This window comes from Bidens hawaiensis, unplaced genomic scaffold (assembly GCF_021521415.1).
Source record: "Bidens hawaiensis isolate Kalapana, Puna unplaced genomic scaffold, B.hawaiensis_p1.1 tig00000458_1, whole genome shotgun sequence".
Classification (NCBI taxonomy): Eukaryota; Viridiplantae; Streptophyta; class Magnoliopsida; order Asterales; family Asteraceae; genus Bidens; species Bidens hawaiensis.
Window position 1 is genome coordinate 4,655,890 of NW_027491030.1, and position 118,007 is coordinate 4,773,896.

The following is a 118,007-nucleotide window of genomic DNA, read 5'->3' on the forward strand; positions in this document are numbered from 1 at the left end:
ACCGAAAATTAAAAACTTGATATCAACAGTACCAAATTGATACAAGTATCCATTTTGCTCATCCCTAGATGTACATACTACTATGCGCGAAACATCACCTTTGTTATATTGAAAGGAGTATTATACTACTACTATATGTGTTATTTGAAAATATTAAAGATAAATAGGTAAAGTAAACCCAATAATCTATGAGTAAACTTCTAGTAATAATGATGAATAAATAACTGCAATGAGTAAACTTAAACCTTAAGTTCGAGAATTAATATCTCATTCATTTTAGCATCGTCTTTTATGGTATAACTCAAACAGGTAACTAATAAATTATACTAATAGTAATTACATTTAATATTCATATACAAGTTCTTATAGAATGTTAAAGTCTAAAGAAAATTATGTTATTATATATATTATATATATATGAGATGTTTCAAGAGAGAAATAAAATTACTGCGAGAAATGAATATGAACCACTAGTTTTATTTTAGGTTTTAAAAGTTTCAAGATTAATTAAGAAACTATAAATGCATCTCTCTCTTCAATTAATATATCTATTAAATTAATATAACTAATCAAATTATTATAATTGAAAAATATTAAGAATTCATTTATTTTGTATCCAAATTTTTATCCTACGCAAGTACAATTTATCCTACGCAAGTACAATTTATTCATACGTTAAAATTTCTTTCTATCCAAATTTCTTCCAACTCAATATATAAATATCCATCAACACGTAGTTACATTGTGATAAATAACATAAAAAACTATTTTACATGTGTTAGCATTAAATATCAACAAAAAAAAATATAACATACACAAAAATATATAGCATACACTTGTTATGAGAATAATAAAACATATAACACACACAAAATTCATCGTCAATAAAATACACACGCACACGAAAACATATAACCTACACATGAAAACTTTATCCTACACAAATACAATTTATTCATACATTAAAATAATTTTCTATTTAAACCAATTTCTTCCAACTCAACTTATCAATATCCGTCAACACGTAGTTACATTGTGATGAATAATACAAAAACCTATCTTACATATGTTTGCACTAAATGTGAAATATATAACCTACACAATAACATATAACCCACACTTGTTCTAAGAATAAGAAAACATAACCTACACACGTGTAGGATATGTGTATATTTGTGTAGTTTATATAATTGTTGATATCGAATTTAATATGTAAGTTGTATGTTTTTTTTTATATTGTACGTTTTTATTGCTCAAAACAAGTGTAGTATATATAATTTTGTGTAGATTGTATATTTATTGTTTATATTTAATGGACACATTTGTATAACATTTTTTTATTATTTATGAAAACTAAATTAGTGTTTTTATCTTTTTAATTATTTTAGTTAAATTATGTAGATATATTAATTAGAGAGAGATTTATTATGGTTTATTAGTTGTATTAATTGGAGAGAGAGTGTGCATTTATATTTTTTTCATTAATATTTAAACTTTTAAAACCTAAAATAAAACTAGTGACTCATATTCATTTCTCGCAGTAACCTTTATTTTTTTCTTGAGCTTACACACATATATATATATAGAGAGAGAGAGAGAGAGAGAGAATGTTGAAGTAACAATGGGTCAGCCCAACTTGCATTGAAATGAAAGCTGTTAAGTTTAAAAGAAATTATGGGTTTATTTTTTCAAAGTTAGACATGCCTGGTTAGAGCGTTCTCATTTTATCAATCTTTAAATTTTTTAAAAATATACTAAAAACTAACTCCATTTCCTTCACCGTTTGTTTACCGTAACCCTAGATTATAAAAAAGTTGTTATACCAACTTCTTATATATAAAATGTCACTACTCATCATTCTTTAAATTATTATGAGTGTATAAAAACGTGAAATATAATAAAATATTTATTTGTGAGTAAGATCAAGATAAAAATGGTAGATGTGTTGTGAGAGATTTTTAAAAATGAGAATTAAATTTTAAAAAGGTATGAATTTTAGTTAAATTATAGGATAATTAAAAACAAACTGATAGAATGTGAATGCTCCTGGGCCCAAAAGAAATCCAATGTTCTATATACACCTATGGTTTGGATGAAATGAAACAATTCTGTAGTCTTGTATAGATTTTAAAAGTGCTCGAATCTTTGTTTTGCTTTAGGCTTTTCAAAATAGTTGAGCCGTCTCTGTATACACGTGCAAATACTGCAACCTTATATGAAAATATTGTTATATATAAAAGAAAATGTTTGTTAAGGATAAGATGTCAAAATTAAGGATAAGATGTCAAAATTAAATTATATTGGCAGAAAATGCAACTGTATCCTTCTATTGTCTATTAAATTATAAAGTACCCTATTTAATATTATGGATTGACAGACGGTTGAGATTAACTTGAACACAATATGTGTAACTAGGTTGTGGGGATGTAATTAAATTGGTTGTAAATGGCTTGACGGGTTGGGTTATAATAAATGGTCTAAAGTTTAAACATCTCATAAATAGATTGGTGTGTTGCACTAAGCTAAAAATATATTTAGTTTACCCTTAAACTAGTTGACATGTCAATCTTTTTAATTAAATGATTTAAACAATTAATTGTGATTATATCTTTATTATTAATAACAAAGATATAATCCCAATTAATTTAAACAACTCAACCTTAACAAGATCCGTTTATTAAACAAGCTATTATTCATTTATGTTTTTTCTTTTCCAAAGTTGATTGTTTTTTATATCAGTTGAACCGTAATCAACGGTAACGAACTTTGTAAATAATCAATAAAATTGTGGTGTTAAGAATAATTAGTAGTTACCTGAGCTTTTAATAAAAGAAAAACAATTAAGTGCTTTTTAGATGACTTTAACAAAATTATTTTATTTCATTATATAACCCAAATTGACCAATTTAAGAAAATTATGCAATCAACGAAACCAACCAGAAAGATAGATTTGAACTTGATATCACATTTTATTTATCACACACTCCCATGAAGAACAAGTTCAACTCTTGCTACTAATACATTATTATTTTTGTAGCTAGAATGAACACCAACAATACAAAACCGGACACATTAGCACGACTAGAACTCCCTCTCGGACTCAACCATTTGATATTATGATTTCCGACCTTGTAAACCTTGCCACTTTCTTCGTCTTTCACTTTGATGCTCGAAAAGCCTGCAAGTGAGAACAACAAAGATCCATATTATAAATGCAATAATATTTTTGTGACACCAGACAACACATTCTGGTCTAGTTTGACCTGTTAACCCGTATTAAAACTGATACGTTTTAACCTGAAATGTTTTTTTTAATCCTAATAAGAGTATACACTTACAATCATAATCCCTCCATCCGATGCTTTGATCTTCCATGTTGTATGTCACCAACTTATTTGTCATTACAACATCTACATGCAAAATACAACATGAAAAACCAACAAAATTTTATAAAAAATTGTTAGCTAAGCATTTAAAAGATTTGTCATAATTTCATGTTTTGTCTAACCTCCCAACAAGATTGTATTAGCTCCCCTCGGTAGCAGGTCATTACTCAAAAAACCAATACACAATAAATTATCCTGAAAACACGTACAATGTAATGCAAATGATTACAAAAAATAAATAAATAAAGGTCTATAAAAAGTCGGAGCATATATATATACCGGAGTTCTGAAAATATACTGACTCGGATGAACTCTCAACTTCATAGCATTGGCAAAGTGAAACGTGACAATCGGGAAAGCATTATCTACACTGCGGTATCAAATAAAAATTCTACTTTTTAAATATGCTTAATATATCAATAAAGATTAAAAATAATCGACTACAAATTAAAAAAAATTTTAAATGATGTAACTCGCTAATAAAAGAAACCTTACTTTCCCTCGCCTGCGTAACACTTGAACTTGTTGTCAAATGTGTGAACGTCGACACCCGGTTGTGCGGCCATAACCTAGGTCAATAGCAACAATGAGAAAAAAATATAAAGAAATGTTTTATTTTATTATTTTTTTAATAAAGAAATGTAACGCACTAAAAGAATAATATTTTAGTTACCATTTCCATTAATTGGCTATAAATCTGTTGAGGAAAATAAGCCAAAGTTGTACCGCTATCAATTATGGCTTCTCGTTTTGCTGGGTTGTTTAACATATACGCCGGAAACGTTACAAAGTCTTTATCCACTTGGATTGCTTTCAATTCAATACTGAAATGTGCCCTACAATGTAGATACAAAATGTAATCAAGATTTGTTGTAACAAATAATGATAATGAAAAGTAGATTAAAAGAAAAGCTTACATATTAGGCAACAACGGTGTTGTATTTACTTTTGGGTGAACCACTTCCCCAATGGTAAAGATCCCACCTTTAGAACGAGTCAAGCAATGGGAAAACATCTTTTTCACCTTTTCAGATGACGCGAGTTGCGATATCATCGAAGAATTAGATTGCGCGAAACCTAAAACCCCATCGAGGGCTTGTCTGGTTTTACCGAAGGTCCCCGATTGTCTCGCTCCACACCTATTTTGGATCACAAAATGTGAAATTTTTACTTGAAATCATAGAATAACATTTGTAAATAATGATCAAAACCTACACATTTTTATAGATTAATATGTAAGGTTACTTTAAAAAAGCTCTACATATACGGTCAAAGTTACTAACATATTTTGTATGAATTACCTTAATTTTATTTTTCAAAGTTAAGAACTTTTTTAAAAGAAAAGACACTTTAATAATTTGTATTCCTCCTACAAAATTAATGTAGGAATTAACTCACCCGAACATAATATTCCCTGTCATATTCGTGGTCTTGAGATTCCCGGATATCTTGTTAAGTTGCACAATGTCGTTAACAAAATAACCGGCTTTTGAACTCCCGTCACTATACTTCACAATATATGGACACGGCGTCCCCAAAACACACCGGTTATTTGATGGATCGAGTTCAATGGTGCAAAAATCTTCCTCACAAGCCACGGTTCGTGAACTTGACGACTCTTGAGGATCGTATAACGAGAGTGGGACCTTAATTAAAACGGGAAACCAAAAAAGTAATTTAGTATATATAAACTGTGAATGATATACGCCCTGCTTGCGGTGCGCACATATAATGTATATATGTGTGAACCATTGGGTGGACAAAAGTAAAATTGCACTAATTTTGACGTTATTTTACTAATCACGTGAAAATAACGTTAAAAGTGGCGGAAGGTTAATCAGGCATCATGTGGTGGCGTTGATAGCCGAAAGACAAGGGCACATGCACCAATCAGCCGGTGTCCCGATGATTGAGTGTTATGTGTCTTATGTCCAAGGCTTGATTCAAAACTACTATCGAGCCGGGGGTCTCACCGGAAGCAGTCTCTCTATCCCTATGGGATAGAGGTAAGGCTGTCTACATCTTACCCTCTTCAGACCCTACCATAGCATTGCTATTGGTGGGATATACTGAGTACGATGATGATGATGATGATGATGAAACTGTGAATGATATTATAAGGTAAGAATTTAAATAAACTTACTCCAAGATCACTTGTTTTCGGACAGTTGACACATCCTGCACAATTCACCCACATGATATCGCTCCCGGTATCGATCTGGACGTGATACGCCTTCGGGGGACTCCCGATGCAAATTTTCGTGTAGTAGAGTCTAGATTCAAAAAATAATAATAAAGCCAAAATATTTTTTTTTAAAATATTGTAAAAATCAGATCAAATACATAGACAATAATCTACTGAAATAACAAATCTTCAATATTTGCATAAACAGAAAACAACTCTAAATGATCTTGAAAAATGAATAATATGTATATGATATTAGGTGTTGTATTTTCATGTGTGTAATAATTGCTTATAATTAATCTTGTTACTCAAAACATAAAATAAGGTTTTTAAGAACACAAAATGATCATAAAATTACACTGAAACCAAACAATATTTAGCATTTGAAAATCCAGATTTTAAAGAAACATATCAATTGTTGCCATCAATAAATAAATGTTTAATTAATTTTTTTTGCAAGATCTAACTCTATTTCTAAATTACACATTTAATATTATGAGAGAGAGAGAGAGAGAGAGCGCTTACCCAACGTATGTGGGATTGCTACTGCCGCCAATATGAAGATCGGTGCTAGACAAAATTCGTCTACGATGAGAATCGTGATCAATGTAAGCACTCAATGTTGTGTTTTTCACATGAAACTTATGATGCACCTGAAACACAACATTTGCGGATACAAAAGTACCAAGTTCAACAACAGCCACGGAAACAAACACACAAATCACAAGAACAAGCACCAAATTACGCCCCTCCATTTCAAAAACCGATACGATTCTTTCACAAATCACAATAAGTTGAAAGGATTGTTTAATTTTGCATGTAGTAGTATGAAACTATATAGCTGAATTTATAGCAAAGATAATATTGATACACAACTGTAATGTGACCAACTAAAAGCCATAAATAGAGCAAAAGAGATAAGTGTTGATTCACATTTCTTATGTCATCATCACCGCTTACTTTCCTCCATGTTTACTATGTTTAGCATTCAACAAGGCTTGAAAATTCAAATTCCACGGCATTCTTAAAAACCCAAGAATACATGTGACAATGTATGAAAATTGGCTTTGCTATTCAAAAGGTGGTTGCGGCGCAGCTTGTTGTCCATTTGTCTGTCATTTTATTGTAATCGTTTTATAGTAAATTATAAATAAGATGTGAATATACTCAAAAAAAAAAAAAAAAAGCTTCCTACCGATTCTGAAAATCCCGGTTCTGATTTTTTCTAAAATTTGGTATTTGTACCGAAGATGCTCATTCCAGCACGGTAAATACAATACCAAGCCGATCTCGATTTTATAAAAAACTTGATATTGGTTTTCGATAACGATACCTGATACCATTTGTTTATCACGTGATAAATTTTATGCTCGAGTTTGTTAGGAGGTCAATCATATGACACTAAAATGAATTTAAAAATATATTATTGTCTAGTTAATTTATTTTTTATTTAATTTAAAATTTAAAAACTAAACTTTCAAGTTTTATTAGTTTCGATGTAATAATAAAAAATTTATCTTAATACAGTTAATTTTTTGTATTGCTGATCAATATTTTACTTAAAGTTTCTTATATTTAGAATTATTTGAAGTGCTTGTAAATAAATAGTTATTTTATTCTGTTATATTAAAATGTAACATTACGGGAATTTTGGGCCAAAAATAACAACTCTCCAAAGTTAAGGGACTAATCCTGTCAAATTCAAACTCTAAAGTTAAAAATGAAAAATTTGTTTTCTTCTCCTATCGCACTACGCGATGGGGACAAGGGACAAGCCATCGCGTATCGCGATGGGGCTTGGTCAAACATTATGGAAGGGGTCAACAGCGATACGCGATCGCTGGTTGAACCTACGACATCGCGTATCGCGATGACGTGTCCCGACACCTCTGGCACAAGACTGTCACGCATCCACACGTGGCAAACCTATCGCCACGTGTCCCGACACGTGGCAACACGTGGCACATCGTCCGCCACGTGTTAACACGTGGCACACCGTCTGCCACGTAGCAACACGTGGCAGACCTACGTGGTGACGATGCAAATCTACATCGCGCTACGTGATGGGTGACTAGGGGCCTATCGCGTATCGCGATAGGATCCAAGATTTTGCCTATAAATAGCAGGTCCGAGGTCTTCATAAACCACACCAAAATCAGTTCTCAATCCTCTCTCTAAACATCTCTCTACACCTCGAAATTCGTGCCAACGATCCACCTTGAAAACCGTGCCCCGATTCCTCGATAAACGTGCCATACCTTGATATTCGTACCACTCCCCGACGATGTTCCGATCAAGAAGGTGATCCCGTCCCGACGTCCCGACGATCATCTCGAAGTGCGTGCCGTGAAAAGTTGGTGTCTCGAGAAGCGTGCCGAAGTGAAGTGGCGATCAAAGCGAGTGTTGAAAAGATTAAGTGGCGTAGAAGTGCTGCTCGAGTATCTAGGAAATATTAAGCCGAGGAAAGGTAAGGCTTACTACCCGACTAAAATAATAATAAAATATTATAAAGGCTTAATGCCCTAAGTCGGAATTATACTCGATGTTTATAAAAAAAGAAAAGTAATATAACAAGGAAAAACAATAAAGAAAGAAATATGGAAGTGTATATATATATGTGTGAATTATATATAAATCCTTGTTATGATTATTATATAAGTAATAGGGATATTCTTATATGATAAAAAAAAAGAATACGTTTCTTAGAAAAGAAGAAAACGTCGGGTTTTTATAATAAACTAAAGGTTTATAAATATTGCTTTTAAAACTAAAGGTTTTAAAGTAAAAGAAATGAACTAAAGGTTCATCGAGATAATAAGACTAAAGGTCTTAAGCCGGATTGTATATCCGGCTAATAAAAGTTATACTCGTACTATAGGTGCGAGATAGCAAGAAAGATTACGCAAGGACGGTGTTGGAAACCGATCCCGATCAAAGGTGAATACGCCCTACTTTTACAAACTTGTTTTCAAATAAACAAACGTGTTATGTGTAAAACTTTACATGAGACTAAGTGTCTCAAAAAACATTATTAATAAGAGTAAAAGCCTAGCCCTCAGGCTGTAGTATACGTTTGTCTGGATCCTTACATATGTGGAAAAATGCGGTGGGCACATCGCACCACGCCTGGTCACGACCACCAGCCACGATGGGCCGAACCAAAGTATGTTCGAGTGAGAATGACCTTGTGTATAGTTATGGTACCTAAGTACGTCGGGACGCTGCGGTGTCTTGCTGGGGTGACCTAGGTAGAGGCTCGAGTTTATAATGATATTGTTTTAACTTTGTTATTCCTAAGCCAAGATGGGCGGAGGCATGCGTAACCCTCGAGGGGTAACAAAGTAAAAGAAAATATTTTCGCGTCAGCATATTCACCAGAATTCTTTGCTGACGTATTTTTATAACATTTTGCAGGTAACCAAGATTAGAGCTAAAGGACGAAGGCTCAAGAATCCGATGGCTCCCATAATTTTTGTTAAATGTTAATATGTTGGTTTTTGTAAACTTAAAACAAGTAAACACAAATGGAACTTGTTTCCATCTTTTGTAATGTAAATATTTTATAACTTTGATCCTTAAGTTTTCAAGTCTTCCGCTAATTAACCGTAACTCTGATTTATTTACAAATGTGGTACCAACTATCGAGTCACACGCCTAGGCCTAAGATGGGGGTGTGACATAAAAATATATTTTATTAAAATAAATTAATATTTAATAAAAATATAGACTAGGCATGTCTTCGAAAAGTGAAGACGTAAGTTCAATTCCAATTTAGACCGATTCAAAGGGTATATGAGTGAATGGACGGATCAAAGCTATAATCCTGGGTCCGAACCTGGCAGGGGAGAGGGTTTACGGATTCCATCCGGTTCCATATATCAGAGGATACAGTCTCACGATGGTTGCAAAGTCGACCTTAGATATAACCCTAAAAAATATATATTTACACGTGAGATTATTAATCATTCAAACACATATAATATAAAGATAACAGAGAACAGCTGTATGGTTTAACTTAACCTTTAAACTTAAGACGTGCAACTACCTACAGATGGTCATATACAATTAATGTTTCACAACTCTATATGATGATCTTATAAGCTTCAATTATTATTTTATTATTAATTTTATTTTCATGTCACCGGTAAAGATCATTTTAAAAAATAAATCACTTTTTAATATATTTTTGCGTGTAAATGTTAAATACCAGATCACATAAAATGACAATTTACTTGTCTTTATATGTTTACCAACCATGTTTTTTCTTTTCTTTTTTATCAATTACTATTTAAAAAAATAATTAAGAAGAAGGCCAATTTAAAAAAAAAAGTAGACAACATCTAAGGAGTTAAGGTTTGGATTATGGGTTTAAGAGGTTGTTGAACGTCTAGATACACCTTGTTAACGCCAAACAAAATTGTTTGCTCGTTAAAGACAGACATCTAACGAGTTATATATATGGTTTTCATTATGAGTTCAAGAGGATGTAAAACATATAGATACAATGTTAGCGTCAATCAAAATTGTCTATTCTTTCTTCTTCAACAAAAAGGTTAGGTTTCGACATGAGATTGTTAAAAAATAATCTGATTTCGTAGTATTTTCTATGTTTTTTGTATGCGTCTACAAAAAGCCTAAGTGGTTCTTTAAAAATCACTTAGGATCTGCATTTGTGATCTCTCTCTCTCTCATGGTTTAGTCTGTATTGCCAAGATTATGAAACATGAAGTTGTTCTCATCTAGTAGTGGACCATAGATGTAAGTTTTCCTAACCTAGAAATGGCATGTGTAACACGTGTATGATATTCTAGCACGAGTGAAACTGGAAGAATAAATGAATTCATAATTGATTTAGTTACATTGACGAAATCAAATCGTTGGATGCGCCATAACTTTTACTAAACAAAACATTAAACTTATAAAACTTCATGCTTCGTGTGATTGGTGATTACGCTAGATATCTAACATCATTCTAAATGTTTATAGGGTCTTTTACAAGACCGTTGACCTATGCAACTTTATATAATGTAACTTATGAATTTCATCAACGTCATGATAACTAATAAACGTGATGTATCATTAAAAGGTAGATAAATTTTAAAGTGACGTCACTAATAGTATACCAAAACGACTCCGACAGTGATTCAACCCTAGTCAACGATAAATGGGGCCACCATCATGACGCACGAACACTATGTTACCAAATCTATAAAGATTTTCCGGAAAATAATCATAGTCGTCTAAGGCCAAAAATAGCAACGAATCTTCTAAAAGTATTGCTACATATCGTAGTTGAACTCCTACCTGAGAAAATTCAACTGTTGGACGTGCCGCCATTTTTACTAAACAACACATTTATATACTTATCAAACATCTTACTTCATGTAATTGGTTGTTATACTAAAATCTAACAACATTGTAAACTTGGTTTTAAGTGTTTCACACGTTTTAATGCATAATATACATATAAAAAGGGGGTAAATTTGTCTTATAAACACATAATTCACACGTTAATATTTAATTATTTAAAATATTTACAATTTTTTACCATCAACTTTAACCAATTTTTATTAAATTAAATAACACTTGCAAGTTTACCCACTCGTCTTTAACTCAATATTATTTTTAATTTCAATTTTAAACCAACTTCCATTTACGATATAATACATGTTTCCATTAATTGTGACACATGTCAATTTATGGTTAAACTTTATAATTTTTTCCCTCCAAATCTTAATTGACCAGAATATATGTCAATAATCACTTTCCTTTTACATTTTACTTATATTATATTTATACATTTTTATAAAAAAAATATTAACATATTATTTTACTATATATTCCAAAATACTTGATGAAATCCAAAATGAACAACAAACCATGTATGTTAAAGATTAAAAAGAATATGTAATTTAAAATATTATCATTAACATATTTACTATGTATATTGTTGAAAATTACAAAGATAAAACAAAACTCTGAACATGCTTTCATTTTAAAAAGTAATTTTTTAATTATTAAATAATAAATCTATGCTTAAAAGTTGATCTATTTTTTTTAAATCAATCCATTTATCTATTATTATTATTGTAAATTGTCATAAAAATTTATAAATTATAAATATATACTTTTAATCTATCAATTTATTTTTTTGGTTAATTAAGTAAACTATATATTTTTTTGGTCAATTTAGTAAATATATACCAATCACTTTCATATATAACAAAGTTTATCATATTTAATTTCTTGGTTTTTTTATCAAGGATTGTTTCGGTTTTGTGGAACTTAAATTTAGGTTTTACAGTAAAAAATTGATAAATAGATTACCTGGTACAAACTTTCAAAATTTGTTATGGGTCAAAAATGAGATATCTGAATATTTTAAAAAGTTTGAGAATGCAAATAGATTTATCATCAAATTATTACGGTTCAAAGTGTTAACTTGAAAACGTCAAATGGATGAAAGTTAGAATTTTAAACATGATTTAGGTTTCAAATTTATTTTCAAGGACATTTTTGGAAAAAACTCAATAGGTTTGAGATTTGGTAACTTGACTATTTTTAGCTCGACTATTAAAATTTAAAAATGGATAGTCAACACTTGCGACATGCCACCCTCAGAGCTATCAATGCTTATAACTTGTATCTAATTTGAAACATTTGTGTTCGCATTAACTTTTCCTTCAATGGTGATCAGAACGTTGTATGTGAAAAATGTCATGCAAAACTATGCTCAAATGAAGCAAAATATTCACAAAATTGAATGTGTTAACATGTTATTTTTTATGTTGTCAAACTTATCAAGATATTTTCTATGGTTTAGCTCAGAAAAACATTGTTCTTGAATAACATTAGTTGTTATAATTTAATGTTCTCATTTCCTTATATGGGTAAATTAATTAATATATCAATAAATGTAACGTTCCTTCATAATTTAGGCTGAGTGGTCAGAACTACTATTGTAAGACTATTGAATAAGAAGTTTTCTTCTAGGATTCTTTCAATTATACACATATGATATTGACAATGAAAGTTTCAATAAAATGAGTGTTCTCGGGTACATTTTTGCACGTGCATTTTTTATTAAGTTATTTAAAAAATCGTTTTGTGATATAAATAAATCAATTTATATACACATAGTATGGATACAAGTATAAATGTAATACATTTTTTCATATACGTTATGTAATTATTTTTTTTCCTTGTAATTTTATAATTTGGATAATCCGTGTGTTACACGGGCTCTAAAACTAGTTAGACTAATAATTAAAAATACGACGATTTAGAGAAAATTTTGGTCATAGTAAGAACATTCACATCAACTTCTCTATCTCCTTCTCAATAATTTAACTAAATATATTATTTCTCTAAATTTTATTTAACTAACACATTAAATTCTCAATCTTTATATTTATCGTGCTCACTAACACTTATTTTATTATCCTTTTCGAATTCTTATATAATCATAAATATTTATAGAGCTGATGATAATACAACTCCATAGTTATGATAATACTATTACTATTCACAAATTTCTAAATTATATAATATTGTGCTCATGAAGATGCAAATTGTAGATTATAAATGATCTATATATTTGCTAATTAGCGGGTGGTGGAGTGGTAAACAGAGAGTTGGTGTTTCATGTGACACATGCTCGATTACTACCCATATCATTTAGTTTCAACAGCACCAAGGCGAGTTTGTGGTGTTCATTAGTTGGATCCTTAGAGCATTCTCATCCAATCCATTATCTCTAAATCCAAAATTACACTAAAAAACAAAATATTTTCTCTCTCCTTTTAATTATATAATTTTTTGTTATATATTTATCATTACATTTTTTATCTCTTTCACTCAAATCACTTTCAACAAATAATAAAACATTATAAGAGTGAAACAGTATATTTTCAAATATACAGAAAAGTCACTGCATTTTTCTCTCATCTACTCACAACACCATAAACCACTCCCTATATTATAAGACACTTCACTCACCAAATTTAGTGGTTTGAATGTGAATACTCTTAAACTGAAAGAGTTTTATCTCACCGTACTGTCGTGCTTTCGGGAGTGTTCACGGATGGTGATCTTAGGTGCTAGTTTTTCTCGGATCAAAAATGATTAGATAAATTTAACCGGTATATCATTTGAAAGAATTTATTGCCGCCGTTAAAGAAAACATTGGTCAACTATGAATTTTTGTGCTTTCATACATTTCATCTTTACCGTCCAATTAACATTCCAACATAATCAACGGCTTAAACTCACAATCCATGTTAACTAAATATCAACCAATAACAACACACTTAATTACCCTATATATACATAACAACCCACACCACCACCTTTATTAACTCCATCAAACAACCCTAAACATCCTTCACGTAACAATTTCAATGGCATCAAAGGCAGAAAACTACCCGGCGGCCGAAGAAAAACCTCGATCCAAGAAGAACCTCCCAAAGGACGCGTTCGCAGCCACGGACAAGAAGAAAAAAAGATCCAAAAACCCGTGGAGACTTACAAGAGCTACATATTCAAGGTGTTGAAGGAAGTGCATCCGGATTTAGCCATCTCAAACAAAGCCATGGCGATTATGAACTCGTTCGTTAATGACATCTTTGAGAAGCTCGCGCAGGAGGCGTCTAGGCTTGCTAGGTACAATAACAAGCCGACTATCACGTCAAGGGAGATTCAGTCGGCTGTGAAGCTTTTGTTGCCTGGAGAGTTGGCAAACCATGCGGTTTCTGAAGGAACGAGGGCGGTGATAAAATTTAGTACTAGCGCGTAGATTGGTTGAAGTTGAGTAGGGTTTGGTTGTAAACTATAATTTCATATGCTCATCAGTGTTATGCTTTGGGATTATAATTTATGATACATGCATGCATTAATGTGGATTTAGCTTTTAGTTATAAATGATCGGTAATAATAATATAACCTTTTGGTGAATTTGGTTCCAGTGATATGATTTTGTTAATTACCTAAAATATCTTTAAATTATTTTTCGTGAATACTATTTGTTCAGTTGTAAAATTCGCTAGACGCCAGTTTGGCAATGGGGCAGTGATCAAGGATTAACTGGGATTACTAAGGAATGATCGGATTGGAGTTCATATGTAATCTTTCATATATATATATATATACACACACACGCATACATACAAAATTTTATATATTATTTTTTGATTTTAACCTATTTTGACCAAATAATGATTAATCGGTGCCTATGGATGATTTTTACAACTACCGCCGATGTTTTGGCTTCGCAGATTGGTTAGTGATTTTGGTTCATGAAACCGAAAGGAATTGAAGGTGGAGAAAGCAGGGGGCGGATTCACTTGCATGTGAAAGGAAAGGGGGGGGGGGGATAAAGACCCCCACTCAACTCTGGATTTATAGTGTAGAAAGTTCATTTATCATGATAAAAATTTAAATAATTAATAAAAGACCCCTCTTCTTTGTGTTTAGTATGTCCTTTTACTTGCGAAAAATATTTAAAAGAAGAAGAAAAAATGTTGTAAAGGATAAGAGATTAAGGAAGAAGTGCAAGAAAGAAAGAGAAAGTGAGAAAGAAGAAGATAAAATAGGAATGAGAAAAAATAAAAAAACTATGATATTTAAGTGTACCTTTTTAACTAGAAAGAAAAAGATATTCTATTAATTATTAAACAAGTCCACTTATTAAAATTTGATTTTGTTTAAATATTAATCATGCTATTAATATAATTAAATGTTATAATATTAACAACATTTTATTTTGTTAAAAGTTATAATATTAACATTTAATTTATTGTTTAACTTTTCATATAACTCTTTATCCATTTAATCATTCAACCTTTTCTAAATCTATTTATATGGCCTCTTTTCTTTTACATATTTTCGTTACATTCTCATTTACAGATTAACTAAAAAACTCACCTATTAATGTGTTACCCATCTTAAATTACATTACTAGAAGTTGGATAATAAAATCTGTATATTTTTTACCCGACCCGACCCAACCCATATTTGCCCCCCACTGACTAAAAATGATCCGCCACTGGGTGAAAGTGAATCGGGTTGGCCGATATTGTTTGCGGGTGGATTCCACCCTGTGTGATTTGGTTTAGCAAGATTTGTAGCTAGGTGGTTAGATTTTGGCTTGAAAGATTCATGTTGGGGAGGGGGGCCTTAAGTTTTCGGTTAAAAATGAGTAAAATTACAATACGTATAAAATTTACAGGCAAAGAATAGGATCTGTATAGAAGATGCATACAGATTGGTAAGTGATGTGCTTGTTTTGATGCTTTGAATACGATTCTTTCATACCTTCATACCTTAACACTGCGAAAAAGCATGTAGTTGTCCCTCACTATGCTTCGCCCGTGTCATGATACCCAACTATTCAAGATCAATGTTAAGCTTAAAATGACTTTAGGGTTGAATCTTGACATGTAGACTTTGATTTAATTTATAGTATATTATGTATACGGGTTTAATGTCTTGTGATAGTTTAATGCCACCGAAGCGACTTAAAGGAGCCTGCAGTGGTGGGAGCGTGGTGTAGATGCCACTGAGACACTCAACACGTGACATTAAGAAGAAATTGGAAGCATTTGGAGATGTAAGTTTTACTAACCTAAAAATGGCATGTACACGCGTATGATATTATAACACGAGTGAAACAGGAAGATCAAACGCATTTACAATGTATTAGTTACATTGACTAAATCAAATCATTGGATGCGCCGTAATTTTGACTAAAAAAACATTTATACTTATAAAACTTGTTGTTTCATGTGATTGGTTGTTACACTAGAAATATAACGTCGTTGTTCAGGTTTATAGGTTGTTCTACAAGATCGTTGACATATGCAACTTTATATAATGTAACTTATGAATTATATTTCATCAATCAATGCGTCATGATAACTAATACACGTGATATATCATTAAAAGTAGCTAAATTTAAAAATAACGTCATTAATAGTATACCAAAACCACTCCGACAGTTATTCAACGCAAGTCAACGACAAAGAAGGCCACCTGATATGTTACCAAATCTACAAAGATTTTCTGAAAAAAATCATAGTCGTCTAAGGCCAAAAATAGCAATGAATCTTCTCAACTTGTTGCCACATATCATAACTGAACTACTACCGTTAACGAAATTTAAACTGTTGGATTCGCTGCAATTTTAACTAAACAACACATTACTCGAAATCAAACAACATTGTAAAACTTTATATGGGCTTTTACAAAACCGTTGACCCATGCAATTTTATATAATGTATTTTATAAATTTCATTAATCAATGCGTCAGGATAACTAACACATGATATATATCGTTAAAAAAGCTCTCACGTGCGCCTCATGTGAGGGTATTTAACTGAGTTTTTCTAACCCAGTTAGCGTAAAGGACATAACGTGTAGAAAAAAAAAAGTTAAAAGCCTGCAAAGAAACTAAATAAAGGACATGAACCGTAAATTGGCTTTGTTTAAAGGACAAAATTTGTAATTTTGTCTTAAATTTATTACTCAACCCTTGACATACAAACAGAAAGTTAAAAGCACACGTACACTCCAATATTAATCACCTAACGATGACAAGTGAACCATCATATGCCAAAGAACTTGACTTATATTTATTGGCATACATAATCAACCAAATATCTTAATTAAATAAATTATCATGACCATCTTCCAAGTTCCAAGTATATGGAACATATTATGATGGCTCATTAAGGACATGCTGAACTCATATCACGATAGGATCCGCGACAAGCGACTTGATGTGATTTATGAGTTCTTCATCAACATGTGTGAAATGGTCCTTATTCTTATAGAGGACATCCATGGTACGTGCCAAATTAATCACCCGCATAATTACAGGCATTGCTACATCTTTACACTTCAGGGACTCTAGATTCATTTCTTTCCAAGCTTCTTCAACTTTCTCATTGAACAAATTATAAATATGTTGCTCACTGACATCATGTTCCTTCATGTAGCACTGCATGCCAGAGGCCACATGCATTCTTTCTTGCTCCTCCTAATGTTTTTTTTCAAATCTTAAGAAAATCAGTAATTCCTAAAGTTTTACATTAACATAAAAGTCCCAGATCGATAATCAAACACGATGTAAACAAATAACTCTTGTTTACTAATCAGAAAATCTAACTCAAAAAACTGATTACAAACTATCAAACCCTAACTCGGTTTGACTCTTGATGAACCCTAACTCGGTTGCATCTAGATGAACCATAACTCGGTTACATCTCGTGTATGTCTCTAGATAAACCATAACTTGGTCACACCTCACACCATATAATATATAATGTCAAACCATATATTGGTTTATATAGACTAACCTAACTTGCTAGACAAGAAATTACCGATTATAATTAGAATACAATTAGGAAACATGACCACTATGACATACTTGTCAATATTGGTCCCTCAAGTTCACCAACTTGTGACTTGGAGTCCGAAATTACTTCCAACAGTGGTATTGCGTCGCAACTCTTCGACGTTTTCTGTCGGCTTTTACCCCTTTTGTAATAGTGAGAACAAGGATGATATACAACTAAGTTCTATGTACAAAATGAGTAACATCTAAGGTTTATCAGGTTGTGTTGCAAATAAAACATATTTTAGCATTGCTAAGATACGAAGCGTACCTTGTGAGTGACAATATCATCCATGACCCGACAAAGCACGCAACAAGCTTTAGCAAGGGGAGGCATAGTGAGAGCCCATTTGAATGTTTCATCTGTGATTACATCACCCATGGCAGCAAAGCTTGCTATTAGAGTATATTTATATCCACTACTAACAGTGGTAACTTCTTTACGCTACTCCATTGTTGGTATGTATCCATTATTTGTCCATCTAGCTTCTTTCATGTAACATCCAACGTATTCCATCATCTGTAAATGGATAATTACATGCAACAAAATCCATAATGAAGTATTAATCACATTAATACTTAGGATATAAGTTAATAGTTTATTATGTAATTATTATTAGTAAAAGGGCCAGATTTGTAATTGTTATAACCAGGCCGTTAAGGTAGTTAGGGTTTATGACGGTTGTTGATAAAAACCGTCTGATATAACTGTTTCAGCAACTATAAATAGTACCCTCTGATTGTTGTAAAACTCAATTCGTTCATAATATATTTCCATTCAATATAGATTATTGTTCTCTTCTTATTGTTATTAACGTTCCCGTAAATCACCAATTATTGTGAGTTCTTTGATTACCAACAATTGGTATCAGAGCCCTGTTGAAGTCTCGAAACGATCCAATCAAAGAAGAAATCGCAATCAATAACCAGATGAATTCCCGTGAAGAAATTGAGATTATGAGTGATCTCAGAAGAATGAAAGAGGAACAAGGAAGTGTTCAAATCAAAACCTATGCCCGTAGAATGAAACGTGAAGAAGCGATCTGTGATTCCCAGGAGATGGAATCTGGACAAGCGAGTGTCCACAATTCCGGCTATATGAGGGCCGATGATGGTTATGAGGAAAGCCATGTTAGTCACCCAGGAGGGGTGTCTGTCGCATCACGTACTGCAGAAGACATAGATGAGAATGTCAAATTGAAGAAAGAATTTGAAGCACGGTTTGAAGGTTTAACAGATGGTGATGATCGTCTTCTCTACAAGAATGGGAGAAGGTTGACGAAGCAACAAGCAAAGCGATTAAGGAAAAAGTTTAAAGGGATGAAGGCTGCTGGAAAACAGATTCATTATGAGCCAGAACCCTCTATCCAAACTGAAAAGGTATTTTTGAATTGTTATAAGTGTAACAAATCAGGGCACTTTTCGTTTGATTGCCCATCTGATCAGTACCAAAACACAAGGCGTTTTGAATTAAACGAAACCAAAAGAGTTTTTGGTTTCTGGAACTGATCATGAAACATGGGAGAATGTTTGGGTTATGAACACCTATTATCACAATCATATGTGTGGTAATCAGGCTTTGTTTATATGGATGAAAGAAGGTTTTGGGGTTAATACCAACCGAGAAAAGAAAAACAGTGACTTATAGGAGATGTAATGGTAAATCTGAATTGGAGAAATACATTGATAAAAGGAGTGTATTACATTCCAAGCTTAGGCAAGAATGTGTTAAGCTTGGAACATTTGATTAAACAAAGATTCAAGGTGGAAGTTGAGGGAAATATATGTCACATTGGATGGGATAATTATGACAACATGCAAGTAGAGAACTCGAACGGGCCGGGCTCAATTAAGAAGGAAAGAGGAGCATCGTTGAGAGAATATTATGCAGCCCTAGATTTGCAGTTAAGGCAAACCCGGAACAGTGAACAAGCTGTCCCCAATCACCCGAGCATATCATCTTTGAATGATTGCATGACCGTCCTCAATACCTTGCATATATATAACCTTGTTTACACGTACAATGACGAATTCAGATCTGCATTTAATGATCTTGTGGAATGGTATCATAGGGTACACCTAAAATCTTACTTTGAAAGACCCATTCCACCGTACCTGAGTGATGGTACTGAAATAGATCTTTATGATCTATATATGATGACATTGCTGAATGGAGGATATGTGGAAGCAACTATCAACAACGCTTGGAGCTACATTGCAATGGATATTGGATGCGAAGTAACTATGAAGTATGAAGTAAAATATGTCTATCTCCTCTACCTTGAAGGTATTGAATGGTGTTATGATATATTGAAGACAAATGGCATGAAAGAAGAAGAACCGGGAACCTCTACTGTTCCACCCGGTTTCAAGAAGAGAAGGGCATCCAAGTGAAGATCCATTGAAGACGTAAGTATTATATGATTAAGGGGGACAATGAAGTATTAATCACATTAATACTTAGGATATAAGTTAATAGTTTATTATGTAATTATTATTAGTAAAAGGGCCAGATTTGTAATTGTTATAACTAGGCCCGTTAAGGTAGTTAGGGTTTATAACGGTTGTTGATAAAAACCGTCTGATATAACTGTTTCAGCAACTATAAATAGGACCCTCTGATTGTTGTAAAACTCAATTCGTTCATAATATTTTTTCATTCAATATAAATTATTGTTCTCTTCTTATTGTTATTAACTTTCCTGTAAATCACCAATTATTGTGAGTTCTTTGATTACCACAAATTTCTCTAGATAAAACATTAAAATTGCATATACAAATGTTCAATCTAAATGGCAACATTACACAAAAATCACATTTTCTAATTTAACTCATTTTTTGTTGTTGTCTAATTAACTAAAAGATTGAAGGAAGGGGTATGCTATATATACACACACTATCTGACATATAATCTCATACGGTTTCAAATGGCCATCCGGATAGAGGTCGGCTAGCCGTTTTAACCAAAAATTTGACCAATGGAACAACTGTCTGAGTTTTGGCCAAGCGGCCATTCTGACCAATAACTTTCAAAGTTGTTCAAATATGACTCTTTTTTTGGGTAAAAACGGTTGTCTGAGTATTTTGTGGCGGACCATTTGATAGTGTGAAATCCGATAGGAGTGGTGTGGCTATGGCATGACCCTTTACAGAAATGCATATTGTCAGTTGAAAACAAAACAACTCTCCCAGACTTACAAAAAGATACCGTTATGATTGGAATGTGTTGGAAACTTACTGCTTCTCTAATATAGTTTAGATGATGAGCTTTTCCCATCTTCATCAAGATCTTTTCCATATCTCCATACATATCTAGGAGCATTCGGTATATAAGTTGCATATTATTCGGTAAACCATCCAAGCTTGTGATTGACCACCTATAAGAAACATTTATGTGTGATATATTACTTGAAAATTCGGTATATAAGTTGTGCGTAAAGTTAGAATACAAATGGAGACAAAAATGCGAATTGTGAGAAAGATTTTTGACCACACAAAAAAACCCCTTAAAAATAAATTCAAAAAAAATAACAAAAAATATAAATAAAAAATGGAACAAATAAAAAAAACTAAAATGTTTCCACCATCATTCTCGTTCAATTTTTTTTAAATATGAGAAAAAATTGACGAAAAGACACAATGGTGTGATCAAAGACACAATGACGAAAATGAACAAAAGACATAATTATAACTAAAAAAAGACATAAAAGATCGCAAAATATAACACAATGCCGAACAAAATATAACACAATGTTGAGTAATATAACACAATATAAAGAAAAAAGGACACGATGTCAAGAAAAAAAGACACAATCAATGACGAAAATAAGCATAAAACACAATGATAAACAAAAAGACTCAACGACTTTTTTCACTTACCATTGTTTTTTTTTTGAGAACGAGAAAGACGGTGGAACCATTTTTATGTTTTTACTTTTTTTGTTTTTTAATTATATTTTGAGTTATAGTTTATTTATTTATTTATAATTTTTTTAAGAGCTTTTTTTATGTGGTTAAAAATTCTTCTCATCCTTCTTTTTTTTGTTCCTCTTTTTAGAATAAATTGACCCTATAAGTTGTATATATTCTGTTTTGATGGAGTCAATTAAGCTGCATGTTGGTTCTTATACCTTTTAAGGGCTTCTGTAAAGATCTCAAGTTCTTCCAAAGTACCATATGCATCATAAGTGTCATCAAGAAGTGTTTCCATTGAGAGAACTTTAGCTAAGAACATTCTAGATTCAGAATATTGAGGCTCAACATACACGCATGATGACCAAAAGTAGCATTCAACTAATCTATTTCTGGCATAGGGTAAATTGGTTGGGAGTTGGGACCTCAAAGCCTTTCCACCACCTACAACAAGTTAAACATGTCCAGATCTATATGTGTGATATTTTCATATTATATATATAGAGAGAGGATCAGGATCATGTGAGAACTATTTTGAAATTTAGAACTTTAAGAACCATTTTGGACCACAAAAAACCCAAAAATAGAAAAAATCATAAAACAAGAAAACGCAAAAATAAAAAAAAAGTAAAAAAACCAAAATTCTTATTTATCATCCCGGTTTCATAAAAAAAAGTCTCGGTTTTGCTAAATTATACATATGTACACATATGTATACATATGTGTACATAAATGTTTTCGGGTACCCGATAAAGAAAACATTTATGTACATATTTATGTTTTCTTATTATACACATATGTACAACTTAAGGTAAATGATAATGTACATATGTGTAAATTACGTAACTAGAGATTAAATGAAATTATACACATGTGTATAATACGAAGTTTTTTTTATGAAACCGGAATGAAATATAAGAATTTTGGTTCTTTTACTTTATTAAAATTTTTGTTTTTTTTTTGTTTTATAAATTTTTTAAAGGTTTTTTTAATAATCCAAAATGGTTCTCAAAGTTCTCAATTTTCAAATGGTTCTTTTAGGAATCTTACAATATATATATATATATATATATATATATATATATATGGGAAGGTTAACGTACGACGACTAAACCCTAAAGACACCAGATTATTCTTTTCAGACAACTTTCATGATGTCCAATTATAAACACACTGTTTTTCAACTATCACAATAGTCTTATATTAAATATAAAAAATAGAAAATTTGTCAATGATTTTTAAGACTTATTAAACATTGAATATTTATTGTTAAAATAAAAAAAAATTATTATAATTTTCTTTAATATGAAAATGTCTAAAAAATAAAATATTAGTGGCATTAATATTTTAAAAATATTAATTTTAAAGAAAATATCTTTATGGCACATAATTATTATATTAATATTTTTTTTATATAAAGTATGTTTACAATATAATTTATGGCATTAATTTTTCAATCAATGAAGGTTGACCAATTAATACAGTATATTATCAATACAATATTTAGAACCGGAATAATTTTTTTCATCAATAGAAGAGAAGTGATTTGGGCGGAAATTTAATAGTAAGACTTAACCTCATAATGTCATGTGTTCAGAATTATTTTCTTTTATTAGTATAGGTAGATTTATTTATAATATTTGTATTTAACCTGTAACCGGATATCATTGGTGGTTCGATGACGTGATTTAACTTCAATTGGGAGTTAATTAAGATTGCTAGCAACACTAATCGCCAATAATAACGGTCATTGTATGTATGTATGTATGTATGTATGTATAGGTGATTCCAAATCCTAATCCGTCACCAAGAATAATTCATAAACTTTTGATTAATCCGTTACCTTATGTTCTCTACACTCGTATTCATAGTTTGATACAAAGATCAAGCTAGGAACAAGATACGCATCTCATGTTTGATTATAATAATTGAAGAAACGTATATACGCATACTTTTAAATTTGGCTGAGCTCTTTCTTATGTAGTGACGGAAGTAGGTTGAACCCTAACTTTGCAAGCTTTGGTAAAGACTTGTTATGAGAAGTTTGTTGTTCATAAAATGGTATGTAGCGCAAAGCCTCGAGTCTAGGCACCCTTTTATGCAATGGTTGCTTTAGCGCTTCTTGTATTCGATTAGAAATGATAGAGTTGCTCAATGAAGGATCTTTTGAAATATCATCAAGACGACGTCTTGTGAATGCAAGAGCTTCATCTAATATGATTTCGCCCGAAACCCTTAGATATGTTGCTTCATAAAACTCAAGTAAACTCTCAACATCATTCTCTAGTGGCTCCTTAAAAGCCCCATCTTTGCCCTTGTAGGTGTTGAAAATATCTGTTACATTTATACGAGATGTAATTAGCTTCTTTTGGATCATGATAAATATGGAAACGACCAAAATGTCCATTTGACTGGTTAATATTAAACATTTTCTCCATTTGAACATGTTTTCTCAAAACGTCCACCCAAATTCAGTCGATGTACGTGCCTACTTACCTGACTAGATTTTCAACCAACCAGGTCACGCCACATGTCGATATCCCATCGAGACACTCAGATCTTTTGGAAAAAAAAAATCGAACCAATGAGATTTATTTGGTGTCTAACGAGATTCTCTTCGTCTTCTGATGGGATTTATCTCGTCTCCCGACGTTTTTTTTTTCTAATGCCAAAATTTTTTACGCGTGGCAAAATTTTGTGGCTTGAAATTATTGTCAGGTCATAGTTATTAAGAGGGTCCACCAGATTTAGGGTAGAAATTTTGAGAAAAGTTAGTCAAATAGACATTTTGTTTTCTTTGACCAGTAAAATATTTGTCATTTTCGCTGGTAAATAAGCTTAATTTACGCACGCTAATATAACTAACCACTTGAAACAAAAAATCCATGCTGTCTCATGATTCGAAACCAGACACAAGTAGCACCGCCATTCCAATTGTCACCGTAGGCATCATAAAAGTGTTGCAACGCTTGATTAATCTCTTTCTCAAAGTAATAGTCAATGCCTAGGCGTTCAACTTCATCAGCCAGTTTAATTAAGAAACTGGTATGGTCTGTAGGGATGTTCAAAGCTCGCAACATTTCTTTCCTCACTTCTTCTATGAGCTCTTTAACCACCTTTCTAACACTAGCTTCATCTTGTTGCTTCATTTGTGAGCATAAATAATGCATAAATGTTAGCTAATTAGGCACAGAAAGTTACGCAACACGTAAAAATAATTACGCAACAAAAATTTATGTAACTTGTATTAAGACTTTATACGCTTCGTACCTTAAGCGTCCTTTGTATGAAAATTACCTGGCCTATACATAGTTGCGGATCTTAAAAATCTAGTATGGAGAGGCAAAAATTTTTTTTCCCCTACTTCTATATTTCGGGTCGGCAATCTGGTTCGGGTCGGGTCAAACAATAAAAACTTTATATCCAATCATTCAACTAGAATACCAATTCAGTCATTCAAATTACCGTTCTTATACAAAAGAAATAAATATTATAAAAAAACAAAATGCAAGAAGAATGAGCACTTGAAAAAGAATCACAACTCAACTATTAGGGTTAGTAGGCTATTCAACAAAATAATTCATTTGTAAGTTGTAACTGAGCTTTATTTTTTAACCTTTCATTGCTGGTCCGGACTAAAATAATTTGGATGAGTCGGACTCAAATAACATGGCTAGGCTGGACTTAATAAATATAACTTTTTTGGGATATTTTCGGTAAAAATACACTACTAAACGAAAAAGATGGTGGGGCCGCGGCCCGGTTTGGCCCAAAGAAAGGATCGCCCCTACCTATACACACACATGGATCGACTTCGGACATAGGTTTAAGGAATATGTAAACGTACGTTATACCTATTTAGTACACATATATTTTATTTTTTGTTTTTCTAGATGTAATTTACTTATAATACATGTGAAATATATATATATATATATGTATATATATATTTTCTAGTATTGTTAACTAGAGCGCTTTTGAGTTATCACAGCTCAAGTGAGTTCTCATACGCAGTTTGTGAAGGTATTTACGCACCTCTTCATAGACGAGAAATTGATCTCCCCAAACACTGGGAGGAAATGTAGCAAGGGGGCGCTTAGAGTAAATTACCTTTTCATCCTTTGTATATATCAAATTGCAATTGTATATATCCTAGCACTAAAATAACTAATTTAATTAAAAAGGTATCTTTTATTTTAAAAGTTGTAATACATGCTTTCCACTTACTGGTGTTAAAATTGTCGGAACTTTGTGCAAAAATAACTATTTTGCCGTCACTTTTAAAGGATAGATTGTATAATTTTAAGAAGATGAGTAAATTGTGGTTTTCATATATGTGGTTTGTTTAAATATGTGGTTTTATCTAGTAGTTCTAAATCTGTGATTTTCGTTCTTATAGGTTCATTTAACTTGCAATTAAACCCAACCCCACTAACTCCGTTAAGTCTGATCGTTAAACCCATCAGTGTGCCCCTCACGTGATGGACAATTTTGACCTTTTTTCCCAAATACACCTCAACCCTTCACACGAGGGGGCTTGCGAATTAGAGTTGGGGTTTATTTGAGGAGAAAAAAGACAAAACTGCCGCTCACGTGAGGGGCACGCTGATGGATTTAACGACCATACTTAACATCGTTAGTGGTGTCGGGCTTAATTGCAAGTGAAATGAAACCACGGGGATGAAAATCGCAGATTTAAAACTATTGGAATAAAATCACAAATTTGAACAAACCATAGGAACGAAAACTATAGTTTACTTTTTTAAGAATTATTCTTTTCTCTTAACTATATACACAAACACACATACACTTTTAGGTCTAGATTTGTTTGTTTAATAAAAATTTTCTGATTCATTACTATGAAAACAGGTGTTTGCTATGATTATTGATTAATGCTACGAAAAAAGTCAGTCCTAGCTTTTGCTACAGATATTCTATTTCGAACCAAATTCATAACAAACTTGAAAAACTAAGTACAATAAAATAACTCACCAATGATCGGTCAACTTTAACTTTAAATGATTAAAACTATCACAATACTAAAATTTAAAAACCTCCTATCTTCAGTCTAAGGGTAGTGGGGCTTGATCCACCCTCCAAGTAATCCAATATATTTACGACACGTAGGCGCTGACGTGGCACATGATCAAGCCCCTGGATCAAGCCCTAGAGGGCGTAGTGGGGCTTGATTGATCCACCCCCAAGCTTTTGATTCACCCCATGCCAACGGCTCTTTCGAGCCCCGTGGACCGGCTCGTCCTGGCCGTCCACGCCCCCATTCACGCAAACGTGGTAATGGTGTGCGTGGCTGCCACGTCGTCCGCGCCCTACTACCCTCAGCTCTCGAGATTTTTTGTTTCTTTTAAAACTGTGTTTATTATTCATATGTTTTTCACATTTACAAAGTTTTTCACATTGATTGAACTAGGGATGAGATCGGGACCGTACCGGTACCCACCGGTCCCGAAAATTCCGATCCCGAAAATTGCGAATTCTTGGTACCGGTACCAAAGTATTCGGTTCGGTACCGGTACGGTACCGGTATTGAAGGTAAAAATTCGGGAAATACCGGTCCCGGTCCCGTACTGGTACCGAGACTAAAAAATCGATACTGATTCGGTACCGGTACGGTCCCGATCGCATCCATAGTTCAATCAATGTGAAAAACTTTGTAAATGTGAAAAACATATGAATAATAAACACACTTTTAAAAGAAAAAGAAAATCTCTAGAGCTGAGGGTAGTTGGGCGCAAACGACGTGGCAGTCACGCACACCATTACCACGTTTGCATGAACGGTGGTGCTGACGGCCGGGACGAGCCGGTCACGGGGCTCGAAAGAGCCATTGGGCATGGGGTGGATCAAAAACTTGGGGGTGGATCAATCAAGCCTCACTACACCCTCTAGGGCTTGATCTTGTGCCACATCAGCGCCTACGTGTCGTAAATATATTGAATCACTTGGGAGTGGATCAAACCCCACTACCCTTGGACTAAAGATAGGAGATTTTTAATTTTTAGTACTATGATATTTTAAATAACATTTAAAGTTAAAGTTGACCGATCATTGGTGGGTTTTTCACATTAAATGCACGTACAATGTACTTCTCAAAATTTGTATGGAAACAAATAAATAGTTTGAAAAGAAATGTAACCAAACATTAAATTACTAATAAAAATGTTGAAATTGTATTTAAATAAATTCGTTGCAAAATCAAAAAAGAGAAAATTCCAATTTGCCTCCCTGTGATATATCGGCAAGAGATGGATTGACCACTGAAAAAAATTTGCGCATTTTGCGTGCACATGTGTTTACTGGGCGGGCTTTTTTTGGCTTCCTGTAGTGTTTATTATGATCAGAATGCTCCCTGCAGTGGTTAATAATTGGTTAAATGACTATTATACCTTTCATCTTCATTTTCATCATTAACATTCAAACACATCAAAAACATAAACCCAGAAAATCAAGAACTCTAACACAAACACAAACCCAAAAAATCAAGAATAACATATCCGTCTAAGAACCCTAACCCATAATCGTATACAAATACATAAATTAACATCATCATTCAAACAAAAACTCATATCTTCATCTTTATCATTCATCTTCATCTTCTTCACCCACAACCCATCACCACCGCTGTCACCACCATCCTTCGCCACACCATATCTTCATCTTCATAGCCACCGCCCATCTTCTTCACCCGCAACCCGTCGACATCGCCGTCACCGCCGCCGAAAATCGTGTTCCGGTCATTAAACATTACAGTCGCCATCCTCTCATGCCTCTCTGCCGGAAAATTGGATTCTTGCCACCGGCTGCTGGAAAATCGGATTCCGACCCTTTTCACATTTTCAACCTCCATCATCACATCACTACTCACCAAACACCATGTGCTACCATTCTTGCTCACTAAAGTGGCATCACCATATTTATTTTCAAATATCATCCACACCTTAGATCATCTATGCTTTTTTTGTTCAAATTCTTGTATAAAACCTATGGGTTTGGTGGTGGGAAGTTTTCCGATGGACGACAATGGCGACGGTGGCGACGGGGGAGGGATGAGAGAGTTGAGAAGATGATGATGATGGTTGAGATGATAATGATGATGATTAGCTGCTCTAGTAATATTATTATTACTGTTATTGTTATTATTACTATTAGATATTATTATTATTATTATTTGTCTAATTACTAAAGTACCCACAACAAGGGGCTCAATACACTCAACCAGGGGCTCGTATTACAAAATTAACAAATACATTGTTACATAATGCGCAAATTCTTTTTCAGTGGTCAATCCATCTTCCGTCGATATATCACAGGGAGGCAAATTGGAATTTTCTCATAAAAAAAGATAGCAAAACACACGGTAGCTAAATTGAAATATTAAAATTTTTTTAAATAATTAAAAAATTCGTAGCAAAATCCATTAGAAACAATTATGTAAGAACAGAAAAAATATAATTTAAAAATAACTAAACATAAGTTAGTAAAAGAGTTAATAAAATTCCCAACAAGTTTTTCACCTAATAGCACTTAAATTCTTCTTTAAAAGAAAAAAATAGAGATTAAAATGATCAATCAACTGAAGTAAATCCCATCAATCTCCTCATTCATTGGACTCTCTCTTACAAGCTTTCTAATACATCACATACTTACAGGATCAAGGGTGTTATTCATTTAAAATTAAATGGTTAAACCAAAACAAACTGTAATCAAAACCAAATAACAAACTCGGTCATAAGTTCTACAAATTGTTGAATTCACGAATAACCCGTTTAGATTTGGTTAAAGCCCAGTTTGGTTCAACAATTAAAAATGTTTTATCTTTATTATAACACATACCAAAACAATTTCATCTAACAACCTCCCACATAAAATCTTATTAGTTAATTTCATATTTTGAAAAAAAAAAGGGGGGGGGGGTGAGGCTTGAACTTTTTACCTTCTTTTTGCCTATAAAGTGATTGAGACGCCTTTGGCCTATCCCTCGGGCCTGGGGGCACGTCAAGATTAACCTTCAGCTATGTTGTAACACGAAAAACACGTTGGTTTACGTATAATGCAACTCAACAATAATTCACATTTATATATGTTATTAAGGTACATATATGTAACTCGATAAAAACTAATTCAAAAACGAAGAACGCTAGTTGAATTTAGGTATTCACTTATAGTGTTCTGAATTTTCAATGTGGGATAGAGGAGTAAAAGATATCATAGCACGTTTGAGATCGAGTTTGAAAACAAATTATTGGTTTATTGGATTTTTCAAAAAAAAAATAAGTTAAAAAATGTTTGACAATCACAAAAATCTCTCATTTTAGCATTTTTAAAATGGTTAAAAAATTGGTTTTTAAAAAGCATAAATTATGGCTGTTCAAAATAGCTTTTTGAAAAAACCAACAAAGCGTATTAAAACTCAATCATAAACAAGATCCTGGTAGAATTGTTTTTTCAAATTACTTTAATACATCCTTTTTACTCTTAGACACCATAAAAAACTAGCAAATTTCAATCAATTTCCAAAAATATGCACTAATTGATCTCAATCATAGATCAAACAAGAATAAGGATCGTAAACGATTTTCTTAGCTTTTCTCACAAACTTAACCGTGTTCAAATATATAAAAAAAATAATATAATTAACAAATAATAAAACAAGCTCAAGCTTCCCTAGGGAGCTCTGATAAGTTAAACAAGCTAGGCTCATATTCAAACTCGGCTCATTTACACACCCAATTGCCCGACCCACTTTGACAAGTATAATGCAATTGCCTCAGGCAGGAATATACAATACACACTTCTAAACGTATTACACTTTAAATGGTACCTTTAAACATACCGTTTAAAGGATAAGCGAAAACCCCATGAGCCCAAATGCACGCCCAACTCGCACACAACTAGAACTATAGAAATATAGATTCAAGTACTACCTAGTACTCAAAGTAGAACCGCAATCCATAAACGAAACTTACACTTGCACTGAATCTGACATATAGAGCTGCTTCTAGAAAACATAAAACAAAAACCCAAAATAATAACAAATACATTTGTTCTGGTAAAACCAGATTAATTCCACCATTCAATCTGAGGTTAAAACACCACCAACCGACGATTTATAAAAAATGTTTGTGCAGGAACGAGAAAAGATAACCTTCGTTCATCCGCTTCATTGCATGCTAGTACCGGTCATAACGCCTGCACATAAACAGTGATACAATATTATCTAGAAAGGTTATATTACTTCATAATCAAAAGAATGTTTATCACGACATCAAAAGTGAAGATAATAAAGAAAAATCAAACCTTGGTCGATCATAATCTCTGACACGGTCCCTTGACCGTGACCGTGATCTATGTCGGCTCCTTGAATCGCGGTCTCTTTCTCTATCACGGTCATGGCGGTCATAACCACGACCACGGTCGTGATGCCTGTCACGGTCTCGGCTCCTACGGTCACTATCACGTGTACGGTCACGACTACTGGCTCTGTCACGGTCTCTGCTGCCTTCTCGTTCAATATCCTTGCTTCGTTCTTTTGATCTAAGCAATAAAAAAAAATATGATCCATTTACATATGAATGACTAAAAAAATGCAAAAAAGCTATATTAATAAATGGGATAATATATCTGGAGGTTACCCGAGTATTAAACTTTTTTCATTAAAGTTGAAAGTCTATTTAATCTACTTCATAACCAAGTATCTTTTTTATTATACCAATTCCAGTAAAAAACATGCAGGATGACAAAAATGCCCTTAAAATGTTGATAAGATAAAAAAAAGTTGATGAATGATCAACATGTAATAGAGAATAACTGTTCTTGTAATACGGCATTTTCGAAAATTTACATGTTTTGGTTGACATTGGTATGCATGACCTAACAAAAGTTGGCCAGGATGATAAAGTTAAATACTTGGGTTAACATCCACATACATTATCCCAAAAAGAAAATAACTGTTTGGATAACTTTTATAATCATATTAAACCTACTTACTGTTACAAAAAAAAGAAAGTAAACTTACCTTCTGTCGTCTTCCAGGACCTTCCTTTTATTGGTTCTCTCTTCCTGACATATTAATATCAGATAAATTACACGTTAGTGCTTCAAAACACAAAATACAGCCTTAAAACACAAATGATACTACTAATATCCAGGGGCATAAAAGTAAATGGTAAATCAATAAATTACCAAAAGATCGGCTAACTTCTCACGAATTTGCATATAACCAAGGTGTAGCTTTCCTCCAAAATGATCCGCTAATCGACGGTCACTGAGAAGCACGTTAGAAAGTGAAATAAAAACAAGATGAAGAAAAACACAAGTACATAACCATCATAATTTATTACTAACAAATATTTGAAGAAATTATATAACAGTCCACAATTCTTTTGAGCTAAAGTAGGATGATCAACAAGCAAGCATAGTATGGAAATTAAAAAAACGCACATTCTTTAGCAGCAAAAGTTTATCCTCGTAAAACTGGGCCCAAAAGCCTGCTGGTGACAAGGAGGTATAATCACCATGTCAAAGACTGAAGTTACTTTAAACCTTAAATATTATTTTTTTTATCCTAAATAACACTATTTAAATATCAGTCTTCACTGAATAATAAGAACTTAAATTTTACCTGTCGTACACACTTAAAAATGCTCCACAAATGTCACAGACACGCAACTTCTGATCAGTCTAAAAAACCACAATTTAGTAAGCAAACAAATTTTTTTTTCAGTTAACAAATCTAAATTCTGTTGATATAAACCAATCAAAATAACCAGAGGCTGTAAATATCTTACAACTCGCACATCTGCAGCATACTTAGAGGAGTCTGTAGCGGGTTCCTGACGAGGAGGAGGCAAGTGCATTGAAAGCTACAAAAAAGAACTCAGATTAGGTACACGAGAGAGTAAAATAAGAATTAACTGATTTAATTTATCATTTTAGAATTTAGTGATAAAGAACCTTTTTAAGTGCTTCAGCCTCTTCAAGTGCTTTTTGTGCTTCATCCAACATTCCTTGCTCGCCTAGAATATAAGAGCATTTAATACAAGGTTTCTAACAAAATATACATGTAGAAAATAAACAAAATAGATGAGTTGTATTTTGATAGATTTAGAATTAAAAATTCAACTTACCAAGATCTTCTGCTTTTTTGAGCTTCTCATTAATTAACTCTTGAGTGCGGGCATCAGGAATAGGCACAGGCAATGGTGCCAATGTTGGAGGGTTTGGAAGAGGGGATGGTAAAGAAGCTCGATCTTTGTTAAACGCATCTAATAAAAGCACTGACTGGTAATAAAATAAACAAAGAGCCACCAAAGATCAGCAAGTGGGTGTCAGTTAAGAAACTGGCAATTTATCAAATTCAACAAACAATTTATTACCCGTATACTCAAATTCTGCAAATTAAAAGTGACCTTTAAATTTTAATTGTTATACGTGTAATTCTTGCTCTTTCTGAAAAAATATACTTAACTATTTACAAGGAAGTCCGGAAAATAAGTTTGTCATACGGACTTGAATTGATTTTTTATCCCATATTCATTTACAAGGAAGTCCAGAAAATAAGTTTGTCTTACGGACTTGAATTGACTTTTTATCCCATATTCCAACTGGTTTTGAAAAATTAACAGCTTAGAAACAATTTATCTTAATGGCAAGTTTTGGTTTTTTGAAAATAATCTTTTTTGTATAGAAAAATATTCAATAAGATTTGAAATCCATTATCCATCTCATACCAACCTAGAGAATTGCATTTGGAGACTTATACAGAAGTTATACTCTTGAAAGAGGAAGTTTAAGAAATACATGTATTACAATAGTCATTTGATTAATTAGATTGATTATTACAAGAGTAAATTTACGAAGAAGTGTTAAATAAAGCATGTTTAACAGTAACAAAAAAAAAAGAAAATAAACCATGACACACGTTTTCGCAGTAGAAAAGAAAATGTACCTGTTTGTCTGCTCTTTGAGTTCTGAGTTCTTCAACAATCTCCATAGCTCGAATCTTCATATCTGCTTTTCCTTCAAGATCTAAAGTACCAAAATTGAAAATGATAAGCAAAGAAATAATGAGACATCATAAAAAATATACAGATCACACATCATGAGATAGTAGTGTAACATCTATTAAAGGCAGAGCAAAATTTTAATTGCAATCGACCATATTTACCATATTGATCAGCTTCTTTCAGCTTCTCCTTTATCTGCTTTGACAACTCAAGAATCTCTGGTGTCTGCAATTTCACAAATCAGCAAGTTAAACAAGCATGAGCTGATATAAACATGCATCCAGATAAAGGGTAATATGCAAATATAACGCAATAGGTTCAACCTACCTGTGTAACTTCTGTTACAGATATAGCAATAGCTGCTTTAGCATCCTCCTCACTAAGACGTTTAAGAGCTCTTGCAATTTTTCTGTCACATTCAACAATGAGTCTGTCTATAAGATCCTCCAGTTCCCTATCATAGTTATCTTGACCTTTTGCCTTTGCTTCTTGGTATCTGATTAAAGTTAAGTAACACTGATATTCAAAATCCTAATGTTCAAACTTCAAACTCACATATATTAAGATGGTGGTCTAAAACATCATAAAAAATGATCAACTTGAGATATCATCTTCTTAGCTTCTAGATGATAATCAATATGAAAGTTGATAGCATAAGGGTGAGAAAAAGGATACTCTTTTCTCAGCTGAAATGAGTGAACCTTCGGGCATGGTCCCATGTCCATTTTCTGTAGTTTTAAACACAAGAAAGTTGAGTAAGCATCACAAAATTTTTCACCTGAAGAAAAAGGGAAAGCTGAAACTATGCGCAAAAGATGATCGTAGCATGAAAAAGTTCTGCTTAAACATATAATAACATGAAGTTCATAAGATCAACGACTATCATGTTCTTGTTTACATTCCTAAGTTCTCTCGGTGCCAAATAGTGTGTAGTATTACAACAAATCCCTAAAGAACATTCAAATATAGTTTCCACTCAATCCATGACTAGGAAAATAGAGAAAAATAGATTCAGGTTGAATCTTTCCTCTTCTATTTTGTTTTCAGGCTATACATATTTCAAACCTTCAAACATATTATTAATAGATTTACCTTTTTATAATGTCCTAAATTCAATATTTTCCTCTGTTTGAGACAACTTAAACACCAACTCAAAATAAAGTTAAAACAAGTAGAACTCCGCTAAATTTATTTTTCATGCTTTGCAGAAAAGTAACATGTCTCACAAAAAGCATTGCTAAACCAAGTAAGATGTTTGAGCTGAATTCTCTTCCACTTTGTGTATCAATACTTCACAAGTTGAGTAGTTGACAAAGGAAATAGTAGAAAGATACCAAAAAAAAAAAATAAAAGGCTCAAAAGTCCTTAACCATCATCAGAAATTGTCATTTTAACGAGCAGTACACATAAATTACATCCTACTTTTCTTAGAAAGTTAAAAAAAATCAAAAACCTGCAGTACACATGACGAAGATTAAAAGTGCAAACGAGCCGAGACAACACATGAACCACTCGAGATCGGCTCATAAAAAGCTCGAATCAAGTCAAGCTTAAACTAGCTAGAGCCTTATAATAAGCTTGTTTGATAAACAAATTCAAGCACAAGCTTCACTTATCGAGCTTAACCTGAGCAAGCCAATGATTGATATAAATTTTATTTCAATGTATTAATTATTAAATATACAAATATAGCATTATCTATTATATAATTATATATAAAATTATAATAAAAATAAACTAAATAGTATATATACACAAATAATATTACTGAAAATAAACTAAGTTATATACACAAAAGATATAACTGAAAATATATAAGATAAACTAATAATTTATATAAATAACAAGCAAGTCGAGCCCAAGCTTGAATATACGACTAACGAGCCGAGCTCAAAACACAATCAAATTAGCTTCCATTCCTCACTTAATACCGGAATATCAATCAATCAATCATGCCCAGTAAAATCCCACCGACAGCAAAGCTATAAGTAGGGTCTTAATATATTATCTAAAACTCAAAGTATTCAATTCCGCAACAATATATTCTTATAACATATTTTGTAATATCAACAATAACAAGCCCTAACACGCAGTTATTATGCGTCGAATTAATTAACTGGCTAATTAATTATTCGAGTATAACTAACTAAATAGAATACATTATGTTATACTCAAAAATGTACATAAATAATAAACAAGTCGAACTCAAGCTTGACTAAACGACTAACGAGCCGAGATGCGACGAAATACATCATCTAAAACTCAACGGATTCAATTCCACATCACTCGATTCGAACGAATTGAAATTCTACCGATTGTTATAACATATTTCGTAACATCAGCAATAGTAAACCCTAACTATTAATTAATTAATTAAGAGGCTAATTAATGGAGTATTTGATTTAAAACTTACAGTGAGTTGGAAGAGTTCGTGCGGACAAAGTCCGGCTAGGAAGAGACGGCAAACGTCACGGTCGTAGTACTTCCGGTTGACTTCTGTGACGTCACCGTTCCGATTGGCTCCCATTAACACGTCTAACTGCTTCCGTATTGCATCCATCGGTTCGTTCGTTAGGGTTTTGGTCTTCGGGTGTCCGGTCAGAATTGTTTGTGAATCGAAGTGGATCGTATAATCGGTTGATGTGTGTGTTTGTGTGTATTAAGTGGTGTTGAACCGAAAGTCAAGGGTCAAATACTCAATCGAACTTACTTAGAATTAGGTTTTTTTTTTTTTTTAGAAAATTTGTTTTTATTAGTCAAAACTATTGTCTTTTGGTCATTGTCGATCCCAACTAACGAATTAGTTATTGATGGTCTCAACTTTTAATGTATTTTTTCCTAACGGGTCGCGTCTAAAAGAATCCTAACATCGTTAGTTTCAGGTCGCCGGAAAAACGTTTTTGGCCGGGAAACTCAATTTCTTTTGCCGGAAAATGCCACCCGAACACCGCCACCACCACCATTTGACTCACCGCGAACCAACCACTGTCACTTAAGAACCATCAACTAATTCCGACGATGGTTCTGGGGTTTCGGCGACCTCAACAATTGGGGTTTTTACTTGAAAAAAGTTCTTAAAGGTACGATACAAAGTTACCATGATGTTTGAGACAAAATTGTTGCGTTTTGGGGGGGGGGGGAATGTGTGTTTTCCGGCCAAAAACGGTTTTCCGGCGACCTGAAACTAACGACGTTATAATTCTGTTAGTCGCGGACCGTAAGGAACAAATACGTTGAAAGTTGGAACCGTCAGCAGTCAATTCGTTAGTTGGGAGCGGCAGTGACCAAAAGACGATAGTTAGGACAAATAAAAATCTATTTCCTTTTTTTTAAAACAACAAAGGAATCATTTAAATGGGTTACTGACTAAATTTTTTATGTTGGGATATACTCGTCTTTCGATTTGGGGAAAATCCTCACCTAAGATCAAATTCATTCAGTTCAAGGTCCAACTAGTCTCTCATTATGTCGGGGGCAGGAATCGAACATGAATCTCATGAAACATCAAGTCTTTCCTTTACTACTTCACCGCAAGCTCATTGACAAAGCTTATATTAAAGTTTAATATATATAAATACTGAGCGACATGGGGATACCCCTCGTTAGAGTAAACCCGAATAAGGAGATGATGGCGAAGTGTTTTTTTTTTGGGGGGGGGGGGTAATGTTGGTGCCGGGATAAAGTTATGAAACAACATTTCACATCTTTACACCCTTGTCCTCTAATAGTACAAGTTATTGTTCTTTTTTTGAACATTGTTTCAACATCTCATCAATCATCAATCTTGTATTTCACCGCATTTGTGTCCATATTCAAGTAATATTTTTTATGTAAAAGTGTATGTCAGTGCCAATTTGTTTAAGCGGTTTTAGAGTAAGTCTTTTTATTTTGCTTATATGCTTATGACAAATCGTGAACTGTGTAAACCATCAAAATACGGGTTGTTGGAATTCTACACGCGTCCTAAACTTCAATTTCCAATCCACCATAGATAAATTCAACATGATCTTATATGTGAACACCGTATTCCCGTCAGATTATGAATCCTGGCGATGGCCCGATGCCCAATAAGCATCGCCCAATGGATTGTTTATATGATTTGTCAAGGGTACAAATTTGACAACAAGTATTTCATAAAGGAATTTTAAAAAGGAAAATTGGTTTTTATTGGTCCCAAGTATTTTATTTTTGTCGGCGCTGGTCCCAACTATCATTTTGGCTGACGACGGTCCCAAATTTCACATACGTTGATTCCATCAGTCCGCAACTAACGTAGTACTAACTCCGTTAGGTAAATGCTGATGTGTTCGTCCTGGTTGTCAAAATCATGTGACATGGTTGCTTACATGGACCTGTATGTGTATTATACTTATACTTAAACCCTAATCTATACCAATGTTCAATTACTCTTCAAAATCCTCAAATTATCTCTCAAGCCCTAATTGAATCAGTGAATCGATTTCACTCTCAAACCTTAATAACATTCTGCTCGTAAGAGTTCATCATCATCATCTAAAGAACCATATATTCTTCTACAATGGTGGACAATATTTTTGGGAAAGGAGGAGCCGATAGTTGCAGCCATACGCTAGAAGCAGCGGCAACGGTGGATTTTGACGGTGGTAGCGGCACACGAAGATGGTTGGGCAAAATCAAAAGACGGTGGTAGGGGTACACGGAGATGGTTGGGCAGAAGGACGGTGGTAGCGGTACACGGCGATATCAGAAGGCGGTAGCAGCCGACGTGATTTAGGTTTCCGCCATGATAACGGTGGCGATTGCGTTGATTATTGAGATGCAGGGGAGTCAAGTGGTTACTAAGGTTGTGGGCGAGTCGACTCTAAGCTATTTCCGACGAACTGGTACAACCTCCGGAAGGTACTGTGGTTCATCAAGTGATGTGTGATTGGGGGTTTAGCCAATATGTGGTGGAATATTGACCAACACGGGTGGTTAAGTTTTAGTTTTAGTTTTAGTTTTGGTGTGGTAAAGGGGATTAGGGAAGTGAACCTAGACATAGTGAGAGTCCAGGTGGTGTTAAAATGAACTGGTGTGTGAGTAACATACCCTTTTTAGATGAAGGAGATGTGTAAGATAAAATCCAAGTAGGCAGCCATGTCAAATGATTTTGACAACTAGGACGGACACATCAACATTTACTTAATGGAGTTAGTACTCCGTTAGTCGCGGACTGGTGGAATCAACGTATGTGAAAGTTGGGACCGCAACCAAAATGATAGTAGAGACCAGCGCCGACAAAAATAAAATACTTGGGACCAATAAATGCCAATTTTCCTTTTAAAAATGATCATAACTTTTTCAAATAACTTATTTACCCGTCAAGTTTCTAATATATATGAATTATGATACTTTAATCGTGCTTGATAAATAATTTCTTAATACTATTGGATTAGTATATTGAATGAAAGATATGGAGCATACGTGAGATGTCGAGATTAATGGTTGTATGGAGGGGTATTATGCTACTTAATAAATATTACAAACATTAAAATGTGACTATGTGAGTAACATTAAGAAGAACACTTTTGTGAGTGTGGAGTTTCTTCATTTTGTCAAAATATGTCATATGGCCTACAATATAGATATAAGAAATTTTTGCATCTTTCGGTGGGTATAAAGTTACTTCTCTTGAAAATTCGAGATGATAATCTTTGTTGATGTAATTGACCTTTTGGCACAATATCACATGAGTGATGATAATTAAGGTTTAAAATATTTGAAGTCTCGTGTTTGAAATCTGACTTAAGGGAGTTTTTTTCACAATGATAAGGTTTCCTTCTTGATTACGTTTTCGGTGAGTTAGGCACGAAACATCAAAATTAATATGAACGATTGAGATCTCAACTTCGTAGGGGCACAACTTAGTGTGTGGTCGGGGGGGGGGGTCCCCACCCCCCACCCACCCACCCACACCCACACATGTTTTCGTCAAAGCGAAGCCATTATCGTCTCCTAAAGCTCGCCCAAATATTGAGGATAGTTGCAAACACTAACGCTGTTAACAAAAAAATTTCCATTCATGGAAGTATGAAGTAGAAGTTTGCATGATACTTAAATGTGATTCCTTTAGACGTTATGATTGATTTGGTTAAGTATTAGTTTTAGAGAGACAAATAGGTAAACTAAAATTGAGATTCATTTAGATTTTGTTTAAATGATAATAAGGACTTAAATGCTAATTCAACAGTTGTTTAATTGGATATTTGGGTATTTTTAGAGCCATCATATAGTCACTCTCTTAAATAATTTATACATGTCATTTTCTAGGGTTGATTAAAGGGGTGTTTGGGATTACTTATTTTAACTCTTTATAACTTATTTAAGGCATAAAGTTACAAAGTTGTAACTTATACCTTATACATTCACAAAACCTATTTTTTCAAACACCTTATAACTTATAGCTCATAAGTTATAAGCTATAAGTGTCACACCTCATAATCTTCGATTGGACTACATTGGTAGTATCCGCTTGTATAACCAAAACATAAACTTGTACTATACTTTGCGTCTACATACACTTATTTAAATCTTCTAGAAAGAGTCAACGGACTCTTCTAGTCTCCCCGGCCACCGAGGGTGGCGGCCCGTACAATAAGCTGGATATAATCGTCCCGATACAACAAACATTGCGTTGAAACAACTAGAAATAAATCTACTTGTAGAATTCCATGACCCAAAAATTGCAAACAAAACATTCCTTTCTAATCACAGCGAATCCAGCATCTTTAGCCAATGTAAGAAACTCATCATCCGTACGCTACTTTCCTCCAGGATTCTGAGTCATCATGCTTGCATCTAGGTAGGTGCTGACTCTCACAGAAGAGCTTGTATCCGGCAGAAAAGGGAGAATTGCCTCTACTATAATAACCTTACCATTTTTTGGCAAAGCCTTGTAGCAATTCTTTAGCAACTTTACACAAAAATTGTCACTCCAGTCATGTAAAATCCACTGTTACATGTGTTATATATCATTAATTAGAAACATGTTAAATACGTATATAATATAAATAGGTTTGCGCAATCTTACCTTCATAAAAATGGCATCACCTTGAGGAACCTCTTTAAACATGTCTCCTCCAACATGTTCTATACCTACAATGATTTTTTCTATTGTTAAGGATGTCAAACATTTTGCTTAAACATGCATATTAGCATATATGCAAATGACTTAATGAAAAAGATGCATTATGTATACCTTGATAGAGTGGTGCATGTTGAGTCACATGTGGCAAATCAAAATTAATTCCTTTAATGGTGGGATGTTTCGATACAATCATATTAAGAGTGATTCCTAGACCGCCACCGAAATCAACCACACTTTTGAGGCTGTCAAAACCTCGATAGTGCTCGAGAATTTCCTTCATTACAATAGTCGTATGATTCACCATGGCTTTATTGAACACCGTATTGAATCTTGCATCTAATGCTGGATATTCAAATGCGTGCGTTCCATGAACTTTATAAAAAGGAATACCTCCTTTAAGAACTGCATCTTCAAGCGCAAACCTTGTATTGTAAACACGAAATATCGAGAAAATAGTAAAATAGTTAAAAATGTCACAAATCATTTACATTATTAAATTAACTAAAGAAATTATCTGGTAATGAGACCAGATTTGTTACTGATAATATTTTTATTTTCTTTTTGTTTTGTCACAAGTTTTAGTCATTTCATGTCTTTTAGTCACATTTAATTTTCTCCATTTGGCCTCTTTTTTCACAAGTTATCACACTCAAATGGTTTAATTAATGTTTTAACAATTTAACATATAAATACAAAATTAAAACAAACTGATTTAAAATATTATTTTGATACAAAGTGGCTCATACTATTGAACTAATAAACTTACCAACTATCAATGAACACTTTATCTTGAACCAACTGCATGAAGGGACCTAAGGATGCCCCATCTTCATTTGGTATGAAGTATTTGGCAACGGGAGCGAGTCCATACAATCGAATAGGCCTTGATTCATGGACCCCTTCCGTGCAAGTGACAATTGAATGACTCGCGAGCAAACGGAGCATCCGATCAATCATGTGAGGGGCATCTTCGTTGGAGATTGACAACCGAGAAGCAATTTCATGACTTGAGAGTTGCGCATCTGGTCCCACCTCGGCTATAGTCTCTAGGACCTTAAGCTTGATTGTATTCACTAGCACCATGCTCAATGATGTGGAGTTTGCCAATTCCATTGCATAAGTAAAGTGATCCTCACTAGAACTCATATTGATCACACAACTCTTATCCTTGGTTTTCTTTGTTGCTACTTACAACTTTATAATGACACTCCATCTCTCACATATGTTGCAGTCCTTTATATAGATATTATATCATTATAGAGTGTGCACAGTTTGTATAGAATCGTATATTGGTTTTTGAAGAAGTTGTTTATTTTTCGTTATATTGGTACTTGAATAGGAAAATTTTGTAATTTATCTTGGATAGAGTGGTTGAAAACCCCTCTTTTAGCCACGTATTTTTTTTTTCATTTGCCTAGTTTCTTGCTAATCGGTGCCTTTTAATATAATCCCATTGTTTAGAAAAAAATAGAAACTTGAAGCTAGTTATGGTTGAAAGAAGCAGAAATAGAATAGTGGGGCGGTTGGGGCTTCGACTTGAAAGTTGTGGTCAACTTAACTGTGAAATTCGTCGTTAAAAAAAAACATCTTCAGATAAAACAATGATCTCTACTTTATAGTTTATACCTCCTTGTCACATGAATAAATAGGGTGAGATTTAATCGACCACAAATCCACCGATAGTTGGCACCAATTAGGCGGGGCGGTGGTTTTACCGTTGGTGCCAATGGCCACATAGGCTTGAGATTGGGGGCCACACCGTTTGGTTTAAACGTTGTGGAAATATGTGACATTCACTTTAACATAAATTTAAAATAACAATAAGAAGAGACAAATTAATTAAATATTTTTGGTCCACAGCATGTGGCATTCACTATAAAATAAATTAAAAAAATCAGCATGACTCATGAGGCGAATTATTATAGATTAATTTGCTTCTTTATGCACTAATAATGTTCTATGAATGTTGTTTTAAACGGCATGGTTTTACTATTCAGAAAGACATAACGACGTAGCTTGTTACTAATTTGTTTTGATACAGATGAAAACACTATTTTTTTAATATGATACTTAATTTGATTTAATCAATAAAAGAAAGAAAAATACATTTGAAATAAATTAATAAAAATATATGTTATTATATATATATATATATGAAGCTTATTTGCATTATTGTTGGTACATTGTGTGTTCTAACATGTACTATCATTATTACCTTTTAACTTTCTACCCCTGTACCTTTCATCTTATAAAATTTGCCACGACCCATTTTTCATTGTTAAAATCATCATATTTTTACTTTCAACTTTGATATTCTATACACATCTTTTACATTTTTTGTATTTAATGTGTCAGTCTAAATTTCCCAAGTTAACACGCTGCAACGTGTGTGGTTTAACGTTTTTACGTCTATCTTTTGTTTTTTCGTTTAGCGGCTCTATCACAGCGTGTTGATCTTAAGTTAATCGACTTAGTTAATCTTTTCTATGTTTTACTTTTCGGTCTAATTTTTGCATGTTAACAAACATCAATGGGCGTGTGTGGTTCAACATTTTTATATCTAATTTTCGTTTGGGTTTCTTAATGGTTCATGAAAACTACTGGCGTGGATGTTAATACTTGAATCAAATAAACCGTTTTAGTTTATACACCCCACCGCAACACGGGGTATTAATACGACTTGATATATAATTAAATAGGTACTTGTCTTTTTCTTTTTATGCAAGTTTTATTTATAACAGACAAAACACGTCAAATGGGGGGTAATCATTTATGATGTGGGAGTTAAGAAAAATCATAGTGGGCCTAGAAGAAAATGTCAGGTCAATTGTTGGTTTGTGATTTAGGGTAGGTTTAGTAAAACATGAGTTCGTCTGACTCGACTTGTTGCCGATCCTAACCGATAATCACGTAATGTGTTACTTTTTTAAAGTTAAAAGAAGTATACCAATATCATACTTAAATTAAAAAGAATAAAATGTTCGTTTTTATGGTGTAATTTTTTTAAATAAGTATTAACATTTGATAAGGTTATGGTCTCTTAAAAAGTCATGAGTTAGTTGGCTTTGAATAAAGGTTAAACGTGTAATTATTTTATAAATTAACAAAAGTTTATGAAAGTTCAAGTACCAAACTTGTAAAATTTCAAATATAAAAGCTTGTAGCTTTTTCTCAAATGATAGTAATAGCGTTCAAATATCGAGCATTTTCTCTTAACCTAAAAGCTTCAAGCTATTTCAACCAAACAAAAAAAAAATTGAATATGAGTTTTTTCTTAAAATCTTGAATCTAGAAACTCCTAAAAACTCTTAAAAGTTTCCTACTAAACATACTCTTAATTTTGAGTTAAATGGAAGTATGGTCCCATGTGGTGGAACTTCAAACGCAGGTTTTAACCCCGTTGTGCCATTTTTGTAGATATGGGCTTATGGTCAGCATTTTTTTTTTCAATTAGAACCTCGTCGTGAGCCCAAAGTTTGTTTTTCTACCAAAATACCATTCTACCCTTGCTTTGCAACCCTATGGTTAAATACATACAATTTGGACCATTTGTCTGTTAACATATATTCCCTCCAACAATTTTCACCAACCGAATGTTGACTTTTTAGGGTTGACTATCTTTGACCCGTTGACATTTAATGTAAGCTACTTATTATAATTCACTAAACATAAGTAATCATAATCTTGACATTCTAAACTGATTATTTGTATAAAATTAACCAAATTGACGTGAAATCAAAGATGTACATAGTTTGACTTTTCTGTGTCAAAGTTTGACTTTACACAAACTTAACCAATTGAAACACAAGGTGCACACATACATGTATATACATTCAAATCCATACAATACACACTACACACGGTTTGACTTTCCAATGTCAACTGTGACTTTACAAATATTCAGATCCATATAATATATAGATACATACATATACACACACAGACACATACATAATATACACACACATATATATACACATAAATACACACATATATATGCATATATAGATAAGCCAATTCCTCTTTTATATATATATATATATATATGATTGATTTCTTTTAAGAACCGCTTTGAGTTTTAAGAACTCGAAAGAACTCAATTTAACAACTTTTTTTTTTGAATTTTTTTTACACATGTGTAATACGTAAGTGTAAGTAATGTACAAAAAATTACCGTAATTTTTTACACACCGAATCGACTTATTACACATGTGTAACTAACATTTAAACTTGTGTAATCATCAGAAATACTTATTCTCTCTCCTGATTAATATTTAATCAGATTTATTCTCAGCCACATATTTCATACTCATTTAATTAAATGTGTGGTTCATATTGAGTTCTCAAAGTTCTAACAACTCAAGAGGTTCTCAAATTATCCATCCCCTATATATATATATATATATATATATATATGCATACACAATGCATATATGTATATATACATATATACATATATGCATACACAAATGCATAGATATATGCTTATATGCATAAACAAATGCATAAAGTTATACATACACACACAACCATACATACATATATATATAGATGCATATATACATACATAAAAGACTGTTATGCCCCTGGATAAATAAAATACACACATTGTAAGCACTTGATTCATTAACTAATTACTTTGTTATTGTTGTTCTACAAAGTCAACTAATGCATCTAATTATACATACTAATTACACATATAAAGACTATTATGCCCTTGTATAAATAAAGATACACACATTGTAAGCATTTGATTCCTTAACTAGTTACTTTGTTGTTGTTCTACAAAGTTAAACATAGTCAACAAATACATCTAACTATACATACATACATCTAATAAAACATACACATACATCTAATTACGCATACAACATATAAGCATACATATATGCACACAATAAAATTTAACAAAGCACACAGTAAAACTAAAGGATACACATTGGAATACATAAATAACAATATATGTTTTTTAATTGTAAAAAAGGTTTTTGGTAACTAATAAAATAGACTTGTCTAGGGTGTGTGTTGTGAAGAGGCTTTACCGCTTCTACACGTCACCCCCACATAGGAAACGAGGTTCTAAAGCCCTTCTTTATAAAGCTTCGTTGTGGTTTAAACCCCTTTACCATATATCTATATCTATATATATATATAGAGAGAGAGAGAGGTGTGTGTGTGTGAGGGGGAGAGAGAGAGAAATTGGCCCCACCTTCAAACCCCCCTGCCATCCATCCTCCGGATACCACCTTCCCCCATGCCCCCCCCCCCCAAAAAAAATAACACCGCAACCCACCCTAGCGCGGTGTTTTGCGGCTTTACCACCTCCAACCCCACCCACAGCATCAAGCCTAATAATAGAAAAAAACACAAGAAGTTCGGGTATTCATTTATGCACTGTGGGCTTATAAGAAAATATTAGGTGATTTGTTAGTTTATAATTTATATTTTAAGGATTATTTTAATAGTATTTGGACCAACCCAATACCCATGTGAGCTTTCATGAGACGGGATGTTAGTCACCCATGACGTTCTAGACTTGACTAACCCAAGAACACTTTTAAGGAGGAAACACACCATTGTGGGAAAAACACCATTAAGTCAAGTTTTAAATTTTAGACATTATTATCTCAAACCATAATTAACTATATCACCCCTACGCCATTAAACCAGGAGACTAAGTATTATTTTAAGAATTAGTCAAGCTTCGTAAGAGTTCTGAGTGTGGGCCACTCCACCCACTGGAGGACGAAAAGATTAGAATAACGTATGTTGTAGGGGCTTTAACTACTAAAAAAAAGAAACAAAACAAACTGTTATATCACTGTCATGTAGGCGAATAAGCATTCACTGACTTTTTCCTCAAATACTCATAATAATTTAACCAAAAAACAATTATTTTCTAATCTTTCTTTTATGTGAAATGGCATATTGATCGCCTGATCAGCTGGAAAAAAGAATGGCCTCAGATGCCAAACCTCCTAGCCCCTAGGCGCTTGCAAATACAATGGTACCTCCCTTAATTCCTCTCCACATAATGGTGTTTGGTACTGGCTTATGGTGATGTTGTTGGGTTCCAGTGGTGATCAGTCAACGATTTAACAATTAAACCCGGTTTTAATTGTAAAGGTTTCATAGATATTAATCATATTAATAAGAGATTACGCAGCAGAATATTAAAACCAATAATCATCACTTTTAGGAACCGTACAGGATCCGGTTACAAACAATACGAGTACGAGAAATAATATACGATATATTGTTAACTACCGATGAGATAAATAATACCTCGGTTAATGATTAACCGGTTGAGACACCGAGGTTCAACGAACGAGTGTTAGTTGACGAACCGAAGAAACGAGCGGTGGCGGTGGTGCGTTACAGCAGCAACGGCAGCGGCGTACTAGATGGCGGCAAGCGACGATGATTCGGTGGTGGTTTGCGGCAAGCTACAGCAGCAACCGGTGGCTCCTTAAAGCAACCGATGATGGTGCTTGTTTGCTTGGTTCTGTTAATCGGCCAGAAAGTGACGAGGGGTTTTGTGGTTGTATAGCTCCTCTTTTCTTGGAGGCTAATCAACACAAAACGTAGGTTTTGTTATAATTATTATTAATATCATATGAGATTATTTATATAAATAATCGCAAACTATTAATATTAAAACATAACCGGGCCTAAAGTCCAACTCGTTTCAACTCTCGTTTAAAGCCCAAACCAGTTTATTTAATTAGTAAATAAACTATATTATTTATAACTATTATAAATAATAATCCAGTCATATTTTATTCGTCGTTTACCGGTTAACAATTTAAGCGGGTTTTAGTTCGTTGCCCAAGGTGTAACTCTCACGGGTCACAACCCGGTCGGCCACGTTGACTTACCCGAACCGGTCCATAATTCCGACAGTCTCCCACTTGGACGGATTCGGTTAAGTTTCTCAACGCTGACAACCAGTGGTGCTCTAGCTACACATGGTTGCCCCCAACAGGTTATAGCATTTTAAATTCATTAACCAAAAGCTCTTGGAATACACTATTGCAAGATAATGAAATAACAGTAATCGTTGTCATCTATCCTTTCAGTATAAGACATCAATTGAATAATGAGACATGGATCAAATCAATCTCATATGGCGTTCAATCATTATCGTTTTCGTTCTCGAGTCAAAGTGGTCCAATCAAACACACAGTAAGTTTGGGTGAGGCCTCACACTTTACCAGTTTGAATCAACGAAGGCGCTAAGATGTCTAACTGTTACATATCATGTAAGAGTACAGAATCCCATCTCGATTACATACAACTCCCACTGAACTTCAGAATACTCCCAACCAATGTCTTTATGACCGGCAGTTACGCGACATCGGTTGACACTGATCAAAGAATACCTTTAGTAAACGAAAGTTCTAATATGTATCTCAGGTCTAAGGATACTAAATGAGCATACCAATATCAAATGCATCTTATGACTAAGATATATGAAGATGATTTGATGCGAGTTACATCCAACGTCATTCACAATGAGGTCTGTAAGTTTGGAAGTCAACCCCTTGAGTCCAAAGTCAGAATAGTCTTAATTCAAAATCGTTCCCACGAGTCTGACCGACTACGATAATTTAGAGTACAATATTCATGGATTAAACGTATTAAAATGAACACAGATATAATATTCAAAGTTTGCATAACCATTAAATCAAAAGTGAACTCAAAAGTATAACTGTTTAAATGTTCATACATCCAAATACTAAATCAAAACAAATTACTAGCCAATCTAAGACCGATAATATCCTTGTGATGGTCATGCTTGTCCTGAGTCATCGGGTTAGTGAACGGGTCTGCTAGGTTTTGATCTGTGTCTACTTTGCTTATTGAGATGTCACCTCGTTCCAGTATCTCCCGTATGAGGTGGAACTTCCTTAGAATGTGCTTGGCTCTGTGATGAGATCTGGGCTCTTTGGCCTGAGCAATATCACCTGCGTTATCACGGAACACCTCGATTGGTTTGCGAATACTCGAAACCACTTCGAGATCGGTGATGAACTTCTTCATCCAAGCAGCCTCTTTAGCAGCATCCGATGCAACTATATATTCGGATTCGGTGATAGAATCCGCCACTACACTCTGCTTAGAGCTCTTCCAATAAAGAGCTCCTCCATTGAGAGTGAAAACGAAACCTGACTGTGAGCGAGAATCATCTCGGTCAGTCTAAAAGCTAGCATCAGTGTAACACGTTACATTGAGCTCCTCTTCCACTCCCCCAAACACCAAGAACATATCTTTGGTCCTATTTAAGTACCTTAGAATATTCTTTACAGCAGTCCAATGGGTCATGCCAGGACTCTGTTGAAAACGACTGGTCATGCTCAAAGCATACGAGACGTCAGGTCTGGTGCATAACATAGCATACATGATAGAACCAACCGCAGAAGCATATGGAATTGCTTGCATATGCTTAGATTCAATGTCCATTGCCGGAGATTGCGATTTGCTCAACACGGTTCCTTTAGTCATTGGAACAGCTCCTTTCTTGGAGTTTTCCATTGAGAAACGTGCCATTACTTTGTCTATGTAAGTACTTTGACTTAGCCCTAGAATCCGCTTAGATCTATCTATATAGATCTTTATTCCTAGAATATATGTGGCTTCTCCAAGATCTTTCATTGCAAAAAAAGATTCCAACCAGTGCTTAACTTCTTTAAGCATAGGAATGTTGTTTCCACTGATCAGTATATCATCCACATACAAGATGAGGAATGATATAGTGCTCCCACTAGCCTTTCTGTAAACACAAGGCTCATCTTCATTTTTGACAAAACCAAACTCTTTGATTTTCTCATCAAAGTGAAGATTCCAGCTTCGAGATGCTTGCTTAAGTCCATAAATGGACTTATTTAATTTGCAAACCCTATTAGGATATTTTGGATCGACAAAACCTTCAGGCTGAACCATATAGACATCTTCAGAGAGATGTCCATTAAGGAAAGCAGTTTTGACATCCATTTGCCATATCTCATAGTCATAATATGCAGCAATGGCAAGTAATATCCTTATTGACTTAGTCATAGCAACGGGCGAGAAGGTTTCATCATAGTCAACACCTTGAGTTTGAGTAAAACCTTTCGCGACTAGCCGTGCCTTATAGGTTTGTACATTTCCATGCATGTCGGTTTTTCTCTTGAAAATCCATTTGCTCCCTACTGCCCGACTATCGGGGGGTAGCTCAACCAAGTTCCAAACTTGGTTATCCTGCATGGATTGCATCTCGGCGTTCATGGCATCTTGCCATTTCTCGGATTCCGGATCCAAGATAGCAGATTTGTAGTTAGTAGGCTCTTCGCCAGACTCGGCTACTAATAAGACTTCGGGACCATCTAGATGCCATAAGTATCTAGAATTTGGTACGGGAGTCCTACTACTTCTGCAAACGCTCGTGTTCCCGTCTGATGTATCAGCAACAACAACTTGTTGACCAGACGCTCAAACTTCCTCAGCGGTTTTTTGTGGTTCTTGAATTTCTTCAAGATCGACAATGCTATCTCCAGTTCCTCGATTGAGAAATTTCTTATCAAGGAAGTGGCCTTTCCTCTTGATAGAAATCGTATTTGTATCAGGATGAAAGAAGTAATAACCGCTTTGGTTATAGTATCCGACGAAAACAACTTTTACGCCGCGGGGATCAAGTTTGTCATCAGACTCACTTGAGATGTAAGCATCACATCCCCATACTCTAAGGTAAGACAATTTGGGCTTCTTTCCCTTGTGCCATATCTCATATGGGGTTTTGTCTATCTTCTTAGTTGGAGCTAATTTGACAATGCGGGCGGCGGTCATAAAGGCATAACCCCAAAAGGAGTGAGGCAAGTTAGTTCTACACATCATCGATCGAACCATGTTTAGCAAAGTTCGATTTCTCCTCTCGTTCACGCCATTATGTTGGGGTGTGCCAGGCGGAGTGAGCTGTGAAACAATTCCATGCTCTTTTAGATGAGTGATGAACTCTGAGCTGAGATACCCTCCACCTCGATCGGATCGAAGCATTTTAACGGTTTTACCAAGTTGTTTTTCCACTTCGTTTTGAAACTCTTTGAACCTTTCAAAAGTTTCATGCTTGTGTTTCATAAGATACACATAAATGTATAGACTATAATCGTTGATAAAAGAAACGAAGTATCTTTCATGGTTCCTAGTCATGGTTCTGAAAGGTCCACATACATCAGTATGTATGAGTCCTAACAGATCACTTGCTCGTTCACTTTTACGAGTGAATGAGTCTTTGGCGAGTTTTCCAGCTAAGCAAGATTCACAATCATCAAACGAGTCCGATCCTGTGGATTCAATAAAATACCTTCTGATTGGAGTCTTTTAACTCTTGCCTTGCTTATGTGGCCAAGTCGGCAATGCCATAGAAAAGTATCATTGATGCTAGTCTTGATACGTTTTGAAAGATGATATACGTTATTATCTGGTTGAACATCAATCTCATAAATACCATTTCGAGGTTTAGCCTCAAAATAAAAGATATCGTTTAAGTAAGCAGAAATAGCCATGCCATTAAAAACGTACTTAAAACCTTGTTCAAGCAACAATGAAAATGAAATGATGCATCTGGTCAAACCAGGAGCATACAAACAATTATTCAAAGGAAAAACTAGGCCAGATGGACAAGTAAAATGAAAAACTCCAGTTTCCAGAACTGGTACTCTCTTCCCATCTCCAACGATGAGTTCCATGCTGCCTTTATTCAGCTTCTTCCACTTCTCAGGCTCCTGCAAGACATTAACAATGTGGAAACCACATCCGGTATCAAATACCCATGTGTTGCTAGAGACAGTGAAAAGTTCAATAACGTATATGGAAATACCTAGAGAAGTGCCTTCACCATTGGTCTTCTTCTTTGCTATCTCAGCTAGATGCTCAGGGCAGTTACGCATCCAGTGCCCCATCTTGTTGCACTTGTAGCACTGGCGCTCCTCAGGAGGCGGCGGTGGTGCCTTTACAACTTTCTTGTTAGTGTTGGTGGCAGATTTGGCAGCAACAGTAACTTTCTTCTTGCCTTTTCCCTTATAACCCTGATTCTTGGGTTTAGGCTTCTTTACACCAGCAGATCGGATCATCAGAACTTGATTGGTCCTAGAAGGAATGTTTATCTCAGCCGTTTTGAGCATGTTGTGCAGCTCCGGCACTATCTTTACCCAGCCGTTCATGTTGAAATTCATTACGAACTGGTCGTAAGAGCTGGGGAGAGAGTTGAGGATGAAATCCGCTGCCATTTCATCGGGCAGAGGATAATCAAGTTTCTTAAGCTGATCGATGTGCCCCTTCATCTTAAGAACATGCGCACTGACGGGAGACCCTTCTGCCATCCTGCAACTAATGAGTTGTTTCATGGTATCGAATCGTTCTTGACGGGATTGTTTCTGGAACATGCCCTTGAGTTGTTCCAACATCTCATAGGCACCAAAGTCTTCTAAGCCCTTAGCGAGCTCAGAAGTCATGGTGGTTAGCATAATACAGGAGACATCAGCCGAGTCATCCCTATGCTTCTCAAGAATTTTTCGAGCAGCGGCTGTGTTGTTTTCAGGCTCGGCTGGAACAGGTCCATCGAGAACATACATGCGCTTTGCATGGTGAGAACAAGTCTCAAGTTGCGGTGTCATTCGATGAAGTTGGTACCGTTCAGTTTATCCTTCTCAAGGATAGACTTAAGGGCGTAGGGGGAGATTTCATTTGATGACATCTGATTAAAAAGCAAAAGTAAATTAAATTAGTATTTTCGATGTTATTATCCTATTATTAATGACCCAGTTAACATTAATAAAATAGGGATTTGAGAATCTGGCCTCCAGTTAGTAATGGCAGCTGTAGCACACAACATTAGTAAGTGGTTAGGCAGACTGATAACGATTGCCAATTGTGAATAAAGCACAACTCTCGGTTATGAGGCCTATTAAGACAACAATTGCCTAAGTAGATACGTTTAGCCTCATCCATGCCCACTTTAGTCTTCAGACAGCTGTAGCACGTAACAGAAAAGTAAAGTAATAGTCGCCCTAGTACAGTCACGTGTGAAAGGGCCGGATGTGTCAACGAAACCCTTTCACCTTGAAGGGATAGGCTAGAAAACAAGTGCGGTGCTTAGCTCCAAACACTTGAAATTTTGCAGTATGCCTCAAGTGTGGCTTATAGTAGGATGACATAAACTATTAATTTTAAAATTGGGATTAATTTTAGAATTTACCAAATAGAGTAAAAGTCCAGTTTTACTGTATTAATCGGGACAACTTGATGAACCCTTTCATCTCTCAGGACACTTAGTTTTAAATAACCTATTAAAACTAAGTTTGTCGCGATATGACTAACCAATTTTAAGTTAATAGTTAAACTATTAAATTTATAAGGTTTTTGGAAAATCAAATTTAGTTTAATTTTGCAAAAACTTAATCGGTTAATAAAAATTTATTTTAATATATTTGGTATTAGGTTGGTGGTATTATAACCTATTATAATCAAGCAAGCAACCACAATAGCAAACAAGAACATGTAAATCTTAAATGGCCAAAAAGGTGATTGGTCTTGTTAGAGCCTATTAGCAAGACCAATCGGGTCAAAGGGGTCACAACACAAAAACAACCACATGGATGGACTCTTGGTGCATCCCGTCATCTTTGCTAACTCCCACTGACTTCAAGAACTCCGTGAGCTCGTCCCCGGTTTTCCTTCGGGTCTTCTTCATTACAATATTAAAAATACATATAATGAAAAACCAAACCCTATCTATTACAATTTTGAACCATCAAAGTGGCCAAAAACCATAAAATAAAACCGAAAAATAAAATACAACTTTGAACCATCCATATGGCCAAAATCAAACAACCAATCACACAAGGTCGGGCCAGATTTACATATTCAACAAAAATAAAATTGAGCAATATTTTGGTCAAATAAAATAAATAAAAATTGACCAAACCAAGATTGCTTAAAAACATATTTAGATCAAAAACTTCAACTAGCTTGAAGTTTATGATGTAGATCCGATGAAAAAACCGGATTCGAATCGTATGTTGTAACCAAGGCTCTGATACCACTGTTGGGTTCCAGTGGTGATCAGTCAACGATTTAACAATTAAACCCGGTTTTAGTTGTAAAGGTTTCATAGATATTAATCATATTAATAAGAGATTACGCAGCGGAATATTAAAACCAATAATCATCACTTTTAGGAACCGTACAGGATCCGGTTACAAACAATACGAGTACGAGAAATAATATACGATATATTGTTAACTATCGATGAGATAAATAATACCTCGGTTAATGATTAACCGGTTGAGACACCGAGGTTCAACGAACGAGTGTTAGTTGACGAACCGAAGAAACGAGCGGTGGCGGTGGTGCGTTACAGCAGCAGCGGCAGCGACGTACTAGATGGCGGCAAGCGACGATGATTCGGTGGTGGTTTGCGGCAAGCTACAGCTAAGGAGCCACCGGTTGCTGCTTGTTTGCTTGGTTCTGTTAATCGGCCAGAAAGTGACGAGGGGTTTTGTGGTTGTATAGCTCCTCTTTTCTTGGAGGGTAATCAACACAAAACGTAGGTTTTGTTATAATTATTATTAATATCATATGAGATTATTTATATAAATAATCGCAAACTATTAATATTAAAACATAACCGGGCCTAAAGTCCAACTCGTTTCAACTCTCGTTTAAAGCCCAAACCAGTTTATTTAATTAGTAAATAAACTATATTATTTATAACTATTATAAATAATAATCCAGTCATATTTTATTCGTCATTTACCGGTTAACAATTTAAGCGGGTTTTAGTTCGTTGCCCAAGGTGTAACTCTCACGGGTCACAACCCGGTCGGCCACGTTGACTTACCCGAACCGGTCCATAATTCCAACAGATGTGACATTGAATTAACGCTCACTACGCGTGGTCTCATACACACCCGTAACTTGAGGATGTGAAACACGGGGGATTCTATACGTAATGTTTGGATGATCTAAGAGTCGTGAAAAACACTTTCAGATCAGAATAATTCGGTGGTTCATAAACTATAGGCAAGCACTTTAAGAAATGATTTATTTATTATTTTTTTTGTCAAAAGGAGAAAATGTTAAAATTTTTAGAAAATATTTTTTTTTAAATTGAGAGATTGGTGTTAATTTATTTATATTTTTGGCGTTTGATACGTTTCTACGATTTATAACTTTCCAAATCTTTTGACTAAGGGATTGGTTTCAACTCAGTTTGCTTTCACTTCAAGATCTATATCACACTAATAGTATAGATGAATTTGAGGATGTTAGAGAAAGTTAAGAGAGAGTACGTAGAAGGATTTGCGGTGCATTCTATACTTGCGAGTTGCGATGAGCAGCAACCTTGCAGTGTCGTCTCTAAGAATTTAAATGTCTCGGCTGAGCAAAAATAAAAAGGCTCGTATGCCTTAACGAAAATTTTTTATTCGCTAGCGTACATGGATAAAACTTTTATTGACCGGTTTATTATAAGCAGAAACCAGAACATATACTTATCTCATAAACTATTGCAAATAATCTTATTTTTAAAACCAAAAAAACATAGATATGTAATATGTATAAAATAGTTTGTGCCCCCGAATCTTATGTGCCCCGGCCGATGGTACGGCTCGCACACCCTCTGAGCCTCCACTGCAACCTTGATTGTGCATACATTGGATCAACGTCATTCTTTCCATCTTAGTGTTTGTGTGTACACTTGGAAAAGATGAATAGTTGAACATGAAATGATATGTTTCTGACACAAATATACTAAACCAGACTAAAAAATAAATATCAACAAGTGAGAACGTATAAAGAAACACTAGATTATGCGAGAAGAGCTGAGAGGCAATACAAATCCGTTTTTTCTAGCTGCTAGAAACTAAAGGAGTTACGCTTCCGTTAGTCGTGAATCGTTGGAAGCGAACATTTTAAAAGGTGGGACTGTCACCAGCCATTTCATTAGTTGAGACCAACAACGACAAAAAAGTGATAACTGAGATTATTTAGATCATATACCTATATCTATATATACATTGTGTGATGGTGCTATCTAGTAGTCTTATCAAAGTAAAATTTGATTTAAGAAACGTGAATGATGAAAAGAGTTTTCATAGACTTCAAGTAAGATAACATAGACGAACAATCGAAAGATGAGCGTAACCAATAATCATGGGACAGATTGTGGACATGATTCATAATTAATTACTAATTAATTTGCTAATCAAGTATGAATGAAACTAAAATGATCAAAGAGTTTGATAATAGATGGATAATCGTTTTGGCAATCGATCACTACTATTTCACTATAAATTAAACCCGTACGTACGTTCCATATTGATGAACAAGTTAAGTGAGAAATGATCTACTGATCATATGAATAAAAATAAAAAGGTTGGATATATGTAAAGGCAGTTTGTTAGGAATACGAACATGAGCTTAATTGTCAAACAAATAGAAATAAATGTTTAAATGCAGAAACAACTAGAAATAAATGATGACTCTACTTGTAGAATTCGATGACCCAAAAGTTGCAAACAAAACATTTCTTTCTAATCCCCATGAATCCAGCACCTTTAGCAAGTGCAAGAAACTCGTCCTCAGTGCGCTCCTTTCCACCCGAATACTGAGTCATCGTTATTGCATCAAGGTGGGCGGTGGCTTTGAAAGAAGAGCTTGTGTCTGGTATAAAAGGGAGAATCGCCTCAACGACAATAACCTTTCCAGTATCTGGCAAAGCCTTATAGCAGTTCTTTAGCAGCCTTACACAAAAATCATCACCCCAATCATGTAATATCCACTGTATATACATCTCATACGCCATTATTCAACAAAGTGCTCAATACATACAAAATATAAATAGGTTTGATCCATATTACCTTCATAAAAATAGCATCACCTTTAGGAACCTCTTTGAACATATCTCCTCCAACATGTTCTATACCTACAATTGTTTTACATAAATATATACAAGTGTAAGCGTAACATGTGTATCTTATAAGTTATAATCAAATTTTATATTTACCCATTTCATCATATACATATATATGTCGATCGTAAGTGTGAGGATCGCTATTTGATATCCTTTTGAGTTTGCTACTTATATCATAACTAAGCATTCTAAAGGGTCAATGTGGGCAAACGCCCACGACATGTTTTTTTGCGGGAGAACAAAAAATTTTAAAAAATTCTGGATGTTATATATCAATCAATTAATCAATCATACCCAGTGGAATCTCATAAATAACAAAGCGATAAGTAGGGTCCGGGGAGGGTGGGATGTAGGCAACTGCGCCGTAATATATATAGAATACCCAAATACTTATTAGCCAACTGCCGTAATAAACTCATTTTATACCATGATTTGACTAATTGTTAGGTTTATTGTCATTATATTAATCGTTGTTTAGAAAAAAAAATGTACATTATTTAGTTTGGTAAGGCCTAAGGAGCATATTTTTTCAGGCTCGACCGGGGCACGTGAATTCTTAGGTCGCCACTGCAAACTGATGCATCATTTTAGTTATTGTAGATTTATATATTTCAATAAAACTTTTCTTATCATGTGAAATCCAGCATAATACTACTACAAATTATCATGTTGTTGATGGCATGAGTTTTCAATCTTACTTTCATTATTTATTACTGCATATGGCAAAGTAATGTTTGTGATATGTAGATACAAGTCTATCTCAAGTGTCTTAACTTAAGTTGTTTGGCTTACAGGAGGTTATGGTTTATGAGTGTGCACAGTTAGATTCACTCGGTTATTAGCCTCAACCAAATTAACCAATCCATTTTTGGTTAGTCGGTTTGCTTTATTCAGTTTTCGGTTTGGTTTTGGTAAATTTCGGTTAATAACAAAAATCATATTTGGGCTAAAGTTTTTACTTAAAATTTTTAAAATACATGAAATAGAATTATAAATACATGAAATGGTGGTAAAAAATATAAAATACATGAAACGGGGGCATAAAAGTTGCAAATATATGAAAATATGAATGCTTCGATTCGATTCTGTTAACCGTGGGTACAAAAAATAACCGATAATCAATTTTGGTTAATTTGGCTATAAGTTAATTTTAGTAATTAGGACTGGGAACTTATAGTTGTCAAAAAAGAGAGATTAACAAGTCACTTTTCTTGACTTAGTTGTAAATATTCATCTGCATTTATGTCCAGTCATTTTGCAAGTTTGTTCGGGTAAACATGTTTGTTAAGGTTGAAATGAGTCGTTTTAGAACATGGAGTAGAGGAGTATATTTTTGCATAATTACGTTAAAAGTTGTGCAAATGATTTTGTAATTACAAAATGAAAATATAAGGTGTATACCTGGATATAGTGGTGCATGTTGAGTTACATGTGGTAAATCAAAATTAATTCCCTTAATGGTGGGATGCTTCGATACAATCATGCTAAGAGTGATTCCTAGACCGCCTCCGACATCAACCACGCGTTTGAGGGCGTCGAAACCATGATAGTGCTTCAGAATTTCCTTCATTACCAAAGTGGTATGGTTTACCATGGCTTTATTAAATACCTCATTGAACCGTGCATCTACTGCCGGATATTCAAATGAGTGTACTCCATACACCTTGTCGAACGGAACAACTCCTTTAACAACTGCATCTTCAAGTGCATACCTTGTTTTATAAAACATAAAAGAACATATAATCAATCAAAGGAAAACAAACAAATATAATGTAACAAATACCTTGCCTATATTTGGCTTTTCATTTACCTATTTTCAGCTAAATTGTATTTTTTTAATTTATTTTCTAAGTAAACATATGACTAGTTGCTTTAAGCCCCCGCATTTAATTATCTTTTTAAAATATATTTAATTTCCTATTTTTGTTAAAACTTAAAATGTCCATTTGTTATGATTGTTTTGATACAAAGTGGGTGATATGGTTACACTTACCAACTCTTAGTGAACACTTTATCTTGAGCCAACTGTATTAATGGACCTAAGGATACTCCACCTTCGTTCGGAATGAAGTATCTGGCAATCGGGGTGAGTCCATACACTCGAATAGGCCTTGATTCATGGACCCTTTCATCACAAGTAACAATAGAATGACTTGCGAGCAAACGAAGCATTCAGTCAATCATGTCGGGGGCATCTTGGTTGGGGATTGATAAACGAGAAGTGATATCGAGACTTGAGAGTTGGGCATCGGGCCCGATCTCGGCTATAGTCTCCGTGACCTTAAGCTTAATTGTAGTAATTAACACCATGCCTAATGATATTGAGAAAGCCAATTCCATTGCAGAAGTAAAGTGATCCTCATTGTAGCTCATTTTCACACAACTGTGTCTCTATTTTTCTTTTATTTTGTGGTTAATCTCTCATATGTCAGCACTCATTTATAGGCACATAAAGCCAATCAAATGTGTGTAAGACCCCTGTTCTGGTGTCCTAATTTGGTGATAGATTTACTCATAAACACAATTCTAATTATCATAGTGAATTAAAACTTTTCGCGGAATAATTAAAACTCAACCATATAGTACATTACATCCAAATCTTGTCTTAGCATCATTCAAATTTGTCTTTCAAAATAAAAACATAACAAAATAAGTGCATGCTTGCATACTAAAACTCAGCTACGCTGAATGAGTTATAGTCAATCAGGCAACATACATTACATTCTCATACTTACGTATCTGAAGACACATATTACATACTTAATCTATTTATCTTTCTTTCATACATACATTCATTCATTCAAACTTTTATACTTTCATTTGTTAACATACATAATGCATACATAACTATCTATGCGCTTTAAAGAGCCTTTTGTCCTAAAACCAGATCAGATATTTTAAGGGTCTAAGGCATACTTTAATTATCAGAGACTTGATTTTGATTCATATGCATACTATAATTGAAGGAATGATGAACTGAATTATGTTTGGCTAATTTCCTTTGTGTTCTCTCCCGAATTGTAAGGTTTCCCATTGACCGTTTGTTGATTGTTTATGTTATTTGTGGGATAGTAATTGGATCTTATGATTATATTGCTATGTTGAGTTTGATTAGTAATTGTTAGTATAGTGTAATTCGTGTTCTTGACTATCAGTTCTTGGTGCCATAGGCAATCGAGATTCATTGGAAGGGAATTAGGGTAGGCTATATATATCGGGTGACAACCTTGTGTTATTACAATCCAAGTACTTAGTCCTCTTTTATCACAATCAAACATATACTCACGAACTATGTCTATATAGTTCATCCCAAAAGTAAAAGTTAACATTATCAATCTTGGAAACTTGAAATCGGGAGAGAGCATTCTTTTATTTGAATAAGCTAAAACTCGTTATTTATTTTTAGATCTTTTTGTTTAAACCAATCTACCAACTTATTCAACAGTATAACATGACTTATATGCGCGTGTCAACCAATGGATATATTTCCATTTTTTTTTAATAAAAAAGGTTCGCAAAAATTTATGTACACTATACATATAATAGAATTGAACTATGACAATGGGTTGCCCAGGATTCGAACCCGGAACTAGTCGGATGGAGTAGATAATTTCTTTGTTAAATCAGTCAAAATCCCTCCCCAATTCGTGCTTGCATTTTTCATTACACACGGCTTTCCCTCTGTATACATCTAAAACTCAGTTCCTTTGAAGTTATTTTCTGTATTTAGTTTAATATAGTTAAATTACAAAGCTACTTAGTAACACATTTTCCACAAACTTTCTGTGTTGGATATCCACTTACTGCTATCTAATTAGTTGTAATTGGTTTACTTTTAGACTTCACGTCAAATTTAAATCTTGCTTCGGGTTTGATTCCACTCGTGAATCTAGATGTGTTTCTTGTTGCTCGATGATGATGGACTCAAAATCAACCCTTCTTTTTCTCGAATTTGAATCCGGGATGAAAGGAGTGTGTTTGTGTGTGTTTTTGAGTGTGTGGAGGCAAGATGGGGAAATGAGGGGTTAGGGTTTTAGAAAGGTTTAAGGGTGTTTAAATACCCCTAAACCCTAAACCGGAACCCTAAACCGGAACCCTAAACCCTAAACCTAAACCCTAAACCTGAACCCTAAACTCTAAACCCGAAAACATGAACCCTAAACCCGAACCTTAAACCCAAACTCTAAACCCTAAATCCGAAACCCTAAACCCGGAACCCGAAATCTTAAAAAGAAAATGCAACTTGTAAAAAAAATAATCTAAAATCCTTAATTTGTGCCAATTTGTTAATTATATGATTTTAAGGGATAATATGAAAGTTGGTTTTTTCAGAGGGAGGGGTATGACAAGCAACAGGAGGTACGTTTAGCCTGACCTTAATAATAATATGAGGCAAGTTAATTAAATGTCCGTTGGTGCAGATGGCCACATAGGCTTGAGATAGGTGGCCGCACCGTTTGGTTTAAATGCTGTGGAAATATGTGGCATTCACTTTAATATAAATTTTAAAAAATAATAGTATGAGGCAAGTTAATTAAATATTTTTGGTCCACAAATGTGGCATTCACTTTTAAATATATTACCAAAAATCAGCATGAGGCAAATTAATTATAAAATATTTGGTCCTTTATGCATTACATTTAAAAAATATGAGCTTATGTTATGTGAAAGTTATTATAAACGATTTAGTTTTGTTATTTAAAAAGGGTTAGTATCGTAGCTTTTTTGTCAGTTTGTCTTTTGTTTCGATATAAATACTATTTTTTAATACAATACTTAATATGTTTTAATAAAAAAAAAAGAAAAAATACATTTGAAATAACTAAATAAAAATATATGTTATTTTATTGTAAAAAGGGTTATTGATAAATAGGTACTTGTCTTTTTCTATTTATGCAAGTTTAAATAATAATAGAAAAAACACATCTAGTTGGGGACATATATGTAAGTAGGGATGAGCAAAATCGGGATCGGTACCCAAATCGGTACCGATTTGGTATCGTCGGTACCGAATCGGTACCAAAGTTTAAGTTTCGGGATCGGTACGGTACCGGTATTTCCCGATTTTTTACCTCTGGTATCGTATCGGTACCGAACCGAATATTTCGGTACCGGTACCGGTACCAAGAATTAGGGATTTTCGGGATCGGGACCAGTCGGAATCGGTCCGGTACCATGCTCATCCGTAAGGGGTCGAATAAAAAATGAAAATTTTTTAAAATAAGTATTTATGAAAATAAATTTTAAATTTTAGGTATCATTTTTAAAGAACTTCATATGTAAGTATTATAAACTAGTCGTGACGAGAAGATTATGTTAACACACGAGTAGTTTGCAGAACCAATTAAAACATGTCACTTGGCCATAAACTAATCGTGACGAGCACGTTCACTAATCATAATATTTGTATATACTTTTTAAATAAACCGTATTACCGCTAAAACGAGTGGCCACAAGTAGATTGTAAAGTCAAACTGGTTGCGACGAGTTATCTGGTAACAAACTACTTGTATTGGAAATGTATACCGAAAGAATTATTCGTTGACCAAGATATACTCGTAATGACTAGTTGAGCTTTCAAACTGATCGTTATAGTTAGTTTCTTGTAAAATTAACCGGTTCGATGCATTTGATAAACAAAACAACTCGTCATGGTTAGTTTAGTTAACTACTCGTGTCTCGAAAATTTGTAATCTACTCGTCGCGACTAAAGGATTTATGCCGTACTCATGAGCGTTGATTACGAGGCATGCAACTTCTTTTGTTCGTGGCGACGAAATGAATAGTGAACGTGCTCGTCACAAATAGTTTATAGCAACGTGGCATGTTTTAATTAACTCTGCAAATTACTCATGTGTTAACATAATCTATTGTTGGAATTTTTTAGAAATGATATCTAAAACTTGAAATGTGTTTTTATAAATACTTATTTTGGGAATTTTTCTTAAGAAAAAACATAATGGGCCCATCAAAAAATATTAGGTCAATTGCTAGGTTATAACATAATTTTTAAGAATTTTTTTAATAGCCTTTGAACCACCGCCAATACCCGTGTGATTCTGAGTGTGATTCTGAGTCGAAATGTGAATCGTTTGTACTGATTTTAATGTTTTTGGCCGACTCTCACTTTTATGCCAATGAACTAAAAGACCAACTCTTCATTTTTAAGAATTAGTCAAGCTCCATAAAAGTTTGAGCAGGGGCCACCCACCCTCTAGTGTAGGGGCTTTAACTAAAAAAAAATGTTATGTCATTGCCATAAATGCGGGTAACGTTCACTAACTTTTTCCTCAAAACAGTCAAAATAATTTAAACAAAAAAACAACTAATTTTTAATCTTTTTGTGTATTGTGAAATGGGAATATTGATTGGCTTCTTTGGAAAATAGTGGCCTCACATAGCGGCACAACTCGTTGTTAATTTGTCTTATGTATCAATATAAACATTATTTATTAATAATATTTATATGTTTTAATCAAAAAAAGAAAAAAAAATAAACGATATACATTTGAATAAATAAATAAATAAAAATATATGCTATTTTATTGTGAAAACGGTTGATAAATAATAAAATGGGTATTTTGTCTTTTCTATCTATGCAATATAAGTAATACAATGGCTGTGTGTTGTTGAGGGGCTTTATCCCCCTCTCCACGTCACTGTCACATGGGAAACAAGATTTTAAAACATTTCTTTATATAGTTTTTATATGGTTCAAAGCCTCTTTACTATATTATATAGATATACTAGGTTATGTACCCGTTTCTTACACGGGCTGAACAACTTAAATTTTGTAAGTGATAACTTTTGATAAATAAATTTAAGTATTACACTAAGTAAGTCCGAAATTTAATTATAACTACTATTCACAAACTTAAAAATAAATCATAAATCTTTAAATACTTCTTTCGATACAACATTAGACAATACACTAAAAATATGGTAACAACTAAAGTAAAATAGTATTATGAGAACATAAACGGTACAATCAAAACAATATGGACCAATCATCAATAGAAGAAAATGTTCGATTAGTTGACGAATGTACAGTAAAGGAGAATAAATAAGGTTTTGATCGACAAAATATGGATATAAAGAAAGATATTACGGACAGGTGAAAATAAGGCGGGCCATGTTCAATTAAATATCCACGTGTTTTTAACAATGAACTCATTGAATAATGAAAATGTTCAGTTGATAAAAATGTTTTATAAATAAATCTAACGTTTTTAAAAAATATAAAATATATTTTGTAAAGAAATTAGATAAATCATTAAACAAAAAATATATATAACTTTTAAAAGTATGTATAATTAATAGGAGAGAGATGCGGGAAGAAAAAAATAATATTGCATAAGAGGATGACATGTGACATGAGAAAACTTTTATTTATTATATAGTATAGACTAGATTGAGGCCCGTGTATTACACGGGTAATTGATGAAAAAATTGAACTTTAGCCATTAAGTGAATTACAGTCAACAAAATGATCATATATTGTTAATACAATTACAATTTATATGAAATTGCAAAAATTACATAACTAAGATAACACAATTACAAATAAGTAGTCACTCCGTCTCATTAGAAGTGTCATGGTTTGAAAAACATAAAGTTTAAGGTAGATTGAATGATTACTTTTCTTGCTTACCAAATGACAATAATGCCCTTAGAAATTGGGTCCATCAATATTGGTTATTAATGTTAATTATGTATGTTTAAGGGTAAATTTGGAAATTGACTAATAAATTTTGAAAGTGGGCATTTGTAATTGGACAAACAAAAAAAGAAACATTGACACTACTCCGTCCTTGTACACTACATTTGTGATTGTATTTGTTAGAATACATTGTTTATCAAAAATCAAAATTTTATTAGTCCGTGTATGCTTGTAACTCTTTATAAGGTAACATATATGTCTGCCTATAAATGTTGATATAGCCATGTATAGTTTGTCTGTGTGACAAATAAGGTTATTCAAGTACATACCGTGACTCTAGATAAATTATAATATATATATATATATTCATGAAACTAACAAAAAAATATTCATACACATAAAATTACATACCTTTTGATCAATTAATATATATGATGTCATTTGAGATGATCATTTGCTCATGTTTATCCCAAAAAAAACACGATTATCCCAAAAAAACAAATTACCTGAACTTTGATGATATAATCATCATTAGAATATGAAATTGATTGATCATGATAAATTATTTCTAGTTATTAATATTCTGCATATGGCAAATTTTAATTAATTTTATATATTAAAATTAACAATTGTACAATCAAGAAACATATAAAACCCAAAATTTAAATATAACAAAATGATTTGCTTCATTTCATATGAATGGAAAATGACAAAGACATACTAACCTTAAAGCCATGTTCAAATAACAGTAAATTCTTTTTTAAAAAATAATATATAATTGTGTATAGCTTTATTATTTTGAATATAAACTATAATAGACATTTTAATTATGTACTACCCAACAAGTAACACTAACATAACCTCAAATCATTGTATTCGTCTAAAATTAAAATTACTAAGTAATATAATATTGAAATAATTTGAATGAGTAACTGATGAAAACGGTATTTTAGGTTTTCATATCCTAAATGATTTTTGGAAAGCGAAAATAGTGGAAAAGGATTGAAACATATTTTTTTGTTTAAAAATTTGAATGCTTTTAATTAAGTAATTTTTCTTATAAGGCATATTAAATTTAATATATTTGAATGTATAAAAAAAGTATAAATCAAGTCATAAAATATGTGTTTCTGGAGCGTTTTTGTCTTGAGTTATGAAAGAAAATATTGATATTCTTATTGCTAACCTTTTATATTGCACAAAAAAGACATATAAATAAATGATAGATAGTTCATATAGTGAATCGTTATTCATATGGATTATAATTATAATATTCAACTTCAATGATTTAATGCTAAACATCGAGATATATATAAAATGTATTCTTCATGTTTGCAATATTTATATAAAATGGTTGGAGAAAATAAAGAAAATACACATTTTTCTGAGTTCAAATACATATGAGAAAATTTTAAATCCAATTCTTATATAAAAAATCCCAGTTTAAAAACAAGTTATAGTTTACCTTGATTTTAATTGCCTATATGATTTTAAATTTTTATTCTAATAGGTCTGCAACTTATAATTTTGATATTTTCTTATTTTATTATCTTTCACCATTAATGTTAATGAATGAATCGAATAGGATTTACATTCAAGAAAAATAAACTTCAATTCATATATAAAAATGACTTAAAATATAAGGATCAATATTGAAATGTTGAAAAAAAGAGGAAAAGAGCTACGAGAGTAACAAGTGGCAAAAATGAGTAATTATTTATTAGAATAGGTAGATATGTGTGTGCATGTATGTTTTTGTGTGTGAGAAAGTATGAACATTTGGCCCCACCTCCCCCCTTTTCTGATACCCCCCCCCCCCTCTCCACTCCTAAAAAAATCAGCCCTGATGCGGTGTTCGGGGCTATACCGCCACCGAACCGCCTACAACTTCAAGCCTAATAATAGAAAGAAAAAACAAGTTGGGGTATTCATTTATGCAGTGGAGGCTTGAAGATAAAGCAGTGTGGGCCCATAAGAAAATATAGGTCAATTGTTGGTTTATTATTTAACTTTTAAGAACTTTTTTTAATAGCGTATGGACTAAACCGATACTCGTGTGAGCCCGTCTGAAACGGGATGCCGATCGTTCATACTGATTTTGATGTTCCATGTTTGACTCAACAGAAGGATCCATGCACCGCTGTGGGGAAAACCCATTGATAAATTTCGAACTTTATACATTAATATTCCAAGTCATAACTATCATCCTTATGCTATTGAAACTAAGACAGCTACTATAATAAGAATTAGTCAAGCTCCATAAGATTCTGAGTGGGGCCACTCCACCCACTCGTGTATGGATGCATTCGTCCATGGAGGAAAGGATTAGAATAACGTATGTTGCAGGGGTTTTAAATAAAAAAATAAAAGTAAAAAATGTATGTCAGTGCCATGTAGGCCAATAAGCATTCAAAGACTTTTTCATCAAGCATCCATAATAAATAATAATTTAACCAAAAAACAACTATTCTCTAATCTTCTTTTATGTGGAATGGGATATTGATTGCCATGCCAAACCTCATATCCACTAGGCGCTTGTCAATGCAATGGTGCCTCCCAACTTCCTCTCCACATAATGGTGTTTGGTATTATGATGTGGGCCCAAGTGTAGAAGACCGAGCCATGAAGTTTCTGAAGGTCCAAGATCACGCTTTAAAAGGGGGCTGCATGAAAATGGGCTTAACTTGGGCTACGGGCCTCTGTTTCAGACGTGCTACTAGTCGAAATGACCGTTGGAATGTGGGCCACGTTGTGGAAACTTTTCGTACGCGGGTTATCCCATTTATTTTTCCGAAATAAGCCTTCTAGATACACTTTTGAAGCATTTTTATGTTTTTTGTCTACTTTTCGGGTTTTGTTTTGGGCTATTGTTGGGCCTATGGTTGTTTGTTTCGGCCCAAGCCTATTTTGGATTATCTATTAATATGCTATGAGTGTTTGTGACTGATCATTAATCAGAATTGAATAAAATTACTTTGTCTTTTCAAATTCTTGACTTTTGGGTCGAATTTTGGGGTTTGGGAAATGATCTTCACGGATATTCCAAGAATCAACGTGATTAGCCTTCGGATTCTCATAGTACGTTGCATCATGTTGGCTTGGGGTGATGTGGCAGTGAGTTAACGCCCACTACGCGTGGTCTTATACACACCCGTAATTTGAGGATGTGAACACGGGGGATTCGTATACGTAACGTTTGAATGATCTAAGAGTTGTGAAAGACACTTTCACATCAGAATAATTCGGTGGTTCATAAACTATAGGTAAGCCGCAAGCACTTTAAGACATGACTTTCTTTTGTCAAAAAGAGAAAAATGTTAAATTTTTTTTATTGACTTCTTTCATTAAATAGAAACATAGATATTACATCAACATAGCAGGTAGGCGGGCAACAAGCTGCGCCGCCACCCCTTTTTGAATTGCAAACCCTAACCTGCTAAAGACATACCCTTGCCCCTTTTGAGTCGACACATTGCTATGCACAACCCGTTGGACCCTGGTTAGGAAACAGATAGCTTCCGGTGCCAAGGAGCCAAAGGTATCAAAAGCCAGAGGGACAAAAACATGTTGGTTCTCTTCGCAGGCTTTAGCATGTTTCTCCACCTTCTTCGTTTCCGCCCTTTTCATTGCTTGCCCAGCTACAAACCTATTATCCCTCAAACCAGCTAAGGGAGATACCCCTGTGAGGTCAACACAAGCGTGTTTTCCCTCGGCCCAACCAAAGACGAGCAAATCTGCCGGTCGTAGAGTGGATCTCCCTTCCGTGGGGTCTGTAAGGAATTTTAGAAAATATTTTTTTAATTAAGAGATATGGTGTTAATTTATTTATATTTTTGGCGTTTGATGTGTTTCTATAATTTATAACTTACCTAATCTTTTGACTATGGGATTGGTTTCAACTCAGTTTGTTTTCACTTCAAGATCTATATCACACTAACTGTATAGATGAATGTGAGGATGTTAGAGAAACTTACGAGAGTCGTAGTAAGATTTGCGTGCTGTGTGTACTTGCGATAAGAAACAACCTTGATTGTGCATACATTATTGTATCAGCATCAATCTTTTCATCTTAGTGTTTGTCTGTTTGAGGTGTGTACATTTGGAAAAGATGAATATATTATCTAAGAATTTGATAATGGATGGATAATCATTTTGGCAATCACTACTAAAAAAGGATTATTTCACTATAAATCAAACCCATGCCATGTTGATAAACAAGTTAAGTGAGAAATAATCTACTCGTATAAATAAAAAAAAGGTTGGATATATGTAAAGGCACATGAGCTAAAATTGTTGAACAAGTAGAGATAAATGTTTAAATGCAGAAACAACTAGAAATAAATGATAAATCTACTTGTAGAATTCGATGACCCAAAAGTTGCAAACAAAACATTTCTTTCTAATCCCCGTGAATCCAGCACCTTTAGCTAGTGCACGAAACTCGTCTTCAGTGCGCTCCTTTCCACCCGGAAGCTGAGTCATCATGAATGCATCAAGGTGGGCGATGGCTTTGAAAGAAGAGCTTGTGTTTGGTATAAAAGGGAGAATCGCCTCTACGACAATAACCTTACCATTATCTGGCAAAGCCTTATAGCAGTTCTTTAGCAACCTTACACACATCACTCCAATCATGTAATATCCACTGTACGTCGCATAAGTCATTAGTCAACAATATGTTCAATACAAAACAACAATAGGTTAGATCCGTGTTACCTTCATAAAAATAGCATCACCTTTAGGAACCTCTTTAAACATATCTCCTCCAACATGATCTATAGCTACCGTTATTTTACATAAATAATTATTGCATACGGTAGTTGAGAAAAACGTACAAAATTTATATAATACAAAATGGTAGTTGTTATTGGTAAACACTGCCATATATATCATGTTACCCTCTCCCACCCCAGCCATGCCATGCTTTTTTGTCCAAGCTATACCACCGACTCTTCATATTCTACGTGTTTTAGTGTGTACTTTGTTTAGTATTTGTTCACATTTATAAATGTCTACACTATGATTAAATGTATAAAATGTATCCATTTATACAAGTTTACAAAAAACTTATCCACTTTTGAAAGTACTGAGAATACTTCCTCATGTATAAATTGATTGGAATATACATATATATATATAGATAGATATAGGGTGGGATCTAGAGTGAACTTCTCTTAAAGAGAGAACTAGAGAACTAGTAAATAATTATTTTTAACTATTTTAAAAATATTTATTTTGTGATTTTTTTTCTTTCCCCATTCTAATAAGATGATATTGATACTAAAAAAAAAACTTGTCGGTGTAGTACTGTAGTGCATAGGTGCACTAATGCCTATTGCATATATAAAATAGTGTTTTATTGCATATAATACAACACAATTGCATTATCCAATACACACTATTGAATATATGCAAATACGACACCAATAATTGTATGCAAAACACATTATCACATATATGTAATACAACACTAATGCACATATGCACTATATCGATTTTTTTTTAATTTTTGTATATAATATAATACTATTGCAAATAAACAATACAAACAACTATATATATGTTATTCAACACTATATCAAATATCAAAATGCACACTATTGCACATATGCATTATAAAAAAAGTCGGTGTATTGCATATATGCATTACTCGTTAAGTTTTTTTATTTTATTTTTATTTTTTTTATTTTTTTGTGGTGAAGAATAACAACATATAAGAAGAACGAAAGAAAAAAAAATTTAAAAATATTTTTTTAATTAAATTAAAAATACTTCATTATTAGTTCTCTAGTTCTCTCCATAAAATAGAGTTCTCTCATGATCCTCTCCCTATATATATATATATATATATATATATATATATATTTTTTATATATATCTTTTCTACACTTTTAAGTGCGACCTATTATGTTTGTTCATATGCTCATAAGGGGAAACATGTTTTTCTACAATTATGAGAACCAAATATTTTTTAATATTTATTCATACTTATGGATATATCATCTGTAGGACAATTAAATTTTTCTTTAATTTTGCAACATTATGTAAAAAGTTGTGCAAATGGTATAGATATTTGTAATTGAAAATATAAGATGTATACTTTGATATACCGGTGCAAGTTGAGTCACGTGTGGTAAATCAAAATTAATCCCCTTAACGGTAGGGTGTTTCGATACAATCATACCAAGAGTTATTCCTAGACCGCCTCCAACATCAACCACACACTTGTGGGCGTCGAAACCATGATAGTGCTTCAGAATTTCCTTCATTATCAAAGTGGTATGGTTCACCATGGCTTTATTAAATACCTCATTGAACCTTGCATCTACTGCCGGATATTCAAATGTGCGTACCCCATACACCTTGTCAAACGGAACACCTCCTTTAACAACTGCATCTTCAAGTGCATAACTTGTTTTATAAACATAAAAGAACATATAATCAATCAAAGGAAAACAAACAAATATCATGTAACAAATACCTTGCATATATTTGACTTCTCATTTACTTTTTTTCAGCTAAACTGTATTTTTAAATTTATTTTCTAATTAAACATATGACTAGTTGCTTTAAGCCCGTGCATTTAATTATCTTTTTAAAATATATTTAATTTACTTTTTTTTTGGTTATAATGTCCATTTGTTAGGATTGTTTTGATATAAAGTGGATGATATGGTTACACTTACCAACTCTTAGTGAACACTTTATCTTGAGCCAACTGTATTAATGGACCTAAGGATACTCCACCTTCGTTCGGAATGAAGTATTTGGCAATCGGGGTGAGTCCATAGACTCGAATAGGCCTTGATTCATGGACCCTTTCGTCACAAGTGACAATAGAATGACTTGCGAGCAAACGAAGCGTTCAGTCAATCATGTCGGGGGCATCTTGGTTGGGGATTGATAAACGAGAAGCGATATCATGACTCGAGAGTTGGGCATCAGGTCCCATCTCGGCTATAGTCTCTAGGACCTTAAGCTTGATTGTAGTCATCAACACTATGCCCAATGATATTGAGCAAGCCAATTCCATTGCAGAAGTAAAGTGATCCTCATTGTAAGTCATTTTCACACAACTCTTGTCTATAACCTTTTTTTTTCCTATTTGTGGTTAATCTCTAACAAGTTAGCACTCCTTTATAGGTATATAAAACCAATCAAATATGCAAACAGGGGCGAGGTGGGCGACCACACAAAGGCCCCTCATTGTTAAAATACTTTATTTAATTTAAAATGAAAACCTATAAATTGGCTTTTTTTATACAATGGAAAGAGTGTTGGTGTATAAACCATCCACCAAAGCACCATATTTATAGAACTATAATCCTAACGTGTTGACCAAGACATCATCATTATATTAATCATATTACAAGGATGTTGTTAAACGTACCCCCATTTACTCTAGTTTTATTAAACATATCCCCCCTTCAAGTATTTAAGAAATACAATTCAAACCTCTAATTTTCTTTTTTATAAGACCCAATTACAAATTTTGTCCTTTAAAATAAGACGAATTACAGTTCGTGTCCTTTTTTTAGTTTCCTTGCAGGCGGTGTACTTTAAACTTTTTTTTCCTACAAGTTTTGTCCTTTACGCTAACTGGGTTAGAAAAAGTCAGTTAAATACCCTCACGTGAGACGCATGTGAGGGCATTTTTGTCTTTTCGCATGTACCTGCAAATTTATAACACATTCCCCCTCCTTTCTTTCTTCTTTCTCTCTCTACGCCACCATCACCACACCATCACTATATCACAACCACTCCGGCCACCATACCCCCACCCACCCCGTTGCAGATTCCATTCCATTGCCACCGCCGCCGTCAACCACCCATCTACAACCACCACCACCCGGTCAACCATCTAAACCACCCATTTAAACAACCTGGTCGAAACCCGGCCACCACCACCACCGGATCTGGCCACCTCCAACCCATCCACCACCACCGGATCCGGCCACCTCCAACCCATTTCGCCTCTACCTCCACCACCACCAAATCATTAACCCTAGATCTCAAACCCACCAAATCACCCAATTTCTCTAACTCCGGCGACAATCCAACACTGACCCACGAAACCCACACCCCCAATTCTCACCACCGCCTCCGCCGCCGCCGTAAACCCACCGGATACTCTGTTGGATATCCATGAGCAGATCCGCCGCCGTAAATCCACCGTAAACCCGCCGCCGTAAACCCACGAAATCCACACCCCCAATTATCGGATAACCCGAACCCATCAAGAACAAGCTCGGATACCCTGTTGGATCTAGGGTTACACCTAACATCACTGTGGTTTCAGATCTGCTCAGGGATCGCCGGAAAATTATGGTGGTGGTGGATCTGAGTCATGGCCCGAGATGCAGCAGCCTTTGTCCAGAAAATCATGGTGGTGTTGGTGTGGACTGTGGAGACAGGGAGAGGAGTAGAGAGAGAGAAGACTAGAAGAGAGAGAGAGAGAGAGTATATCTTTAATATATATTATTTATTTTTTACAATAATATATCTGAACCACCTCGTTGAAAAGACCAATATACCCTCACATGCGTCTCACGTGAGGGTATTTAACTGACTTTTTCTAACCCAGTTAGCGTAAAGGACAAAACTTGTAGGAAAAAAAAGTTTAAAGTACACCGCCTGCAAGGAAACTAAAAAAAGGACACGAACCGTAATTCGTCTTATTTTAAAGGACAAAATTTGTAATTGGGTCTTTTTATAATTTATATCTCATATTATTTGTAGATCTAAAATTTTATATATATATATATATATATATATATATATATTACAAAATAAACCCGAAACGCATCATTGTAAGAAAATAATCCGAAATCCTTAATTTGTGCTAATTTGTTAATTATATGATTTCGAGAGGTAATATGAAAGTTGGTTTTTCCAGAGGGGAGGTATGACAAGCAACATGGGGGTACGTTTAGCTTGACCCTATTACAATTAGGAAACTAAATCAACTTGTCAACTTAGGCCCTTACATATTTACCAACTTGTGAATATGGTCCAGAATTCTTGACAATCACCCCGTAATTTCGGAGCCGTAACTATAGCTTGATTTTTTTATTCATCGACATTGATCATCTTCATTTCTTGATCTTGTCCTTCGGATCACTAATCAGATCTGTTTTCCAACTTGAAATTGTAATCTAAATCGCTTAACCAAGAAAATCAGACATCGTTCTTCTTGTCACTAACTTGGGCAGCAAGTATGATTCGACTTTGGTTCCGCATTTCCCAAAATTAATAAGAAATATCTGGATCGGCTTCTTGAAGCAATCGATCAGTAGACGCTAGATCTTCCTTAGCGTCCCTGATCGGTTGACCCTAAATCTCACTCGATATATTTAACCTTGTAAAAAACGATCGACCATTGTCTTGGTATCAGGCTTATGTGGTGGCTAAATCTTGGTATCAATCCAAGGTACCTCAATCTTGGACCACAATTACACAAAGTTTTAATATCATTTCAAGGAATATAAACATTATATTATTGCAAAAAAAAAAAGCTAACGTAAAAACTCGTAACAATAATTCTTTGTTGATCACATATCTAAACCCTCTACCCAAGCCTCATATTTATAAATCTAATCCTAACTTGTGACCAAGACATTACCATATTAATTATAATACAATTAAAAAACTAAATCAACTTGATAACTTATGTCCTTTCATATTCACCAACTTGTGAATACGGTCCGGAATTACCAACATGGGCCACGTTTGTAAAAGCATTTACTTTTCCACATGAGGAAATAATGTATTTCAAGATAAAGCAAGAATTCGCACGTAAAGATTTTGAACCGGCACTCGTAGTGTTGAAAAAAAAAATTCAGGTGTCATTGCCCAACCAACATGAATACATAGTATATAAATTAAGGAACATCATGTATTGTTGCTTCATTTTACCCAATACAATATTGGAGGACTCGAGGGAAGCTATTTGTCAACACTATGAGGATGTCATCCAACCGATGATTGTACCATTAACCATCAAATAGAAACGAGCTAATATCAGGACACTACGTGACTTGGAAAACATATAATCCTCGATCACATTTGGTAGAACAACTATGGAATAACCACAAAGAATACAAGATTAAAATGATGATGCCAAAGAATAATTGTAATTTCATTCCAACCTTTCTAAATGCGTGTTTTCTTATTTTTTTAGGATTAAATTCATATATATCCTTACAAAAGTCATAAATATCATATATAGGCTTTTAATTGAGGCCTTTTATGCAACTGATGATCCGAGCCACTTGAATATATAGTTGAATTGGAAATTTTGGCGTTGGATTTGAGCCATCAGTTTATGAATGTTGGTCTACTATTGTCAAAAGATTAATGCTGAAACAAATTATGAGATGACCCCATAAAAGTGGGTTAAAATAATGCAACTTAATTATTACTACTTAGTAGTAGAAAGTGGGCGGTGAGGGGCTAATAAATTATGCAGTGGAGACCACAAAGATAATGTGACGGGATTTGTTGGTTTATGATTTAATTTTCAAGAATAACAAGTATTTTCACCCGGGAGTGGTAACGGAACGAGTTAAATATATTACATGTTTGAAATCTATTATCGTTGCAGCGGGTACATCTAACGGGAAGTCAGCAGTATAAATTGGATTCGTTATGGTAAAAGTTCTGTGACAAAAGTAATATTACCAAAGTTGAGAGGTCAATAAGTAAATATGTGCAACTAAAGTGTAGGAGCCAATAAATATTATGTGAAATCAAAGTTGAGAGGCTAAAAATAGTATGCATGTCACTACTAGAAAAATGGGCTTTAATAACATACGACTATGATACACAATGACTCATGACGTGCAAAAGCGTGTCATCTAAAGTTGTCATCTTTTATGGAATTTGAAGGAACATTAATGGCATGCATGTTTTCCTGTGGGGTGCTACTAAACGTATCTCATCCCCATCCATTTTTATTAAACATACCCTCTCCCTTAGATTTTACATTAATACGATTTAGTCCTTTTTATTGTTTTTTTTTTGTCATTTTATTATCTTTTATTATCATTATTATTTTTATAAAAAGCATTTTTATTCTATTTTTATTTAACAACTTTATTTTCTATTTATCTTTTTATATATATTTAAAAGCCTTTAATAAAAACATATTTTTTCTTACTTAGAAAAACGTTTTTTCTTATCAAATAAACATTGTTTTTCTTGTTTTAAAAATGTTTTTGTTCTATACTTGTTTTAATATTTTTGAAGAGCGTTCTTTTTAAATTAAGAGAGTTTACATTCTTTTATAAAAAATCATATTAATTTTCATAAATAAAAAGGTTAAATAATACAACTTGATAAACAAATTTGGTTCTTTTCTCAAGTAAAATTAACTAATGTATCTAAACCTAACAAAAAAAAATCAAATTGTTTTGAATACATTTTATATAAAAAAAAACTAGCTAGAAAAAACATACAAAACTTTTTAATACATGTAAAAAAATAAACAAACTTTTAATAAGATCTTAATGAAATAAAATAATAAAATAAATAACAAAAAATATAAAAAAATTGTAAAACAAAAATTAAAACTTAATAGTTTTTTATTTGATATTTTGAGAGAATTATAAAATAAAATAAGAGAGACTATAATGTCAATTACAAATGTTAAGGGGAAATGAAAGTTCGAGGGTGTATGGTTAGCAAGGGAGAGGGGGTACGTTTAGCCTGACTCTTTCCTGTGTCTCATCTTTTAGTGTCATAAAATATTAAAACAAATAAAATCAATACACTTCAAAATTATTTGTGTCATCTTTGAATTTTGAATAACATATATGTTTTCTAGGGTAGAGATACTGTACGATAATGACTTGACGTAAAAGAGGTGCGCGAGACGCTCAAAGGCAAAAGTACTAAAACACTCAAATACGCTCACCCAAACCCTAAACGCTCACCCAAAAACCTAAAACGCTCAAAAGCGGTTTTCATGAAAAAAGTGAAAAAATAATCGATTAACCACCCAAAACTGTTTTTTTCGGTTAACCAATGATTAATTGGATATGTATTGACGATTCCGAGATGTTGGGATGTGATTTCATGGATCGATTTTGTGAAAAAATGTATTCGCGTACCTATTGTAAGTTAAGGTATTATTGTATTGGATCTTTTCCCATGTTTTCTAAGCACCGTTCATAAAATTAGGGCTTCATCTTGCCTCCATGCTCCATTTCTCCATCTATTTATCTCCGACCACGAGTCCATGTGTGATAGATAGGCGATCGAACAGAGATGAGAACTCCGGTATTCGTTTCTTGCAAATAGAAACACAAAAACCCGATGTTTCCGAACCTACACTAGTCCAGCACAATCTCACGCCTCATATGCTTGGAATGTTGGCGTACGCATGTTTGATTGGTTTTTGTGCACATGCTATAAAGGATTGTTAACTTGTGAGAGATTAATCACAAACATACAAAACAAATAAATGAAAATAGAGACAAGAAGTTGTGTGAAAATGAGTTCTAATGAGGATGATTTTATTTATGCAACACAACTGGTTAATGGGTTTTAATGTTCATCATATATCTCTTTCCATCATACATATGGTGTTAATAAAGCACATAGATTTGTGAATTAGGGCTTCATGTCATATAATAACGTGCATAGGTGTGTGAATTAGGGCTATATATCCTAAACAGTAAACAACTAAATCGCCGACGATATACGTACAATAAGCATCCACTTGGCCACCAAGGAAATGGTAGAGTTTCATAATACCCATTAGATTTTAACCGGCTTGTTAAAACCTCTTAGGCCAGTTCACCTACTTATGACCCAGTAGAAATTAATCCTAACATATGCTAAGGTTTAAGTCAAAAGTAAACTTAGTCGTAGGATAAAGACTTAAAGTCCATGCTACACTTATGTGACATGTTTAAAAAAAATCTGATTCATTATCGGTGAAATATTTAAGTTCTAATAAAATGAATTTATCCATTGCTAAGGGAATAAAACCGAATTACATGAATAAATATATATAATCAACATAAGCTCTGATACCACTTTGATTATATCCTTACACATTGACTAAAACCATACAATTCAACCATGAATAATAAATTAGACGTCCAACTATTCGTACTTACTTGTGGGGAACGATTATCTATGAAGGTAATGATTAAGCCCTTGTTATAATAAAAGTCTCAATTGACTAAGTCAATTATGGTCAACAAACTTCACGAGTTAAAAGTGACAAACTACCAAAGTTATTTCAAAAGTAATTGAAGCTTTTGGTTAGATGTGTCAAGTCTGTGAAGTTTCAGAGACTGTTTGAGAAATTCTCTGTTGATTTTGTTACACGCTCCTAGTTATGTCATATCTGTAAGGTTACTCAGATGATCCGTAAGTCCGCATTAACGAATTACTACCAACATTGTAATCTCTAACTTTTTGGTATCTTATTTAGTTTATTTTTAGTTTCGTATTTCATAATTCTCGTAATTTTAGGGATGTACTTGGACGACGTGTTTAGATATAAATGAAGGAAATAACCAAAATTTTATTATAATTAACAAACTAATCAGAAAGGATAATTTTATTCAAACCATACACTTAAACCCCCACTTATTGCCATAACCTAGTTTTAAACACTTCTTGTTTGGGATATAATTATGGGTTTAAGGTCTTATTGAAGGAAGTAGGGATAAATCTACTTGTAGAATTCCATGACCCAAAAGTTGCAAACACGACACTCCTTTCTGATGCCTTTGAACCCACCACCTTTGGCTAGAGCAAGAAACTCATCCTCAGTCCGCTCCTTTCCACCGGAAAACTGAGTCATGATCGCAAAGTCTAAGTGTGTGTTGAGTCTGTCAGAAGAGTCTGTGTTCGGTAGAAAAGGCAGAATCGCCTCTACGACAATAACCTTTCCGTTTTCTGACAAAGCTTTGTAGCAGTTCTTTAGCAACTTTATGCAAGAATCGTCATTCCAATCATGTACAATCCACTATCGCATGCACAACTAATTAGCATAAATATTTTTTTTTAAATTGGGTGTTTTTGAGAATCCTAATAACTTGGGGGTTGCCTTTTTTTTAATCACAAATAGAGTATTAGTTTTTAATAGTGGCGAATAAAAAAATTGGCAATGTTGTGTGTAAGAGATTGGTCAGAGGGTTGCCATGTCTGAAATTCTTATTTGTATATAATAGTGGTGAATAAGGTTAATTTCGTTTGATAGTGACAAATAAGAGTGACAAAATACTGTTAGTACGTAATATTGGCGAATAACTTAATTCCCATTGATATTGGCGGATAAGGCAAGCTGTAAACATGCGTTTGGTTAATTAAAAATTAAAGTTGTTAGGTAAGAATAAAGGTTAATTGTAAGTTGTTTCAAGATTCAATGAAGGTTGATATATTAAATTAAAGTTGTTGCAGGATAAAATGAAAAGTTTTATGCCATTTTCGTATGATATTACCATCCCAACATAATTTAACAAAATCGGATCAAACATTTTTCTTTTGTTGGAGAGAATAGGAAGTTTGATCTATGTTCGTTCGAGAGAATATGAACTTGGGTCAATCTCTGACGACTCATAAACCAAAAACGTTTCATTTAATCCTCCAACAACTTTAATTTAATATGTCGACAACCTTCATTTAATCTTGCAACAACTTACATTTAATCTTACAGGACAACTTTAATTTTTAATAAACCAAACGCATGTTTACAGCTTGTCTTATTCGCCAGTATCAAGTGCTAATAGTATTTGGTCATCCTTATTCGCCACCATCAAATGAAATTAACCTTATTCGCCACTGTCAAATACAAATAAGAGATTCTTCTGGCCAATCTCTTACACACATATGCCAAATTTCTTTTTCGTCACTATTAAAAACTAAACCCTATTTGTGATTTAAGGAAAAGGTAACCCCTCAGGTAATTAGGATTCTCAACTACACCCATTAAAAAAAAGCGAAATGTGATGAACACGAAATTATAAATAAGTTTGATCCAATTTACCTTCATAAAAATGGCATCACCTTGAGGAACCTCTTTAAACATATCTCCTCCGACATGTTCTATACCAGGATGCAATGGTGCACGTTGAGTCACATGTGGCAGATCGAAATTAATCCCTTTAAGTGTGGGATGTTTTGATACAATCATACTAAGATTGATTCCTAGACCACCTCCGACATCAACCACACTTTTGAGGTCGTCAAAACCACAATAGTGCTTTAAGATTTCATTCATTACAATAGTGGTATGACTCGTCATGGCTTTGTTGAAAACCTCATTGAACCTTGCATCCGATGCCGAATATTCAAACACCTGTGCTCCGTAAGCCTTCTCAAATGGAACACCTCCCTTAAGCACTGAATCTTTAAGTTCAAGCCTTGTTTGTAAACACGAAAGCATGTAGCATCATTAGAAGTAAAACAGTCAAGTGTCACAACTTTTTTTACATTTTTTTTTGGTTTAACAAAAATAAGTAATCAAATAAACATATTGTTACAATATACTATTACAAATTACAATATTCAGTAATATAAATATATGATACGATTGAAACAGATATAGATATATGATGGACAATAACACATTAAATTATCTTTTTAAGGTGTAGTTGACATTTTGATAAAAAAAAATTATATTTTTTTTTACTTTAACACATTAAAACAGGTCTTTCCGATTATTTTGTTTAGTTATTTAAATGGTTAATTGGGTTAAAAATCCATGGTATCCATGGGCACTCCTACTATCCATTCTTCATCTTGTTTTGAATGTTTTTGTTGGAGTTCATCATACGTGGTGGTTCACGGAATACCCCAACTACTCATATTTCTCTCTCGTTTGTTCGTTATTTAGTTTGGTCAGTTAAAACGCCATGTAACGCTCATGGGCAGACAAACTTTACTGTATTGTTAATTCGTTAATTAGTTGGGACAACTAAAATGTCATGTAACGCTCATGGGTTGTCCAACTAAGTTGTTTTATTCGTTAGTTCGTTGGGCCATTCAAACTGCCATGGAAAGCTCATGGGAGGCCAACACGCAAACTTTGTTTCGTTAATAGTTGGTTAAGTTAACTCAATAAATTAAATTTTAACTTTTAAACTGACATCCTCTAATTATCATACATTAATCATTTTAGTACAGGTGGATTTTAATAGTCCAAATGCAATAACATGATTGGTTAAAAAAACAAAGTTAAAACTTTGAGTGTGTAAAATATAGGTTCAAATAGAGCTATATTCTAACTATAAAAAAATATAACAAGTTTAAAACACTTGTAATGTTAGAACTCACTCTACACTATATTTTCGAATAGAAGATTACCACTTTTATTGATTATATATCGATGATTCTACTAAACTTACCAACTGTCAGTGATCACTTTATCTTGAACGAAGTGCATGAAGGGACCTAAGGATGCCCCATCTTCGTTCGGGATGAAGTATTTGGCAACGAGAGCAAGTCCATACACTCGAACAGGCCTTGATTCATGGACTCCTTCTGTGCAAGTGACAATCGAGTGGCTTGCAAGCAAGCGAAGCATCCGATCAAGCATGTTGGGTGCATCTGGGTTCGAGATTGATAAACGAGAAGCAATATCATAACTTGAGAGTTGGGCATCCGGCCCAAACTCGGCTATAGTCTCTAGGACCTTAAGCTTGAGTGTATTCCCTAGCACCATGGACAATGATGCGGAGGAAATCAATTCCATTGCGTAAATAAAGTGATCCTCACTAGAACCCATTCTTGGTTTTGCTAGCAACTTATGGCACTCCACATCCCTCCCATGTTGCAACCCTTTATAAAGACACATGTTATAGGTTCAAACTAGGGATGAACATTTTGTCTCGAATACCCACACTCGTACTCGTACCGCTTATTCGGTACGGGTATTGGTACTCATTTTTGTTGAATTTTGGTACAGGTACAATCAGGTACATGTACGGGAACGGTACGGGTACATTTGGTATTTTGTATCTATTTGGAGTATATAAAAGGTTTAATTGGGATTCTTCATATTTAACATGTAAAATAAATTCTCCAATCATGTTATTATATTGAACAAGTACCAAACATTTCTTCAAAATTAAATAATATAACATCCAAGACTCGAATCAACAAACAAATCATCTAAAGTCGGTGATCTGAATTTGGGTTCTTAAATACTATCGTATCTTAAGTCGACGGCCAATTTGGTACCCGTCACGTACCTGTGAAAGTACCGATACCCAGACTAATTTAGGTTTTTTCTTACTCGTACCGATATCGGTTTCAAGATCGTCGAAGATTGGAAATAAAAAAACAAAGTGGTACAAAAACGAGTATTGTACCAAAATACCCGTACCATAACGAAAAATTTGGTACGAGTATTGGTACGTGTTTTTATTGATTTTTGGTACGAATACAATCGGGTACAGGTACAGACATAGGTACTGTCCTACGCTCATCACTAGTTCAAACAAATCAAATACGCATACAATAAATACACGGTTCCCTCTACAAAGTGAGTTTTACTTAAAAAAAAAACTAAGGAACCGATAAGAATATGTTACGTGTATGAAGAAACAATGAACACGCACGGGTCAGATCTAGGACCCTATCTCCACAATGTACATTGTTGGTTATGTGAGAGAATGGTGTTTACATCCATTAATAATGCTCACAAAATACATCATAACTATAGATTTTTTTAACATTTATATTGTGTCGTTTCTGCACACGTGTTATATTTTTCTAAAGAAACTCATTTTTCTATGAAATTTATGTACATACAATTTTCGATTTATGTTATAAATAATTTTAAAAAATAATTAAGTATACAACAGATTTTCTATTTTGTCCATCTCAAACATTAATAACTTCAAAATCAATTTCAATCAATGAATTAGTTTGAATAAAGTCTCGCAATACTTTATATACTTTTTAGCAATACTCATTAAATATATATATATATATATATATATATATATATATATATATATATATATATATATATTACTTCATGGAATAGTAACCAACTTTAAAAGTTGTTTCAATTAGGTCAGTAATAAAAACTTTTGTTCCAATCAGGTTATTAAACTTTTATTTTTGTTTCAATCCTAGATATTTTACCTGGATAACAGGTAATCTAGATTTTTTTTATTTTTCAATGTTTTTACTTTGCATAATAACTTTTAAAGGTAGCGAAAATTAGTAAAAATGAGAAATATAATTTTAAAATTCCGAAAATTTGCAAAAAAAAAGTTCAGAAAATTGCAATAAACCAACGAATCAGCGCATTTTCAACACGTTACAGCTTGTTTTAACAGCAAAAGCTCGTTTAAGCGATTTTTTCAGTTTGTTTCAGCACCTAACAGCTCGTTTAAGCAATTTTTCAATTCGTTTAAGCACCTAACAGCTCGTTTAGGCGATTTTTCAGTTCGTTTCAGCACTTAACAGCTCGTTTAAGCGATTTTTCAGTTCGTTTCAGCACCTAACAACTCGTTTAAGCAAATTTTCAATTCGTTTAAGCACCTAACAGCTCGTTTAAGCAATTTTTCAGTTCGTTTCAGCTCTTAACAGCTCGTTTAAGCGATTTTTTAGTTCGTTTCAACACTTAACAGCTCGTTTAAGCGATTTTTCAATTCGTTTCAGCACCTAACAGCTCGTTTAAGCGATTTTTCAGTTCGTTTCAACACTTAACAGCTTGTTTAAGCGATTTTTCAGTTTGTTTCAGCACCTAACAGCTCGTTTAAGCGATTTTTTAGTCCGTTTCAACACCTAACAGCTCGTTTAAGTGATTTTTCAGTCTCTTTCAGCACCTTACAGCTCGTTTAAGCGATTTTTCAGTCCGTTTCATCAACTAACAGCTCGTTTAAGCTTTCAGCACTTAACAGCTTGTTTCAGCACGTTTTGACCAAAATGGGTTGCTTTGGTTCAGGTCGGAACAGGTTAGGGTCAACAGGTTCGGGTCAGAACGGGTCCAGGTCGGAATGGGTTCAGGTCAGAAAGGTTAAAACGGGTTAGGTTGTAAGTTTAAACTAATCGCAGCGAGAATTGTTGTTAGTGCGAGAAATGTGAGAAGTAATTTTAACCAATAAAATTTTTTTCTTTTCTACAATTAATTTTATTATGAGAATACAAGAGTAATTTGGATTAATATATTAATTTGGTAACTGCACTATTTCAAGCATCCAATTAAATTCATATAAACTAAACTGTTAATTTCTTTTAATTTTAAAGATTAAAAATATTGGATTTTAAAAGAATATAGCTATACGCACTATGATTTTTTCACATTTTGAAGTATTAAAAATTTTAAATATTGAATTTGTTCATAGCTTTCTTTATCACATTTTTGAATAATTAAAATATTGGACTTATTCATATATTTTTTTATCACAGTAATGATTTTTTATTTATTTAATTTTTTTTAAATACCCTGTGCCATTCACCTTGAAGCTAATTTCAACTACCGAATAATTTCATCCATCGACTAATCTATTCTCTTTTATTTTACACCGAATAGTGACTTTTTGAGACTAAATTTGCCTCGCTGATTGTTGACTAAATGATCTGCCGGTTAGACTTTTGAATTCATATTTTAAAAAAACTATCGTTTCGGTCTGGTTACACTTGTAGTTACATGCAAAACCAATACCGACAGTTTTTTTAAACAAATCGACCCGTTCAAAAGTAACTGGGCCCAAACTGCCACCCCTACTCGATTTGGTTCTAAACTTATCTTGTTGGAATATGCATTTGCCTGGCGCGGTGTTTGGGACTTTACCACCTCCAACCCCGCCCACAACATCAAGCCTATTAATAGAAAAAACGCAGCTAGTTCGGGTAGTCATTTATGCGGTGGGGGCTTGAAGAAAAAGTAGCGTGGGCCTATAAGAAAATATTAGGTGATTTGTTGGTTTATGATTTAAATTTTAAAAACTTTTTCTAATAGCATTTGGACCATTCCAAGACCCATGTAAGTCTTTCTAAGACGAGATGTCAATATGATTTTAATGTTTTAGGTCTAACTCACTCAAGAACAATACTATCAAGGTAGAAACCCACCACTGTGGAGAAAACCCCAATAAGTCAGGTTTTGAACTTTAAACATTATTATCTCAAGCTATAACTATCACCCCTATGTTATTGAAGCAAAAATCCAACTCCATAAGAGTTTTGAGTTTGGGCCATTCCACGCACTGGTGTAGGAATACATTCGACCATGGACGAAAGGATTAAATAATGTATGCCGTAGGGGCTTTAACTAAAAAAAAGTCGTATGTAGGGGTATGGCCAGAAACTGTCTTCGGCAGTACTCCATGTGAAATCCAGATTTCTTTATTATTCACCCAAGTCCGTCTCTGAAGATATAAATACCTCGGCCGAGTCAAAATAAAAAGGTCCGTAGGTTTTATAGAATAACGAGATATATAAGCTAATTCTTATAAACGACGATTAATGTTATAACAATAAATTATAGCAAAAATATAATATGAATGTAATACCCAAATTTTTGAAACCCTAAAACTTAATGCTTATACAAGCTATTAATAGAATATTTATAAAAATTAATCTAGTTATTTTAATATAAACTCAGTTCTTTAAAATTGTTTAAAGGATTTTACATGATATGTTGAAATAAAGGTTAAGGGTGAAGTATAACTAAAACAAAACTTAAAAAGGTGAGTATGTAAATAATAGTTTTAATTATGAAATAAAGAGCATATGTTATTTTTGCCAATACTTGAAACTTGATTTTGTTGTCATCTTCTTCACCAAGACTTTCTGGCAAAGTTATCCGGTAAACCTATTTTTTCGGTGACTTTTAAACACCAAAATTAAAGACCATCAATTGACGATGTCATTTGACTCAAGAACTTTTATATATCAAACACATATATGTATATAAAAGTTTGAGCCCCTGAACTTACGTGCCCTGGCCGGGGTGCATCTTGCACACTCTTGGCCGGCCCTGATTGCACCGCCACGGCGCCACCCAACATTGACAACGAATTTCACACATAAACTATAGGGTAAGCACTTTAAGAAATGCTTTTTTTTTCAAAAAGAGAAAAATGCTAAAATTTTTAGAAAACTTTTTTTAATCAAGAGATATGCGTGTTTATCTATCTATATTTAAGGCGTTTGATATGTTTCTACAATGCATACAATGCATATATTGGGATACATCATTCTGTTTTCTTTATAAGAAGTTAGATCATCTATAGAGACATTGTGTGATGAACATCAATTCGTATACTTCTTCATGTGTTATTACTTCTGTGCTATCTAGCTAGCAGTCGTATCAAAGTAAAATTCGATTAAGAAACGTGAAGGATGAAACGAGTTTTCATAGACTTCGGGTAAGATAACATAGACGAAAACCGAAAGATGATCGTTAACCAATAATTTGAAAATGTTGCATGGGACAGATTGTGGACATGTTTCATAATGACTTTGCTAAGTATGAATGAAACTTATAACATTATCATAGAGTTTGATAATAGATAAATAATCGTTTTGGCAATCACTACTAAAAAAATAATTATTTCAATGAAGCTAATATAATTCGATTTACCACATATGACTCTGACTTGTATTCCCATTTGCAAAAGAGCATTCCCATTTGCAAACTAGTATTTCCATTTGTAAAAGAACATTCCCATTTGCAAAGGGCATTCCCATTTGCAAAAGAGCATTCTCATTCTTTTTAGAAACTGAACCTTACTTGTTTAACATGAACTATATTTTAACAAACGTTCCATCCCGATCTAGTGGCATACTAAAATTTCATGTATCACCGACTTCATTTACCCACCCCTTTTTACAAACCGATCTTTACTCGTTTAACTCGAACTGAACCACTTAGCTCATTTATGATAAAGTTTGCAACTTTAACACTCATTATATCCCGATCTAATATCCTACCAAATTTTATGAAAATTCAACCTCAAATACATAACATTTTTAAGTTAAAACATACATTTTCGAGGTCGGTTCATATCTGGATCTTAAAATGTGTTTTATCTTGATCTTTCTTCTTGAATGCATGACACATGAATACTAGATTATTCTTGATCGTTCCTCTTTGTTTCTATAGAATGGAGATTGTGTTTTGAGTGTGTAGAAAGATGTGTTTTTATAGGCAAAACCCATGGACCTTAAGGCTTAAGCCCATATACCACTTCTAAGTTTATGTTTTTATTTCTAAGTTCATCACTCAACTATTAATAAATAAAATAAATAAACAGTAACACATAATAATAAAATCTTCTATTATTATTTTTATGAAGACGGATGTTATAGTTTGGAATACAAACATGGGCTTATTTGTTGAAACAAGTAGAAATAAATCTACTTGTAGAATTCGATGACCCAAAAGTTGCAAACAAAACAGGTCTTTCTAATCCCCATGAACCCACCACCTTTAGCTAGTGCAAGAAACTCGTCTTCAGTGCGCTCCTTTCCACCCGAATGCTGAGTCATCAAGTGTACATCAAGGTGGGTGGTGGCTTTGAAAGAAGAGCTTGTGTCTGGTATTAAAGGGAGAATCGCCTCTACGACAATAACATTTCCATTATCTGGCAAAGCCTTATAGCAGTTCTTTAGCAACGTTACACAAAAATCATCACTCCAATCATGTAATATCCACTGTCACATACTCACATACATCATTAGTCAACATTGTGTTCAATCAATGTTTTCAAAACCGGATCGTTTCGGCCGGTCGGATAGGTTCGACAGAAATTCAGTCACATGACCGGTCCGGTTCTATGTAGCTCGCTCGGTTCTCTAAAAACCGTCTGGTTGCCGGTCTAATTGGAGAACCTGACCGGTTGAACCGGTTCACCATAAAAAAAATTGTTTTTTTAATTTACAGTATCTTTAACCTTGAACAACATTTTTGAAATAAAAGTTGTTCAGCTGGTCGGACCGGGTTCAACCGGTTAACTAGTAGTTGGTTCGGTTCGTTGTCCGATCCGGTTACGTAAACATTGCAAAATATAAATAGGTTTGATCCATATTACCTTCATAAAGATAGCATCACCTTGAGGAACCTCTTTAAACATGTCTCCTCCAACATGTTCTATACCTACGATTATTTTACATATATACAAGCGTTAGCGTAACGGGTGGTTCTGTTGACCCTCCAACCAACTAAATTTTCTACTAACATGTGTATCTTATAATCAAATTATATATTTACCCAGTGTACTGAGGCACGAAGTTGCAGGGTTTCAGCAATATTCTTATTGTTAAAAGTCAAACAGGCAAGGGCGACCCAAAAAGGGGCAATGTGGGCGTCCGTCCACGGCACGTTTTTGGGCACAAAAATTTTACAAAATTCCAGATGTTATATATATATATATATATATATATATATATATATAGGGGAGGGATGTTTGAGAACTTGATGAGTTGTAAGAACTTTAAGAACTCAATTTTGGACCACACATTTAATTAAATGAGTTAAAATATGTGGCTGATATTAAATTTGATTAAAAAATGAATCAGGAGAGAGAATGAAGATTTTTGTTGATTACACAAGTTTAAACTTTAGTTACACATGTGTAAAAAGTCGATTCGGTGTTTAAAAAATTACGGCAATTTTTTGTAAATTACTTACACTTACGTATTACACATGTATAAAAAAATTCAAAAAAAAAATTTGTTACGTTGAGTTCTTTCGAGTTCTTAAAACTCAAAGCGATCTCAAAAGAAATCAATCATATATATATATATATATATATATATATATATATATATATATTAGAATATTGGAACACTTATAAGCCCACTGCCGTGATAAACTCATTTTAATACCATGATTTTGCTACTTGTTATGTTTATTGCCATAATATTAATTATCGTTTAAAAAAAATAGTTTACATATTTTAATTATTGTAGATTTATATATTTCAATAAAACTTTTCTTAACATGAGAAAACCAACATAATATTACTAATTACTACAAATTATCATGTGGTTGATGGCTGATTTTTCAGTCTTAGTTTCATTATATATTACATGACAAAGGGGGTGATTGTAAGGCCAAGTTTTGTTTTGGCTTTTTTTGAAGATCTTCTCCCCTCAAAGCTAAATGTGCGTCTCGAAGCTCTCGTTTCGTGTCCGGTTTCCTCGTCAGCTTAAATTATTCACTTGATCATTAATATATAACATGTTTCGTAATTTGATATCGCAAGTCACAAATATTGGCCCTACAATTTTGTAATTACAAAATGAAATATAAGATGTATACCTGGATATAGTGGTGCATGTTGAGTTACATGTGGTAAATCGAAATTAATTCCCTTAATAGTGGGATGTTACGATACAATCATGCTAAAGAGTGATTCCTAGACCGCCTCCTACATCAACCACACGTTTGAGGGCGTCGAAACCACGATAGTGCTTCAAAATTTCCGTCATTACCAAAGTGGTATGGTTTATCATGGCTTTATTAAATACCTCATTGAACCGTGCAACTACTGCCGGATATTCAAATGAGTGTACTCCATACACCTTGTCGAACGGAACACCTCCTTTAACAACTGCGTCTTCAAGTGCATACCTTGTTTTATGAAGAAACACTAACCAGACCCCGGACAGATTACTGGTAACCTGGGGGTTGGAAAGATGTTTCCCACGAGGGGTTAGACCCTTGGAAGATGGTTCTTCTGATAACCTGCAAAACAGACCGTGAGCTCGTCACTGAGAAGGGGGGGGGGGGTTCCTCCTTGTGACCACCCTCCGGCGTGAGAATCAGACTAGATTGCTCTTTAAATATAAAAGTATATTAAGAGATTGCTAGAGCAGATATCAGGTATAATTTGATGATAATGTAGTAAGATATGATGAGATCAGATGGTCATACCATTTGTGGTATTTATAGCCGAAGGTAGGTTTCCAAAGAGGTATTGTAACACCCCGACCAAAGGCGGATTATACATCGGGGCGCCACATATTGTTTCATTACTCGTGACACTATTGGGTGTCAATATTTAATAAATACATTCATTCGCGCACGCGCAAAGTAGACAGAAGATAACATAAATCAACAATAACCATTATATTATAAGGCAAAATATTCGAACAACAATAACATGTCTTGATACATTTTAATCTAGGTCCAAAAGTAAAAACGTCCTACGTGTCCACAAGCTTCAGAACAGCTACAGCAAACCTGAACATGTGTTAAAATAAACGTCAAACACTTGCGTGTTGGTGAGAAATCAAGTTTAATAGATAATAATAGATAACAATAAATCTGCGCGCAACGCGTGTATGTCTGGTGTTTAACAAGGGTGCAATCAGATTGTGATCAAGCCTAGATAGATCATAGCTCATAGTTCATAGTTCAATCCGTGCTCCCAATTGAGCACAAAAACGAGAAAACATCTGTGCAAGTGTAAACAAAGAAAACCGTAAACGATAGGTCTCCCGTGTTCATCTAATGGATCCATGAAAACTTCGGAATAGGCCGAACAAAGCGGTTAATGATACACACATACAAATAAACAGCCAAGTAAACGTCCTCAACACATGGGATACTGCGCGACTAAAGTTCATAAACAAGTTTAAGACTAAGTTTGTATGAACACATGAACATCCCAAAACATTAAAAATAAAAAGGGATTAGGTACGAGATTACTCACATGATAAACGATGCGGTGTAAGATAAAGCAAGAACCAACTTTAAACAAGCACAAGTTAACCTATAAATAAGATTATTGTTTTAATGATTTGTTTTAAGTCTTGATATAAGTTAGCATAATTAATAAGTAAATTATTATATATAATATATATATTACCGGAAGAGCAGGGCAGAACAGGGAGGAAGACGGAGGCAGAGAGGGAGGCGACAGAGGATCAACGGCAGAGAGCAAGGAGGAACAGGAGAGTTTAAGTGCTTTGTGTGTGTAGTGTTAGGAAATTAACATTATTATTTATAGGGAAACCCTAGGGAACACAATCCCTAGAAAAAGGGGAAAAGATCTCAAAAAGCAAAAGATTCCAAAAGCAAAAGATATCAAAAGATATGGCAGCAAGGAAAAAGAGAAAAAGGCTGACAGGGAACAGTAAAAAGGCATGGGCAGTTCAGAAAAAGGTACTGGTCAAGCATGGCAAAAGCAGATCTCAAAAGATAATGTCAGTCACTTTTTCTACCAACCAATGGGGTTGGTACGCATGCTGCGCCGAAAGTAACTATTCAGACATTAGATAGGTTAGGTCAACAGCTCAGAAGAAAAGACATGACAACAGCAAACGGCTAGAATAAACAGAAGATACAAGGGTTAAGCGCGGGAAGGCTGAGTGCGCGAGCGCGAAGGCTGGCACAACAATCCTTAGCGCACTGCGGGAAGAATCACAAATCCTTAGCGTGCTGCGTGAAGAACTAGAATTCTAAGCGCATCGCGGGAAGAACATACATTCTTAGCGCATTGCGGGAAGAACATACATTCTTAGCGCATTGCGGGAAGAACATGCATTCTTAGCGCGCTGCGAGAAGAGTTCTCTTCACGCATCGCAGGAACAAGATGTCTTCACGCAGGCTTCCATGTAAGGAGTCTGGCGCGTGGAGCTGCAGACATCCTTAGGCGGGAAGAACCAAAGGACAAGCAAGGAGTTAAAGGAAAAGGGTTCAAGGCTTAAGGGCGGGACGGCGACAAGAGGGAAAAGAAGGCGGAAAGAGAGGAGAGGGACGGAACGGCGGAAATAAAGAGAGAGAAAGAGGCGGGAGGGAAAAGTATATTATTATTATTAAAAGTAAAATATAAGTATAAATATTAAATAATAAAAGAAAGAGATCGGGTCAGAGAAACGGGTACCTGGGTCGGGTCGGATCGGGTCAGATGTCACAGTCTCCCCTACTTTAAGAAATTTCGTCCCGAAATTTATCTCGAAGTAGGTTGCGCAGAGAACAGGTGCGGGTACTTGATCTTCATTTGATCTTCCCTTTCCCATGTAAACTCGGCTCCGCGCTTGGACTCCCAGCGAACTTTAACAATAGGGATACGACTGCGCTTGGTTTGCTTAACCTCGCGATCCATAATCTCAACAGGCTTCTCAACGAAATGCATAGATTCATCAACTTGAACTTCATCAAGTGGAATGTGAAGGTTCTCGTCAGCTAAACACTTCTTGAGATTGGATACATGGAACGTTGGATGCACATTACTGAGCGCGGGCGGCAGGTCAAGTCTGTAGGCAACTTTTCCCACACGCGCGAGAATCTTGAATGGACCAACATATCGAGGAGCAAGCTTACCTTTCTTCCCAAAGCGGACAACACCCTTCCAGGGCGACACTTTGAGGAGAACAAGATCACCAACTTGAAATTCGAGAGGCTTCCGCCTACGATCTGCGTAACTCTTCTGTCGGCTTCTGGCAGTCAGCAGATGATCACGGATCTTGGCGATTTTATCGGTTGTCTCTTGAACAAGTTCGGGTCCTGTGATTTGAGCTTCTCCCACTTCGCTCCAACAAATCGGGGAGCGGCACTTACGACCGTAAAGTGCTTCAAATGGGGCCATACCAATACTGGAATGATAGCTGTTATTATAAGAAAACTCAATCAAAGGCAGGTGCGAATCCCAATTACCTCCAAAATCAAGAACACAAGATCGGAGCATATCCTCCAGAGTTTGAATAGTTCGCTCAGACTGTCCGTCAGTCTGAGGATGATATGCCGTACTCATGTCCAAGCGAGTTCCTAGCGCGGATTGGAGAGATTTCCAAAAGCGAGATATAAAACGGCCATCGCGATCGGATATGATGCTCAAAGGAGTACCATGGCGGCAGACAATTTCCTTGACATAAAGCTGCGCGAGTTGCTCAACACGGTAGTTTTCACGAATGGGCAGAAAGTGAGCAGACTTAGTCAAACGATCCACTATTACCCAAATGCTATCATGTTTGCTTGCTGTCAAAGGTAACTTGGTAATAAAGTCCATCGCTACACATTCCCATTTCCACGTAGGAATCTCTGGTTGTTCGAGCAAACCAGATGGGCGTTGGTGTTCAGCTTTTACTTTAGAACAAGTCAGGCATCTAGCTACGAACACAGCAATATCCTTCTTCATACCGGGCCACCAATAAGTTATGCGCAAATCCTTGTACATCTTATCAGCGCCAGGATGAATAGAATACCGAGATTTATGCGCTTCACTCAGGATATCAGCGCGAAGATTCTCATCACAGGGAATCCAGATGCGATTAAGATAGCAGAGAATTCCACTCAGATTAGGGACAAAGTGTGCTTCCGCGCCACACGCTAACTCGGCGCGAAGGTTACCATTACTGATGGATGCGCGCTGCGCGTCACGAATACGCGATTCAAGGTTGCTCTGAATCGGCGCAAAGTGAAGCTGCGTGCGCGGCAAAATACAGTTAAGCTGGCAGGGTTTTCGGCTGAGCGCATCGGCTACCACATTAGCCTTACCAGGATGATACCGGATCTCACAATCGTAATCGCTGATGAGTTCGTTCCATTGGCGTTGCCTCATGTTAAGTTCCTTTTGATCAAAGATATGCTGAAGGCTTTTATGGTCAGTGTAAAGGATACACTTAGTACCATAAAGGTAGTGTCTCCAGATCTTCAAGGCAAATACAACTGCACCAAGTTCGAGATCGTGAGTTGTATAATTCTTTTCATGAACCTTGAGTTGCCTTGATGCGTAAGCGATAACCTTGCCTCGTTGCATAAGAACACAACCGAGACCTTGGTTGGAGGCATCGCAGTACACGACAAAATCATCATTACCCTCAGGTAGCGCAAGAACAGGAGCTTCACACAACAAACGCTTGAGCGTTAGAAAGGCTTCTTCTTGCTTCGAGCCCCAAATATATGGTTTACCTTTGTGCGTTAGAGCTGTTAAAGGCAAAGCGATCTTTGAGAAGTTCGAAATGAAGCGCCGGTAATAACCAGCTAAGCCCAGAAAGGAACGGATCTCGGAAGGAGAGGATGGCGTAATCCAGTTCTTGATTGCTTCAATTTTGGATGGGTCGACATGAATACCCATCTTGTTTACAACATGACCAAGAAACTGTACTTCATCAGACCAGAATTCACACTTGGAAAGCTTAGCATAGAGCTGCTCGGTTCGAAGCTTTTGCAACACCAACCGAAGATGTTGCTCGTGCTCGGCCTTGGTCTTAGAATACACCAGAACATCATCGATAAACACAATCACGAATTTATCCAAGAAAGGCCTACACACCCGATTCATTAGATCCATGAAAACGGCGGGTGCGTTGGTTAAACCGAAGGACATGACCAAGAATTCAAAATGGCCATAACGAGTTCGAAAAGCAGTCTTCGGAACATCTTCATCGCGGATGCGCAACTGGTGATAGCCAGAGCGGAGATCAATCTTCGAGAAACAAGAGGCACCTTGGAGTTGATCAAAGAGGTCGTCAATACGCGGTAAGGGATACCGGTTTTTAATGGTGAGTTTGTTCAACTCGCGGTAATCAATACACATGCGAAACGATCCATCTTTCTTTTTAACGAACAACACCGGAGCACCCCAGGGCGAAGAGCTAGGGCGAATGAATCCTTTAGCAGTCAACTCTTGAAGTTGGCTTGCCAATTCTTGCATCTCAGCGGGTGCAAGACGATAAGGAGATTTAGCTACGGGGGAAGCACCAGGGACAAGATCAATACGGAACTCAACTTCACGAGCGGGAGGGATACCAGGAAGATCATCAGGAAAAACTTCAGGGAAATCACGCACAACAGGGATATCGCGAAGCTTCTTCTCTTCAGCAGGTTTGACCACATGGGCTAGAAATGCAACACACTTCTTCCGCATGAGTCTGTGGGCTTCGGCGCAGGACATAAGCTTAAGACCGCGGGAGGGTTTTTCGCCGTAGATGTGAAGATCACCATTTTCTCGAGGTATGCGAATCATCTTCTTGGCGCAAATAACTTCGGCGCGATTATGCGTAAGCCAGTCCATACCAATGATAACATCAAAGCTTCCAAGAGGCATGGGGATGAGATCGATTAGAAAATCGTTTTCGTTAAGGTTAAGCGTACAATCTTTAATCACTGAGTTAATTAAAACAGTTTCGCCATTAGCCAATTCAACTGAAAAATCTTCTTTTAAATCGCTGCGCGGTCGCGCAAGCTTCTGCTCGAAGGCGCGAGAGATAAAACTTCGATCGGCGCCAGTATCAAAAAGTATAGAAGCATAAAATCCGTTAAGCAAAAATGTACCATTAACTACGTCATTATTCGCTTGCGCTTGGTGCGCGGTTATGTTAAAAGCTCGTCCACGCGTCACTTGGTTTGAAATCTGGTTCACCGGATTCGCTTGCGTAATCTGAACTTGTAGTCTCGGGCACGCGTTCCGGAAATGACTGGGATCACCGCAGTTATAGCACGATCTGGGTCGTGGGTTTTGGTATGTTGGTTGTGGGTTCTGCGGGTAAACTGGTGGTGTTGGCGCAATTGGATTGGCGGGAAGGATTTTACAAAACTCAGCAGAGTGACCAACGCGGCCACATCGGTTACATTGACGACACGGGGTTTGGGTTGGGTGGTGAAGTCTACAGGTTGGGCAAAAGGGTTGATTTCCTGTGTAAGGTTTCTTAGGTGGCGGGGCAGGGAGTGCTGGATTGGTTAGGGCATAGTTGTGAACTACAGGAGGAGTTGGGTAGGCTGTCAGAGGGTTAGGCGCGTAAACTGGAGGTTGGTAGGTGGGTTGCTGGACAATGGGCGGGTTGGTAAGCGCATAGGCTTTGCGCCTGCGCTTGAGGTTGTTACGGTTTGAGGGTTCTGGTTTGGTTTCTGTTGGTTCAGGGGCAGTCTTGGTGAGTTTGGTCTTTTCTGTTCCCCGCAGGAACAGGGTTCCTGCTCTGACATGGTTGTCGCTGAGCACAGCGGCCAACTCGATGGCGTCAGAGAGGGTTACTGGGTTTCTGGCCCATACAGAATCTTGAATTTCCATGGGGAGACCCCCAAGGAATTTCTCTATGGCTCGGCGGGAAGGGATAACAAGGTGAGGGACCAGTAAGCTTAGCTCGTGGAAACGCGTCGCGTACTCGCGCGCTTCACCGCTGTATTGCTTAAGATTCCAAAATTCCTCCTCCAGGCGCTTAACTTCGTTGGGAGGGCAGAATTCTCGCGTAAGAATTTCCTTAAATTCCTCCCAGAGCATGCTGGAAGCAGCTTCTGCGCCACACGCATGAGCTACTCCATTCCACCACGTAAGCGCTCTGGATTCCAGGACACTGGAGGCATATAGGGTTCGTCTGTCATGAGGGCATTGGGTATGGAGGAAAGTGTTTTCAATCTTTTCGAGCCATTGGAGAATCACGGTGGCTCCTTCAAGCCCTGTGAATTTCGGAGGGTTACCCGCATTAAAGGACTTAATGTTGTAACCAGAGGTGTTGGTATTGTTTTGGCTCAAAGCTTGGGCTATTGCGGTGGCCATTTCCTGGGAACGTTGCTGCGAGCGTCTGCGCGCGGCTTCTTTCTTCTTGAGATGGCGACGAGATAGCGGAGGCATTCTATAAAAATTTTAATTTTAGTTAATATCTTGGTTTTATCGCAAAGTATAACCTCGAAAAGCTTGGTTTCGCGGAGTCAGTTACAGTCAAAAGTTAAAGTAAAATAAATGACCCTAAATGCAGACTTAATAAAGGTAACAAATTCGAATCAAGAATCGACAATTCATGTATCACCATGACTTTCCGAATTCCCAATTTAAAATATTCGAGCAAACGAGTATTGGAGATTGACGATTCATGTATCACCATGACTTTTCAATCTTCAATATAAAACATAAAATGAGTATTGGAGGTCGACAATTCATGTATCACCATGACTTTTCAAGTCTCCAACCTCAGAACATAATCGTAAATGGAAATTGAAAATCAACTATTCATGTATCACCATGACTTTTCGGATTTTCAATCCCAACAAACGAATATGTAAGTAAAATCAATAAAAATCGAAATTCACAAAAATCGAAATATCGCGGAATAAAACATAAAATCATATACTGCGCAAGCGCGAGCATATTCATAAATAACGAGTAATTAACAATAAGCGCGCAAACATGAGATTTCTCTCATGCGCGAGAAGGGACTCTTAGGTATTCTAGGCCGTTACGTCTAACCACCTATCCTAAAGTCAACGAGCTCTGATACCAATCTGTAACACCCCGACCAAAGGCGGATTATACATCGGGGCGCCACATATTGTTTCATTACTCGTGACACTATTGGGTGTCAATATTTAATAAATACATTCATTCGCGCACGCGCAAAGTAGACAGAAGATAACATAAATCAACAATAACCATTATATTATAAGGCAAAATATTCGAACAACAATAACATGTCTTGATACATTTTAATCTAGGTCCAAAAGTAAAAACGTCCTACGTGTCCACAAGCTTCAGAACAGCTACAGCAAACCTGAACATGTGTTAAAATAAACGTCAAACACTTGCGTGTTGGTGAGAAATCAAGTTTAATAGATAATAATAGATAACAATAAATCTGCGCGCAACGCGTGTATGTCTGGTGTTTAACAAGGGTGCAATCAGATTGTGATCAAGCCTAGATAGATCATAGCTCATAGTTCATAGTTCAATCCGTGCTCCCAATTGAGCACAAAAACGAGAAAACATCTGTGCAAGTGTAAACAAAGAAAACCGTAAACGATAGGTCTCCCGTGTTCATCTAATGGATCCATGAAAACTTCGGAATAGGCCGAACAAAGCGGTTAATGATACACACATACAAATAAACAGCCAAGTAAACGTCCTCAACACATGGGATACTGCGCGACTAAAGTTCATAAACAAGTTTAAGACTAAGTTTGTATGAACACATGAACATCCCAAAACATTAAAAATAAAAAGGGATTAGGTACGAGATTACTCACATGATAAACGATGCGGTGTAAGATAAAGCAAGAACCAACTTTAAACAAGCACAAGTTAACCTATAAATAAGATTATTGTTTTAATGATTTGTTTTAAGTCTTGATATAAGTTAGCATAATTAATAAGTAAATTATTATATATAATATATATATTACCGGAAGAGCAGGGCAGAACAGGGAGGAAGACGGAGGCAGAGAGGGAGGCGACAGAGGATCAACGGCAGAGAGCAAGGAGGAACAGGAGAGTTTAAGTGCTTTGTGTGTGTAGTGTTAGGAAATTAACATTATTATTTATAGGGAAACCCTAGGGAACACAATCCCTAGAAAAAGGGGAAAAGATCTCAAAAAGCAAAAGATTCCAAAAGCAAAAGATATCAAAAGATATGGCAGCAAGGAAAAAGAGAAAAAGGCTGACAGGGAACAGTAAAAAGGCATGGGCAGTTCAGAAAAAGGTACTGGTCAAGCATGGCAAAAGCAGATCTCAAAAGATAATGTCAGTCACTTTTTCTACCAACCAATGGGGTTGGTACGCATGCTGCGCCGAAAGTAACTATTCAGACATTAGATAGGTTAGGTCAACAGCTCAGAAGAAAAGACATGACAACAGCAAACGGCTAGAATAAACAGAAGATACAAGGGTTAAGCGCGGGAAGGCTGAGTGCGCGAGCGCGAAGGCTGGCACAACAATCCTTAGCGCACTGCGGGAAGAATCACAAATCCTTAGCGTGCTGCGTGAAGAACTAGAATTCTAAGCGCATCGCGGGAAGAACATACATTCTTAGCGCATTGCGGGAAGAACATACATTCTTAGCGCATTGCGGGAAGAACATGCATTCTTAGCGCGCTGCGAGAAGAGTTCTCTTCACGCATCGCAGGAACAAGATGTCTTCACGCAGGCTTCCATGTAAGGAGTCTGGCGCGTGGAGCTGCAGACATCCTTAGGCGGGAAGAACCAAAGGACAAGCAAGGAGTTAAAGGAAAAGGGTTCAAGGCTTAAGGGCGGGACGGCGACAAGAGGGAAAAGAAGGCGGAAAGAGAGGAGAGGGACGGAACGGCGGAAAGAAAGGGAGAGAAAGAGGCGGGAGGGAAAAGTATATTATTATTATTAAAAGTAAAATATAAGTATAAATATTAAATAATAAAAGAAAGAGATCGGGTCAGAGAAACGGGTACCTGGGTCGGGTCGGATCGGGTCAGATGTCACAGGTATGGCCGGCTGCAACAGTGTTCCTGTTCCACCAACAGTAGCCTACGCACGTGCCCTGCTGGTAGTTGGTGGGTAGGTAGCGGCTGATAGTGACCAGGCCTGCTGTATACTATTCCTGTTCCACCAACTGACGGCTACGCACGTGGTATGGCAGTAGTTGGTGAGTAGGCAGCGGCTAATAGTGACATACAGTGCAGGAGCATGCTGCTCGCCATACTGTTGTCAATAAGCTGTCGTATCTTTAGTCAGATCTTTTTCCCATACCTCGTCAGGTACAGTACAGAAGATCTTCCTGTATCGTACGGACTGGCTTATTTGGGCGGGAGTATTCCCCCTCCCGCCCTTGTGCGGGATAGTTCCCGGCTTCGCTCATTCCTTCAGGTGACACTGAGTGATTGAGAGCTAAGTGCCTTGTGCGTGTAGCCATGCTGCGCGGGTGGCCTTCCCTGATGGCTTGTATCCGAGGCTGCGGGGACAGGCGGAGTCCTTCACCATCGGGAGGCATATCCTGCGGGACCAGCTTGCGTACTGCGCGTAAGGACGTCACGTCTCTGAGCATGGTTGGTCCTGCGGATCCAGTTGGTTTCTGCGCAGACGTCCCTCTTCGAGGTGAGTCTTGCGGGTCCAACTAGGCTCTGCTGGGACCTACCTCTTCAAGTCCCCCCAGTCCAATGTTCTTCTCATGAGTGTTTAATAAAGTGAGGTGAACTTTTGGACTTTAAACAGAGGGTTTTGAAAAGGGTTTTTTAAGGTTTTCCATGGGGATTCTTCCCGCGGAAGTCCTTGTCACTTGCAGAAATTCCCGAGTTTCCTGCTTGGTCTTTGGGTATGATGCGGGTAGGCTGTAACCTCCTCGCAAGTCAGGAGCGTTGAGTCCTACTTGTGTGGATTCTCCATGAGGTTTTGGTAGTTTTGAACATAGTGATCAATTATGTTAAAACCACCAATTCCATCCTGGAGCTTCAAACAACGTAGTTCTCGACGTTCCCGCTATGCGGGGATGTTATTTCCGTTTCCGCAAGCATTGCCCAGAAGATCCTTCTTGGTTTCAATTCCCAGCGGAGCGCTAGGTATGTGAAGGGTTTTGCCTTTACACTGTACCTGCGCTCGTCTTACGGTTACTTTACTTCCAAGGTATTCCTGGCGTCAATTCCCTGCGGGTGCTAGGTATGTGAAGGGTTTTGCCTTTACACTGTACCCGCACCCGTCTTATAGTTACTTGGTTGCCGAGGTACTTGGCTTCAATTCCCTGCGGGTGCTAGGTATGTGAAGGGTTTTGCCTTAACACTGTACCCGCATCCGTCTTACGGTTACTTGTTCGCCAAGGTTTTCTTGGCTTCAATTCCCTGCGGGTGCTAGGTATGTGAAGGGTTTTGCCTTAACACCGTACCCGCATCCATCTTACGGTTACTTGTTTGCCAAGGTTTACTTGGCTTCAATTCCCTGCGGGTGCTAGGTATGTGAAGGGTTTTGCCTTAACACTGTACCCGCATCCGTCTTACGGTTACTTGTTTGCCAAGGTAAGGGGGGTTTTTCCCGCTTACTTTTTAATATTTTTAAATTTTGAATTTTGAAATTCGAAAGGTTGGTGGAAAGATAGGAACAGTCCAAACCTCTGAAACGTCGTGCGACAGTTTCTTCTGACTGTGTCAGGACGTGCAGGAAGTTATGGTGACGTGACATTATATGGTCATTCCAGATGCTTTTTACGGCGCGTGGGCGCGATTTTTCGGGCGCGTGGCCGCGAAATTACTGGCACACGTCCTGTCAACAGCTGTTGCCAGCCTGCTTTTTGCCACGTGTCATAGTTTCATTGCACCTTCGATTTCTCTCTCCTCCGCATTAAATTCACCGCATTAATTGCGATTAGTATATAAAGGGGGAGAGGCCTCTTTGTAATCCACATTTTCACCTTTCTTCTTCTTAGTGATTTCCGGCAAATACTCCCCTTTTCAGGCAAGCATTTTCCCGAAATCACTTTCTTCTTTCTGCAAAATGTCTTCCCATGATGCTGAAGCTGTAGCCGATGATAGGAGTACTGCTGGCGAGTGCCGGTGTGCTCTACCTGTCGATCAGTACCAGTACATCGTCAGGAAGTTCATGCTTGAGTCTCTTGAGCCCGAGTTTCCTGAATCCCACCAGACTGTGTACGATGCCCCCAGTGGCAAGATCGGGGTATATGCTGCATTCTTTGTCTATGGGAACCTTAGGTTTCCTTTGACAAAGTTTATGTACCGTGTCCTGGAGAGGCACGGTGTGCACCTGACCGAGGTGCATCCAATGGCGATTGCCAAGATCCGGCACTTCGAGTGGGTGTGCCGGATTCTGGGTATTGAGCCCTATGTGGACCGCCTGATGACCTTCTATACTTGGAGGTGCGTCCAGGGGTGGTACACCCTGACAACCCGTATTAAGGGTTTGAAGATCTGCGTGACCGAGCGCAGTCTCCGATCGTGGAAGCGGGAGTTCTTCTACATCTCTGCCCGCGCCATCCCCATTGCCATGAAGTTCAAGAAGGGTCAAGCGCTTCCGAGCCTTCACGCTTCCAGCTACCAGGAGGCGGAATGGTTCGCGAAGATATCCCGGGTCCAATCTCCGGTTTACCGGTTTGCGGAGTCCGGGATGGTGCTGCTGGGGATGAGCCGGGTATGGAAGGTGGCGTCTCGGTTTCCTATCCTTCTCGAATACGGTTTGAACTCTATTCCTTATGGTATGTCTTGTCTTTCTTGCTGATATTAGTTTATTTTCTAACTGTTTCTTTTTCTTTCAGAGGGGAATAATTTGGAGTCGCTCCTGTTCCCGCGGGAAGCTGACAGTCCCGTGCGGGTGGGCACTCGTGCTCTGGACGACAATGAGTTGCCCATCCTGGAGCAAACGGCGGATCGGTTTGTGGAGGTCTATCCGCCGGGCCAAGAGATCCTGAGCCACCGGCGGCCAGGTAAGGCGATATTCTATCCTCAACCCCTCAATGCTGTACCCACTGCTGGAAATCCTTACATCCTGTCTTCTTCTGAGGAATCCGCAGATGGTCCTCCCCTTGTGCGGAAGAAGAAGGCTGGCGGAGGGAAGGGAAAGGAGAAGGTGGCCTCCACGGCTGATCCGGTGCTTCTATCTGACACCGAGTCAGATAGTGAAGAGGTGGCGGGGAACCCCGGTGGTGAGAAGACCACCGCTCCGGAGGCTACGTCTGTTACCTCCGGAGAACCAATGACGACGACGGTGACCGGCGTCAAGAGACCGGCCCCATCGGGCTTGTCCCCGCCCCTCCGTACGTTCAGGCTCAAGAAAACCCGTAAGTACATTATTTTTGTAGATTTATCATACTTCATAAATTTATTAACACTTATCTTCTTGTGCAGGCGTGGATGTTGACGCATTCCAGGGTGAAGTACCAAGTAGTACCTCTCCGCCGATGACGGTAGGCTTGGTCAGCCTACCTGAGGCGTCGACCCAGGCGCCTGCGCCTGGTCCCGCTGGTTCAGTTGCTCATTCTGAGCCGACTGTTCCAGCCGAGTTTACGCCACCGCCGGCCGTGAGTGCGATTTTTACGGCGTCCACCGAGCCGGCGGTTACGATTGCTGCGGATTCTGCGGCAGCGACTGCGGCGGCTGCCACCATGCCCCCGCCACCGGCACCGATGGCCGGCCCATCAGGTACGCATGGGAGTACTCGCCAGTCCTTGCCACCTTCCCATCTGCCTGACCTTTTGGATGGGTTTCCTTTGGGTTCAGGTGATGGGTTCGGCGGTTATCGGCCTGTTATAGACCCTACAGGTGCGTAGGGTTCCTTTGGCCCTTTTTAACTTATTTTTATCATCTTTTCCTAACTGCTTTTTTGTTTTTTGCAGTGTCGGATTCCAATGAAGTGTATGTTCCGCGATGGAACATACGCCGAGGAACAACCCTTCGCACCCCTGTGGAGTGCGTGGAATGGGCTCGCCACGCTGCTCCCCATGGTGCGTTGGGGGAAGCCATGGCTAGCTACCAGGAGGGTAGGCTAACCAATGAGCTTCGGGTTCTCCAAGCCCGGATGCAGCCGCGCGTCGAGCTGCTTTGTCGTGAAAACGACAAGTTGAAAGCAGCTCGCGCCAAGGATGTATCTCAGGCGCGTGCTCTTCGGGAGGAGAACCAACGATTGACCGCAGCTGCTGCGGAGAAGGAGAAGGCTTTCAAGGCCCTCGAGGTTGAAGTTCAAGCGCGACTCGAGGCCCGCTCCAAGGCTGCCCAAGCTGTTAACGAACAGCTTCGGCTGGCTAAGGAGACTGCGAGGAACGCGACTGAGAGGGCTACCAAGGCTGAAGCCGTTGCTGAGCCTTTACGCATAGAGAACGAGGAGCTCAAGGCCCAACTAGAGGCTCTCCAACGTGCTCATGATGCCTTGGCCATGGAAGATGCCAAGAAGCTCCAAGAGATCCTGGACCAGAGGGGCGTGCTTGACCACACAGAGCGGAAGCTTAAGGGCGTTGAAGAGGCTGCTGCAAAGGAAGTGCAACTTGCCAACCTCAATAAAAGGGAAGCCGAACGCGCCTGCACCCAAGCCCTGGTTGCCAAGGAATGGCTTCTTCGAGAAGCGTTGCCTCAGGTATTTTAGTTTTACGTCTTCACGCTTTCCTTTGTTCATAGAAAAGGTGTTTGACACTTGTATTTTCTTTGTAGGTTGTGCATCGTGTCTTCTCAGAGACATCCTACGACGATGCGATGAGCGCAGCCCTCAACGCTTCTCACGAGGATGGGGAACGGGCTGGCTTCCTGCTTGGTCTAGGGTTCGTTGAGAAAGGCTTCCCGCCTTCCAACTTCCCTTTGTACAATGTTGACACTGAAGCCATATATGACCAAGCAGTAAATCAATATGCTGCCTTCCCGCATCCAGTGATGGAGAAGGTGAACCAAGTAGCTGCTGCTGATGATGGGTTAGCCGTCCTTAAAGCCTTCCTCGAACCGCCTCGTTCTTCTGATGGAGCGGGTCCAAGTGGAGGCGGCCCTGAGGCTTGATCCGAAGATCCCTTCCCATTGCTAGGATAGTCTTGTACGGATGTATTTATTTTCTTTTCGTAGGCGGGTAGTTACCCGGCCATTCTTGTAATAATTCATGTGAAATATTAATCTTTTTGCGTATAAGATTGTTATTTCCTTCTTTGGGTTCCTTGCTTTATAAACTTATGACTTGCATATTTAGTTTAAATTAGCAAATTTCCAAGTGTTTAGAATAAGTTAACCTGTTGAACGTGGTTGATAATGGGTTAAAGTTTTGCTTCCTCTCGTGATTGTGCGGTTAGAACCGTCACTTGCACTTAGTAGGATGGCTAAACTTTAACCTTCATCTGACCTGCGTGTAGGTTTTCCTCATCTTTTGAGGATAAGTTAACCTTTGAACGTGGTTGATAATAGGTGTGAAGTTTTGCTTCCTCTTTCGTGATTGTGCGGGTAGAACCGTCACTTGCACTTAGTAGGATGGCAAAACTTTACCCTTATCTGACCTGCGTGTAGGTTTTCCTCATCCTTTGAGGATAAGTTAACCTTTGAACGTGGTTGATAATAGGTGTGAAGTTTTGCTTCCTCTTTCGTGATTGTGCGGGTAGAACCGTCACTTGCACTTAGTAGGATGGCAAAACTTTACCCTTATCTGACCTGCGTGTAGGTTTTCCTCATCCTTTTTAAGAATTGTTTTGAACCGTTCGACGCGCGGTTGTCAATAGGTTAGTGTTCAGTTTCCTTTAATGATTCATGCGGATAGACCGGCACTTTCATTTAATGGGATAATTGAACTCTTCCCCTTCAACTGTCCTGCGTGAAGGTTTGTCACGTTATTGGGTTCGTGCGGGTAGGACCGCCTTCCCATGCAATGACTTCACGTAATTATGCGGTGAAAACCGGCATATTAATGTTCAGAAAAGTATAAATGTAAAATCATCAGCTTCGATGTTCTTAGAGAATCATTTCCATTAGAAGTGGCTCTTGGCCTTTTCTTTACAAATTGGAATTGATTTACATGCAAACTGTGTAAATGAGCTCCCTTCCATGTTGTTGGGATGGGAGTGCCATCGAGCCGATACGCACCTGGTTCGGGATCTCGTTCTTTACGCAGCATGTAGTCTCGATATTGAAGCTGGAATTTTGATTCGTGTTTTCCCCAGCTGGGGTTCTACACGCACCCGCCTGCTCAGCTTTTATTGCGCCACGAGGTGCGCGAGCGTCCCATCTATGACAAATGCTTCAACCATGTCTTTTACGTCTGTGCATTCTTCAGTGTTGTGGCCTTTTGTCTTGTGAAAATCACAGTATTTGCTCCGATCAGCATCGTGACGATGTCGGATTATTGGAGGCTTTGGCCACGGGAGCTCTTCAGTGGCGAATATCTCAGTGACGCTTTTGCTGAGTGGCGTCCATCTGGAGTTCCGGTGCGGCTGTGCATTATCCCTTCCGCCCAATCGATGTTGCAAGCCGGATGAGGTGTCAAAGTTTACCCTTGACTGCCAAATGCCTTGCTTCCGCTTTTTATTTAGTCGGGCGGTGAGGACGTTGTCTTCTCTCGTCTTCTGGGTGTAGAGGTTTGTGCTCTGTGGGAGATCTCTACCCAGTTGCTTCTCGGTTTCCGCATAGCGTTTTGCTGCCGTCATGATGGCATCCCATGTGGATGGCATGCCATCTTTACCCGTTAGGGTGCGGATGAGCTCTGGGTCATGCGCGCCCTGGATGAAGGCAGCGCGAACAAGATCTTCGCTGATATTGCCCAAACTTAGCTTCTTTGAGTTGAAGCGAGTGATGAAGTTTGGCAGAGATTCATCTTCTTCTCGTATGCATTTGAGGATTGTCCATTGCTCCTCGGTATACTTCCGTTGCTGGCTGAAGTGTTGGCTAAACTTCTGCTGGAAGTCTGCCCAGTCGTAGATGTGGTTGACCGGTAGACGATCAAACCAAGCTCTAGCAGCCCCAACAAGCGTCATTTGGAACATGTAGCACCAGGTGGGTTCCGTCCAATTGCTGACGGTTGCCCCTGCTATGAACCTGTTCAAATGATCGTCTGGATCAGATATACCGTCATATGTGCCTATGTTAGGCATTTGTTTTGCACTCTTTGGGGCGATTGCTTCCGCAATGTCCCTTGCAAACTTGGACGTTCCTGCATTTGCAATGTTTGGTCTGAACGTTTTGGAGAAGTCTCGTGGACTTCCACCTGTACTTTTTGGTTTGAAGGCTTGTCCAAAATGCCTTTTCGGTTGGGATTCCATTTCCTTACGCTTCCCTTTTGCCCTATGGCGAGGGTTCGCGTCGGAGTCGGATTCCTCCGAGTCATCCAAGTAATCTTCGAATTCGTCAGCCTGTTGGACGGAACGCAGGCGTTCGTCCAACTCAGTCTGGAATTCCTTTTGTCGTGCCTCCGCCCATGCCTTGACTTCATCGAGAGTTTGGCGGGGGAGTCTTCGTTTCTCAACCTGGGTATCAGTGGATCCTAGTAGGCGATCATTTACTGCACTTGCCCCAGCCTGAGTAACTGGGGTAGTGTTCGTAAAATTTACTTCACTTGCCCCGGCTTGGGTAACCGGGGTAGTGTTTGTAAAAACTGTGTTACCGGTATTCACCCCAGTAGCTGGGGTTGTGGTTACCGGAATTTCTCTAACCATCTTTGTAGAAAGTTTGAAAAAACTGGAGATAAAGTTCTAGCTTTATGCACGGATGGCGCCAATGAAGAAACACTAACCAGACCCCGGACAGATTACTGGTAACCTGGGGGTTGGAAAGATGTTTCCCACGAGGGGTTAGACCCTTGGAAGATGGTTCTTCTGATAACCTGCAAAACAGACCGTGAGCTCGTCACTGAGAAGGGGGGGGGGGGTTCCTCCTTGTGACCACCCTCCGGCGTGAGAATCAGACTAGATTGCTCTTTAAATATAAAAGTATATTAAGAGATTGCTAGAGCAGATATCAGGTATAATTTGATGATAATGTAGTAAGATATGATGAGATCAGATGGTCATACCATTTGTGGTATTTATAGCCGAAGGTAGGTTTCCAAAGAGGTATGGCCGGCTGCAACAGTGTTCCTGTTCCACCAACAGTAGCCTACGCACGTGCCCTGCTGGTAGTTGGTGGGTAGGTAGCGGCTGATAGTGACCAGGCCTGCTGTATACTATTCCTGTTCCACCAACTGACGGCTACGCACGTGGTATGGCAGTAGTTGGTGAGTAGGCAGCGGCTAATAGTGACATACAGTGCAGGAGCATGCTGCTCGCCATACTGTTGTCAATAAGCTGTCGTATCTTTAGTCAGATCTTTTTCCCATACCTCGTCAGGTACAGTACAGAAGATCTTCCTGTATCGTACGGACTGGCTTATTTGGGCGGGAGTATTCCCCCTCCCGCCCTTGTGCGGGATAGTTCCCGGCTTCGCTCATTCCTTCAGGTGACACTGAGTGATTGAGAGCTAAGTGCCTTGTGCGTGTAGCCATGCTGCGCGGGTGGCCTTCCCTGATGGCTTGTATCCGAGGCTGCGGGGACAGGCGGAGTCCTTCACCATCGGGAGGCATATCCTGCGGGACCAGCTTGCGTACTGCGCGTAAGGACGTCACGTCTCTGAGCATGGTTGGTCCTGCGGATCCAGTTGGTTTCTGCGCAGACGTCCCTCTTCGAGGTGAGTCTTGCGGGTCCAACTAGGCTCTGCTGGGACCTACCTCTTCATTTTATAAAACATAAAAGAACATATAATCAATCAAAGGAAAACAAACAAATATAAGTATTTTTAAATTTATTTTCTAATTAAACATTTGACTAGTTGTTTTAAACCCGCGCATTTAAGTCTCTTTTTAAAATAAATTTAATTTACTTTCTTTTTGTTATTATGTCCATTTGTTATGATTGTTTTGATATAAAGTGGATGATATGGTTACACTTACCAACTATTAGTGAATACTTTATCCTGAGCCAATTGTATTAATGGACCTAAGGAGACTCCATCTTCGTTCGGAATGAAGTATTTGGCAATCGGGGTGAGTCCATAGACTCGAATAGGCCTTGATTCATGGACCCTTTCGTCACAAGTGACAATAGAATGACTTGAGAGCAAACGAAGCATTCGGTCAATCATGTCGGGGGCATCTTGGTTGGGGATTGATAAACAAGAAGCGATATCATGACTCGAGAGTTGGGCATTAGGTCCCATCTCGGCTATAGTCTCTAGGACCTTAAGCTTGATTGTAGTCATCAACACCATGCCCAATGATATTGAGAAAGTCAATTCCATTGCAGTATTAAAGTGATCCTCATTGTAGCTCATTTTCACACAACTCTTGTCTCTATTTTTTCTAGTTTGTGGTTAATCTCTCACAAGTTGGCACTCCTTTGTAGGCACATAAAACCAATCAAGTATGCCAATATATTTAACGTTAAGGAGAGGTGGGGGTACCACCAAGGCCCTAGTTGTTAAAATACTTTATTTATTTTATAAATGAAAGCCTATAAGTTGTCTTTTTTTTTAAAAAAAATGGAAAGAGTTTTGGTGTATATTTTATTACTGATTTTAGGGTAATTGGAGATTAACGTGTTTTATGTTTCAGTTCAATTTCGTTTTTTTGTTTTTCATTTTGGTTTTGGTTTTTTTGGTCATATGGGTCGGATTTTTTGGTTTCGTTTCATTTTGGTTTTTGTCAGTTTCGTTTAAGTTCGGTTTCGATTTTGATATTGATTTTTTTAGTTTTTCATTTGTTTCGTTTTGGTCGGGTTTGGTGCTTTTGCCCGGACAAATATATCACAACCGAACCAAAATGAAACTGTCCAAAACGAAATAAAAAATCGAAACCGAACCGAAACTGAAAAACCAGACTAAAACGGAAAAAAAAATCAAAAAACTGAACGAAAACAAAACCGAAAACGAACTAAATATCGAAACCGAGAAAACTGACTAACAAAACAAAAAAACCTAAACCGGGACGGGTCAAAACGGTCCGGGGCATCGGCGGGTCGGGTCGAACCGAACGCGAACGGAGCCTACCGTCAAACAGAGCGCGAACTGATGCGCGCGGGCCGTCAGATCGAATGTGAACCGACCAGAACGCAACCATGTTAGTCGAGCGGTTGAAGATTCCAACGAATTTACTTGATTCCTTCACATGATGGAAGGATTTGGAAGTCATTTATTTAAAAGGAACTTGAAGGAATTGAATTCCAATTCCAATTCCAATTCCAATTCTTTGTTAACCGAACAAACCAAAATGGAATTCATATTCCAATTCCAATTCCAACAAAACGAACTCGTCATGTCATGATATTTTAATTCCAATTCTTCTGAATTCCCAAAAATTTTGTAAAACGAATGTGTCTTTAAGTGGCTCATATTTTTATTTTAAAGGTTTTATGAGACAACGGAGTAATATGAAGTATTTTTACTAAACGTAAGACATTGAGCTAAAATAATTAATATGCAATCAATAATCATGTTACTATTATTATTGTTATAAATTCAAAAAAAGTCTTGAAACTAAATCAATTTTAGTACTAAAATAAAATGCATTTTGGTTTTTAATTGATATGCATTAAAGAGACGAAATTTGAGTATCACCCTATCACATCATTGGTCTTGATAACAACTTTTGAATTGATTTAAGGAGAGTACAATGGGTTTCGTTATTTTTTTGTCCGCTAATTGAATTTGCCTAAAACGCAGCCAATCATGATGATTAAATTTCCATTAGGCTATGTGTAGTAGTGCAGGGCTATAAAATTGAGCGTTTTGTGTTGTGTGGCATCCGGTCAGCAATGAGTGTGTTTTTGTAATTTTGTTTTAAGGTGTAAATGTGTAATGGTGTGCAGCCAATATATATATGTATACAGGGACGTAGGCAGCTTTAGGGGTACGGGCGGCCGAACCCTTACAAAATTTTGTTATAGTGATATATTAGTGTATTTTGACATCGACCCGTAGACATTTCAACATCAAACCCATAGAAAACCCAAATACAAGTGATAAACAATCGGCCGTCTGTCCCTCAAAATTTTCCGAACTCAGAAAAAATTTCTGGCACGCCACTATATGTATATATATATTACACATACTAATATAATACTTTTAAAATTAAAATCCACCCCGGCAACAAAAACTCCTCGCCCCGGCTCTTTTTGCTCAACTTTATTGCCCACTACGTGTATTCTTAGTTGGTGAGGTCACAATCCCACATGTTTTCTCTGAAGAATTAGGAATAGTCCGCGGACAAGAATTAAAGAGGCATAAGAAATTATTGAATTGGGGGCCACAACATTATTGAATTGGGGTCACGCAAGTATTGAATGAGGTTTTGAGGGTTGGTAGCACCTAATTATTTTCTTTTGGAAACAAAAAGAGGAAGATCCTCACATAATTCGGTTTGAATTTATTGTTTTCGTTATGAATTTAGATTTAAAAACATATTATTTTGTTTTGTTCTTGAGTTGATTATTGGCTAAACACTAGCTATCTGGGGTTTTGATGATTATTCGCGGATATTATCTTGGTTTTTGGATTTTATTGTTGGGTTAATGTTAGAGTAAAGAATCGTTTTACAATTGATTTGATGTGTTTGCGTATCTAGTTTTGATTTATTATTAATCTTTGTTTTGCATGTGTCTTGTTGAATGTCTTTCAGTTATAGCCTTATAGGTGCATGTTTAGGTCAATTACTGTGTGTTTGTGATTTTTTATAGTTTTGCTAGACGTATAAATGTATATGCACATTGATTGGTGATTTGTTAGAGCTTTATATTCTATTTATCTAAAGACTGAGAGGTAATAGATAGTCGGGTTGTCCTTGAGATTAGGTGTTTAAGCTAGAACACTCTGACAGGAGGTTTCCCTAATTTCATTGTAATTTCGTGTCTTATCGATTGTACTTATGTTACCCCTTTCACTTTAGGGCGTATTGAGATAGTGAGACTGACAGATAATCTATCTTTTAGGGTACTTTATGTTGTTGGAGAGACTGACAGACAATCCAACCATCAGGTAAGTTTACACGCCCCTTAGGATTTCCTTTTAGATCACACCTGAGGAATGATCAGTGATCCACTAGGTTGTCGTCTACGGGTGTCTATTTTAAGATCCTGGTTCCACAAGTAGGATTCTAAACCTAGGTAGTGCTTCTCCTATCTTTGAGTTCGTTTAGGTGATCGTGTCGAAGTCTGTCAGTGCCAGTGCTGGTTTTATTTAATTTTGTTAGTTGTCAAATAAGTAAACTCATTAAGTTCTTAGTTAAAGTCTAGTTTAACTGTCACTAGTGTCGTTTGGGTTTGCTATTCGAACTTTATTATGCTTAACTATAGTCGATAGGTACACTTGAATGTCTAGTGGTCTAGCATTAGAAGAGTATATATGTTTAAACTAGAGTGTCTAGGTTAGGTTAAGTTTTTATAAACCGCTTTTAACACATCAGTTATATTATTATATGCATGCTATTAAATCATATTGAATTAACCATAATTTGAACCTTAATTTTTTCTTTTTTGTTATTTTGTATAGAATATTTAGTTGCAAAATAGAAAGAAAGAAAAAGGGGACTCAAGTAGTAAAATACAACAGTTTGAAAAATAAAAAAAAAGGTAGTAAAATACCATGACTAAAGTTTTGGTGTGGTGTGGGGAAAGGGTGAGGCAAAGACAAAACCCATCATATATGAAAATTTATGTCTATTTGAAAACTCATCCAAACTAAAATTACAAAATAATAACAATATAATATACATCTTTTACTGCTTAAGTTGGTATATGCTACCCTAGACTTTCATTAATCTTGTGAATTTTTATTGGGTGGATTATTGTCACGGTCTTCTGATTTAATAATATGAGGATGATAGTTAAGGTTTAAGATATTAAGATTTCATGTTTGAAACATGATTCAATGGGAATTTCCCACAATAATAGATTTCCTCCTTAATAAAACTCTTGAGAGAGTCAGACATAGAGTGTCAAAATCCACATGAGGTGTTTCAAACGTTGTTAAACAGAAAGAATGGATTGTTATTAATTAGTATTCTTGACCCTATGATAAGTCAATTCAAGGGTCCAAAAAATGTTGTGTAGTTTGTCAAGAAGAGAATATCCTTATATATAGATAATAATAGGTTTAAATTGATAAAATAAATTGTGTAGTTTAAGCCTACGTATGACATGATATTATTATTAAGTATATAAGCTTATCGATTCCTCCTTTACCACTAGCATTGCTCAAGTAGTTGGTTGTTCAAATCTCGTTTGATATCAGTTCGGCTTACAAGCTAGTCGAGCTTGAATCAACATTTAAATTTCAACAATGAGCAGCTAATGAGCGACTTGTCTTGTTTTCATCCCTACTTATATATTAGGATGTCATCCAGCTTGTTCTTTAATTTTGAACCCTATTTGAATAACTTAATGGCGACAACGCTTATGATATTATCTTTTACAATAGTTGAGAGCTCGATTTAGATGTTGAATGGACCCTATATAGTTATCATATATCTCATAGATGATTTACACACTTAAAACTATTATTGCATACATAGTGTATGCTTCGATGACTTAGAGATTTCAACGTATGTTTTGTGTAGTTCACATATATAATATAAACGTCGTGTCAGCAATTTATAGACGGACGTACATGTTTCTTTCTTTTGCTTTAACATTTGATACCAAAAAGTTTTAAGTGTATGTGATGGACTGATGGCACTTTTAAAGAATACCTATGGGTATATATATATATTGAAAAGCCAAATATATTAAAAAAAACAAATAGTAACCACTTATGAGAGACAAGTAGCCCGAGAAAAGGAAAAATGGAAAAGCTAAACAACAAAGTTTATAAAGGGAAATTAACGAAATTAAACCAACACCACTTCTCCCAGTCAAGACTAAGCCTTTTGCTCATTTGTTTGACTGATAAGAAGATTTTCAAACACCATCTTGAACATTGATAATGGTGTGTTATTAAAGACTACATCACTCCTCGACAATCAAATCATCCAACATGCCGTTGCAACCACCCAACACTTCTCTTTGCATTTGATGATTTTACTAGGATAATCCATGGTCTCTTCTATCGAAAATAATTGCCCAAATGTTTTTATGCCTTTACAATGCATAAATAAACATTGCGTCTGCACAACTCAACTATCCCACATTAATGCCCATAGTGTTTAAAGCATATTTGGTTGTAATGCGATCCAGGACGCATGAAAAAGTTTATTTTAAGGGGTGTATATAGATATTTCAATTCAACATGTCAGATGACTCAGATCTCTAGGAAAGGTATTGTTTATGTATTTATTTCGATAGGCACAAATCTGAGCATGTCTGGCTACTATGATGAAAAGGAGCTCCCACTAGAATCTTTACACTTGGCTCTCTTAGGTTATGTGTAGTGGAGGGGCTACAATTGGGGGCGAATTATGACACGTGACGTCCAGTCAGCAATGGGGACGAATTTGTTTTTGGGGTGTAATGGTGTAGGGGCTACAAGTTGGACCCACAGTATCTTTTTTATTATTTTCTTTTTATAATTAAACTAATAAATAAAAACTAATTTAATTAAATAATAAAATAAAAATGCATTAAAATTAAAAAGAAATACAAAAAAATACATAACTAAAAATATAAAAAAACATATAGCTCGGTTGGCGTACATGTTTAGGTTCGAGTCGGGAAATTGAAACGGATAGCTCGGTTGGTTTAGTTTCATCGAGTTCCATTGTAAGTTCACGTTCGGTTGGTTTTGCGAACCATGGTGTTGACCGAAAGGAGGGAATGGGTGGTTCGGTTGGTTCGGGTTGTTTCTAGGATTCATTTTGCATATACATATATATACACACACACAACATATATACATATACATATACATATATACACACACAACATATATACATATACATATATATATATATCACACAACATATATACATATACATATACATATATATACACACACAACATATATACATATATATACACACACATACATATAATATAATAATAATAATATTTATTCTTCTTCCAGGCGATAAAAACATCCCGTCCCCGCCCCAATTCGTCTACATATCGCCTGGGGGGTGATGTTTGCGCCCAATTTCGCCCATTTGTCGTCTGAACCCACGCCCACTACACATAGCCTTACCTCCATAAGTTTTATTTCAATTCTTAAAGCACTAGTCATTATCTGAAAGGACATGGAGCATATGGGTTGTCAACTTGAACTTTTGAAGGTTATAGTGCCAATTTTTTTTTCTAGTTTGGCAAATAATGTATAGTTAGTTTAAAAAGTTTATTTTTTGTATATAGGTCATTCATGTTTTTCAGTTCTTGTCAGTTGCATTCAAATCACGACTCCGTTAAATTTAATCGTTAAGTCAGGGGTAGACATGTCTCTTCACTCTTTCTTTATTATAATATTTATTTAAGTGAACTGCGGTTTTCGAATTTGTGGATCGTCCAAATCTGCGGTTTTAGTTCAGTAGTTTCAAATTTGCAATTTTCTTGCCTTTGGTTTCATTTCACTTGAAATTAAACCGAATTCCCTAATCTCGTTAAAGTCTGGTAACTAAACCCATAAGTGTGCCCTTCACGTGAGGGGCATTTATTTGCCAAACCTGCGGTTTTAGTGGATGGTCCATATGAAAATAAATAAACTTTTTAGACTAAATTCGTATTATTTGTCAAACCACAATGACGAAAATGACACTTTACTCTATATAATATACCTTCAAATTGGCAACCCATATGCACCATGTCCTTTTAGATAATGACTAGTGCTTTAAAATAACCATGTTTTTAGCATAATTTTTTGGTATTAAGGGCTATCGGTTTCTTATATGTATATACTTAACATGTTTACCATACATACATACATACATACATACGTTCGTACTTTCTTGTCTTAACTTACTTAGCACTTACATAACTATCTTTATGTTTTAAAGAATCTTTAGCCTTATAACCTCACAAATATTATGAGGACATGGTCCCTATCTTCACAAATATTATATTTCTTTCTACATTCGTTCAACATTTCTATATCATTCATATACCATCCATAAAACATTCATATAACATATACGTATCACTTAAGGTAAGTGTATTAACTAATCACACGAGTATACACACAACTCCAAAAAACATAACAACGAATAGGGCTAGAAACTCATCTGGATCTTGTTTCTTTCAGAGTTAAGTGTAACACATCTCCTTAGTTGTGCACTGTTAAATGTTTAACAATTATAAACGTCACTTAACTACTCTTAACCATATCATATTCTAGGTTAGTGAATCCCCGAACGAACACGGGTCGAGGGCAGTGCCCCTGGCTGGGGTTATTTTCGCTAATAAGGCTTTATTAATAATTCATCAGAAAAATGGATTTTATTATTATGAGTCGAGTATGGACGAGTCGAGTCTAATCGATTTGATTCGTTTCGTTTTGATTCGTAACGTTTCGTTTCATTTCGATTCGGGCATCCGCAAGAATATAACTCAGACCGATTTTCAGGCCCTTTTTCCTATCATTGCTCTCCTTTAACCCACCAAGGCCCGTTCTACCACTGGAACGAGTCATGGACCGTAATAACTTCATTTACTTGTTTTTAAATGACCTAAACGGTACCCGGTTGGCTCCAGCTCGCGTCCGTTAACTCGTTCTTTACAAAGTTTACGTTTTTCTTACAAGCTAAGGTCTGATTTGCCTTATTGTCAAATCTAAAGGCAAATCGACATCTATAACATAACCTTTACATTCAAAACATACATTTTTGGGTTCCAGATTTGCTTCGAATCTGATTCAACACGTGCATCTAGACGTGTTCCTAGCTTGGCTACGGATATCGGTTACAAACCACCCTATTTCTTGCCCGGATATGGATTCGGAATCAAGGAGGAGTGTTTGTGTGTGTGGAGACAAATGTGAAAATGAGGGTTTAGGGGTTTTGGGAGGTTTAAGGTGTTTATATAGTATAAGCCAATGAATCTTAAGGCCCATAACCATTCCCTTAACCCATCTTTTATTTCCAAACCCACAACTCAACTTATAATTATATAACTTAACTAAATAATAACACACCATTAAATAAACAAAAGTTCTTTTATTTATTATGATCAAAAGTAGGATGTTACACGTTTCAAGTTTGTAGCCTGAACGTTTTAAGGTTGAGAATTTAGCTTGAACGTTTTGGCTTTTTAACTAACTTACTCTTTAACTGCCACATGGAGAGAGAGAGAGAGAGAGAGAGAGAGAATTGGTTGAAAAAAAAAAGTAGGGCCCATAAAAATACCACAGTAACGCTCGTTACCACATTACGTCGGCTCCATAATGCTTCAGTTTTAAAACACGGCAATGTAGCCGGCGTTATGAAGCCTATGTAGCACACAAAACGCCCAAGGCGTTTCTTGGCAATGTATAGCGTTAACAAGTAACTTATTATCATTATCCACATAAATAACAAAGTTCATCTGTGTAGAGGTAGGGTACCAAAAAGACCCAAATACCCTTAAGTACCACCCGCGGGTCACAGAGAATCCTTCTATAAACCACCCGCGGGACACATGGATCACCCGCATAGCACGAATAAGGAGGAACGTCCTCATAACACACGCGGAAGCATCCTGGCATCCTCAAAAGCCATCCGTAGGACAGGACGTCTGTCCGCCTAAACGTCCGGAAGACAAGGCCAGCGGGACAACTGTCATAACTCAAATACTCTCTAGAAGAAGGTTCATGATTCTTAATTGGGGAATACGTGACTGAACAGCCAATAAATAAAGGACACCTGGCCAGTTTGTTATAATCGTGCACATGGCCAGGGTGCAATCCATCGTATCATCGGGCGACGCGTGTCCAGGTTGTTATGCCCATGCACATGGGACATATAGCTCAACCTATCACAAGAGGACACGCGTCCAAGCAGTTATCAAAGATCTTCTGGAAGAGGACAGTTGGCCCAATCATCTTCCTACATCCTTCGGCTATAAATACATTGTCAAACGGTATGAGGTATTCATTCACTCACTTGCATTCTGACTACACTTAGTCTGTTTACTTCAGTACTTTCTTCATTTACGAACGTTACTGTTTCTCACGCCGGAGGGTGGTTACAGGAAGACCCCCCTCTTGTCCTTCCTGTAACGAGACTCATGGTGTTTATTTTGCAGGTTCCGGTCATTGGACTTTAGGAAGTCACACTCATATCGTTGGTAGTAATTATCGTATCTTACCCTGTAGACTCATTGGATCCAGGACCCATACCCGGGGAGTGGATCCGTGTTTCTTCAATCTGTAAAATGGTTGTTAACAAACATGAAAGCTTTGTTGAGGTCAAAGTGAATTCTATAATTGGAGGTTTAAGATCATAATAATAACTTACCATTTTATACTATATTGACCATTTAATGAGTAAATAGCAAGTTAACAAACAACTCTAGCCATGTTGCCCTCAAAATATTGGAACATATATATCACTTTCAACATCACATACAATCATACATTATTGTTGTAGCTTTCATACTCGTTTGCTTCTATATCTATGAGACTATGTGTGACTCCTGGTTTAAAAAGGTGAACAAAGGTGATTTCCGTTGGTATACAGGTTCTAAATGGCCTTTTCTATACGAGCATTTTGGGCCTCTAATAATTGGGCTTGCTAGACGTTTGCCCATCTCTCTTGGACTTGGGCTCTATTGGAATTTGTCCGCTACAATAAGGTCCTGGCCCAGGACGTGATGGTACAGAATAATCAATTTTAGACATGCAGAAACCGGTTAATTTAATAACCGGTTAGTGGTCGACGATCAATAACCGGTTAATCGGGTCAGGTACTGCCAAGTTTCAAGCACAAAAACCTTAACTAGTATAACCGAACCGATTAAACGGTAACTAACCGAAAAAAAAAAACCGTTTTTTTAAATAATTAAAAATCCTAAAACCTCTTGGCCAAAATGTATAACCGGTTGTAAACCGTCAGGGATAATCGGGTATAAACCGGTTTTTATTGGATCGGGTGGTAACCAATTAGCTTGTACACCTCTACTTGGACATAATGTGAGTCTGTAGTTTTTAGCCTGGGTGTTCAAAATCGGTTTGGACGATGGGCAAAATCACTAAAATTTCAGGCATGTGGTTATATGCAAAGTTGTATGTAATTTTTTCTAAAAAAGTGATGAAAAAATTAATTTTTAAATGTAAAATAAACTTTTACATGTAAAATTATTCTTATACAGTTTCATACCTTTTTTTCGTTTACCAATGAACATCCCTAAAAATGATAATTTGAAAAGTTATTTCACTTGCAAAAGTTCCTTAAACTCATTCTCCATCACATGTTGCATTATATCAA

General features: G+C 35.8%; 6 protein-coding genes and 2 pseudogenes across 8 annotated transcripts; all 8 read right to left on the bottom strand.

The window, feature by feature from the left end:
• Positions 1–3,312: 3,312 nt before the first annotated feature.
• On the bottom strand, positions 3,313–6,605 carry LOC143627323 (aspartic proteinase 36-like). The gene is made up of 7 exons (XM_077097175.1): positions 6,097–6,605; positions 5,530–5,659; positions 4,785–5,032; positions 4,304–4,525; positions 4,060–4,222; positions 3,882–3,955; positions 3,313–3,756 (listed from the first exon to the last, which is right to left on the bottom strand). The coding sequence occupies exons 1-7, from the start codon at positions 6,324–6,326 to the stop codon at positions 3,612–3,614; spliced, it is 1,212 nt and encodes a 403-aa protein (XP_076953290.1). The 5' UTR covers positions 6,327–6,605; the 3' UTR covers positions 3,313–3,611.
• A 10,667-nt stretch (positions 6,606–17,272) lies between these two features.
• On the bottom strand, positions 17,273–28,649 carry LOC143625977 (alpha-isocomene synthase-like; annotated as a pseudogene). The gene is made up of 8 exons (XR_013152351.1): positions 28,539–28,649; positions 25,906–26,026; positions 24,741–25,010; positions 23,827–24,208; positions 22,093–22,318; positions 21,201–21,339; positions 18,234–18,482; positions 17,273–17,605 (listed from the first exon to the last, which is right to left on the bottom strand). The product of XR_013152351.1 is annotated as an alpha-isocomene synthase-like (transcript).
• A 2,177-nt stretch (positions 28,650–30,826) lies between these two features.
• LOC143628883 (U1 snRNP-associated protein usp106-like) lies at positions 30,827–36,549 on the bottom strand. The gene is made up of 13 exons (XM_077098338.1): positions 36,311–36,549; positions 34,573–34,625; positions 34,225–34,393; positions 34,059–34,122; positions 33,840–33,919; positions 33,019–33,172; positions 32,846–32,907; positions 32,680–32,754; positions 32,514–32,572; positions 32,075–32,156; positions 31,908–31,951; positions 31,190–31,426; positions 30,827–31,081 (listed from the first exon to the last, which is right to left on the bottom strand). The coding sequence occupies exons 1-13, from the start codon at positions 36,455–36,457 to the stop codon at positions 31,063–31,065; spliced, it is 1,245 nt and encodes a 414-aa protein (XP_076954453.1). The 5' UTR covers positions 36,458–36,549; the 3' UTR covers positions 30,827–31,062.
• Positions 36,550–40,564: 4,015 nt separating this feature from the next.
• LOC143627331 (cathecol O-methyltransferase 1-like) lies at positions 40,565–42,208 on the bottom strand. The gene is made up of 4 exons (XM_077097186.1): positions 41,769–42,208; positions 41,114–41,424; positions 40,946–41,010; positions 40,565–40,867 (listed from the first exon to the last, which is right to left on the bottom strand). Exons 1-4 carry the CDS (start codon positions 42,146–42,148, stop codon positions 40,676–40,678), a joined length of 948 nt encoding a protein of 315 aa, XP_076953301.1. The 5' UTR covers positions 42,149–42,208; the 3' UTR covers positions 40,565–40,675.
• Positions 42,209–56,405: 14,197 nt separating this feature from the next.
• Positions 56,406–59,195, bottom strand: LOC143628910 (cathecol O-methyltransferase 1-like). Its single transcript, XM_077098358.1, has 4 exons — positions 58,945–59,195; positions 58,353–58,663; positions 56,899–56,963; positions 56,406–56,819 (listed from the first exon to the last, which is right to left on the bottom strand). The coding sequence occupies exons 1-4, from the start codon at positions 59,121–59,123 to the stop codon at positions 56,523–56,525; spliced, it is 852 nt and encodes a 283-aa protein (XP_076954473.1). The 5' UTR covers positions 59,124–59,195; the 3' UTR covers positions 56,406–56,522.
• Positions 59,196–68,961: 9,766 nt separating this feature from the next.
• Positions 68,962–72,893, bottom strand: LOC143625988 (cathecol O-methyltransferase 1-like). The gene is made up of 4 exons (XM_077096196.1): positions 72,676–72,893; positions 70,793–71,019; positions 69,325–69,389; positions 68,962–69,210 (listed from the first exon to the last, which is right to left on the bottom strand). The coding sequence occupies exons 1-4, from the start codon at positions 72,891–72,893 to the stop codon at positions 68,962–68,964; spliced, it is 759 nt and encodes a 252-aa protein (XP_076952311.1).
• Positions 72,894–78,211: 5,318 nt separating this feature from the next.
• Positions 78,212–81,366, bottom strand: LOC143627344 (cathecol O-methyltransferase 1-like). Its single transcript, XM_077097191.1, has 3 exons — positions 80,973–81,366; positions 79,613–79,988; positions 78,212–78,592 (listed from the first exon to the last, which is right to left on the bottom strand). Exons 1-3 carry the CDS (start codon positions 81,350–81,352, stop codon positions 78,296–78,298), a joined length of 1,053 nt encoding a protein of 350 aa, XP_076953306.1. The 5' UTR covers positions 81,353–81,366; the 3' UTR covers positions 78,212–78,295.
• Positions 81,367–86,946: 5,580 nt separating this feature from the next.
• Positions 86,947–108,024, bottom strand: LOC143628901 (cathecol O-methyltransferase 1-like; annotated as a pseudogene). Its single transcript, XR_013152837.1, has 4 exons — positions 107,589–108,024; positions 88,853–89,164; positions 87,621–87,685; positions 86,947–87,243 (listed from the first exon to the last, which is right to left on the bottom strand). The product of XR_013152837.1 is annotated as a cathecol O-methyltransferase 1-like (transcript).
• Between the last annotated feature and the right edge of the window lie 9,983 nt (positions 108,025–118,007).

What these genes read in the sequence shown, in the direction of transcription:
- LOC143627331 (XM_077097186.1), bottom strand. Translation starts at nt 42,148, where the DNA reads ATGAGTTCTAGTGAGGATCACTTTACTTATGCAATGGAATTGGCAAAC. An exon ending in ACATGCACCACTCTATCAAG is followed by an intron (nt 41,011 to 41,113) that starts GTATACATAATG and finishes AAATCATTGTAG; the next exon opens with GTATAGAACATGTTGGAGGA. An exon ending in GTGATGCCATTTTTATGAAG is followed by an intron (nt 40,868 to 40,945) that starts GTAAGATTGCGC and finishes CACATGTAACAG; the next exon opens with TGGATTTTACATGACTGGAG.
- LOC143628910 (XM_077098358.1), bottom strand. Translation starts at nt 59,123, where the DNA reads ATGCTTCGTTTGCTCGCAAGTCATTCTATTGTTACTTGTGATGAAAGG. An exon ending in ACATGCACCACTATATCCAG is followed by an intron (nt 56,964 to 58,352) that starts GTATACACCTTA and finishes AAACAATTGTAG; the next exon opens with GTATAGAACATGTTGGAGGA. An exon ending in GTGATGCTATTTTTATGAAG is followed by an intron (nt 56,820 to 56,898) that starts GTAATATGGATC and finishes ATGTATATACAG; the next exon opens with TGGATATTACATGATTGGGG.
- LOC143627323 (XM_077097175.1), bottom strand. Translation starts at nt 6,326, where the DNA reads ATGGAGGGGCGTAATTTGGTGCTTGTTCTTGTGATTTGTGTGTTTGTT. An exon ending in AGCAATCCCACATACGTTGG is followed by an intron (nt 5,660 to 6,096) that starts GTAAGCGCTCTC and finishes TTTTGAATCTAG; the next exon opens with ACTCTACTACACGAAAATTT. An exon ending in TGTTACGCAGGCGAGGGAAA is followed by an intron (nt 3,757 to 3,881) that starts GTAAGGTTTCTT and finishes TTGATACCGCAG; the next exon opens with TGTAGATAATGCTTTCCCGA.
- LOC143628883 (XM_077098338.1), bottom strand. Translation starts at nt 36,457, where the DNA reads ATGGATGCAATACGGAAGCAGTTAGACGTGTTAATGGGAGCCAATCGG. An exon ending in ACGAACTCTTCCAACTCACT is followed by an intron (nt 34,626 to 36,310) that starts GTAAGTTTTAAA and finishes TTAAAACTACAG; the next exon opens with AAAATGGACATGGGACCATG. An exon ending in AGGCTGAAGCACTTAAAAAG is followed by an intron (nt 32,755 to 32,845) that starts GTTCTTTATCAC and finishes TCTTTTTTGTAG; the next exon opens with CTTTCAATGCACTTGCCTCC.
- LOC143627344 (XM_077097191.1), bottom strand. Translation starts at nt 81,352, where the DNA reads ATGGGTTCTAGTGAGGATCACTTTATTTACGCAATGGAATTGATTTCC. An exon ending in AAAGTGATCACTGACAGTTG is followed by an intron (nt 79,989 to 80,972) that starts GTAAGTTTAGTA and finishes TTTACAAACAAG; the next exon opens with GCTTGAACTTAAAGATTCAG. An exon ending in GTGATGCCATTTTTATGAAG is followed by an intron (nt 78,593 to 79,612) that starts GTAAATTGGATC and finishes TGCATGCGATAG; the next exon opens with TGGATTGTACATGATTGGAA.
- LOC143625988 (XM_077096196.1), bottom strand. Translation starts at nt 72,893, where the DNA reads ATGTTAGGTGTAACCCTAGATCCAACAGGGTATCCGAGCTTGTTCTTG. An exon ending in CGGTCTAGGAATAACTCTTG is followed by an intron (nt 69,390 to 70,792) that starts GTATGATTGTAT and finishes AAATAACGGTAG; the next exon opens with CTATAGATCATGTTGGAGGA. An exon ending in GTGATGCTATTTTTATGAAG is followed by an intron (nt 69,211 to 69,324) that starts GTAACACGGATC and finishes AGGTTGCTAAAG; the next exon opens with AACTGCTATAAGGCTTTGCC.